Source organism: Anomaloglossus baeobatrachus, chromosome 5 (genome assembly GCF_048569485.1).
Source record: "Anomaloglossus baeobatrachus isolate aAnoBae1 chromosome 5, aAnoBae1.hap1, whole genome shotgun sequence".
In the NCBI taxonomy this organism is placed as follows: Eukaryota; Metazoa; Chordata; class Amphibia; order Anura; family Aromobatidae; genus Anomaloglossus; species Anomaloglossus baeobatrachus.
In genome coordinates this window covers 594,698,773-594,812,494 of record NC_134357.1, presented here as the reverse complement: position 1 = coordinate 594,812,494, position 113,722 = coordinate 594,698,773, and the positions used below count along the sequence as shown (strand labels likewise).

The 113,722-nt window shown below is 47.8% G+C and overlaps 2 protein-coding genes and 1 non-coding gene across 3 annotated transcripts; 2 read left to right on the top strand and 1 right to left on the bottom strand.

Annotated features, from left to right (window-relative positions):
• The first annotated feature begins 328 nt into the window (after nt 1-328).
• On the top strand, nt 329-36,311 carry MILR1 (mast cell immunoglobulin like receptor 1). The gene is made up of 7 exons (XM_075351496.1): nt 329-432; nt 3,992-4,152; nt 4,293-4,322; nt 14,207-14,485; nt 30,523-30,801; nt 30,929-31,055; nt 36,130-36,311. Exons 2-7 carry the CDS (start codon nt 4,089-4,091, stop codon nt 36,143-36,145), a joined length of 795 nt encoding a protein of 264 aa, XP_075207611.1. The 5' UTR covers nt 329-432; nt 3,992-4,088; the 3' UTR covers nt 36,146-36,311.
• TRNAK-CUU (transfer RNA lysine (anticodon CUU)) lies at nt 22,755-22,827 on the top strand. Its single transcript has one exon. It is a non-coding gene; the product is annotated as a tRNA-Lys (tRNA).
• Nucleotides 36,312-36,343: 32 nt separating the features above from the next.
• On the bottom strand, nt 36,344-113,241 carry PECAM1 (platelet and endothelial cell adhesion molecule 1). Its single transcript, XM_075351495.1, has 15 exons — nt 113,143-113,241; nt 113,035-113,061; nt 99,616-99,909; nt 98,206-98,493; nt 97,514-97,786; nt 97,138-97,422; nt 96,655-96,948; nt 89,860-90,147; nt 89,467-89,574; nt 88,291-88,318; nt 88,145-88,197; nt 86,444-86,503; nt 86,289-86,357; nt 44,386-44,408; nt 36,344-36,990 (listed from the first exon to the last, which is right to left on the bottom strand). Exons 1-15 carry the CDS (start codon nt 113,201-113,203, stop codon nt 36,952-36,954), a joined length of 2,190 nt encoding a protein of 729 aa, XP_075207610.1. The 5' UTR covers nt 113,204-113,241; the 3' UTR covers nt 36,344-36,951.
• Between the last annotated feature and the right edge of the window lie 481 nt (nt 113,242-113,722).

Here is a 113,722-nt window from a genome sequence, read left to right as displayed (position 1 = left end):
AAATAAAAAAATGAAGAAAAAAACAACAAAAAGCCACCGCCAAGAAAATCTGCCTGGAAACGTGGCCCATAGCAACCAATCACTGTCTGGCCTTCTATCCACCAACCACAACCCAACTTTCATTTTTCCATAGGCTATTTTTACTTCCTCCAATCACAGGTCATCTTTCATTCTACCAATCACAGTCCAGTTCTCAATTCTCCAATCACAGACCAGCTTTAATCTCCCAGCTCCAGTAGGGCAGTGTATGCAGGCCTGTGATTGGTTGCTATGGGCTGTGTGGAGATGGTGCGCTTCGGCCTTTGAGCCGGTGATGGGGCCCTCATCACTCGCCGTCACCCAGCTAAGATGAGGAAATGGCTGATAATACTTTTAGTCGTCTACTTCTTATTTAGAGTGTCAGCTCTGCGGGCCCCTATAATATGCCCTCAGGTCGGGGTTTTTGCTTTTAAGGGATATTGACACCCTCCTAATATGGCCCTGACCACGCAGCGAGGACGCGGAGACCTCCGGCTCAGTGCTGAGGCGAGGAGACGTCCTGTATATCCCCTGGTTGTGCCGCCTTGTGAAGATCTGGAAATATCCTCCTCCATTTATCTATTGTGCCCTCCAAGATGTCCGCCCCGCCCCCCCGGCTTGTCATGTAGCCCATAATACCCTTTGATTATTGATGGTTTCCACGGTGAAAGAAGTAACGCCAGTGTCCCTATCCCTAATTACGCCAACGTTCTGGTGCTCGCCTGTGCCGATGCCTTTGCTTTCTTTTCTCCCCCACCTCGCAAGGACACCTCCTTGGCCGCCCGCTTGTCCTTGCAGGTGTGCTCATGCTGTGTGGTCCCCTGCCCGTGTTCTTGGTCCAGTCCTGTCAGTGTTCCCGGTCCAGTCCTGTCAGTGTTCCCGGTCCAGTCCTGTCAGTGTTCCCGGTCCAGTCCTGTCAGTGTTCCCGGTCCAGTCCTGTCAGTGTTCCCGGTCCAGTTCTGTCAGTGTTCCCGGTCCAGTCCTGTCAGTGTTCCCGGTCCAGTTCTGTCAGTGTTCCCGGTCCAGTCCTGTCAGTGTTCCCGGTCCAGTCCTGTCAGTGTTCCCGGTCCAGTCCTGTCAGTGTTCCCGGTCCAGTCCTGTCAGTGTTCCCGGTCCAGTTCTGTCCGTGTTCCCGGTCCAGTCCTGTCAGTGTTCCCGGTCCAGTCCTGTCAGTGTTCCCGGTCCAGTCCTGTCAATGTTCCCGGTCCAGTTCTGTCAGTGTTCCCGGTCCAGTCCTGTCAGTGTTCCCGGTCCAGTCCTGTCAGTGTTCCCGGTCCAGTCCTGTCAGTGTTCCCGGTCCAGTCCTTTCTGTGTTCCCGGTCCAGTCCTGTCAGTGTTCCCGGTCCAGTCCTGTCAGTGTTCCCAGTCCAGTCCTGTCAGTGTTCCCGGTCCAGTCCTGTCAGAGTTCCCAGTCCAGTCCTTTCTGTGTTCCCGGTCCAGTCCTGTCAGTGTTCCCAGTCCAGTCCTGTCAGTGTTCCCGGTCCAGTCCTGTCAGAGTTCCCAGTCCAGTCCTTTCTGTGTTCCCGGTCCAGTCCTGTCAGTGTTCCCAGTCCAGTCCTGTCAGTGTTCCCAGTCCAGTCCTGTCAGTGTTCCCAGTCCAGTCCTGTCAGTGTTCCCAGTCCAGTCCTGTCTATGTTCCTTTTCCAGTCCTGTCAGTGTTCCCGGTCCTGTCCTGTCAGTGTTCCCAGTACAGTCCTTTCTGTGTTCCCGGTCCAGTCCTGCCTGTGTTCCTGTTCCATTCCCGTCTGTATTCCGGGTCCAGTCCTCTCCGTGTTCTTGGTTCAGTCCTGGCTGTGTTCCTGGTCCACTCCTGTCCGTGCTCCCGTTCCAATCCTGTCCGTGTTCCTGGTCCAATCCTGTCTGTGTTCCCGTTCCAGTCCTGTCCGTGTTCCTATTCCACTCCTGTCCGTGCTCCCGTTCCAATCCTGTCCGTGTTCCTGGTCCAATCCTGTCTGTGTTCCCGTTCCAGTCCTGTCCGTGTTCCTATTCCACTCCTGTCCGTGCTCCCGTTCCAGTCCTGTCCGTGTTCCTGGTCCAATCCTGTCTGTGTTCCTGTTTTTCACCATGTGACAGTATGATAACGAGAGCCAGGCATTTTCTATAGTTTCCCTCATACTAGGGAACCCTAAGCTGTCCCTAAACCTCTGCATTACCCCTGATGGTGGAGATGCTGGAGTCCCATGCCTTACTATTCTCCTAACTAGAACTAATCAGTTACCCACCAGGGAAGGAAGTTGCACGAGTGAGATGACAATGTGAGAGAATAGAACCTATTTTGTTCTTAAATAAATCATCTAGTCTTATCACTGAATGATGTCATAGGGCTCAGCGAGCTCTGATGGGCGGGAAGTGTCATATTTCTATATACACTCCTGCGGCTCTTATTGGTGCATTGTTCAGAGTAGTTATTTCTTTGCTTGAGGTACTATATAAACTGGTGATATGATGTTATAAAGCAGAAACTTTCAGTAGCATGGGTGCTGCAATGATTTCCCGAGCGCTCATGAAACAAATCTTATTAATATGGAGTTCCAATGGCACAGAAGGAGTGTATTTCACTCACAGCAACACAGATAAAGACATACAGGAAAAATCAAAACTCAGACACGCTGCCAACTCAAAGGAGCAAACAGTAAAAGACTAAGGAGAAAAGCAAGAGAAGTAAGGCAGCAACAAAAGGACAGCAAGAGTTAATTCCACAACACCTCACAGCAATGAAGTACTACAACCATCAGTATATCTGGATCACAACACCTCACCAGACCAGTATAGAGAAGCTATAGGTGGTGTGATGGTGGAATATGGGGGGTTGTGTATAATTTTGGGTATGTTCATATATTAGGAGCCTTGCTCCATTCATTCTGTGTATTTCTTATCTTGTCTGCAAATTAAGTTAGCTCAGTTACCATTTGCTTTCTTTTTTGTTAAACCCCCATTTCTTGACTATCCATTGTTTACTACCCAGCTCTCCAAATACTGGGACTCACCCCCTACAGTGGTATCTATAGGTCTGGGGGAGGGGGCCTGGAATCCAACTAAACTCTCTGCTTACCTGGGGGAGTATTCAGTCAGTCTGTATGAGAACTGCAAGAGACAAGGAAGATTCATCCTCTGGGGGAGAAGCTGCAGCTACAGGCAGCACTGCAGAGAGCCATTGAGAAACCCCGATTTTTCTGGAAAAGGACTGCTGGAGGATTGTGACTGATCCCCGGGACATTTATCCCATTACTGGACGATTTTACCCTCCGTGTGGTGGATTATTTAGGGACCTTTTGATTTGCTTGGAATAAAGGATCTCTGGATTGTTCACCCAGTTCTCGCTCTGTTGATTGTGTGATATCGGAGAAGGAGCCCGTCACAACTGGTGGAATTAATGAAATTGTCCAGCCAGCAAATGTGACTGGCTCTCTCACAGCATGTGGTCAAAGGAGACTAACAAGCAGACCAACAGATATTAACCCTCGCTAGTCTGCCCCGTGGGTCCATGCTCACTCACACGATCGCATGTGTTGTGCTGGTGTGGAGCATAATAAAAGACATCAGCATTTATGGCTATGGATTACACATGAAGGAAGTCACATTTCCTGACCATACAGCTGTTGTGTAATCGTGGGAATACATTAATTATAATTCCATCTGAAGCCCCCAGACATTTATATCATGGGACCCCAAACCAACCTGAACCTGAGCTCTAGAGCTTCTAGACCCCTGACCTAAACCCGACTCCCTGTAAAACTTGAGTGATAGGCCATCCCCCAAATAAACTCTTAACCTGGGGTAAAACATCATCTATGGACCCTTGTCATGTAGTAACTTGATCCTCAGACCCTTGACCAAGCGCGGAGCAGTATCCGGTTCTGAGGTTTACTACATCAACGGTGACGTTCATTACAAAAAGTACATCCGTCATGAAACATCTATGTATTGCGCCACGGTGGTTGGTATAATTAATGGCCGCCCGTTACCTACTTAGGTGAAGCATGAAATCTCGCTGTGACCACAGCCCCGAGGAGTGAAGAAATGTGGACTTTCCCTGTGAGCCACACTTCCCCTCCCGGGTATCAGAGCCGATGAGATCCAGCAGACGGACGATGAGGATTCTGCTGCTCCTGATCATCTGGACAAGTGTGACAGGTACACAGATCTGAGTACTCTGTATCCTGGCGGAACTACAACTCTCAGCATGCTCGCAGACTGAGAGTGACAGTTTCCTAGCTGCAGGGAATTATAATCATATAATGATTTCCTAACTACTGTTTCCTTTTCTCTTTTAGTGAGTATCATCGAGGGACAGTCAGCTCAGGGTAGGTGTCCATGTCATTTCTAATGAGTGCGGGCTGTCCCGTGGCTGCATGCAGATTATAACCCAAAAAAGACAGCTGCACTCTGAAATGCTATAATGTGCAAACATTAAATACTTGAAATTGTGCACTAAGTGCCCCATAATTTCTAATAGTCTTTTTGGTCTGGCAGGTGTTTCCATTTTATTTGTCCAATCACCTTTTCAGTGCGGCTATTTATTCCTTTCCCTTACTGGTGATATTCTGAAGTTGATCTTGCTTGGCGTTTCCAGTCATAATGCCATTTGTTATGACAGTCAGTGAGAGACCACCTAAGGATATTTTTTCTGATGGAGGTACGAGAAATGCTCGACGGCCTTTAAGGTAGCCAGGTCCGAGTAGTCTCCTCTTAGTAGGTCTGTGGTCAGGGCTATTCTAGCTAGTACAGAGGCTCGACGTCCTTTCAGGCAGCCAGGTCTGAGTAGTCTCCTCTTAGGTCTGTGGTCAGGTCTATTCCAGCTCGCGCAGATGCTTGTCGGCCTTTCAGGTAGCCAGGTCCGAGTAGTCTCCTCTTAGGTCTGTGGTCAGGGCTATTCATGCTCGTGCAGAAGCTCAACGGCCTTTCAGGCAGCCAGGTCCGAGTAGTCTCCTCTTAGGTCTGTGGTCAGGGCTATTCCAGTTCAAGCAGAGGTTCAACGGCCTATCAGGCAGCCAGGTTCTTGTAGTCTCCTCTTACGTTTGTGGTCAGAGCTATTCTAGCTCATGCAGACGCTCGACGAGCTTTCAGGCAGCCAGGTCCAGGTAGTCTCCTCTTGGGTCTGTGGTTAGAGTTATTCCAGGTTGCACAAAGGCTCAACGGCCTTTCAGGCCGCCAGGTCTGAGACGTCTCCTCTTAGGTTTGTGGTCAGGGCTATTCCAGCTCGGGCAGGTGCTCAGCAGCCTTTCAAGCAGCCAGATCTGAGTAATCTCCTTTTAAGTTTGTGGCCAGGGCTATTTCAGCTTGCGCAGATGCTCGACAGCCTTTCAGGTAGCCAGGTCCGTGTAGTCTCCTATTAGGGTTGTGGTCAGGGCTATTCCAGCTCACGCATGGGCTACAAGACACCTTCGTCTGTACAGGAACCGGCTAAGTCAGATGCAGGTTTTTAGTGTTAGACCTATATTCCAGCAATCATAACATTATCACCAGCCCACCACATTTTGTGTGCTGAGAAGCCATCATGGACACTGGGGACGTCATGGCCGCCCAATTTTGCTTCTTTTCCTTGCAGGTGGTAGATATCAAGTGGCATCAACAGCATGTGGCTCATGTAAGTTGGATTTTCACCTTATCCAGAGGAGAGTCAACAAGTTATTATCCTGTCGTTCCTCTGTGGAGATCCTCAGGCCCAGGCATTTTCTCTGCCTGAGGGTCTCCACTTTTCCTCAGTTGATGCATTTTTCTGGTCTGGGTCTAATTTATGACCATCCCAATAAAGTTGCTGTTGCTGAATCAATGATCCACAGGTTGGTTCAGGAGAATCGTAAAGTGGAGGACTACTGCTCTCAGGTCAGACGCTGGGCAGTGGAGACCTCCTGGAATGACCCAGCTCTCCGCAGTCAATTCTGCCAGGGACTTTCTAGCCAGATTAGAGATATGATGCTTTATAGCCCTCCCCATTGTCCCTGGAGGAAGCCAGGCCTCTGGCTGTGCGATTACACAGACATCTCAGGGATACGAGGACATTTCAGGGGGTTTCAGTGACTTTTCACTATTGTCCTATTGAGTTCAGTAGAACCCTGTGAATTGGGGCCTGCAGAGAGTATCTCTTCGAAGATTTGGTGATGTTGTTCGGTTTGACCAATGCTCCAGCTGTTTTTCAGATCATCCTACATCTTTTGATCTTTAGTGGGTAGATTTGTGTTGATTTACTTGAATGACATTTTGATTTACTGGTATTCCCATGTTCAACTGGTTCTTCATGACTATTATTTATTTGCCAAGCTAGAGAAGGTTCAGCAGATTCATTTTTTGGGTCATTTGGCTTCTACAGAGGGGCTTCAGATGGATCTCGTTAAGGTACAGGTCGTCCATCATTGGGTACAACCTACTAATCTCAAGGCTTTGCAGAGATTCTTAGGTTTTGCTAATTACTATCGAAATTTGATTAATAATTTCTCTGTCATAGTGAAAACTCTTCCTGATATGACCAAGAATCAGCCTGACATTCAGAATCGCAGGACATATTACTGATCTTACCTGGGTTTTATGCAGACCTCTAGTCCTCTAAGGCACAGTATTCTCAGGAGGATCTTGCGGCACACTTGGCTGGGATAAAGCTTCAGAATCTGGGGACGGATGAGGTGGAATTTCTAGATAGGCCAATGTCGCGGGCGGGGAGGACGCCGCCGCCGCGCGCTCGCTAACCCTCGGGTCCGGCGCTGCTGCGATGGCTGCTCGGTGGCTCGAGCGGTGGGCCGGATCCGGGGACTCGAGCGGCGCTCCTCGCCCGTGAGTGAAAGGGGTGGTTGGTTTGGGAGATTTAGTCCGTGACGCCACCCACGGGTCGTGGTGAAGATAAGCACCACCGCTGCTGGTGACGGGGATCCCGGGAGCGATGGTAGCTGGGATGTTGTTTTCCCCCTCCGTGAGTAGAGGTCGGTGGTCCCGGGGCCCGGTGATGTGGTGACGGGGAGGCAGGGTCGGTGAGGTGCAGGGTCGCAGGGACAGCGCGGCGCAGTGCCGGATGGCATGGATGTACTCACTCAGCAAGAAAGGTACAAAGTCCTCGGTAAACCAAACGGCTGGATGGACGGGTCCCGCAGCCGGCTGCAGTGTCTCTCCCCGGACAGGTGATGGCGGCTGTCTTTCCCTGCACCTTGATGTTCTTCTTTCTGACTACTATGGATTCCCAACGGTAGTCCGCTCCCCGGTGTATGGGTACCGGAGGAGCCCGTTTGCCCGCAGGCGCTGGCCCTTGGGTCTCTAGCCTTAGGCGGTAGCTGTATACCCTCACGGTGTGGGCGGTTGCCTTCAATCGGGACTTTTGCTGTTGTGAAACCCCTGGGGTTCCAGTCACATTCGGATCTGACTATTGTTGGCGGCTCCAACAATGATGGCCCTGCCTGTGTGTGCTGGCTTCACTTCGCTCCCCGATCGGTACCGGTGGGCCGTCGCCCGTCCCCGGTCCTACGGTTCTGCGTCGATCCATCACTCCTGCAGACGGCCACCACCGTCTGCCAACCTTGCTGTTGGTGGCTGGGCCACTACCCAGACACCCAAGTGTTTACTCCTCACTCTTCACTCTCCACAACTAAACTGTCACTTTTCCCGCCTCCAGGCCTGTGAACTCCTCGGTGGGTGGAGCCAACCACTTAGCCCCGCCCCACCTGGTGTGGACATCAGACACTGGAGGGAGGCAACAAGGGTTTTGTGTTTGGCTGGTGTCCCTGTCTAGTGGGGGTGGGATGTTTGTTTGTTATCTGTGACGACCTGGCTAGGCAAGGGCGCCACACCAATAACGGTGGAAGAAATTCACTCGGCAATTAGTAAGATGCCTAATGAGAAGGCACCAGGGGCGGATGGTCTTCGGATAGAAATGTATAAAATGTTTGAGGAGGAGCTGTCGGAATACTATCTCGGTATTATTAATGATGATTTTGGGACCCTACTGCATTACTGTATGAGGCCACTATAGTGGTGATACCAAAAGAGGGTAAAGACAAGGAACAACTTGACTCCTACATGCCCAAATCCCTATTAACAACTGACATTAAGATCCTCTCCAAGGTTCTTGCAAATCAGTGAAATACAGTTGTGATGGTGTGATATTGTGGTTTATGTATAATTTTGTGTAGGTTCGTATTTTAGGTGTGGTGCTCTGTCCATTCTGTGCATTCCTTGTGTGTACATTGTCCTGTTTGCAAATTAATCACCCCCTGCCGGGCTTTTGTCCCCAAGTCTGGGGGAAGGGGGCCTGGGATCCACCCAAACTCTCTGCTTACCTGGGGGATTATTCATTCTGGCTGAGAAAGACAAGAGACAAGGAGTAAGATTGAACCTCTGAGGTAGAAACTAACACCCCAGAGAGACTGTGAGAAACCCCGATTTCCCCGGAAAATGACTGCTGGAGGATTGTGACTAACCTCCTGGGACATTTATCCCATTACTGGACTATTTTACCCTCTGTGTGGTGGATTATTTGATGGACCTTCTGATTTGCTTGGAATAAATGTTCATCCATCTCACACTCTGTTGATTGTGAAGGACCCCATGACAACAGTTATGTCATCGCTAATACATTCCGATCAGTCAGGTTTTATGCCTTCAAAGTCTACAGCCATTGGCACTATCAGGCTGATTCTATACATACCTGTAGTGGTCAGCTCGGATGTTTAGTTTTTGAAATCCAAGAAAGTAAAGTTTATAAAATTGGCAGCTTTTTGAGTGACAGCTGCTGAGGAGCAGATAATATCTGGGGGGGAATTCATAGTTATCCCCTCCCTCTGTTAGAATTAGCATAAGTATTATACAATTGATTTACTTTAGCTTGCAGGAGCTGTGATGAGCTCATACCCATGTGACCAGAAGGGGCGGGGCCTCAGCCAACAGAAAAATGTTGCTTCCTGATATCAACTTTGTTGGGGAAGGGATTTCTCCTAGATCATCTTTAAGCCTATATCTCTAAGACCAAAGCAAGTGGCCTTCCCACTCTGACACTAATACCCAATGTATGGTGTACTTAAAAAGTAAAAAGTTACTGGGTGTAAACGAATGCTCAATATATACTTCTATATGGAATAACCTCAGGTTGAGTGAACTAAAGTGATTGGAGGGGTGTCATGGGGTCCTTCTACGGTATCATACAATCAACAGAGCGAGAGAGGAGTGAACAATCCAAAGAACCTTTATTCCAAGGAAATCAAAAGATCCATAAAATAATCCACCACACAGAGGGTAAAGTAGTCCAGGAATGGGATAAATGTCTAAAGCGGGCTTTGCACACTATGACATCGCAGGTGCGATGTCGGTGGGGTCAAATTGAAAGTGACGCACATCCGACATCGCATGCGACATCATAGTGTGTAAAGGCTCGATGATATGATTAACGAGCGCAAAATCGTCGTAATCGTATCATCGGTGCAGCGTCGGCGTAATCCATAATTACGCTGACGCGACGGTCCGATGTTGTTCCTCGCTCCTGCGGCAGCACACATCGCTGTGTGTGATGTCGCAGGAGCGAGGAACATCTCCTACCGGCGTCACCGCGGCTTCCGTAGGATATGCGGAAGGAAGGAGGTGGGCAGGATGTTTACATCCTGCTCATCTCCGCCCCTCCGCCGCTATTGGCCGCCTGCCGTGTGACATCGCTATGACGCCGCACGACCCACCCCCTTAGGAAGGAGGCGGGTCGCCGGCCACAGCGACGGTCGCAGGGCAGGTGAGTGCGTGTGAAGCTGGCGTAGCGATAAGTTTCGCTACGCCAGCTATCACACGATATCGTACCTGCGACGGGGGCGGGGACTATCGTGTGCGACATCGCAGCATCGGCTTGCGATGTCGCAACGTGCAAAGCCCGCCTAAGTCTCTCTGGGGTGCGGACTGTAGCCCCAGCTTCACCCACAGAGGATAAATCTTCCTGCTTGTCTCTTGTCCTCAGATAGACTAAATAATAACCCAGGTAGATTTGATGGATTCCAGGCCCCCTTCCCCCAGACCTAGGGACAGAAGCACTGCAGGGGGTGATTAACCTGCAGACAGGACAATATACACACAAGGCAACACTCCCAACATCTGAAAATACGTAACCCACCATATCCCACAGTCACAAGGGTTTTGGAGAATGGAGGCGGGTGGGCTTGAGATGGGTGTATCAGCTTTGTTCCTCTCAGTTGAACAGCTGAAGCAAGGACTTTGGTTTACCAAACTCTGATTTTTTTCAGGTACTTACAATTGAGGCATGCCATAGAAATTCATGGGCATACGAGAGAATTGTCTGTGTCACACAGTGGGATCTTGGAATGTGTATTACACTCTAGTGCTACAAAGGGAATCATCTCCTTATTGTATACCTCCTTACTGGGGGGCATCTTGGGGGACCCTATGGGTAACACAAAGTTAGGGTGGGAGAGGGATGTTGGTCCTATCACCCCAGATGAATGGGAAAGTATTCTAGAGTCCATTAAAGCACTTCCCATTAATACGACCCAGAGAAGGTTGCAACCATTTCTGGTCCACAGGGTCTACAGAAACCCAAAAGTGACGGGCTCTGTTTAGTTATATAAAGAATAGTGTGAACCTTGATATATATTGCATTCTGATGACGCCATGATCTGTTATGACTATAATGTCCCTAATAAAATTTTTTGATTTATAAAAAAAAAAAAAATGGAGACTGACTTTTCCGCCTGGCCTACTGAGGCTTTGTGCCTCTCCAGACGGCTTTCTAAAAGTCTCCGGTCCTCGGTCATCCTAAGGTGGATTTGACCTTTTGTGGTTGAGGTTGACTCCTCTTTTTTGGCGATGGGTGCCATTCTCTCACAAGGTAAATATGGTTACCGTCATCCTTGTGTTTTTTCTCTCAGACTTTCTCACAAGCAAAGTCCAATTACGATACAGGTGACTGGGATCTTTTGGCTGTCGGGAGATCTTTCGAGGGGGCTAGGCATAAAGTTTTACTGATCACAAGAATCTGCTGTATGTTGACCCCGTAAAATGATTGAACACTGCCCCGGTGGGCCCTTTTTGTTTTCCACTCAGTTCAGTTTTTCTGTGATGTATCTCCCTGGAACAAAAACTTTTAAGGCTGATGCTTTATCAAGAAGTTTTGAGGGACAAAAATCCCGTCAGAATTTTTAGTGAAGGGGTGGTGGTGGGTGCTCTGGGGATTGATCTCAGACAGCGCATGGTAGAGGCGCAGATTGGTGCACCGGAGGGCTTGTTATCAGGCAAGCTGTTGTGACCCTACACAGTATAATGGTCACCACAACCCCCCACACATTATGACTGCCATCACTGACCCCCACACAGTATAATGTCCAGCATAGCTTCCCACACAGTATGATACTCCTTCCACAGCATGACGGTCTCCACAGCTCCCCACTTAGTATGATGGTTATCCCAAAGCCTCCATAAAGTATGATGGTCTCCACAGACATTATAATGGCTTTCCACACAGCACCAGCACAGTATGATGGTCTAACATAGCCCTCCATATAGTATGATGGTCCCCCACAGCCCTCCATATAGTATGATGGTCCCCTACTGCCCTCCATATAGTATGATGGTCCCCCACAGCCCTCCATATAGTATGATGGTCCCCCACAGCCCTCCATATAGTATGATGGTCCCCCACAGCCCTCCATATAGTATGATGGTCCCCTACTGCCCTCCATATAGTATGATGGTCCCCCACAGCCCTCCATATAGTATGATGGTCCCCCACAGCCCTCCATATAGTATGATGGTCCCTCAAAGCCCTCCATATAGTATGATGGTCCTCTACTGCCCTCCATATAGTATGATGGTCCCCCACAGCCCTCCATATAGTATGATGGTCCCCCACAGCCCTCCATATAGTATGATGGTCCCCCACAGCCCTCCATATAGTATGATGGTCCCCCACAGCCGTCCATATAGTATGATGGTCCCCACAGCCCTCCATATAGTATGATGGTCCCCCACAGCCCTCCATATAGTATGATGGTCCCTCACAGCCCTCCATATAGTATGATGGTCCCCACAGCCGTTCATATAGTATGATAGTCCCTCACAGCCCTCCATATAGTATGATGGTCCTCCACAGCCATCTATATAGTATGATAGTCCCTCACAGCCCTCCATATACTATGATGGTCCCCTACAGCCCTCCATATAGTATGATGGTCCCCCACAGCCCTCCACATAGTATGATGGTCCCCCACAGCCGTCCATATAGTATGATGGTCCCCACAGCCCTCCATATAGTATGATGGTCCCCCACAGCCCTCCATATAGTATGATGGTCCCTCACAGCCCTCCATATAGTATGATGGTCCCCACAGCCGTTCATATAGTATGATAGTCCCTCACAGGCCTCCATATAGTATGATGGTCCTCCACAGCCGTTCATATAGTATGATAGTCCCTCACAGCCCTCCATATAGTATGATGGTCCCCTACAGCCCTCCATATAGTATGATGGTCCCCCACAGCCCTCCATATAGTATGATGGTCCCCTACAGCCCTCCATAAAGTATGATGGTCCCCCACAGCTCTCCATATAGTATGATGGTCCCCCACAGCCCTCCATATAGTATGATGGTCGCCCACAGCCGTCCATATACTATGATGGTCTCCCACAGCCCTCCATATAGTATGATGGTCCCTCACAGCCCTCCATATAGTATGATGGTCCCCACAGCCGTTCATATAGTATGATAGTCCCTCACAGGCCTCCATATAGTATGATGGTCCTCCACAGCCGTTCATATAGTATGATAGTCCCTCACAGCCCTCCATATAGTATGATGGTCCCCTACAGCCCTCCATATAGTATGATGGTCCCCCACAGCCCTCCATATAGTATGATGGTCCCCTACAGCCCTCCATAAAGTATGATGGTCCCCCACAGCTCTCCATATAGTATGATGGTCCCCCACAGCCCTCCATATAGTATGATGGTCGCCCACAGCCGTCCATATACTATGATGGTCTCCCACAGCCCTCCATATAGTATGATGGTCGCCCACAGCCCTCCATATAGTATGATAGTCCCTCACAGCCCTCCATATACTATGATGGTCCCCCACAGCCCTCCATATAGTATGATGATCCCCCACAGCCCTCCATATAGTAAGATAGTCCCTCACAGCCCTCCATATAGTATGATGGTCCCCTACAGCCCTCCATATAGTATGATGGTCCCCCACAGCCCTCCATATAGTATGATGGTCCCCCACAGCCCTCCATATAGTATGATGGTCCCCCACAGCCCTCCATATAGTATGATGGCCCCTCAAAGCCCTCCATATAGTATGATGGTCCCCTACTGTCCTCCATATAGTATGATGGTCCCCAACAGCCCTCCATATACTATGATGGTCCCCCACAGCCCTCCATATAGTATGATGGTCCCTCAAAGCCCTCCATATAGTATGATGGTCCCCCACAGCCCTCCATATAGTATGATGGTCCCCCACAGCCCTCCATATAGTATGATGGTCCCTCAAAGCCCTCCATATAGTATGATGGTCCCCCACAGCCCTCCATATAGTATGATGGTCCCCCACAGCCCTCCATATAGTATGATGGTCCCCCACAGCCCTCCATATAGTATGATGGTCCCTCAAAGCCCTCCATATAGTATGATGGTCCCTCAAAGCCCTCCATATAGTATGATGGTCCCCCACAGCCCTCCATATAGTATGATGGTCCCCCACAGCCCTCCATATACTATGATGGTCCCCCACAGCCCAAACACTATGATGAAGTGATGTCTCTGTGCTCCACCACAGCTGTTCACAGTAATTGATGTGGCCCTCAGCTGGCCCGGCCTATCTGGCATTTGCCAGAATTGCCATTCTGGCCCTGAAAGCATCCCTGGTGGTCTAGTGTAGTATATGGATTATTGGTGATATCTCTGGTGTTTTAAAAAGTCTTTGATCATGTAGACGTAATGATGAAATCCATGGTGGTAGAAGGTAAAATGCTTGTGGTTGTAGATCACAGAGATCCTATATCATCAGCTATTCTCCAATCACAGCAGAGCCCAGACACAGAGGCTCTCTGATTGGCTGATAAGGATGGTGCAGTTTCTGGGATCTATTGGATCTCAAGAGATTTTAGGAGGTGTACCAAAAGAAAATGTATAGATGTTATAACTTTTCTGTGGCCCAGATCTTCTCCTCTGGATCTCTATGAAATGTTGTCATCGAATGTGAATTTGTTTCAGAAAGGTTATCACAGACGGAGCTGAAGGTCCGATCTCCCTACACAATGATCGGAGAGACGGAGACCATACACTGCGTCTGCAGGAACGGATCCCTCCCCATCACCTACACCTTATTCCTCAACCAGACGACTGTGGATAAGAAGACGGCGACAAAGGAGCGAGGATCCACCTTCACCGTCACCATCTACAACGAGACCAGACTGGGGCAGTATAAGTGTAAAGCGAACAACAGCCTCAAGTATACATCGTACAGCGCGGGGTTTACATACATACTGCAAGGTGCGTATATCATACAACCCCAAATATAGAACTTCCTATATAATACTGCCCCTATATACAGGAATATAACTACTATAATACTGCTCCCATGTACAAGAATATAACTACTATAATACTGCCCCTATATACAAGAATATAACTACTATAATACTGCCCCCTATATACAAGAATATAACTACTATAATACTGCCCCTATGTACAGGAATATAACTACTATAATACTGCTCCCTATATACAAGAATATAACTACTATAATACTGCCCCTATATACAAGAATATAACTACTATAATACTGCCCCTATATACAAGAATATAACTACTATAATACTGCCCCTATATACAAGAATATAACTACTATAATACTGCCCCCTATGTACAAGAATATAACTACTATAATACTGCCCCTATGTACAAGAATATAACTACTATAATACTGCCCCTATATACAAGAATATAACTACTATAATACTGCCCCTATATACAAGAATATAACTACTATAATACTGCCCCCTATGTACAAGAATACAACCACTATAATACTGCCCCTATGTACAAGAATATAACTACTATAATACTGCCCCTATATACAAGAATATAACTACTATAATACTGCCCCCTATGTACAAGAATACAACTACTATAATACTGCCCCTATGTACAAGAATATAACTACTATAATACTGTGGAGGTCACCTGAGCTGTAGTATGTTTGTTTAAACAAAATAAGAATATCTGTGTATATAAATAATCAAAATGTAGATGTAGTTGTATAATTATCTGTCTGTCTATGTAGCTATTGCACAGACCTATAGTATAATTCAAAGTTGTATAATCATGAAGGAGTTAACCAAAGATGATGAAGCCAGAATGTGAAGCTGTAAAAAGTGTTATCAGTAATGTTCACATAGAAGGAATGTACGGGAGGCAGGCAATGTGATGTGAGATATTGGGGAGTGAAAAGCACTCCTTGTTAGCTTCAAGGTTATTCATGCTTACGGTATAATTGGATCTATCTTATTAAACTAGCTTAGTTGGTGACGCTGGCTGAAAAGAGAGCATGTCTGTGTTCTTTGTCTTATATACATTGATATGTAGGCACTGATATACAGCTAATATGGCACCGTCTCTGGATATCCCAAACGAAGGCTCCATTAGCAGTCTTCAACGCAAATTCCTCCCTTGACAATACTGACCCCTATATACAAGAATATAACTACTATAATACTGCCCCCTATATACAAGAATATAACTACTATAATACTGCTCCCTATGTACAAGAATATAACTACTATAATACTGCCCCCTATATACAAGAATATAACTACTATAATACTGCCCCTATATACAAGAATATAACTACTATAATACTGCCTCCTATATTCAAGAATATAACTACTATAATACTGCCCCTATATACAAGAATATAACTACTATAATACTGCCCCCTATGTACAAGAATACAACCACTATAATACTGCCCCTATGTACAAGAATATAACTACTATAATACTGCCCCTATATACAAGAATATAACTACTATAATACTGCCCCCTATGTACAAGAATACAACTACTATAATACTGCCCCTATGTACAAGAATATAACTACTATAATACTGTGGAGGTCACCTGAGCTGTAGTATGTTTGTTTAAACAAAATAAGAATATCTGTGTATATAAATAATCAAAATGTAGATGTAGTTGTATAATTATCTGTCTGTCTATGTAGCTATTGCACAGACCTATAGTATAATTCAAAGTTGTATAATCATGAAGGAGTTAACCAAAGATGATGAAGCCAGAATGTGAAGCTGTAAAAAGTGTTATCAGTAATGTTCACATAGAAGGAATGTACGGGAGGCAGGCAATGTGATGTGAGATATTGGGGAGTGAAAAGCACTCCTTGTTAGCTTCAAGGTTATTCATGCTTACGGTATAATTGGATCTATCTTATTAAACTAGCTTAGTTGGTGACGCTGGCTGAAAAGAGAGCATGTCTGTGTTCTTTGTCTTATATACATTGATATGTAGGCACTGATATACAGCTAATATGGCACCGTCTCTGGATATCCCAAACGAAGGCTCCATTAGCAGTCTTCAACGCAAATTCCTCCCTTGACAATACTGACCCCTATATACAAGAATATAACTACTATAATACTGCCCCCTATATACAAGAATATAACTACTATAATACTGCTCCCTATGTACAAGAATATAACTACTATAATACTGCCCCCTATATACAAGAATATAACTACTATAATACTGCCCCCTATATACAAGAATATAACTACTATAATACTGACCCCTATATACAAGAATATAACTACTATAATACTGCCCCCTATATACAAGAATATAACTACTATAATACTGCTCCCTATGTACAAGAATATAACTACTATAATACTGCTCCTATGTACAAGAATATAACTACTATAATACTGCCCCCTATGTACAAGAATATAACTACTATAATACTGCCCCTATATACAAGAATATAACTGCTATAATACTGCCCCTATATGCAAGAATATAACTACTATAATACTGCCCCCTATGTACAAGAATATAACTATTATAATACTGCCCCCTATATACAAGAATATAACTACTATAATACTGCCCCTATATACAAGAATATAACTACTATAATACTGCCTCCTATGTACAAGAATATAACTATTATAATACTGCCCCCTATATACAAGAATATAACTACTATAATACTGCCCCTATATACAAGAATATAACTACTATAATACTGCCCCCTATGTACAAGAATATAACTATTACAATACTGCCCCCTATGTACAAGAATAAACCTACTATAATACTGCTCCTATATACAAGAATATAACTACTATAATACTGCCCCTATATACAAGAATATAACTACTATAATACTGCCCCTATATACAAGAATATAACTACTATAATACTGCTCCTATATACAAGAATATAACTACTATAATACTGCCCCTATATACAAGAATATAACTACTATAATACTGCTCCTATATACAAGAATATAACTACTATAATACTGCTCCTATATACAAGAATATAACTACTATAATACTGCCCCTATGTACAAGAATATAACTACTATAATACTGCCCCCTATATACAAGAATATAACTACTATAATACTGCCCCTATGTACAGGAATATAACTACTATAATACTGCCCCTATGTACAAGAATATAACTACTATAATACTGCTCCTATATACAAGAATATAACTACTATAATACTGCCCCCTATATACAAGAATATAACTACTATAATACTGCGCCCTATATACAAGAATATAACTACTATAATACTGCCACTATATACAAGAATATAACTACTATAATACTGCTCCCTATATACAAGAATATAACTACTATAATACTGCCCCCTATATACAAGAATATAACTACTATAATACTGCTCCTATATACAAGAATATAACTACTATAATACTGCCCCTATGTACAAGAATAAACCTACTATAATACTGATCCTATATACAAGAATATAACTACTATTGATAAGGCCTTAATTTAGGTTGATGCCATTCAGTCGTGCATCCCTCTTAAACTGTCTGCAGTCCAAATTATGAGTCACCCGTGGTAGCATGCATAACCACTCTCTTTCACCCACACCAGAGACGTACTCAGATATGAATAGAAAGTAAGACTCCTTTATTCCGGAAGTTTGTACAGGTATATATAACCGGGCTTATTGGCTAGGTGCCAAGAATACGTAACACGTCTCCTATTGGATAAAGTAGAACAGCTTATTCTGTGATAAACAATTTACTGTAATGTGCTTGGTTCCTCATTTATATTAAGCAATGTCAGCATGATTCACTTGTCACAAGAATAGCCCAGACTGTCTGAGTCTTATGTGCAAATGCAGAACTAGGTGGGGTACACAGTCTGAAACAGCATCTTAAATCCTGTTCTTTATGGATATCTCCATGTAACTCTTATATACTCATAATAATTCATAATCTTGTCCATAACATTCCCCCCTTTGGAGATAGCCAAAAAGTCTTTCCTTACTTTTCCAGGTCTATTGATCTGTCCTAATGCCGATGGTTACCTCACTCACATACGAGATACCCCATCCCTTGTGGATGAATCTCCCCACCCAACAGACTATGCATAGGAAGCCAGATCCTGACCGTATTCTCTAGACTGTCCTCATGGCTATGTTCCGCTGGCACACGTTATTCAGGAAGGGGGAGCGTGGCAGTAGTCCTCTAATTGGCTAATATTTATCAGGGTTGGTTTCACTCAGAGTCTCATGCTCCTCAGTCCTCAGGCGGTAATGGTGGGACATCAAAGGTGGGATGCACAGTCGTCTTCCGGTCCACATGCTTAGATATCATCATCCTGGCACAAAGTATCGGGTAGAAGAGAGAAGACAGCCATCTCCTGGTCTCAGGTCCGACATCTCTTTGTTGTGGAATGCATGGATCTTCGTCCGAAGGAAAAGAGTGAGAGAAGAGAGAGAAAGATTGAGAAGAGAGGAAGAGAGAGAAAGAGAGGAAGAGAGAGGAAAAGAGGAGAGAGAGAAAAGGAAAGAGAGAAAAATCTAGATCTGGTTGGATCTGGAGGAGAAAACTCAAAACGTGTATTAGGCAAATGTTTAAACAAACAACAAGCTTAGTTGAAGTATCTGGGGGTTCTTCTAAACAGGATTTCATAGGGTCTCAACCTAGTGATCCCTGCTGGGGTGTGTCTGACACTGAACAATGCAAGGGGAAGACTCTCATGCCCTTGCTTTCTACACTGCCCCATCCTCCCAACCTTCCCTCTATTCTGTGGCTGGTATGGGGTGTGTAGAGTCAGTTCTGTGTCTAAGGCCTGCCATATCTCTGGCTGGCAGTGAAAGCAGGTCACTAGCCACTTTCCATGGTCTCCGGGAGCCCACAGCTGCACCCTATCTCAGTCCTCTTCTTCTTCTGAGACTTGCTCTTGTAGGGTCAGGACAATGTTTTCTCAAGACTTTCCATCTTTCCTTTCTTCTTCACATCGGGGTCATTCAAAAAGCTCAGATTGACTGACTGTTTCTCTGGTAAGTGGTCTTGGGGCTTCTTTGGCTGTTCTGTCAGTGAGGGCACTTCTTACTGCTTCCCTTGACTCCTCCAATGTAGGCCTCAACCCTGCTCACCGCGACTCTGTCTGGCAATAGCAAAGCTTCCATCCGTTCTTCTATGGCCTCATGGCGGCGTACAGTTCCATTGGCAGTGATCAAGTCTCTTGTCCTCCACAGAGTAGATGCTGGCTGCCATCTTGCAGGCTTCAGCGAGAGCACATACATCTGCTTCTTCACAGACAGGCATGCAGGTAGCGACTGCTCTATCAGCACAGCGTCTTCTGCTACCAGCACCATACCCATGTGGAACCGTCTTCTTGATGCACATCTTGATCCATCCGCAAAGGGGTTAAGTCAGGGTCCAAAGGTGTATCCGTCACTGTATCGAATCCAGAGTTTCAGCTATGCCAGAGTCGACTACCTCTTCCACCAAGGTGTCAGAGGTGGGACACTCCCCCCTTGGAAGAGGGAGAAGTTCAGCAGGATTAAGGACCGCACACCGGGAGATGGTGACTTTGTCAGGGAGCGATGATGTCATACGGGCACTGATCTTCAACTGGTGCTTTAGGTAGGTGTTCAATCTGGCTGAGTAGTGTTCAAAGGGCCGCGGTCTTCCTCCATGGCAAACAGGTAGAATGACTTCTGGGCTGGAGATGACGTGATGATACTCTTCAGGTGACTGTGACTGTAGCTCATCTGTATGTGGGGTGATCTTGTAAGCTGCTAGATTCATCTCCATACGTCTTGCCATTTGAAGGAGGGTGTCCTGGTCTTTACCAGCTGTAGTTGTTTGCATATGGGCTCTCGGAGACCTGATACAAAGGACTATACCCAGGTTTGTAAGAAAGAGCAATGAGTGTAACTTTGGGGTCAGGAGAACACTGAAATTCTAAAAACTAAGACTCCCTAAAACCCCGGGGAAAGAGAAAAGCACAAGAGTGTTTGGAAACTAGCAAGCAGCACCCCCTGACTACATATACACAACTAGGAAAAAGCAGTGGAGCGTATCTACTCTACCTCTCCTGTGCTGACCCTGTAACTGGGGGCCCTGCACTCTCCCTCATCCCGACGGTAGACCTGATGGTGGTCAGGGTCGGGCCTCCAGCGTATCCCTCTCTCCTGTCAGACCCTGCAAACTAAGAAACAAAGGATTACTGGGTGCTGCCAACGAAAAACCCTAATATATGCCAACTCCTGATGATCAATGTCCCCTTGGGACCACATGAACCTCCACCCTCTCTATCAGGGAACTCTTGTGCAAGCTACCGGCAGGATAACATACAAGTGAAAATATCTCAAAACCAGGCTAAGCAGCAACTGCCATAGGCAGAAAAAATATTCACTGTCCACCAGGACTAATAGTGAGCAGTCTATATGGTCTAGACTGTATACTAGATACAGCAAAAACAAACATGCAAAAGTGAAGGGAAAAGGTTTCCACAGGACTATCAGCAATAACCTCTGCTAAGGTTCATTAGTGGGAACACAATGGAGAACAACTGCATATATGACCAAAAACGGAGTGTGTGTTTCAGGTCCCTATGTCCCCCCTCTGCAGTCCCTGCTATAATATCCCCATACCATACTCCACCCAGGGCTGGGTAAAACACGGAGTGACAGAAAGAAATCTATATTCAGAACAGAAATAATAGGGTGGGCTTACGTGGACACAGTGCTCCACAGACAGCACACAAGTCCACCCTATATATCAGCTTATGTTTCTTATTTTCACAGACAGGTAAAATACACATAGTGTAGTTACTAGATTCAAAATTACTCATCAATTCTCATCTAATCTCCCCCCTTTGGGAGAATTCTCCATTTCAACATACGTGTGTCATTTACAATTGAACTTCACAGAACTTCATTCACAGGACACTGAAATAGAAACTAACACTGCTCTTAGTTCCTTTTTTTTCCCTTTCAATTTCAACCCTACGGTGTTATACACCAAAAACTGCGTACATTATACATAAAACATCTTCCAGGGTCACTTGGGTGATAAGGTACATGCACCCTCACTGCAAACCTGGCTCCATTACTGGCCAGAAAGAATCCCCAGCTTTAATCTGGGTGAGCCTATACAAATCAGTTCTGGTGGCGGGGTGAATCATTGTTAAATCATTGTCATCTTCCTGCCCCCCCTCGGTGGCTTCTGTTGCTCCAGCAACAAATAGGCCAGAGGCCTTGGGACTGAAGATGGCTGGAAAAGGGAACTAGGTGCGGCCCAACCTGAAATGACGTCTGGGCAGGCTAGGGAGGGCGTTTGGTGGGCAGGGGGACAACTACACAAGTCCAACCCTCTGGGGACGACTTATGAGGAGGGGGGCGTTGTTTCCTAATGGGCTTGGCCACTTCCTGAGGTGCCATTTTCTGATCTGGTGCAATATAGAAATATCTACCATCTCTATCCCATTCCTCTTTCCATGCCAATTTTCTAACATCTTTTGACGTTCTATACCATGCCTCAGCATCCATAAGGAGATCTTTATCTTTCAAAATCCCTCGCTTATTTAACAAAACATCTTTCCATTCTTGCTCCTCTAATCTCCCTCTCTTTGCAGTGATCACTGAAGGAGCAACTTCATGTTTTTAATATACTTTTTACCTTTTTGCTCGCTTACTAATTCTTCTGCTGTTAACTTGACAGGTGTGGACTGATTAGACCCCATATTCAAAGGGTAAACTCCCTAAACTAACATGTCAACCTGGATGTCTGGTCTGCCGTAATCCACTTCCTCTTCTGGACCAGCGACTATACACATCCACGGAATACACAGAATTTCTACCTCAGTCCACATCCACAACACAAACGGGTTGTCCTACCAGGAAGAGGTGTCACGTGGGTGATAGATACTAAATTCACCCTCACTATCTCTTACTTCATGTACTAGTAACCTCTGTTCACACTACATACACCTTATTTGAACAAATCCGTCCAGAACATCAATATTCAATGATTAAGCCTAAAATCAAGGGTTTTCCCCAGTATATTCAATCCTAGGTAAGAATACACTGACATCCACTAAAACAAGACCAATGAGTACGCATACCACGTTCAACTCACTGCTTAGCAGAAACACCGTACCAGGTAACAGCCAGGGTCAGTCCCCCACTTTATACAACACTGCTGTGAAAGCAACTTATACAACACTGCACCTGTGGATAGAAAACCCGGCTAGCTCAGTCGGTAGAGCATGAGACTCTTAATCTCAGGGCCGTGGGTTCGAGCCCCACGTTGGGCGCCAAATGATAAGGCCTTAATTTAGGTTGATGCCATTCAGTCGTGCATCCCTCTTAAACTGTCTGCAGTCCAAATTATGAGTCACCCGTGGTTGCATGCATAACCACTCTCTTTCACCCACACCAGAGACGTACTCAGATATGAATAGAAAGTAAGACTCCTTTATTCCGGAAGTTTGTACAGGTATATATAACCGGGCTTATTGGCTAGGTGCCAAGAATACGTAACACGTCTCCTATTGGATAAAGTAGAACAGCTTATTCTGTGATATACAATTTACTGTAATGTGCTTGGTTCCTCATTTATATTAAGCAATGTCAGCATGATTCACTTGTCACAAGAATAGCCCAGACTGTCTGTCTGAGTCTTATGTCCAAATGCAGAACTAGGTGGGGTACACAGTCTGAAACAGCATCTTAAATCTTGTTCTTTATGGATATCTCCATGTAACTCTTATATACTCATAATAATTCATAATCTTGTCCATAACACTATAATACTGCCCCCTATGTACAAGAATATAACTACTATAATACTGCCCCTATATACAAGAATATAACTACTATAATACTGCCCCTATATACAGGAATATAACTACTATAATACTGCTCCTATATACAAGAATATAACTACTATAATACTGCCCCTATATACAAGAATATAACTACTATAATACTGCCCGTATGTACAAGAATATAACTACTATAATACTGCCCCCTATATACAAGAATATAACTACTATAATACTGCTCCTATATACAAGAATATAACTACTATAATACTGCCCCTATATACAAGAATATAACTACTATAATACTGCCCCTATATACAGGAATATAACTACTATAATACTGCTCCTATATACAAGAATATAACTACTATAATACTGCCCCTATGTACAGGAATATAATTACCATAATACTGCCCCTATGTACAAGAATATAACTACTATAATACTGCCTCCTATATACAAGAATATAACTACTATAATACTGCTCCTATATACAAGTATATAACTACTATAATACTGCCCCCTATATACAAGAATATAACTACTATAATACTGCTCCTATATACAAGTATATAACTACTATAATACTGTCCCCTATGTACAAGAATATAACTACTATAATACTGTCCCCTATGTACAAGAATATAACTACTATAATACTACCCCTATATACAAGAATATAACTACTATAATACTGCCCCTATATACAAGAATATAACTACTATAATACTGCCCCTATATACAAGAATATAACTACTATAATACTGCCTCCTATATTCAAGAATATAACTACTATAATACTGCCCCTATATACAAGAATATAACTACTATAATACTGTCCCCTATGTACAAGAATATAACTACTATAATACTACCCCTATATACAAGAATATAACTACTATAATACTGCTCCCTATATACAAGAATATAACTACTATAATACTGCCCCTATATACAAGAATATAACTACTATAATACAGCCCCCTATATACAAGAATATAACTACTATAATACTGCCCCTATATACAAGAATATAACTACTATAATACTGCCCCTATATACAAGAATATAACTACTATAATACTGCCTCCTATATACAAGAATATAACTACTATAATACTGCCCCTATGTACAAGAATATATCTACTATAATACTGCCCCTATATACAAGAATATAACTACTATAATACTGCCCCCTATATACAAGAATATATCTACTATAATACTGCTCCCTATATACAAGAATATAACTACTATAATACTGCCCCTATATACAAGAATATAACTACTATAATACTGCCTCCTATATACAAGAATATAACTACTATAATACTGCCCCCTATATACAAGAATATATCTACTATAATACTGCCCCCTATGTACAAGAATATAACTACTATAATACTGTCCCCTATGTACAAGAATATAACTACTATAATACTGCTCCTATATACAAGAATATAACTACTATAATACTGCTCCTATGTACAAGAATATATCTACTATAATACTGGCCCTATGTACAAGAATATATCTACTATAATACTGCCCCCTATATACAAGAATATAACTACTATAATACTGCCTCCTATATACAAGAATATAACTACTATAATACTGCCCCTATGTACAAGAATATATCTACTATAATACTGCTCCCTATATACAAGAATATAACTACTATAATACTGTCCCCTATGTACAAGAATATAACTACTATAATACTGCTCCTATATACAAGAATATAACTACTATAATACTGCCCCCTATGTACAAGAATATATCTACTATAATACTGCCCCCTATATACAAGAATATAACTACTATAATACTGCCTCCTATATACAAGAATATAACTACTATAATACTGCCCCTATGTACAAGAATATATCTACTATAATACTGCTCCCTATATACAAGAATATAACTACTATAATACTGTCCCCTATGTACAAGAATATAACTACTATAATACTGCCTCCTATATACAAGAATATAACTACTATAATACTGCTCCTATATACAAGAATATAACTACTATAATACTGCCCCCTATATACAAGAATATATCTACTATAATACTGCCCCTATATACAAGAATATAACTACTATAATACTGCCTCCTATATACAAGAATATAACTACTATAATACTGCCCCTATATACAAGAATATAACTACTATAATACTGCCTCCTATATACATGAATATAACTACTATAATACTGCCCCTATATACAAGAATATAACTACTATAATACTGCCCCTATATACAAGAATATAACTACTATAATACTGCTCCTATATACAAGTATATAACTACTATAATACTGCCCCTATATACAAGAATATAACTACTATAATACTGCCTCCTATATACAAGAATATAACTACTATAATACTGTCCCCTATATACAAGAATATAACTACTATAATACTGCCCCTATGTACAAGAATATAACTACTATAATACTGCCCCTATATACAAGAATATAACTACTATAATACTGCCCCTATGTACAAGAATATAACTACTATAATACTGCCCCTATGTACAAGAATATAACTACTATAATACTGCCCCTATGTACAAGAATATAACTACTATAATACTGCCCCTATGTACAAGAATATAACTACTATAATACTGCTCCTATGTACAAGAATATATCTACTATAATACTGGCCCTATGTACAAGAATATATCTACTATAATACTGCCCCCTATATACAAGAATATAACTACTATAATACTGCCTCCTATATACAAGAATATAACTACTATAATACTGCCCCTATGTACAAGAATATATCTACTATAATACTGCTCCCTATATACAAGAATATAACTACTATAATACTGTCCCCTATGTACAAGAATATAACTACTATAATACTGCTCCTATATACAAGAATATAACTACTATAATACTGCCCCCTATGTACAAGAATATATCTACTATAATACTGCCCCCTATATACAAGAATATAACTACTATAATACTGCCTCCTATATACAAGAATATAACTACTATAATACTGCCCCTATGTACAAGAATATATCTACTATAATACTGCTCCCTATATACAAGAATATAACTACTATAATACTGTCCCCTATGTACAAGAATATAACTACTATAATACTGCCTCCTATATACAAGAATATAACTACTATAATACTGCTCCTATATACAAGAATATAACTACTATAATACTGCCCCCTATATACAAGAATATATCTACTATAATACTGCCCCTATATACAAGAATATAACTACTATAATACTGCCTCCTATATACAAGAATATAACTACTATAATACTGCCCCTATATACAAGAATATAACTACTATAATACTGCCTCCTATATACATGAATATAACTACTATAATACTGCCCCTATATACAAGAATATAACTACTATAATACTGCCCCTATATACAAGAATATAACTACTATAATACTGCTCCTATATACAAGTATATAACTACTATAATACTGCCCCTATATACAAGAATATAACTACTATAATACTGCCTCCTATATACAAGAATATAACTACTATAATACTGTCCCCTATATACAAGAATATAACTACTATAATACTGCCCCTATGTACAAGAATATAACTACTATAATACTGCCCCTATATACAAGAATATAACTACTATAATACTGCCCCTATGTACAAGAATATAACTACTATAATACTGCCCCTATGTACAAGAATATAACTACTATAATACTGCCCCTATGTACAAGAATATAACTACTATAATACTGCCCCTATGTACAAGAATATAACTACTATAATATTGCTCCTATGTACAAGAATATAACTACTATAATACTGCCCCTATATACAAGAATATAACTACTATAATACTGCCCCTATGTACAAGAATATAACTACTATAATACTGCCCCTATGTACAAGAATATAACTACTATAATACTGCCCCTATGTACAAGAATATAACTACTATAATACTGCCCCTATGTACAAGAATATAACTACTATAATACTGCCCCTATGTACAGGAATATAACTACTATAATACTGCCCCTATGTACAAGAATATAACTACTATAATACTACCCCTATTTACAATAATATAACTACTATAATACTGCCCCCTATATACAAGAATATAACTACTATAATACTGCCCCTATGTACAAGAATATAACTACTATAATACTGCCCCTATGTACAAGAATATAACTACTATAATACTGCCCCTATGTACAAGAATATAACTACTATAATACTACCCCTATTTACAATAATATAACTACTATAATACTGCCCCCTATATACAAGAATATAACTACTATAATACTGCCCCCTATGTACAAGAATATAACTACTATAATACTGCCCCTATACACAAGAATATAACTACTATAATACTGCCCCTATATACAAGAATATAACTACTATAATACTGCCTCCTATATACAAGAATATAACTACTATAATACTGCCCCTATGTACAAGAATATATCTACTATAATACTGCCCCTATATACAAGAATATAACTACTATAATACTGCCCCCTATATACAAGAATATATCTACTATAATACTGCTCCCTATATACAAGAATATAACTACTACGGTATAATACTGCCCCTATATACAAGAATATAACTACTATAATACTGCCTCCTATATACAAGAATATAACTACTATAATACTGCCCCTATGTACAAGAATATATCTACTATAATACTGCCCCTATATACAAGAATATAACTACTATAATACTGCCCCTATGTACAAGAATATATCTACTATAATACTGCTCCCTATATACAAGAATATAACTACTATAATACTGTCCCCTATGTACAAGAATATAACTACTATAATACTGCTCCTATATACAAGAATATGACTACTATAATACTGCTCCTATGTACAAGAATATATCTACTATAATACTGGCCCTATGTACAAGAATATATCTACTATAATACTGCCTCCTATATACAAGAATATAACTACTATAATACTGCCCCTATGTACAAGAATATATCTACTATAATACTGCTCCCTATATACAAGAATATAACTACTATAATACTGTCCCCTATGTACAAGAATATAACTACTATAATACTGCTCCTATATACAAGAATATAACTACTATAATACTGCCCCCTATGTACAAGAATATATCTACTATAATACTGCCCCCTATATACAAGAATATAACTACTATAATACTGCCTCCTATATACAAGAATATAACTACTATAATACTGCCCCTATGTACAAGAATATATCTACTATAATACTGCTCCCTATATACAAGAATATAACTACTATAATACTGTCCCCTATGTACAAGAATATAACTACTATAATACTGCCTCCTATATACAAGAATATAACTACTATAATACTGCTCCTATATACAAGAATATAACTACTATAATACTGCCCCCTATATACAAGAATATATCTACTATAATACTGCCCCTATATACAAGAATATAACTACTATAATACTGCCTCCTATATACAAGAATATAACTACTATAATACTGCCCCTATATACAAGAATATAACTACTATAATACTGCCTCCTATATACAAGAATATAACTACTATAATACTGCCCCTATATACAAGAATATAACTACTATAATACTGCCCCTATATACAAGAATATAACTACTATAATACTGCTCCTATATACAAGTATATAACTACTATAATACTGCCCCTATATACAAGAATATAACTACTATAATACTGCCTCCTATATACAAGAATATAACTACTATAATACTGTCCCCTATATACAAGAATATAACTACTATAATACTGCCCCTATGTACAAGAATATAACTACTATAATACTGCCCCTATATACAAGAATATAACTACTATAATACTGCCCCTATGTACAAGAATATAACTACTATAATACTGCCCCTATGTACAAGAATATAACTACTATAATACTGCCCCTATGTACAAGAATATAACTACTATAATACTGCCCCTATGTACAAGAATATAACTACTATAATATTGCTCCTATGTACAAGAATATAACTACTATAATACTGCCCCTATATACAAGAATATAACTACTATAATACTGCCCCTATGTACAAGAATATAACTACTATAATACTGCCCCTATATACAAGAATATAACTACTATAATACTGCCCCTATGTACAGGAATATAACTACTATAATACTGCCCCTATGTACAAGAATATAACTACTATAATACTACCCCTATTTACAATAATATAACTACTATAATACTGCCCCCTATATACAAGAATATAACTACTATAATACTGCCCCTATGTACAAGAATATAACTACTATAATACTGCCCCTATGTACAAGAATATAACTACTATAATACTGCCCCTATGTACAAGAATATAACTACTATAATACTACCCCTATTTACAATAATATAACTACTATAATACTGCCCCCTATATACAAGAATATAACTACTATAATACTGCCCCCTATGTACAAGAATATAACTACTATAATACTGCCCCTATACACAAGAATATAACTACTATAATACTGCCCCTATGTACAAGAATATAACTACTATAATACTGCCCCTATGTACAAGAATATAACTACTATAATACTGCTCCTATGTGCAAGAATATAACTACTATAATACTGCCCCTATATACAAGAATATAACTACTATAATACTGCCCCTATATACAAGAATATAACTACTATAATACTGCCCCCTATATACAAGAATATAACTACTATAATACTGCCCCCTATATACAAGAATATAACTACTATAATACTGCCCCCTATATACAAGAATATAACTACTATAATACTGCCCCCTATATACAAGAATATAACTACTATAATACTGCCCCTATATACAAGAATATAACTACTATAATACTGCCCCCTATATACAAGAATATAACTACTATAATACTGCTCCTATGTACAAGAATATAACTACTATAATACTGCCCCTATGTACAAGAATATAACTACTATAATACTGCCCCTATGTACAGTGATATTACTTCTATAATACTGCAGTATTGCTAGTATAATACCCTATGGTACTTTCTTTTGGACCCGTGCTACGCTTGTTTAGCACACTATATGGCGGTGTGTATATTTTGAACCCTCTTTTCTGTGTTGTAGAGAGGGTTTCCAGGCCTCAGTTGACCGTTTCCTCTCTTGTCACCACCATCGGCAGCGTGGAGCCCGTACATTGCAGCTCTGCACTCGGATCTCTGCCTATCACTTACACGTTGCGGCTTGGTAACGCTGCCGTCAGCTCCGCCACCGTCTGGAGAGAGAGAAGTGCCATGTTCCACGCCATTATCCACAATGTCACAAGTCTCGGACCGTACACGTGTGCCGCGAACCACAGCGGGAGCGACATTGTGCTCAGTGAGCCATTCAGCTTCGTATTATCTGGTGAGGGCCGGGGGCTCCTGCTCTCTGGGGTGATGATTACAGGAGCCGCCTGGACCTGTGGCGGCATCTGTCCCGGGGCGGAGGGGCTGTGTCCAGCTCTGTGTGACCCCTGCTCTTTTCTCTGCAGCCCCCACCTCCCCCTGGCTTCTCCTCGGTGTCCGACTCCTGATCTTCATCAACCTCCTGCTTCTGACCCTGACGGTGCAGTTGATGGCGTATTCCAGCCGATGCTGTCGCGAGAGGACAGCCCCTGGGTAATTACATATGTGATGAGGCTTGGAGAAGCCAGCCTCCATTGTAGAGTGTGCAGAGCGCAGCAGAGGAGCCATTCTTGATTGTAGAGGATGCAGAGCGCAGCGCAGAAGCCGGCCTTGATTGTAGAGTGTGCAGAGCGCAGCAGAGGAGCCATCCTTGATTGTAGAGGATGCAGAGCGCAGCGCAGAAGCCGGCCTCGATTGTAGAGTGTGCAAAGCGCAGGAGCCAGCCTCGATTGTAGTGTGTACAAAGCGCAGGAGCCAGCCTCGATTGTAGAGTGTGCAAAGCGCTGGAGCCAGCCTCGATTGTAGAGTGTGCAATGCGCAGTGGAGGAGCAAACCTCGATTGTAGAGTGTGCAGAGTGCAGGAGCCAGCATTGATTGTAGAGTGTGCAGAGTGCAGGAGCCGGCATTGATTGTAGAGTGTGCAGAGTGCGGCGGAGGAGCCGGCCTCGATTGTAGAGTGTGCAGAGCGCAGGAGCCAGCCTCGATTGTAGAGTGTGCAGAGTGCTAAGGAGGAGCCGGCCTCGATTGTAGAGTGTGCAGAGTGCTAAGGAGGAGCCAGCCTCGATTGTAGAGTGTGCAGAGCGCAGGAGCCAGCATTGATTGTAGAGTGTGCAGAGTGCGGCGAAGGAGCCAGCCTCGATTGTAGAGTGTGCAGAGTGCTACGGAGGAGCCAGCCTCGATTGTAGAGTGTGCAGAGCGCAGGAGCCGGCCTCGATTGTAGAGTGTGCAGAGTGCAGCACAGGAGCTAGCCTTGATTGTAGAGTGTGCAGAGTGCAGTAGAAGAGCCGGCCTCGATTGTAGAGTGTGCAAAGCGCAGGAGCCGGCCTCGATTGTAGAGTGTGCGGAGCACAGGAGCCGGCCTCGATTGTAGAGTGTGCAGAGCGCAGGAGCCAGCCTCGATTAGAGAGTGTGCAGAGCGCAGGAGCCAGCCTCGATTGTAGAGTGTGCAGAGCGCTGGAGCCAGCCTCGATTAGAGAGTGTGCAGAGCGCAGAAGCCAGCCTCGATTGTAGAGTGTGCAGAGCGCAGTGGAGAAGCCAGCCCTGATTGTGGAGTGTGCAGAGTGCAGGAGCTTGCCTCGATTGTAGAGTGTGCAGAGCACAGGAGCCAGCCTCGATTAGAGAGTGTGCAGAGCGCAGTGGAGATGCCAGCCCTGATTGTAGAGTGTGCAGAGCGCAGAAGAGCCAGCCTCGATTGTAGAGTGTGCAAAGCGCTGGAGCCAGCCTCGATTGTAGAGTGTGCAACGCGCAGTGGAGGAGCAAACCTCGATTGTAGAGTGTGCAGAGCGCAGGAGCCAGCATTGATTGTAGAGTGTGCAGAGTGCAGGAGCCGGCATTGATTGTAGAGTGTGCAGAGTGCGGCGGAGGAGCCGGCCTCGATTGTAGAGTGTGCAGAGCGCAGGAGCCAGCCTCGATTGTAGAGTGTGCAGAGTGCTAAGGAGGAGCCGGCCTCGATTGTAGAGTGTGCAGAGTGCTAAGGAGGAGCCAGCCTCGATTGTAGAGTGTGCAGAGCGCAGGAGCCAGCATTGATTGTAGAGTGTGCAGAGTGCGGCGAAGGAGCCAGCCTCGATTGTAGAGTGTGCAGAGTGCTACGGAGGAGCCAGCCTCGATTGTAGAGTGTGCAGAGCGCAGGAGCCGGCCTCGATTGTAGAGTGTGCAGAGTGCAGCACAGGAGCTAGCCTTGATTGTAGAGTGTGCAGAGTGCAGTAGAAGAGCCGGCCTCGATTGTAGAGTGTGCAAAGCGCAGGAGCCGGCCTCGATTGTAGAGTGTGCGGAGCACAGGAGCCGGCCTCGATTGTAGAGTGTGCAGAGCGCAGGAGCCAGCCTCGATTAGAGAGTGTGCAGAGCGCAGGAGCCAGCCTCGATTGTAGAGTGTGCAGAGCGCTGGAGCCAGCCTCGATTAGAGAGTGTGCAGAGCGCAGAAGCCAGCCTCGATTGTAGAGTGTGCAGAGCGCAGTGGAGAAGCCAGCCCTGATTGTAGAGTGTGCAGAGTGCAGGAGCTTGCCTCGATTGTAGAGTGTGCAGAGCACAGGAGCCAGCCTCGATTAGAGAGTGTGCAGAGCGCAGTGGAGAAGCCAGCCCTGATTGTAGAGTGTGCAGAGCGCAGAAGAGCCAGCCTCGATTGTAGAGTGTGCAAAGCGCTGGAGCCAGCCTCGATTGTAGAGTGTGCAACGCGCAGTGGAGGAGCAAACCTCGATTGTAGAGTGTGCAGAGCGCAGGAGCCAGCATTGATTGTAGAGTGTGCAGAGTGCAGGAGCCGGCATTGATTGTAGAGTGTGCAGAGTGCGGCGGAGGAGCCGGCCTCGATTGTAGAGTGTGCAGAGCGCAGGAGCCAGCCTCGATTGTAGAGTGTGCAGAGTGCTAAGGAGGAGCCGGCCTCGATTGTAGAGTGTGCAGAGTGCTAAGGAGGAGCCAGCCTCGATTGTAGAGTGTGCAGAGCGCAGGAGCCAGCATTGATTGTAGAGTGTGCAGAGTGCGGCGGAGGAGCCAGCCTCGATTGTAGAGTGTGCAGAGTGCTACGGAGGAGCCAGCCTCGATTGTAGAGTGTGCAGAGCCCAGGAGCCAGCCTCGATTGTAGAGTGTGCAGAGTGCAGCACAGGAGCTAGCCTTGATTGTAGAGTGTGCAGAGTGCAGTAGAAGAGCCGGCCTCGATTGTAGAGTGTGCAGAGCGCAGGAGCCGGCCTCGATTGTAGAGTGTGCGGAGCACAGGAGCCGGCCTCGATTGTAGAGTGTGCAGAGCGCAGGAGCCAGCCTCGATTAGAGAGTGTGCAGAGCGCAGGAGCCAGCCTCGATTGTAGAGTGTGCAGAGCGCAGGAGCCAGCCTTGATTAGAGAGTGTGCAGAGCGCAGGAGCCAGCCTCGATTGTAGAGTGTGCAGAGCGCAGTGGAGAAGCCAGCCCTGATTGTAGAGTGTGCAGAGTGCAGGAGCTTGCCTCGATTGTAGAGTGTGCAGAGCGCAGGAGCCAGCCTCAATTGTAGAGTGTGCAGAGCGCAGTGGAGAAGCCAGCCCATATTGTAGAGTGTGCAGAGTGCAGGAGCTTGCCTCGATTGTAGAGTGTGCAGAGTGCAGGAGCCAGCCTCGATTAGAGAGTGTGCAGAGTGCAGGAGCCAGCCTCGATTGTAGAGTGTGCAGAGCGCAGTGGAGAAGCCAGCCCTGATTGTAGAGTGTGCAGAGTGCAGGAGCTTGCCTCGATTGTAGAGTGTGCAGAGCACAGGAGCCAGCCTCGATTAGAGAGTGTGCAGAGTGCAGGAGCCAGCCTCGATTGTAGAGTGTGCAGAGTGCAGTAGAAGAGCCGGCCTCGATTGTAGAGTGTGCAAAGCGCTGGAGCCAGCATTGATTGTAGAGTGTGCAACGTGCAGTGGAGGAGCAAACCTCGATTGTAGAGTGTGCAGAGCGCAGGAGCCAGCATTGATTGTAGAGTGTGCAGAGTGCAGGAGCCAGCATTGATTGTAGAGTGTGCAGAGCGCAGGAGCCAGCATTGATTGTAGAGTGTGCAGAGTGCAGGAGCCAGCATTGATTGTAGAGTGTGCAGAGCGCAGGAGCCAGCATTGATTGTAGAGTGTGCAGAGTGCAGGAGCCAGCATTGATTGTAGAGTGTGCAGAGCGCAGGAGACAGCCTCGATTGTAGAGTGTGCAGAGCGCAGTGGAGAAGCCAGCCCTGATTGTAGAATGTGCAGAGCGCAGAAGAGCCGGCCTCGATTGTAGAGTGTGCAAAGCGCTGGAGCCAGCCTCGATTGTAGAGTGTGCAACGCGCAGTGGAGGACCAAACCTCGATTGTAGAGTGTACAGAGCGCAGGAGCCAGCATTGATTGTAGAGTGTGCAGAGTGCAGGAGCCAGCCTCGATTGTAGAGTGTGCAGAGCGCAGGAGCCAGCATTGATTGTAGAGTGTGCAGAGTGCAGGAGCCAGCCTCGATTGTAGAGTGTGCAGAGCGCAGGAGCCAGCATTGATTGTAGAGTGTGCAGAGTGCAGGAGCCGGCCTTGATTGTAGAGTGTGCAGAGTGCAGGAGCCGGCATTGATTGTAGAGTGTGCAGAGTGCGGCGGAGGAGCCGGCCTCGATTGTAGAGTGTGCAGAGCGCAGGAGCCAGCATTGATTGTAGAGTGTGCAGAGTGCGGCGGAGGAGCCGGCCTCGATTGTAGAGTGTGCAGAGCGCAGGAGCCAGCATTGATTGTAGAGTGTGCAGAGCGCAGGAGCCAGCATTGATTGTAGAGTGTGCAGAGTGCAGGAGCCGGCATTGATTGTAGAGTGTGCAGAGCGCAGGAGCCAGCATTGATTGTAGAGTGTGCAGAGTGCAGGAGCCAGCCTCGATTGTAGAGTGTGCAGAGCGCAGGAGCCAGCATTGATTGTAGAGTGTGCAGAGTGCAGGAGCCAGCCTCGATTGTAGAGTGTGCAGAGTGCAGGAGCCGGCATTGATTGTAGAGTGTGCAGAGTGCAGGAGCCAGCCTCGATTGTAGAGTGTGCAACGCGCAGTGGAGGAGCAAACCTCGATTGTAGAGTGTGCAGAGCGCAGGAGCCAGCATTGATTGTAGAGTGTGCAGAGCGCAGGAGCCAGCATTGATTGTAGAGTGTGCAGAGCGCAGGAGCCAGCATTGATTGTAGAGTGTGCAGAGTGCGGCGGAGGAGCCGGCCTCGATTGTAGAGTGTGCAGAGTGCAGGAGCCGGCATTGATTGTAGAGTGTGCAGAGTGCAGGAGCCAGCCTTGATTGTAGAGTGTGCAGAGCGCAGGAGCCGGCATTGATTGTAGAGTGTGCAGAGTGCAGGAGCCAGCCTTGATTGTAGAGTGTGCAGAGCGTAGGAGCCGGACTCGATTGTAGAGTGTGCAGAGCGCAGGAGCCGGACTCGATTGTAGAGTGTGCAGAGCACAGGAGCCAGCCTCGATTAGAGAGTGTGCAGAGCACAGGAGCAGGTAATGATGTGACTGCTGCGCTCTGCACACAGGACAGAGCCAGGTGATGCCCCTCCATCCTCCGCTTCTGCCCCTGCCTGTATGTGCTGCCCTACTGTCACCACCAGTGATGGGGGCGCTGTTGTACTTTTCCACCACTGATATATTGTCTTTCTTTTCCACAGACGTTCCAAGACATGAGACAGACGACCGCAGCCGAGGAGTCTCCACATGTGAACAGCGCCAACAATAAATGATCGAGAAATAGAGCCTGACTGTAACCCATGTATCACTGCTCCCATCATCCCGGACCCCGGAGCTCACAATCTATCCCTGCTCGGGTCGGGATGATGCGAGTAGTCAGCTTACACACCAGTAATGATGATTTCTTGGTTTCTCCAATATAAAATCTTTATTTACACCATGCGGACGTTACAATGAAGCAATAGATTCCTGGGTCGCGCAGAGCAGCAGAGAGGGGGCGCTCTAACACGTCAGGGCTATACTGAAGAGGGGCAACATAGAAAAAGTCAAAATGTGGCTCCGACTCCAAATACGGCCCCAGGATACAGGCGCCTCTTCTCTGGGGGTTTGGATGGTGGGCAAGCAGGATTCTCAGGGATTAGGGAAGATGTGGCCCCTGGGGGTCCTCAGCAGTGACATGGAAAGTTCTCACATCTTGGATTACAATATCTTTCCCATGAACCCGTGTCTCGTACAGGGGGTGCGTCATCTCCAGTCTCAGGGATCTCGTCAGCGTTCATCTCAAATGTCCTGAAGACCAAAGGAGCCAAGAAAACCGAGGAAGATCTGAGGACTTCATGGTGATTGGTCTTTCCAGAAGTCTGAGGCCGCCCATGAGGAGCTCGAGTCGTCAGGAGTGCGGGGGTGACTCAGGGCAGCCAATGGTGTCTTGGTTCTGTCTTCTCAGGGAGTCCGGGATCAGCCACAAACCTTAAATAGTTCGGTGACAGCTCCCTCCGGCCCTGGGCGATATCACGTCCATCCTAACCCTGGTTGTTGGTCAGGGGGGCTTCCTCTGTTGTCTGCGAAGGATAAAGGAGTTAATGGTTTGATGACACTGGTGACATCTACATAGGGTGGGGTGTACACAACCCTGGGAAGCCCCCCAGCAATGGAGAACCGATCAGTCTATCCCAAGAGAACCAGCAGCTGGAATATCAGACCTAAAGGGGTTTGCCTCTATATTTTTAATACAGTGGAAAACCCCTTTAAGGCGGACACACATATCAGGTGGAGGCGTCACAATCTCGGCAATTTTGTTAAGTCCTCTCAACATTCTACTTTGTGTGATTCTTGTCCTATAGTCCCACATGGTAGCCTCTAGCCCGATGATGGATGTTGAAGGATCGGGCATGTTGGATTTCAGCATGCCTAACCTGTCTGTTCTTAATAGTGATGGAGAACAAAGGATCTGAAGGGGCTAAAGAGGGGTCTGGAGAAGGACAGAGGAGTCCAGAGGTAGGACAGGAGTCTGAAGAAGGACAGCGGAATCCAGAGGTGGAAAAGGTGTCTGGAGAAAGACAGAGGAGTATTGAAATGGGAAAGGAGTCTGGAGAAAGACAGACGAGTCCAGAGGTGGAAAAGGAGTCTGGAGAAGGACAGAGGAGTCTAGAGATGGGAAAGGAGTCCGAAGAAGGACAGAGGAGTCCAGAGATGGGAAGTGAGTCTGGAGAAGGACAGAGGAGTCTAGAGGTGGGAAAGGAGTCTGGAGAAGGACAGAGGAGTCTAGAGGTGGGAAATGAGACTGGAGAAGGACAGAGGAGAATATAGGTGGGAAAGGAGACTGGAGAAGGACAGAGGAGTCCAGAGGTGGGAAAGTAGTCTGGAGAAGGACAGAGGAGAACAGAGGTGGGAAAGGAGTTTGAAGAAGGACCGCAAAGTCAAGAGCTGGGAAGAGAGTCTGGAGAAGGACAGAGGAGTCTAGAGGTGGTAAAGGAGTCTGAAGAAGGACAGTGAAGTTCAGAGGTGGGAAGTGAGTCTGAAGAAGGAAAAAGGAGTTGAGAAGCGGGAAAGGAGTCTGGAGAAAGACAGAGGAGTCCAGAGGGGGGAAAGTAGTCTGGAGAAGGACAGAGGAGAACGAAGGTGGGAAAGGAGTTTGAAGAAGGACAGCAAAGTCCAGAGGTGGGAAGAGAGTCTGGAGAAGTACAGAGGAGTCTAGAGGTGGGAAAGGAGTCTGAAGAAGGACAGTGCAGTTCAGAGGTGGGACAGGAGTCTGGAGAAGGACAAAGCGGTCTGGTAAAAGGGGATAGAGGAATATAGGAGCCTTGCAGAAAACATAGGGTTTTGGAGGAAGGGGGTAGATGAAACTGGAATAAGGAGGAGGAGTCTGAAAGGTACAAAACACAGGATTCTAGGGAGGAGAACAGAGTAGTCTGTCAGGGGAAAAGCAGTCTGGAGGTGGACAGTAGAGTCTGGAGGAGGAAAGAGGAGTCTGGAGGAGAAGAATAAAGGAGTCGAGAGGTGGGAAAGGAGACTAGAGAAGGACAGAGAAGTCCAGAGGTGGGAAAGGAGTCTTGAGAAGGACAGACGAGTCCAAAGGTGGAAAAGGAGTCTGGAGAAAGACAGAGGAGTCTAGAGGTGGGAAAGGAGTCTGAAGTAGGACAGAGGAGTCCAGAGATGGGAAAGGAGTCCGAAGAAGGACAGAGGAGTCCAGAGATGGGACGTGAGTCTGGAGAAGGACAGAGGAGTCTAGAGGTGGGAAAGGAGTCTGGAGAAGGACAGAGGAGTCTAGAGGTGGGAAATGAGACTGGAGAAGGACAGAGGAGAATATAGGTGGGAAAGGAGACTGGAGAAGGACAGAGGAGTCCAGAGGTGGGAAAGTAGTCTGGAGAAGGACAGAGGAGAACAGAGGTGGGAAAGGAGTTTGAAGAAGGACCGCAAAGTCCAGAGGTGGGAAGAGAGTCTGGAGAAGGACAGAGGAGTCTAGAGGTGGGAAAGGAGTCTGAAGAAGGACAGTGAAGTTCAGAGGTGGGAAGTGAGTCTGAAGAAGGAAAAAGGAGTTGAGAAGCGGGAAAGGAGTCTGGAGAAAGACAGAGGAGTCCAGAGGGGGGAAAGTAGTCTGGAGAAGGACAGAGGAGAACAGAGGTGGGAAAGGAGTTTGAAGAAGGACAGCAAAGTCCAGAGGTGGGAAGAGAGTCTGGAGAAGTACAGAGGAGTCTAGAGGTGGGAAAGGAGTCTGAAGAAGGACAGTGCAGTTCAGAGGTGGGACAGGAGTCTGGAGAAGGACAAAGTGGTCTGGTAAAAGGGGATAGAGGAATATAGGAGCCTTGCAGAAAACATAGGGTTTTGGAGGAAGGGGGTAGATGAAACTGGAATAAGGAGGAGGAGTCTGAAAGGTACAAAACACAGGATTCTAGGGAGGAGAACAGAGTAGTCTGTCATGGGAAAAGCAGTCTGGAGGTGGACAGTAGAGTCTGGAGGAGGAAAGAGGAGTCTGGAGGAGAAGAATAAAGGAGTCGAGAGGTGGGAAAGGAGACTAGAGAAGGACAGAGAACTCCAGAGGTGGGAAAGGAGTCTTGAGAAGGACAGACGAGTCCAAAGGTGGAAAAGGAGTCTGGAGAAAGACAGAGGAGTCTAGAGGTGGGAAAGGAGTCTGAAGTAGGACAGAGGAGTCCAGAGGTGGGAAAGAAGTCTGCAGAAGGACAGAGGAGTCTAGAGGTGGGAAAGGAGTCTGGAGAAGGACAGATGAGTCCAGAGGTGGAAAAAGAGTCTGGAGAAAGACAGAGGAGTCCAGAGGTGGGGAAAGGAGACTGGAGAAGGACAGAGGAGTCTATAGGTGGGAAAGGTACCGATACCAGAGAACCGACCCAGAAACCGTGCACAGAGGGGGTACTTGGACCCTGAAGCCAGGACCCTAACCAACGGCCTAGCTAATTAACCAATTGAGAGCAGGATTTTAGGTCCTGTCCAAACCAAAGTCCCAAAAGCAGACAACCACCCACAGAGAGGGATAGGGCAACCGTCAGGGCCCGGTAGATCCCACGGGTCAGCGTCAGCGGGCAAGGCTCCTCAGGCACACAACAAGCCGGGAGCAGACTCCCGTGTTCCATACCGGGAAGTCCAACACAAGCAAAAACAGTGCAGAGGGAAAAGACGGCGACCACCAGCCCGGGTGGGGGACCAGAGTACAACCGGCCGAGGCGGCCGCCTACCAGCACCTTGGTTTACCAAAAGACTTGTGTGATTTATTCAACTGTGAGTAACCCAACACCCCCTGGTATGTCCTGGCGCGCAAGCCCCTGCCATCGTCATCCCCTGCACAGAGCGACTGGGCCCCCGGGGCAACCATCCCTACCTACGGAGGGGTTAACATCCGGCTGCCATTACATCTCCCCCGGGGTGTCCCACAACAGCAGCGGTGGTGCCACCTTTCACCGGGTGGCGTCACGAACTGAATACGGCCAAGCCCGTACAACTACGTCCCCCTTTTCATTTGACGTGTCCGCATGACCCCCGGGTCCGGAGGATCCCTCGAGCCACACACAGCGGGTCCGTATCCGAGCAGCCCGGCTGCTACAGGCGTGGGGGCGGCACACCCCAACAACTGGTGTCACGAACAGGATTGTACCCCATCCACCTACCTGGTGGAAGTGCGCCTTGTTTTGGACAGTCAGCGGTGATCCGTTGCAAAATTTTGAGAAGTCGCCATTTTACCGCCATTTTTAGGCGCGAAAAACAACAGCCCAGCGTCTTCTCCCCCGAGAAAGGGCGCAAAGCTGAAGCCCCGCCCCCTGGGAACGAGGCCGGAAGGAAACAACACCCTGAATCCGAAAATGAAACTAGCCAGCCACGTAAGCAGCCACATGAGGGAGTGCTTGCAAAAGACCAAGGGGGAGAAGCGGGAAGATGTCTGCACCTAATCCGGATGGCGGAGTAGCGCCTGCCGCTGGAGTGGCGGTGCCCCGAGGCGGAGTGGTGATTCCCGCGGAAGAGCAAGAATCAGATCGCTTACCACTGGAAACCGCTGCCTGGCTGGAGCGCGAGCTAGCGAGATTCTGTGTCCTGGTGCGATCGCAGTCGCTGCAGCAGGTGTTGGAATGGAAAGCGGAGGTCCGGAGAATGGTGGCCGTGGTGTGGGCCCGTGAGAGCCGTGCCGCCCATGCAGCGCCGTGTCGGGAGAGAGGTACGCAGACCCTCCCGACCTCGTTGACCTGACCGGAGCCCGTTCCCTACGCGGTGGGAGAGTGCCGGCCGGCACAGCCTCCCGGAGCGACAGCATCACCTGCTATACCACCTCCATTCCCGATGGAAATTCAAAGCTCCGGGATGTATTGCAGCTGGTCCAGGGGTGCTGAACCAAGGGTGCCAAGTGAGCCATACGATCCATGCAGCAGTGGTAGCGGAACCCCGGCTACCCCAGTTGTGCGAGTCCCAGTTGGAACAGTTCACCGTTAACAGTTCCTGATGGTTTGAAGAAGTTTTTACAGTTTTAAAAATGGACCAAGGCCGTGAACTGGCAGGCCAACCCAAAAACTATTGGGCCTTGTAAATAATCCCTGACCACCCTTCTTATCCCGCCGCAGTCTCTGGAGAGGCTGATTGCTGATTGGAGGAAGGGCCTGCGGTAGAGTAGGCCGAGTCCCAGTCACTATTGAGACTGGTGACTACTCCCCAGGCCAGGGGTCCCTGGACTTGGGGCCCATGACAAAAGACTGCCGGGTAAGGAACTTTTTACCCGGCCCGTGTGGGCGACACCCGGACCTGTTCCTGGACTTGGGCAAAGGGGTGCGCACCAGTGTTTAGCGGTGGCACCAGGGGGCAGGTTGTTTTGGGTGGGGGTGTGGTGAGAACTGGCCCAGTCCGTCCCGTCCCGTTTTAGATGTGTAACGTTTAAGAAAAGTGCCTTCCGTAAGGAAAGAAAAAGAAAAATTGTACAAATGTTATACTTGTTATCCCTGTTTTATTTTTCAATTGCAGTTCAAATAAATGCTGGTGGTTGGACAGCCCGCGGACGGTCTGTATTAAACCAAGGGGGAATGTGACGCCCTGGCAGAACCAGGTAGTCACACAAAAGGCCCCCGCATAACACCATCCCTAAAGGGGTTACATACAGCCGACCTGAAACCCTAGCCACCCCCCTCAGGGCAAGACAGACACACCAGTGGGCGGGACCAGGTGGTTAGGAAATGCCCACCTAGGGGTCTAGACAGCCCGGGGCGGGAAAACAAGGACTTGAAGTCTGGAGTTCAAGTTGAGAGGAGTGTGGGCTAGAGCTAGGTGTATCTCCAGCGGAGGTGAATGTCAAGTTGACTGGCGCCAGGGTTGGAGCCCTGGTGCCTTGGCTAGGTGGCAGACGGTGGTCCCCGTCATCAGGCAACGGGAAGACGGCAGCCGGAGATCCGAGGTGGACCGGGACAGGGTTGCAGCCCGCCGGTACCGATACCAGAGAACCGACCCGGAAACCGTGCACAGAGGGGGTACTTGGATCCTGAAGCCAGGACCGGAACCAACGACCTAGCAAATTAACCAATTGAGGGCAGGATTTTAGGTCCTGTCCCAACCAAAGTCCCAAAAGCAGACAACCACCCACAGAGAGGGATAGGGCAACTGCCAGGGCTCGGTAGATCCCACGGGTCAGCGTCAGCGGGCAAGGCTCCTCAGGTACACAACAAGCCGGGAGCGGGCTCCTGTGTTCCATACCGGGAAGTCTAACACAAGCAAAAACAGTGCAGAGGGAAAAGACGGCGACCACCAGCCCGGGTGGGGGACCAGAGTACAACCGGCCGCGGCGGCCGGCCACCAGCACCTTGGTTTACCAAAAGACTCGTGTGATTTATTCAACTGTGAGTAACCCAACAGTCCCTGATACGTCCGGGCGCGCAGGCCCCTGCCATCGCCATCCCCTGCACAGAGACACTGGACCCCGGGGCAACCATCCCTACCTACGGAGGGGTTAACATCCAGCTGCCATTACATTTCCCCCGTGATGTCCCACAACAGCAGCGGTGGTGCCACCTTTCACCACACACCATGGGTGGCGTCACGAACTGAATACAGCCAAACCCGTACAACTACGTCCCCCTTTTCATTTGGCGTGTCCACGTGACCCCCGGGTCTGGAGGATCCCTCGAGCCACACACAGCGGGTCCGTATCCGAGCAGCCTGGCTGCTACAGGCGTGGGGGCGGCACACATACAGGAGTCTGGAGGAAGACAGAGACATCAGAAGGCATAGAGGCGTTTGGAGGAGGACAGAAGAGTCTGGAGTTGGAGAACAGAGGCATTGGAAGGCATAGACGAGTTTGGAGGAGGACAGAAGAGTTTGGAGTTGGAGGACAGAGGCACTGGAAGACATAGATGAGTTTGGAGGAGGACAGAAGAGTCTGACGTTGGAGGACAGAGGAGTCAAGAGGAGCTTATGTTGGCCCTGATGAGGACAAAGGGCTGTGGAGGAGGACAGATATGTCTGGATGAGGGGTCATGGGGTCCTGGATGGAACAGAAGTGTCTGGAGAGGACAGATAGCTCTGGAGTAGAGGAGTCTGGTGGAGGACATATGAGTTGAATGGGATTTGGTGGACTGTAGATGGAATAAGGAGTTTGAGGGGGGTTTGGAGGTTTTTTGTTTTTTCCTCTCTCCTCAAAGAACATAGATGAGCAGGCATGTGTGTATAGTGGGGGATGAGGAGTAAATGAGCATTGAGCTATCTAAACTGTACGGCCCACCATCTGTAGAGGGCATCAGTCTGGGGTGATCCCACACTTTCTACCCTTTGTTGGGGCAGATGGTCATCTCTCGCTTTGGAGTACATTTCCATGGGACAGGGTTGGGGTGACCTCTGGGGCAGAGTGTTCACCTTTCTTCCTAATATGATGCCTCCACAGAGGGGGACTTTCGCCTCGGCATTAGGGTACGTCCTTGAGTCCCATGATCTCTAATATCTGCTGCACACCTACCCCGTTATTACCCCGAGCAGCCGACAAGCAGAAGACCATCAGTCCGGACCTCATTTACGTAAACAGAAAAGAAGCAAAACATGGCGTCTTGGAGGCGTCCAGCCATTAGGGAAGGGAGGGATTTCCTTCCTGACGCTTTAGTGGCCACTTTCTGGGCTTGTTAAAAAACATCTGAGGAAATATCTTAACAATGACAAGGTGTCTCAGCCAAGAATGACTAATGTCACATTGTCCTGCCCCTTCCTGCCCGCCCATGTAAATCGATTATCCAGACCCGCTGCTCGATAATGGACCCCCCAGAAATGTAAGTCCTAAATCAGACGCTAAATAAATCATTTTGTGGGATTGACTTTAGCTTTGGAGATGACTGGAGAAGAAACGTTTCCATCACTGAGGACCATGTGAAGTGCAACTCCCAATGAGGTAGGAGCAAAAACCGCGCCAGGGAGGGTTTACCCCCCCATCTGCTCCTTGCCCTCTCCGCCCCTCCATGTTCATTACTCCTGGTATCACGTATACTTACATTTACACTGTTTTCAGCAGCATCTGCAAAAGAAAGACACAAATGTGCTTAGATATAACACTGTACCCCCAGTACATCAAGATGCTGATTGCACAGCATGATTATTGCACAGGTGCGCCATACCAAGATGCTGATTACACAGAATGATTATTGCACAGGTGCAACATATCAATATGCTGATTATACAGGATGATTAGTGCACAGGTGCGCCATATCAAGATGCTGATTGCACAGCAGGAATATTGTACAGGTGCGCCATATCAAGGTGCTGATTACACGGCATGATTTTTGCACAGGGTATAGACAATGGGCTGTTATATGTCCCAGGGCATGATGTGACGCCCTGGGCAAGCCAGGGGTCACAGGTCACACACCAACACACCCTACATCCCAGTCAGGAACATCAAAGCTAACCAAAAATCCTTGTTGCCTTCCTCCAGAGGCTGATGATTCACACCAGGGGGTGGGCCAGGCGGTTGGCTCCGCCCACCGAGGAGTTCACAGCTCTGGAGGCGGGAGAAACCAGGCAGTTAGAGTTTGGAGGGAGAAGTGGAAGGAGAGAAAGCTCAGGGAGGAGCTGGAGTGAGGAGCTAAGTGGAGGAGTAAACAGCTAGTTTAGCCCAGGCAGGGCTTGAGTGAAGTGAAGGAAGAAAAGTGGTAAAGGAGGAAAGCAAGAGTGGTGACAGGAAAGAAAGAAAGCCTGAAGTAGTCCAGCTGTGTGCAGGACCGGGTCAGCAAGGTCAGCAACGACGGTGACTGTCCAGAGGGGTGACTGTTCGGGAGTTCCTGGAAGGACCGCGGACGGGTAGTGACCCGGCGGTCTGGAGCAGCGTGCAAAGGACAGTCAGCACCAGGTCAGGGGCCTCTCGGACCCCGGCAAGGCTAGGAGTCGCCATAATTTGCCGAATCCGTCAGTGAAGGGGACGTCGATCCCCCAACAACCAAGTCCCTATTGAAGGCAACAGTCCAACCATTAAGGAGGAACACCGCCACCGCCAAGGCACCAGTTCCTCAGGGCCAGCGTCTGCGCGGCAAAGTAGAGCTCCTCCGGTCCAGCTTGAAGCCGAGGAGCGGGTTACCGGTGGGAACCCATCGCTACCAACTTAGAAACATCAGGTGCAGGTCAGAGGGACATCACCGTTACCTACTGGGAGAGCAAGTGCAGCCGTCCGTGGGAATCGTCTTTCCAGCCGTGTGGTTTACCGTAAAACTGTGTCAACGTCTCAGGCTGAGTGAGTACCACAGTGCCGCAAGGCACAGCGCTGCCCCCGCGTCCCTGCGCCCACCAGGCCCTGCATCTCCCACCTCACCACTGGGCCCCGGGATCACCAACCCCTACCCACGGAGGGGCAACACAACAACTTGCTGCTTCACACCATCACTCCCGGGATCCCCACACCGAGCAGCGGTGGTGCTAACAAATCACCACAACCGTGGGTGGCGTCACGGACAATAAACTATCCCCACACCCAACAACCCCCCTTTCACTCACGGGCGAGGAGTGCCGCTCGAGAACCCCCGGGATCCGGCCCACAGCTCGAGCCACCACTGAGCAGCAGCCGCCGGACCCGAGCAGAAGGGGTGAGCGTAGTGTGCTGACACCCTCCTCCCCGCCCGCGACAACTTGGCGTCACGAACAGGATCTTACCGCTCTGCCGTCTGGTAGAGGTGCGCCTTGTTACCGCCGGAGGTATCCGGCAGAAAAATTTCAGAAGCCACAATCTTTGGCGCGAAAAGTTCCCGCTCGAGCGGCTTCTCGAGTAGCGGAGGCGCGAAGGCCAAAACCCCGCCCCGAGAGAGGAGGGGCCGGAAAAGAGCTAAGGGGGACGCGATGGCGGCTGGCTGCATGTGAGAGCAGCTATAAAAGCAGGGACGCCAGGGCTCTGCAGACATACCGTTCCTGGAAGAAGAAGCCATCATGTGGATGCCGTCCCGCGACACCGTAGCCCCCGCGCCTGGATCCGCGGCGTGGGTGGAAATCCGGACCGCGCAGCTCTACCAACGGCTGCAGGTCAGGATGCAACTCCTCATGGAGGAGTGGGAGACCGACATGGCGGACGTTATAGCCACCGTGCGGAGACGCGAGGAGGAAGCGGAGAAAGGGAGGGTGAGTGACCCACGTCCCGATGCCCTGGAAGGGCCGGTCATCGCGGCTGCGGGGCCCGGTCCAAGCCCTCTCCCCCCGTTGCCTCCCTCGCCACCCGTCTCGGAGGCCGTGACCCCGCCACTAGGCCTGCTACCACCGCAACCGGTAGCAATACCCAGCGTCCCCGCCCAGGCGGACCGACCTGTAGCCGGAGCCCGTAGTAAACCGGAGGTGTTACCGTGGAAGATTCCGAAGGCTGAACCGGAGGCATCCCCTGAAAAATCCCCCGAGCCGGAGCCGATGACCCGCTCCGAGCCGAAGGCCCAGCAGCGGAAAGCCCCTATGCCCATCCCCCACACCTCGGCTGAGGTAGCGCCGGGTTGTTGCTGTAAGGCAGAGCCCAAGGCCAAGACACTGCGGGACACGCCGCCCAGATTCCTGACAGTGGGCAACGTCCAGAATGTCCCGCGGGGCCCGACCCGTGCGCCGGAGCTCACAGCAGCGCCGCATTGGGATAGGGAGCCGGTACCGCTGGGCCTGGAAATCGCTGAGAGGGAACGGAAGAAGGCCGAGCTGGTGGCCCGAGCTATTAAAGAAAAAGAAAATCTCCGACAGGCCACGTTCCGTGTCCGGGGCCCATTGTACGTGGGGCAGGTGAGGCGGTTTGATGTCCGCCGGGGCTACGGGTTTATCTATGAACCGGGCCTGGAGGCCGAAGTGTTTGTAGCCCGGCGGGATGTGAATGCCCACCTGCCTGAAGAGCATCCCGGCCGCAACCTAATGCCGGGAGACATCGTGCAATACACCCGGCACTGTGGGGAGCGGGGGTGGTTCGCGCTGGACGCTAAGTTAAGGGGCAGCCAAGAGTCCCGAGTGAGCGCCGCGCCCCCTCCCTTGGAAGGAGTGCCTGAGCCTGAAAGTCTGGAGTAGGGCAGCGGATGCCCGTTGCACCGTCCCCGTTGGGACCACCATTGTGTTTATGTTTGAAAGTTCTGCTAATGATGAAAATGATACCGAGTACCTAACCTGATTGTCAAGAAGTGATTTGCAACCGGCTGGAGCCGGCACCGTTGTCCCCGTGGGGACCGTTTAAAAGTTTTGCATGGAGGACTATCCATGGACAAGCCCGTGAACTTGCAGGGCAACCACAAACGTTAAGTGGCTTGTAAATAAGTTGTTTGCCATTACCGTTTCCGCAATTCCGTCTCCGGAGAGGCAGGTTGGAGGGAGGGCCCTCAGCAGAGCAGGCTGGGGCCCAGCCACCAAAAGAACCGGTGGCTACCCTCTGGAGGGGAAGGACAGATCCCGCTCGGGTAATTTGTGCTGGACTGTGGGTCAAGGGGTGCTGCCTGGGCTTTAGGGGCAGCATCAGGGCCAGGTTGCTTGGGTGGGAGAGAGCGGAAACCGTAACCGTAAACCGTTTGCAACGTTTAACAAATGTGCCTCCCGTTATGGGAAGATCCATTAAAAATGTTTACATGTTATTGTTTTACCATGTTATATTTTTCAGAAAAATAAAACCGGTGTTGGACGGGCAGCCCGCGGACAGTCTGCATTTTGCTAAGGGGGAATGTGACGCCCTGGGCAAGCCAGGGGTCACAGGTCACACACCAACACACCCTACATCCCAGTCAGGAACATCAAAGCTAACCAAAAATCCTTGTTGCCTTCCTCCAGAGGCTGATGATTCACACCAGGGGGTGGGCCAGGCGGTTGGCTCCGCCCACCGAGGAGTTCACAGCTCTGGAGGCGGGAGAAACCAGGCAGTTAGAGTTTGGAGGGAGAAGTGGAAGGAGAGAAAGCTCAGGGAGGAGCTGGAGTGAGGAGCTAAGTGGAGGAGTAAACAGCTAGTTTAGCCCAGGCAGGGCTTGAGTGAAGTGAAGGAAGAAAAGTGGTAAAGGCGGAAAGCAAGAGTGGTGACAGGAAAGAAAAAGAGTGGAAAGCCTGAAGTTGGTCCAGCTGTGTGCAGGACCGGGTCAGCAAGGTCAGCAACGACGGTGACTGTCCAGAGGGGTGACTGTTCGGGAGTTCCTGGAAGGACCGCGGACGGGTAGTGACCCGGCGGTCTGGAGCAGCATGCAAAGGACAGTCAGCACCAGGGCAGGGGGCTCTCGGACCCCGGCAAGGCTAGGAGTCGCCATAATTTGCCGAATCCGTCAGTGAAGGGGACGTCGATCCCCCAACAACCAAGTCCCGATTGAAGGCAACAGTCCAACCATTAAGGAGGAACACCGCCACCGCCAAGGCACCAGTTCCTCAGGGCCAGCGTCTGCGGACAAAGTAGAGCTCCGCCGGTCCAGCTTGAAGCCGGGGAGCGGGTTACCGGTGGGAACCCATTGCTACCAACTTAGAAACATCAGGTGCAGGTCAGAGGGACATCACCGTTACCTACTGGGAGAGCAAGTGCAGCCGTCCGTGGGAACCGTCTTTCCAGCCGTGTGGTTTACCGTAAAACTGTGTCAACGTCTCAGGCTGAGTGACTACCACAGTGCCACAAGGCACAGCGCTGCCCCCGCGTCCCTGCGCCCACCAGGCCCTGCAACTCCCACCTCACCACTGGGCCCCGGGATCACCAACTCCTACCCACGGAGGGACAACACAACAACTTGCTGCTTCACACCATCACTCCCGGGATCCCCACACCGAGCAGCGGTGGTGCTAACAAATCACCACAACCGTGGGTGGCATCACGGACAATAAACTATCCCCACACCCAACAACCCCCCTTTCACTCACGGGCGAGGAGTGCCGCTCGAGAACCCCCGGGATCCGGCCCACAGCTCGAGCCACCACTGAGCAGCAGCCGCCGGACCCGAGCAGAAGGGGTGAGCGTAGTGTGCTGACACCCTCCTTCCCGCCCGCGACACATGACACCTCCAACAGTGGCACAAGACTGATTCTTTAGAAGCGGCACAAGGTACGATATGGTCTCCCCCGTGCTGCGATGCCTGCACTGCTGCTCTGTTTGATCAGGACGGAGACCTTACTGGTCTGCAAATGATGGAGATCCCAGAACAGAGACCTTACTGGTCTGCAAATGATGGAGATCCCAGGACAGAGACCTTACTGGTCTGCAAATGATGGAGCTCCCAGGACGGAGACCTTACTGGTCTGCAAATGATGGAGCTCCCAGGACGGAGACTTTACTGGTCTGCAAATGATGGAAATCCCAGGACGGAGACTTTACTGGTCTGCAAATGATGAAGATCCAAGGACGGAGACTTTACTGGTCTGCAAATGATGGAGATCCCAGGACGGGGACCTTACTGGTCTGCAAATGATGGAGCTCCCAGGACGGAGACCTTACTGGTCTGCAAATGATTGAGATCCCAGGACGGAGACCTTACTGGTCTGCAAATGATGGAGATCCCAGGACGGAGACCTTACTGGTCTGCAAATGATGGAGATCCCAAGACGGAAACCTTACTGGTCTACAAATGATAGAGATCCGAGGACGAAGACCTTACTGGTCTGCAAATGATGGAGATCCCAGGATGGAGACCTTACTGGTATGATGGAGATCCCAGGACGGAGACTTTACTGGTCTGCAAATGATGGAGATCCCAGGATGGAGACCTTACTGGTCTGCAAATGATGGAGATCCCAGGACGGAGACCTTACTGGTCTGCAAATGATGGAGATCCCAGGATGGAGACCTTACTGGCCTGCAAATGATGGAGATCCCAGGACGAAGACCTTACTGGTCTGCAAATGATGGAGATCCCAGGACGGAGACCTTACTGGTCTACAAATGATGGAGATCCGAGGACGAAGACCTTACTGGTCTGCAAATGATGGAGATCCCAGGACGGAGACCTAACTGGTCTGAAAATGATGGAGATCCCAGGATGGAGACCTTACTGGTCTGCAAATGATGGAGATCCCAGGACGGAGACCTTACTGATCTGCAAATGATGGAGATCCCAGGACGAAGACCTTACTGGTCTACAAATGATGGAGATCCCAGGATGGAGACCTTACTGGTCTGCAAATGATGGAGATCCCAGGACGGAGACCTTACTGGTCTACAAATGATGGAGATCCCAGGATGGAGACCTTACTGGCCTGCAAATGATGGAGATCCCAGGACGAAGACCTTACTGGTCTGCAAATGATGGAGATCCCAGGATGGAGACCTTACTGGTCTGCAAATGATGGAGATCCCAGGACGGAGACCTTACTGGTCTGCAAATGATGGCGATCCCAGGACGGAGACCTTACTGGTCTGCAAATGATGGAGATCCCAAGACGGAGACCTTACTGGTCTACAAATGATAGAGATCCGAGGACGAAGACCTTACTGGTCTGCAAATGATGGAGATCCCAGGACAGAGACCTTACTGGTATGATGGAGATCCCAGGACGGAGACTTTACTGGTCTGCAAATGATGGAGATCCCAGGACGGAGACCTTACTGGTCTGCAAATGATGGAGATCCCAGGATGGAGACCTTACTGGCCTGCAAATGATGGAGATCCCAGGATGGAGACCTTACTGGTCTGCAAATGATGGAGATCCCAGGACGGAGACCTTACTGGTCTACAAATGATGGAGATCCGAGGACGAAGACCTTACTGGTCTGCAAATGATGGAGATCCCAGGACGGAGACCTAACTGGTCTGCAAATGATGGAGATCCCAGGATGGAGACCTTACTGGTCTGCAAATGATGGAGATCCCAGGACGGAGACCTTACTGATTTGCAAATGATGGAGATCCCAGGATGAAGACCTTACTGGTCTACAAATGATGGAGATCCCAGGATGGAGACCTTACTGGTCTGCAAATGATGGAGATCCCAGGACGGAGACCTTACTGGTCTACAAATGATGGAGATCCCAGGATGGAGACCTTACTGGCCTGCAAATGATGGAGATCCCAGGACGAAGACCTTACTGGTCTGCAAATAGTGGAGATCCCAGGACGGAGACCTTACTGGTCTGCAAGTGATGGAGCTCCCAGGACGGAGACCTTACTGGTATGATGGAGATCCCAGGACGGAGACTATACTGGTATGCAAATGATGGAGATCCCAGGATGGAGACCTTCCTGGTCTGCAAATGATGGAGATCCCAGGACGGAGACCTTACTGGTCTGCAAATGATGGAGATCCCAGGACGGAGACCTTACTGGTCTGCAAATGATGGAGATCCCAGTACGGGGACCTTACTGGTCTGCAAATGATGGAGATCCCAGGACGGAGACCTTACTGGTCTGCAAATGATGGAGATCCCAGGACGGAGACCTTACTGGTCTGCAAATGATGGAGATCCCAGGACGGAGACCTTACTGGTATGCAAATGATGGAGATCCCAGGACGGAGACCTTACTGGTCTGCAAATGATGGCGATCCCAGGACGGAGACCTTACTGGTCTGCAAATGATGGAGTTCCCAGGACGGAGACCTTACTGGTCTGCAAATGATGGAGTTCCCAGGACGGAGACCTTACTGATCTGCAAATGATGGAGATCCCAGGACGGAGACCTTACTGGTCTGCAAATGATGGAGATCCCAGGACGGAGACTTTACTGGTCTGCAAATGATGGAGATCCCAGGATGGAGACCTTACTGGTCTGCAAATGATGGAGATCCCAGGACGGAGACCTTACTAGCCTGCAAATGATGGAGATCCCAGGACGGAGACCTTACTGGTCTGCAAATAATGGAGATCCCAGGACGGAGACCTTACTGGTATGATGGAGATCCCAGGACGGACACCTTACTGGTCTGCAAATGATGGAGATCCCAGGACGGAGACTTTACTGGTCTGCAAATGATGGAGATCCCAGGATGGAGACCTTACTGGTCTGCAAATGATGGAGATCCCAGGACGGAGACCTTACTGATCTGCAAATGATGGAGATCCCAGGACGGAGACCTTACTGGCCTGCAAATGATGGAGATCCCAGGACGGAGACCTTACTGGTATGCAAATGATGGAGATCCCAGGATGGAGACCTTACTGGTCTGCAAATGATGGAGATCCCAGGACGGAGACCTTACTGGTATGATGGAGATCCCAGGACGGAGACTTTACTGGTCTGCAAATGATGGAGATCCCAGGATGGAGACCTTACTGGTCTGCAAATGATGGAGATCCCAGGACGGAGACCTTACTGATCTGCAAATGATGGAGATCCCAGGACGGAGACCTTACTGGTCTGCAAATGATGGAGATCCCAGGACGGAGACCTTACTGGTATGCAAATGATGGAGATCCCAGGATGGAGACCTTACTGGTCTGCAAATGATGGAGATCCCAGGACGGAGACCTTACTGGTATGATGGAGATCCCAGGACGGAGACTTTACTGGTCTGCAAATGATGGAGATCCCAGGATGGAGACCTTACTGGTCTGCAAATGATGGAGCTCCCAGGACGGAGACCTTACTGGTATGATGGAGATCCCAGGACGGAGACTTTACTGGGATGCAAATGATGGAGATCCCAGGATGGAGACCTTACTGGTCTGCAAATGATGGAGATCCCAGGACGGAGACCTTACTGGTCTGCAAATGATGGAGATCCCAGGACGGAGACTTTACTGGTCTGCAAATCATGGAGATCCAAGGATGGAGACCTTACTGGTCTGCAAATGATGGAGATCCCAGGATGGGGACCTTACTGGTCTACAAATGATGGAGATCCCAGGACGAAGACCTTACTGGTCTGCAAATGATGGAGATCCCAGGACGGAGACTTTACTGGTCTGCAAATCATGGAGATCCCAGGATGGAGACCTTACTGGTCTGCAAATGATGGAGATCCCAGGACGGGGACCTTACTGGTCTGCAAATGATGGAGATCCCAGGACGGAGACTTTACTGGCCTGCAAATGATGGAAATCCCAGAACGGAGACCTTACTGGTCTGCAAATGATGGAGATCCCAGGACGGAGACCTTACTGGTCTGCAAATGATGGAGATCCCAGGACGGAGACCTTACTGGTCTGCAAATGATAGAGATCCGAGGACGAAGACCTTACTGGTCTGCAAATGATGGAGATCCCAGGACAGAGACCTTACTGGTATGATGGAGATCCCAGGACGGAGACTTTACTGGTCTGCAAATGATGGAGATCCCAGGACGGAGACCTTACTGGTCTGCAAATGATGGAGATCCCAGGATGGAGACCTTACTGGCCTGCAAATGATGGAGATCCCAGGACGGAGACCTTACTGGTCTGCAAATGATGGAGATCCCAGGACGGAGACCTAACTGGTCTGCAAATGATGGAGATCCCAGGATGGAGACCTTACTGGTCTGCAAATGATGGAGATCCCAGGACGGAGACCTTACTGATCTGCAAATGATGGAGATCCCAGGACGAAGACCTTACTGGTCTACAAATGATGGAGATCCCAGGATGGAGACCTTACTGGTCTGCAAATGATGGAGATCCCAGGACGGAGACCTTACTGGTCTACAAATGATGGAGATCCCAGGATGGAGACCTTACTGGCCTGCAAATGATGGAGATCCAAGGACGAAGACCTTACTGGTCTGCAAATAGTGGAGATCCCAGGACGGAGACCTTACTGGTCTGCAAGTGATGGAGCTCCCAGGACGGAGACCTTACTGGTATGATGGAGATCCCAGGACGGAGACTATACTGGTATGCAAATGATGGAGATCCCAGGATGGAGACCTTACTGGTCTGCAAATGATGGAGATCCCAGGACGGAGACCTTACTGGTCTGCAAATGATGGAGATCCCAGGATGGAGACCTTACTGGTCTGCAAATGATGGAGATCCCAGGACGGAGACCTTACTGGTCTGCAAATGATGGAGATCCCAGGACGGGGACCTTACTGGTCTGCAAATGATGGAGATCCCAGGACGGAGACCTTACTGGTCTGCAAATGATGGAGATCCCAGGACGGAGACCTTACTGGTCTGCAAATGATGGAGATCCCAGGACGGAGACCTTACTGGTATGCAAATGATGGAGATCCCAGGACGGAGACCTTACTGGTCTGCAAATGATGGCGATCCCAGGACGGAGACCTTACTGGTCTGCAAATGATGGCGATCCCAGGACGGAGACCTTACTGGTCTGCAAATGATGGAGATCCCAGGACGGAGACCTTACTGCTCTGAAAATGATGGAGATCCCAGGACGGAGACCTTACTGGTCTGCAAATGATGGAGATCCCAGGACGGAGACCTTACTGGCCTGCAAATGATGGAGATCCCAGGATGGAGACCTTACTGGTCTGCAAATAATGGAGATCCCAGGACGGAGACCTTACTGGTATGATGGAGATCCCAGGACGGACACCTTACTGGTCTGCAAATGATGGAGATCCCAGGACGGAGACCTTACTGGCCTGCAAATGATGGAGATCCCAGGACGGAGACCTTACTGGTCTGCAAATGATGGAGATCCCAGGACGGAGACCTTACTGGTCTGCAAATGATGGCGATCCCAGGACGGAGACCTTACTGGTCTGCAAATGATGGAGATCCCAGGACGGAGACCTTACTGCTCTGAAAATGATGGAGATCCCAGGACGGAGACCATACTGGTCTGCAAATGATGGAGATCCCAGGACGGAGACCTTACTGGCCTGCAAATAATGGAGATCCCAGGACGGAGACCTTACTGGTCTGCAAATAATGGAGATCCCAGGACGGAGACCTTACTGGTATGATGGAGATCCCAGGACGGACACCTTACTGGTCTGCAAATGATGGAGATCCCAGGACGGAGACCTTACTGGTCTGCAAATGATGGAGTTCCCAGGACGGAGACCTTACTGGTCTGCAAATGATGGAGTTCCCAGGACGGAGACCTTACTGATCTGCAAATGATGGAGATCCCAGGACGGAGACCTTACTGGTCTGCAAATGATGGAGATCCCAGGACGGAGACTTTACTGGTCTGCAAATGATGGAGATCCCAGGATGGAGACCTTACTGGTCTGCAAATGATGGAGATCCCAGGACGGAGACCTTACTAGCCTGCAAATGATGGAGATCCCAGGACGGAGACCTTACTGGTCTGCAAATAATGGAGATCCCAGGACGGAGACCTTACTGGTATGATGGAGATCCCAGGACGGACACCTTACTGGTCTGCAAATGATGGAGATCCCAGGACGGAGACTTTACTGGTCTGCAAATGATGGAGATCCCAGGATGGAGACCTTACTGGTCTGCAAATGATGGAGATCCCAGGACGGAGACCTTACTGATCTGCAAATGATGGAGATCCCAGGACGGAGACCTTACTGGCCTGCAAATGATGGAGATCCCAGGACGGAGACCTTACTGGTATGCAAATGATGGAGATCCCAGGATGGAGACCTTACTGGTCTGCAAATGATGGAGATCCCAGGACGGAGACCTTACTGGTATGATGGAGATCCCAGGACGGAGACTTTACTGGTCTGCAAATGATGGAGATCCCAGGATGGAGACCTTACTGGTCTGCAAATGATGGAGATCCCAGGACGGAGACCTTACTGATCTGCAAATGATGGAGATCCCAGGACGGAGACCTTACTGGTCTGCAAATGATGGAGATCCCAGGACGGAGACCTTACTGGTATGCAAATGATGGAGATCCCAGGATGGAGACCTTACTGGTCTGCAAATAATGGAGATCCCAGGACGGAGACCTTACTGGTATGATGGAGATCCCAGGACGGAGACTTTACTGGTCTGCAAATGATGGAGATCCCAGGATGGAGACCTTACTGGTCTGCAAATGATGGAGCTCCCAGGACGGAGACCTTACTGGTATGATGGAGATCCCAGGACGGAGACTTTACTGGGATGCAAATGATGGAGATCCCAGGATGGAGACCTTACTGGTCTGCAAATGATGGAGATCCCAGGACGGAGACCTTACTGGTCTGCAAATGATGGAGATCCCAGGACGGAGACTTTACTGGTCTGCAAATCATGGAGATCCAAGGATGGAGACCTTACTGGTCTGCAAATGATGGAGATCCCAGGATGGGGACCTTACTGGTCTACAAATGATGGAGATCCCAGGACGAAGACCTTACTGGTCTGCAAATGATGGAGATCCCAGGACGGAGACTTTACTGGTCTGCAAATCATGGAGATCCCAGGATGGAGACCTTACTGGTCTGCAAATGATGGAGATCCCAGGACGGGGACCTTACTGGTCTGCAAATGATGGAGATCCCAGGACGGAGACTTTACTGGCCTGCAAATGATGGAAATCCCAGAACGGAGACCTTACTGGTCTGCAAATGATGGAGATCCCAGGACGGAGACCTTACTGGTCTGCAAATGATGGAGATCCCAGGACGGAGACCTTACTGGTCTGCAAATGATAGAGATCCGAGGACGAAGACCTTACTGGTCTGCAAATGATGGAGATCCCAGGACAGAGACCTTACTGGTATGATGGAGATCCCAGGACGGAGACTTTACTGGTCTGCAAATGATGGAGATCCCAGGACGGAGACCTTACTGGTCTGCAAATGATGGAGATCCCAGGATGGAGACCTTACTGGCCTGCAAATGATGGAGATCCCAGGACGGAGACCTTACTGGTCTGCAAATGATGGAGATCCCAGGACGGAGACCTAACTGGTCTGCAAATGATGGAGATCCCAGGATGGAGACCTTACTGGTCTGCAAATGATGGAGATCCCAGGACGGAGACCTTACTGATCTGCAAATGATGGAGATCCCAGGACGAAGACCTTACTGGTCTACAAATGATGGAGATCCCAGGATGGAGACCTTACTGGTCTGCAAATGATGGAGATCCCAGGACGGAGACCTTACTGGTCTACAAATGATGGAGATCCCAGGATGGAGACCTTACTGGCCTGCAAATGATGGAGATCCAAGGACGAAGACCTTACTGGTCTGCAAATAGTGGAGATCCCAGGACGGAGACCTTACTGGTCTGCAAGTGATGGAGCTCCCAGGACGGAGACCTTACTGGTATGATGGAGATCCCAGGACGGAGACTATACTGGTATGCAAATGATGGAGATCCCAGGATGGAGACCTTACTGGTCTGCAAATGATGGAGATCCCAGGACGGAGACCTTACTGGTCTGCAAATGATGGAGATCCCAGGATGGAGACCTTACTGGTCTGCAAATGATGGAGATCCCAGGACGGAGACCTTACTGGTCTGCAAATGATGGAGATCCCAGGACGGGGACCTTACTGGTCTGCAAATGATGGAGATCCCAGGACGGAGACCTTACTGGTCTGCAAATGATGGAGATCCCAGGACGGAGACCTTACTGGTCTGCAAATGATGGAGATCCCAGGACGGAGACCTTACTGGTATGCAAATGATGGAGATCCCAGGACGGAGACCTTACTGGTCTGCAAATGATGGAGATCCCAGGACGGAGACCTTACTGGTCTGCAAATGATGGCGATCCCAGGACGGAGACCTTACTGGTCTGCAAATGATGGAGATCCCAGGACGGAGACCTTACTGCTCTGAAAATGATGGAGATCCCAGGACGGAGACCTTACTGGTCTGCAAATGATGGAGATCCCAGGACGGAGACCTTACTGGCCTGCAAATGATGGAGATCCCAGGATGGAGACCTTACTGGTCTGCAAATAATGGAGATCCCAGGACGGAGACCTTACTGGTATGATGGAGATCCCAGGACGGACACCTTACTGGTCTGCAAATGATGGAGATCCCAGGACGGAGACCTTACTGGCCTGCAAATGATGGAGATCCCAGGACGGAGACCTTACTGGTCTGCAAATGATGGAGTTCCCAGGACGGAGACTTTACTGGTCTGCAAATGATGGAGTTCCCAGGATGGAGACCTTACTGGTCTGCAAATGATGGAGATCCCAGGATGGAGACCTTACTAGCCTGCAAATGATGGAGATCCCAGGACGGAGACCTTACTGGTCTGCAAATAATGGAGATCCCAGGACGGAGACCTTACTGGTATGATGGAGATCCCAGGACGGACACCTTACTGGTCTGCAAATGATGGAGATCCCAGGACGGAGACCTTACTGGTCTGCAAATGATGGAGATCCCAGGACGGAGACCTTACTGGTCTGAAAATGATGGAGATCCCAGGACGGAGACTTTACTGGTCTGCAAATGATGGAGATCCCAGGATGGAGACCTTACTGGTCTGCAAATGATGGAGATCCCAGGACGGAGACCTTACTGATCTGCAAATGATGGAGATCCCAGGACGGAGACCTTACTGGCCTGCAAATGATGGAGATCCCAGGACGGAGACCTTACTGGTCTGCAAATGATGGAGATCCCAGGACGGAGACCTTACTGATCTGCAAATGATGGAGATCCCAGGACGAAGACCTTACTGGTCTACAAATGATGGAGATCCCAGGATGGAGACCTTACTGGTCTGCAAATGATGGAGATCCCAGGACGGAGACCTTACTGGTCTACAAATGATGGAGATCCCAGGATGGAGACCTTACTGGCCTGCAAATGATGGAGATCCAAGGACGAAGACCTTACTGGTCTGCAAATAGTGGAGATCCCAGGAAGGAGACCTTACTGGTCTGCAAGTGATGGAGCTCCCAGGACGGAGACCTTACTGGTATGATGGAGATCCCAGGACGGAGACTATACTGGTATGCAAATGATGGAGATCCCAGGATGGAGACCTTCCTGGTCTGCAAATGATGGAGATCCCAGGACGGAGACCTTACTGGTCTGCAAATGATGGAGATCCCAGGACGGAGACCTTACTGGTCTGCAAATGATGGAGATCCCAGGACGGGGACCTTACTGGTCTGCAAATGATGGAGATCCCAGGACGGAGACCTTACTGGTCTGCAAATGATGGAGATCCCAGGACGGAGACCTTACTGGTCTGCAAATGATGGAGATCCCAGGACGGAGACCTTACTGGTATGCAAATGATGGAGATCCCAGGACGGAGACCTTACTGGTCTGCAAATGATGGCGATCCCAGGACGGAGACCTTACTGGTCTGCAAATGATGGCGATCCCAGGACGGAGACCTTACTGGTCTGCAAATGATGGAGATCCCAGGACGGAGACCTTACTGCTCTGAAAATGATGGAGATCCCAGGACGGAGACCTTACTGGTCTGCAAATGATGGAGATCCCAGGACGGAGACCTTACTGGCCTGCAAATGATGGAGATCCCAGGACGGAGACCTTACTGGTCTGCAAATAATGGAGATCCCAGGACGGAGACCTTACTGGTATGATGGAGATCCCAGGACGGACACCTTACTGGTCTGCAAATGATGGAGATCCCAGGACGGAGACCTTACTGGTCTGCAAATGATGGAGTTCCCAGGACGGAGACTTTACTGGTCTGCAAATGATGGAGTTCCCAGGACGGAGACCTTACTGGTCTGCAAATGATGGAGATCCCAGGACGGAGACTTTACTGGTCTGCAAATGATGGAGATCCCAGGATGGAGACCTTACTGGTCTGCAAATGATGGAGATCCCAGGATGGAGACCTTACTAGCCTGCAAATGATGGAGATCCCAGGACGGAGACCTTACTGGTCTGCAAATAATGGAGATCCCAGGACGGAGACCTTACTGGTATGATGGAGATCCCAGGACGGACACCTTACTGGTCTGCAAATGATGGAGATCCCAGGACGGAGACCTTACTGGTCTGCAAATGATGGAGATCCCAGGACGGAGACCTTACTGGTCTGCAAATGATGGAGATCCCAGGACGGAGACTTTACTGGTCTGCAAATGATGGAGATCCCAGGATGGAGACCTTACTGGTCTGCAAATGATGGAGATCCCAGGACGGAGACCTTACTGATCTGCAAATGATGGAGATCCCAGGACGGAGACCTTACTGGCCTGCAAATGATGGAGATCCCAGGACGGAGACCTTACTGGTCTGCAAATGATGGAGATCCCAGGACGGAGACCTTACTGGTATGCAAATGATGGAGATCCCAGGATGGAGACCTTACTGGTCTGCAAATGATGGAGATCCCAGGACGGAGACCTTACTGGTATGATGGAGATCCCAGGACGGAGACCTTACTGGCCTGCAAATGATGGAGATCCCAGGACGGAGACCTTACTGGTCTGCAAATGATGGAGATCCCAGGACGGAGACCTTACTGGTATGCAAATGATGGAGATCCCAGGATGGAGACCTTACTGATCTGCAAATGATGGAGATCCCAGGACGAAGACCTTACTGGTCTACAAATGATGGAGATCCCAGGATGGAGACCTTACTGGTCTGCAAATGATGGAGATCCCAGGACGGAGACCTTACTGGTCTACAAATGATGGAGATCCCAGGATGGAGACCTTACTGGTCTGCAAATGATGGAGACCCCAGGACGGAGACCTTACTGGCCTGCAAATGATGGAGATCCAAGGACGAAGACCTTACTGGTCTGCAAATGATGGAGATCCCAGGACGGAGACCTTACTGGTCTGCAAATGATGGAGATCCCAGGATGGAGACCTTACTGGTCTGCAAATAGTGGAGATCCCAGGACGGAGACTTTACTGGTCTGCAAGTGATGGAGCTCCCAGGACGGAGACCTTACTGGTCTGCAAATGATGGAGATCCCAGGACGGAGACCTTACTGCTCTGAAAATGATGGAGATCCCAGGACGGAGACTATACTGGTATGCAAATGATGGAGATCCCAGGATGGAGACCTTCCTGGTCTGCAAATGATGGAGATCCCAGGACGGAGACCTTACTGGTCTGCAAATGATGGAGATCCCAGGACGGAGACCTTACTGGTCTGCAAATGATGGAGATCCCAGGACGGGGACCTTACTGGTCTGCAAATGATGGAGATCCCAGGACGGAGACCTTACTGGTCTGCAAATGATGGAGATCCCAGGACGGAGACCTTACTGGTCTGCAAATGATGGAGATCCCAGGACGGAGACCTTACTGGTATGCAAATGATGGAGATCCCAGGACGGAGACCTTACTGGTCTGCAAATGATGGCGATCCCAGGACGGAGACCTTACTGGTCTGCAAATGATGGCGATCCCAGGACGGAGACCTTACTGGTCTGCAAATGATGGAGATCCCAGGATGGAGACCTTACTGCTCTGAAAATGATGGAGATCCCAGGACGGAGACCTTACTGGTCTGCAAATGATGGAGATCCCAGGACGGAGACCTTACTGGCCTGCAAATGATGGAGATCCCAGGACGGAGACCTTACTGGTCTGCAAATAATGGAGATCCCAGGACGGAGACCTTACTGGTATGATGGAGATCCCAGGACGGACACCTTACTGGTCTGCAAATGATGGAGATCCCAGGACGGAGACCTTACTGGTCTGCAAATGATGGAGTTCCCAGGACGAAGACTTTACTGGTCTGCAAATGATGAAGTTCCCAGGACGGAGACCTTACTGGTCTGCAAATGATGGAGATCCCAGGACGGAGACTTTACTGGTATGCAAATGATGGAGATCCCAGGACGGAGACCTTACTGGTCTGCAAATGATGGAGATCCCAGGATGGAGACCTTACTGGTCTGCAAATGATGGAGATCCGAGGATGGAGACCTTACTAGCCTGCAAATGATGGAGATCCCAGGACGGAGACCTTACTGGTCTGCAAATAATGGAGATCCCAGGACGGAGACCTTACTGGTATGATGGAGATCCCAGGACGGACACCTTACTGGTCTGCAAATGATGGAGATCCCAGGACGGAGACCTTACTGGTCTGCAAATGATGGAGATCCCAGGACGGAGACCTTACTGGTCTGCAAATGATGGAGATCCCAGGACGGAGACTTTACTGGTCTGCAAATGATGGAGATCCCAGGATGGAGACCTTACTGGTCTGCAAATGATGGAGATCCCAGGACGGAGACCTTACTGATCTGCAAATGATGGAGATCCCAGGACGGAGACCTTACTGGCCTGCAAATGATGGAGATCCCAGGACGGAGACCTTACTGGTCTGCAAATGATGGAGATCCCAGGACGGAGACCTTACTGGTATGCAAATGATGGAGATCCCAGGATGGAGACCTTACTGGTCTGCAAATGATGGAGATCCCAGGACGGAGACCTTACTGGTATGATGGAGATCCCAGGACGGAGACTTTACTGGTCTGCAAATGATGGAGATCCCAGGATGGAGACCTTACTGGTCTGCAAATGATGGAGATCCCAGGACGGAGACCTTACTGGTATGCAAATGATGGATATCCCAGGACGGAGACTTTACTGGTCTGCAAATGATGGAGATCCCAGGACGGAGACCTTACTGGTATGCAAATGATGGATATCCCAGGACGGAGACCTTACTGGTCTGCAAATGATGGAGATCCCAGGACGGAGACCTTACTGGTATGATGGAGATCCCAGGACGGAGACTTTACTGGGATGCAAATGATGGAGATCCCAGGATGGAGACCTTACTGGTCTGCAAATGATGGAGATCCCAGGACGGAGACCTCACTGGTCTGCAAATGATGGAGATCCCAGGACGGAGACTTTACTGGTCTGCAAATCATGGAGATCCCAGGATGGAGACCTTACTGGTCTGCAAATGATGGAGATCCCAGGATGGGGACCTTACTGGTCTACAAATGATGGAGATCCCAGGACGAAGACCTTACTGGTCTGCAAATGATGGAGATCCCAGGACGGAGACTTTACTGGTCTGCAAATCATGGAGATCCCAGGATGGAGACCTTACTGGTCTGCAAATGATGGAGATCCCAGGATGGGGACCTTACTGGTCTGCAAATGATGGAGATCCCAGGACGGAGACTTTACTGGCCTGCAAATGATGGAGATCCCAGGACGGAGACCTTACTGGTCTGCAAATGATGGAGATCCCAGGACGGAGACCTTACTGGTCTGCAAATGATGGAGATCCCAAGACGGAGACCTTACTGGTCTGCAAATGATGGAGATCCCAGGATGGAGACCTTACTGGTCTGCAAATGATGGAGATCCCAGGACGGAGACCTTACTGGTCTACAAATGATGGAGACCCATGACGAAGACCTTACTGGTCTACAAATGATGGAGATCCCAGGACGGAGACCTTACTGGTCTGCAAATGATGGAGATCCCAGGACGGAGACCTTACTGGTCTGCAAATGATGGAGATCCCAGGACGGAGACCTTACTGGTCTGCAAATGATGGAGATCCCAGGACGTAGACCTTACTGGTCTGCAAATGATGGAGATCCCAGGACGGAGACCTTACTGGTCTGCAAATGATGGAGATCCCAGGACGGAGACCTTACTGGTCTGCAAATGATGGAGATCCCAGGACGGAGACCTTACTGGTCTGCAAATGATGGAGATCCCAGGACGGAGACCTTGCTGGTCTGCAAATGATGGAGATCCCAGGACGGAGACCTTACTGGTCTGCAAATGATGGAGATCCCAGGACGGAGACCTTACTGGCCTGCAAATGATGGAGATCCCAGGACGGAGACCTTACTGGTCTGCAAATGATGGAGATCCCAGGACGAAGACCTTACTGGTATGATGGAGATCCCAGGACGGAGACTTTACTGGTCTGCAAATGATGGAGATCCCAGGATGGAGACCTTACTGGTCTGCAAATGATGGAGATCCCAGGACGGAGACCTTACTGGTCTGCAAATGATGGAGATCCCAGGATGGAGACCTTACTGGTCTGCAAATGATGGAGATCCCAGGACGGAGACCTTACTGGTCTGCAAATGATGGAGATCCCAGGACGGAGACTTTACTGGTCTGCAAATGATGGAGATCCCAGGATGGAGACCTTACTGGTCTGCAAATGATGGAGATCCCAGGACAGAGACCTTACTGGTCTACAAATGATGGAGATCCCAGGACGGAGACCTTACTGGTCTACAAATGATGGAGATCCCAGGATGGAGACCTTACTTGCCTGCAAATGATGGAGATCCTAGGACGAAGACCTTACTGGTCTGCAAATGATGGAGATCCCAGGACGGAGACCTTACTGGTCTGCAAATGATGGAGATCCCAGGATGGAGACCTTACTGGTCTGCAAATGATGGAGATCCCAGGATGGAGACCTTACTGGTCTACAAATGATGGAGACCCAGGACGAAGACCTTACTGGTCTGCAAATGATGGAGATCCCAGGACGGAGACCTTACTGGTCTGCAAATGATGGAGATCCCAGGACGGAGACCTTACTGGTCTTCAAATGATGGAGATCCCAGGATGGAGACCTTACTGGTCTGCAAATGATGGAGATCCCAGGACAGAGACCTTACTGGTCTACAAATGATGGAGATCCCAGGACGGAGACCTTACTGGTCTACAAATGATGGAGATCCCAGGATGGAGACCTTACTTGCCTGCAAATGATGGAGATCCTAGGACGAAGACCTTACTGGTCTGCAAATGATGGAGATCCCAGGACGGAGACCTTACTGGTCTGCAAATGATGGAGATCACAGGATGGAGACCTTACTGGTCTGCAAATGATGGAGATCCCAGGACGGAGACCTTACTGGTCTGCAAATGATGGAGATCCCAGGACGGAGACCTTACTGGTCTGCAAATGATGGAGATCCCAGGACGTAGACCTTACTGGTCTGCAAATGATGGAGATCCCAGGACGGAGACCTTACTGGTCTTCAAATGATGGAGATCCCTGGACGGAGACCTTACTGGTCTGCAAATGATGGAGATCCCAGGACGGAGACCTTACTGGTCTGCAAATGATGGAGATCCCAGGACGGAGACCTTGCTGGTCTGCAAATGATGGAGATCCCAGGACGGAGACCTTACTGGTCTGCAAATGATGGAGATCCCAGGACGGAGACCTTACTGGCCTGCAAATGATGGAGATCCCAGGACGGAGACCTTACTGGTCTGCAAATGATGGAGATCCCAGGACGAAGACCTTACTGGTATGATGGAGATCCCAGGACGGAGACTTTACTGGTCTGCAAATGATGGAGATCCCAGGATGGAGACCTTACTGGTCTGCAAATGATGGAGATCCCAGGATGGAGACCTTACTGGTCTGCAAATGATGGAGATCCCAGGATGGAGACCTTACTGGTCTGCAAATGATGGAGATCCCAGGACGGAGACCTTACTGGTCTGCAAATGATGGAGATCCCAGGACGGAGACTTTACTAGTCTGCAAATGATGGAGATCCCAGGATGGAGACCTTACTGGTCTGCAAATGATGGAGATCCCAGGACGGAGACCTTACTGGCCTGCAAATGATGGAGATCCCAGGACGGAGACCTTACTGGTCTGCAAATAATGGAGATCCCAGGACGGAGACCTTACTGGTATGATGGAGATCCCAGGACGGACACCTTACTGGTCTGCAAATGATGGAGATCCCAGGACGGAGACCTTACTGGTCTGCAAATGATGGAGTTCCCAGGACGGAGACCTTACTGATCTGCAAATGATGGAGATCCCAGGATGGAGACCTTACTGGTCTGCAAATGATGGAGATCCCAGGACGGAGACTTTACTGGTCTGCAAATGATGGAGATCCCAGGATGGAGACCTTACTGGTCTGCAAATGATGGAGATCCCAGGACGGAGACCTTACTGGCCTGCAAATGATGGAGATCCCAGGACGGAGACCTTACTGGTCTGCAAATGATGGAGATCCCAGCACGGAGACCTTACTGGTATGCAAATGATGGAGATCCCAGGATGGAGACCTTACTGGTCTGCAAATGATGGAGATCCCAGGACGGAGACCTTACTGGTATGATGGAGATCCCAGGACGGAGACTTTACTGGTCTGCAAATGATGGAGATCCCAGGATGGAGACCTTACTGGTCTGCAAATGATGGAGATCCCAGGACGGAGACCTTACTGGTCTGCAAATGATGGAGATCCCAGGACGGAGACCTTACTGGTATGCAAATGATGGATATCCCAGGACGGAGACTTTACTGGTCTGCAAATGATGGAGATCCCAGGATGGAGACCTTACTGGTCTGCAAATGATGGAGCTCCCAGGACGGAGACCTTACCGGTATGATGGAGATCCCAGGACGGAGACTTTACTGGGATGCAAATGATGGAGATCCCAGGATGGAGACCTTACTGGTCTGCAAATGATGGAGATCCCAGGACGGAGACCTTACTGGTCTGCAAATGATGGAGATCCCAGGATGGAGACTTTACTGGTCTGCAAATCATGGAGATCCCAGGATGGAGACCTTACTGGTCTGCAAATGATGGAGATCCCAGGATTGGGACCTTACTGGTCTGCAAATGATGGAGATCCCAGGACGGAGACTTTACTGGCCTGCAAATGATGGAGATCCCAGGACGGAGACCTTACTGGTCTGCAAATGATGGAGATCCCAGGACGGAGACCTTACTGGTATGATGGAGATCCCAGGATGGAGACCTTACTGGTCTGCAAATGATGGAGATCCCAGGACGGAGACCTTACTGGTCTACAAATGATGGAGATCCCAGGACGAAGACCTTACTGGTCTACAAATGATGGAGATCCCAGGACGGAGACCTTACTGGTCTGCAAATGATGGAGATCCCAGGACGGAGAACTTACTGGTCTGCAAATGATGGAGATCCCAGGACGGAGACCTTACTGGTCTGCAAATGATGGAGATCCCAGGACGTAGACCTTACTGGTCTGCAAATGATGGAGATCCCAGGACGGAGACCTTACTGGTCTGCAAATGATGGAGATCCCAGGACGGAGACCTTACTGGTCTGCAAATGATGGAGATCCCAGGACGGAGACCTTACTGGTCTGCAAATGATGGAGATCCCAGGACGGAGACCTTGCTGGTCTGCAAATGATGGAGATCCCAGGACGGAGACCTTACTGGTCTGCAAATGATGGAGATCCCAGGACGGAGACCTTACTGGCCTGCAAATGATGGAGATCCCAGGACGGAGACCTTACTGGTCTGCAAATGATGGAGATCCCAGGACGAAGACCTTACTGGTATGATGGAGATCCCAGGACGGAGACTTTACTGGTCTGCAAATGATGGAGATCCCAGGATGGAGACCTTACTGGTCTGCAAATGATGGAGATCCCAGGACGGAGACCTTACTGGTCTGCAAATGATGGAGATCCCAGGATGGAGACCTTACTGGTCTGCAAATGATGGAGATCCCAGGACGGAGACCTTACTGGTCTACAAATGATGGAGATCCCAGGACGAAGACCTTACTGGTCTGCAAATGATGGAGATCCCAGGACGGAGACCTTACTGGTCTACAAATGATGGAGATGCCAGGACGAAGACCTTACTTGTCTGCAAATGATGGAGATCCCAGGATGGAGACCTTACTGGTCTGCAAATGATGGAGATCCCAGGACGGAGACCTTACTGGTCTACAAATGATGGAGATCCCAGGACGAAGACCTTAGTGGTCTACAAATGATGGAGATCCCAGGACGGAGACCTTACTGGTCTGCAAATGATGGAGATCCCAGGACGGAGACCTTACTGGTCTGCAAATGATGGAGATCCCAGGACGGAGACCTTTCTGGTCTGCAAATAGTGGAGATCCCAGGACGGAGACCTTACTGTTCTGCAAATGATGGAGCTCCCAGGACGGAGACCTTACTGGTCTACAAATGATGGAGATCCCAGGACGGAAACCTTACTGGTCTGCAAATGATGGAGATCCCAGGACGGAGACCTTACTGGTCTGCAAATGATGGAGATCCCAGGACGGAGACCTTACTGGTATGATGGAGATCCCAGGATGGAGACCTTACTGGTCTGCAAATGATGGAGATCCCAGGACGGAGACCTTACTGGTCTACAAATGATGGAGATCCCAGGACGAAGACCTTACTGGTCTACAAATGATGGAGATCCCAGGACGGAGACCTTACTGGTCTGCAAATGATGGAGATCCCAGGACGGAGAACTTACTGGTCTGCAAATGATGGAGATCCCAGGACGGAGACCTTACTGGTCTGCAAATGATGGAGATCCCAGGACGTAGACCTTACTGGTCTGCAAATGATGGAGATCCCAGGACGGAGACCTTACTGGTCTGCAAATGATGGAGATCCCAGGACGGAGACCTTACTGGTCTGCAAATGATGGAGATCCCAGGACGGAGACCTTACTGGTCTGCAAATGATGGAGATCCCAGGACGGAGACCTTGCTGGTCTGCAAATGATGGAGATCCCAGGACGGAGACCTTACTGGTCTGCAAATGATGGAGATCCCAGGACGGAGACCTTACTGGCCTGCAAATGATGGAGATCCCAGGACGGAGACCTTACTGGTCTGCAAATGATGGAGATCCCAGGACGAAGACCTTACTGGTATGATGGAGATCCCAGGACGGAGACTTTACTGGTCTGCAAATGATGGAGATCCCAGGATGGAGACCTTACTGGTCTGCAAATGATGGAGATCCCAGGACGGAGACCTTACTGGTCTGCAAATGATGGAGATCCCAGGATGGAGACCTTACTGGTCTGCAAATGATGGAGATCCCAGGACGGAGACCTTACTGGTCTACAAATGATGGAGATCCCAGGACGAAGACCTTACTGGTCTGCAAATGATGGAGATCCCAGGACGGAGACCTTACTGGTCTACAAATGATGGAGATGCCAGGACGAAGACCTTACTTGTCTGCAAATGATGGAGATCCCAGGATGGAGACCTTACTGGTCTGCAAATGATGGAGATCCCAGGACGGAGACCTTACTGGTCTACAAATGATGGAGATCCCAGGACGAAGACCTTAGTGGTCTACAAATGATGGAGATCCCAGGACGGAGACCTTACTGGTCTGCAAATGATGGAGATCCCAGGACGGAGACCTTACTGGTCTGCAAATGATGGAGATCCCAGGACGGAGACCTTTCTGGTCTGCAAATAGTGGAGATCCCAGGACGGAGACCTTACTGTTCTGCAAATGATGGAGCTCCCAGGACGGAGACCTTACTGGTCTACAAATGATGGAGATCCCAGGACGGAAACCTTACTGGTCTGCAAATGATGGAGATCCCAGGACGGAGACCTTACTGGTCTGCAAATGATGGAGATCCCAGGACGGAGACCTTACTGGTCTACAAATGATGGAGATCCCAGGACAGAGACCTTACTGGTCTGCAAATGATGGAGATCCCAGGACGGAGACCTTACTGGTCTGCAAATGATGGAGATCCCAGGACGGAGACCTTACTGCTCTGAAAATGATGGAGATCCCAGGACGGAGACCTTACTGGCCTGCAAATGATGGATATCCTAGGACGGAGACCTTACTGGTCTGTAAATGATGGAGATCCCAGGACGGAGACCTTACTGATCTGCAAATGATGGAGATCCCAGGACGGAGACCTTACTGGTCTGCAAATGATGGAGCTCCCAGGACGGAGACCTTACTGGTATGATGGAGATCCCAGGACGGAGACTTTACTGGTATGCAAATGATGGAGATCCCAGGATGGAGACCTTACTGCTCTGCGAATGATGGAGATCTCAGGATGGAGACCTTACTGGTCTGCAAATGATGGAGATCCCAGGATGGAGACCTTACTGGTCTGCAAATGATGGAGATCCTAGGACGGAGACCTTACTGGTCTGCAAATGATGGAGATCCCAGGACGGAGACCTTGCTGGTCTGCAAATGATGGAGATCCCAGGACGAAGACCTTACTGGTATGATGGAGTTCCCAGGACGGAGACCTTACTGGTCTGCAAATGATGGAGTTCCCAGGACAGAGACCTTACTGGTCTGCAAATAATGGAGATCCCAGGACGGAGACCTTACTGGTCTGCAAATGATGGAGATCCCAGGATGGAGACCTTACTGGTCTGCAAATGATGGAGATCCCAGGACGGAGACCTTACTGGTCTGCAAACGATGGAGATCCCAGGACGGAGACCTTACTGCTCTGAAAATGATGGAGATCCCAGGACGGAGACCTTACTGGCCTGCAAATGATGGAGATCCTAGGACGGAGACCTTACTGGTCTGTAAATGATGGAGATCCCAGGACGGAGACCTTACTGATCTGCAAATGATGGAGATCCCAGGACGGAGACCTTACTGGCCTGCAAATGATGGAGATCCTAGGTCGGATACCTTACTGGTCTGTAAATGATGGAGATCCCAGGACGGAGACCTTACTGATCTGCAAATGATGGAGATCCCAGGACGGAGACCTTACTGGTCTGCAAATGATGGAGATCCCAGGACGGAGACCTTACTGGTCTGCAAATGATGGAGCTCCCAGGACGGAGACCTTACTGGTATGATGGAGATCCCAGGACGGAGACTTTACTGGTATGCAAATGATGGAGATCCCAGGATGGAGACCTTACTGCTCTGCGAATGATGGAGATCCCAGGATGGAGACCTTACTGGTCTGCAAATGATGGAGTTCCCAGGACGGAGACCTTACTGGTATGCAAATGATGGAGATCCCAGGACGGAGACCTTACTGGTCTGCAAATGATGGAGATCCCAGGATGGAGACCTTACTGGTCTGCAAATGATGGAGATCCCAGGACGGAGACCTTACTGGTCTGCAAACGATGGAGATCCCAGGACGGAGACCTTACTGCTCTGAAAATGATGGAGATCCCAGGACGGAGACCTTACTGGCCTGCAAATGATGGAGATCCCAGGACGGAGACCTTACTGGTCTGCAAATGATGGAGATCCCAGGACGGAGACTTTACTGGTCTGCAAATGATGGAGACCCCAGGACGGAGACCTTACTGGTCTGCAAATGATGGAGTTCCCAGGACGGAGACCTTACTGGTCTGCAAATGATGGAGATCCCAGGACGGAGACCTTACTGGTCTGCAAATGATGGAGATCCCAGGACGGAGACCTTACTGGTCTGCAAATGATGGAGACCCCAGGACGGAGACCTTACTGGTCTGCAAATGATGGAGATCCCAGGACGGATACCTTACTGGTCTGCAAATGATGGAGACCCCAGGACGGAGACCTTACTGGTCTGCAAATGATTGAGATCCCAGGACGGAGACCTTACTGGTCTACAAATGATGGAGATCTCAGGACGGAGACCTTACTGGTCTGCAAATGATGGAGATCCCAGGACAGAGACCTTACTCGTCTGCAAATGATGGAGACCCCAGGACGGAGACCTTACTGGTCTGCAAATGATGGAGATCCCAGGACGGAGACCTTACTGGTCTGCAAATGATGGAGATCCCAGGACGGAGACCTTACTGGTATGCAAATGATGGAGATCCCAGGACAGAGACCTTACTGGCCTGCAAATGATGGAGATCCCAGGACGGAGACCTTACTGGTCTGCAAATGATGGAGATCCCAGGACGGAGACCTTACTGGTCTGCAAATGATGGAGATCCCAGGATGGAGACCTTACTGGTCTGCAAATGATGGAGATCCCAGGACGGAGACTTTACTGGTCTGCAAATGATGGAGTTCCCAGGACGGAGACTTTACTGGTCTGCAAATGATGGAGATCCCAGGACGGAGACCTTACTGGTATGCAAATGATGGAGATCCCAGGACAGAGACCTTACTGGTCTGCAAATGATGGAGATCCCAGGATGGAGACCTTACTGGTCTGCAAATGATGGAGATCCCAGGACAGAGATCTTACTGGTCTGCAAATGATGGAGATCCCAGGACGGAGACCTTACTGCTCTGAAAATGATGGAGATCCCAGGATGGAGACCTTACTGGTCTGCAAATGATGGAGATCCCAGGACAGAGACCTTACTGGTCTGCAAATGATGGAGATCCCAGGACAGAGACCTTACTGGTCTGCAAATGATGGAGATCCCAGGACGGAGACCTTACTGGTCTGCAAATGATGGAAAAATGGAAACTACATTTTCAACACATCCTCATTTTTTCAGTCTGGAGTCTCAGACAATCCAGCATGTTCCTCTTGCTACTGTGAGCTGCCTGCATCATCTGAACATGCTCTCAATTCTGAAAAGTCTCAGGACTTGTCTCAAATGGCTGTAGCATCTACGGACTTGTCTCCCATGGATTCAGCATCTCCTGTCGTGTTTCCCGTGGCTGCGGCATCTGCAGTTTCTCTTGACTTGTCTCCCATAGCTGCAGCATCTCTGGACTTGTCTCCCATGGCTGCAGTGTCTCTGGACTTGTCTCCCATGGCTGCAGTGTCTCCGGACTTGTCTCCATGACTGCAGTGTCTCTAGACTTGTCTCCCATGTTTGTAGTGTCTCCAGTGGTTGCAGCATCCCTGAACTTGTCTCCCATGGCTGCGGTGTCTCTGGACTTGTCTCCCATGGCTGCAACGTCTCTGGACTTGTCTCCCATGACTGCAGCATCTCCAGACTTGTCTCCCGTGGACACAGCATCTCTAGAATTGTCTCCCATAGCTGCAGTGTCTCTGCACTTATCTCCATGGCTACTGTGTCTCTTGACTTGTCTTCCATAGCTGTAGCATCTCCAGTCTTGTCTCCCATGACTGCAGTGTCTCTGGTCTTGTCTTCCATGGCTGCAGCATCTCCAGTCTTGTCTCCCCGACTGCAGCATCTCTCGACTTGTCTCCCATGGCTGCAGCATCTCCAGACTTGTCTCCCATGGCTGCAGTGTCTCTGGACTTGTTTCCCATGGCTGCAGTGTCTCCGGTCTTGTCTTCCATGGCTGCAGCATCTCCAGACTTGTCTCCCATGACTGCAGTGTCTCTGGTCTTGTCTTCCATGGCTGCAGTGTCTCTGGACTTGTTTCCCATGGCTGCAGTGTCTCCGGTCTTGTCTTCCATGGCTGCAGCATCTCCAGACTTGTCTCCCATGACTGCAGTGTCTCTGGAATTGTTTCCCCTGGCTGCAGCATCTCTGGTCTTGTCTCCCATGACTGCAGTATCTCTGGATTTTCAGCTGAGCCTGGAAGTGCTGGGATTGTTGCACAAGGCACAAACTCCAAATTGGAGAAATTTTGAGAAATTAGTTGCAAATTTCCCTCATCTGCAGATCAGTGACGTCTCCATCCTGTGCCTATAATCATTGTATTGTAGTAATCATTGGAACCCCCATACTCCAGTGTATTAACACTGTATGGGGGGCACTATGCTGCTCATACTGTATGGGGGGCACAATGCTGCTCATACTGTATGGGGGGCGCTATGCTGCTCATACTGTATGGGGGGCACTATGCGCTCATACTGTATGGAGGGCACAATGCTGCTCATACTGTATGGGGGGCACAATGCTGCTCATACTGTATGGGGGGCACAATGCTGCTCATACTGTATGGGGGGCACTATGCTGCTCATACTGTATGGAGGGCACAGTGTGGATGGCACTGTATGGAGGGCACAATGTGGATTGCATTGTATCGAGGGCACACTGTGGATGGCACTTATGGAGGGCACACTGTGCATGGCACTGTATGGAGGGCACACTGTGGATGACACTGTATGGAGGGCACATTGTGGATGGCACTGTATGTAGGGCACACTGTGGATGGCACTGTATGGAGGGCACACTGCGGATGGCATTGTATGGAGGGCACACTGCAGATGGAACTGTATGGAGGGCACACTGTGGATGGCACTGCATGGAGGGCACACTGCGGATGGCACTGTTTGGAGGGCACACTGCAAATGGCACACTGTGGATGGCACTGTATGGAGGGCCCACTGCGGATGGCACTGTATAGAGGGCACATTGCGGATGGCACTGTGTGGAGGGCCCACTGCAGATGGCACTGTATGGAGGGCGCACTGCGGATGGCACTGTATGGAAGGCATAATGCGGATGGGACTGTATGGAGAGCACACTGCGGATGGCACTGTATGGAGGGCACACTGCAGATGGCACTGTATGGAGGGCACACTGCGGATGGCACTGTATGGCAGGTACACGGCGGATGGCACTGTATGGAGGGCACACTGCGGATGGCACTGTATGGCGAGCACACTGTGGATGGCACTGTATGGCGGGCACACTGTGGATGGCACTGTATGGAAGATACACTGCGGATGGCACTGTATGGAGGGCACACTGCGGATGGCACTGTATTGAGGGCACACAGCGGATGGCACTGTATGGCGAGCACACTGTGGATGGCACTGTATGGCGGGCACACTGCGGATGGCACTGTATGGCGAGCACACTGTGGATGGCACTGTATGGCGGGCACACTGTGGATGGCACTGTATGGCGAGCACACTGTGGATGGCACTGTATGGTGAGCACACTGTGGATGGCACTGTATGGCGGGCACACAGTGGATGGCACTGTATGGCGGGCACACTGTGGATGGCACTGTATGGTGAGCACACTGTGGATGGCACTGTATGGCGGGCACACTGGGGATGGCACTGTATGGCGGGCACACTGTGGATGGCACTGTATGGCGAGCACACTGTGGATGGCACTGTATGGCGGGCACACTGCGGATGGCACTGTATGGCGAGCACACTGTGGATGGCACTGTATGGAGGGCACACTGGGGATGGCACTGTATGGCGGGCACACTGTGGATGGCACTGTATGGCGAGCACACTGTGGATGGCACTGTATGGCGGGCACACTGCGGATGGCACTGTATGGCGAGCACACTGTGGATGGCACTGTATGGCGAGCACACTGTGGATGGCACTGTATGGCGGGCACACTGCGGATGGCACTGTATGGCGAGCACACTGTGGATGGCACTGTATGGAGGGCACACTGTGGATGGCACTGTATGGCGGGCACACTGCGTATGGCACTGTATGGTGAGCACACTGTGGATGGCACTGTAAGGCGGGCACACTGCGGATGGCACTGTATGGCGAGCACACTGGGGATGGCACTGTATGGCGGGCACACTGTGGATGGCACTGTATGGCGAGCACACTGTGGATGGCACTGTATGGCGGGCACACTGTGGATGGCACTGTATGGCGAGCACACTGTGGATGGCACTGTATGGCGGGCACACAGCGGATGGCACTGTATGGCGGGCACACTGTGGATGGCACTGTATGGTGAGCACACTGTGGATGGCACTGTATGGCGGGCACACTGGGGATGGCACTGTATGGCGGACACACTGTGGATGGCACTGTATGGCGGGCACACTGGGGATGGCACTGTATGGCGGGCACACTGTGGATGGCACTGTATGGCGGACACACTGTGGATGGCACTGTATGGCGAGCACACTGTGGATGGCACTGTATGGCGGGCACACTGTGGATGGCACTGTATGGCGAGCACACTGTGGATGGCACTGTATGGAGGGCACACTGTGGATGGCACTGTATGGAGGGCACACTGTGGATGGCACTGTATGGCGGGCACACTGTGGATGGCACTGTATGGAGGGCACACTGTGGATGGCACAGTATGGTATCATCAGTTATGGGGGATGGAGGGTGGGTCACTTTCTGAACACTAGTAGGGGGTTTACCCATTACAGTAAGCTGATATTCACATGAGTCTCTACTGACTACCCCATATACAGGAATGATTGGCAGATAACAGGGAGTTATAGATTGTATTCTGCATCTGCTCTACCTGAAATGGTTGATAACAGGGAGCAGCAGATCCAGTGAGAGGAGGGCAGTGTTTGGGCCCTGAGCTCTGTTAGCTGTGGTGCGGTTGCATTAGTATACACGTCCCCCCACCTGGGGTCCGTTACTGTGATTATTATTAGCGTTTCCATTTTCCAGGGAAGGCTCTGGAATACGCTCTGTTTACAGAGTGGTCCCGGCCCCCCGGGCCCTGTGATGTATCGGGCCTCGGATCTAGGAACACGCAATGTGTGTGTATTGTCGTCCAGACAGATCCTCGCCCTTATCTGGGCCGCGCACTCTTCCTGTCCGCCCGTCGGCAGCTTTACAAACAATGCGAAGTTTAACTCTTCCCATGACGACTCTGCGCCATCTCCAACCTGACCGGGCCGTGGTAGATGACAGGACTGGGGCTATAGTTGCGGGACTGGGCCAACCGTTATAACTGCTGGCATGGAATGATGGGTCTATGGGTGCGGGGCTGGGGCAACCGTTATAACTGCTCGCATGGAATGATGGGTCTATGGGTGCGGGGCTGGGGCAACCGTTATAACTGCTGGCATGGAATGATGGGTCTATGGGTGCGGGGCTGGGGCAACCGTTATAACTGCTGGCATGGAATGATGGGTCTATGGGTGCGGGGCTGGGGCAACCGTTATAACTGCTCGCATGGAATGATGGGTCTATGGGTGCGGGGCTGGGGCAACCGTTATAACTGCTGGCATGGAATGATGGGTCTATGGGTGCGGGGCTGGGCCAACCGTTATAACTGCTCACATGGAATGGTAGGCCTATCGGTGCGGGGCTAGGGCAACCGTTATAACTGCTGGCATGGAATGGTGGGTCTATGGGTGCTGAGCTGGGCCAACCGTTATAACTGCTGGCATGGAATAATGGGTCTATGGGTGCGGGGCTGGGGCAACCGTTATAACTGCTGGCATGGAATGGTGGATGTTCATCAAAGACTGAAAGATGGTGAAGACGGTTCCCAAGACCTCAGGTCACAGCAGTAATGATTATCTAATTTAATGCCACTAATTTAAAAGGTCTTCATAACAGTGCCCTTATAGTAGTACCAAAAAGTGAAAGGATGCCCTAACATTACCCCCATCGCGGTGCCACCAGGTTAAAGGATTCACTAACCTTGTTCCATAGCAGTGCTACAAAGTGACAGGATCCCTTATCAGTGCTCCCAAAACAGTACCCTATAGTGACAGATCCACTAATAGTGTCCCCATAGCAGTGCCATCAAGTTCCAGGATTATTTAACATTGCCTACATAACCATCACATTAACTGGCAGGATCCTCTAGCACTTCCATATAGTGTCAGGATCCACTAATGCTGTCCCCAATAGCAGTGCCTCAAAGTGACACAATCCCTTAACACTACAACTGCTCTATTTTTCCAGCTCATTCATTTTTAGAAATTTTGACTCCATTCAAAACTAGCTCATAATCCAACCCTAGCTCCACAATTCATAGGGGTCACCAAGTCTCAGGGTCTCCTTAACATTGTTCCTATAGAAGTGCTAGCATAAAGGGATGGTCCTGCCAACTCTGTCCCCATAGGAGGGCCACAAAGTCACAGGTGTCCTTTAATATTGTCCCTATACAGATAGCACCACAAAAAAGGGTAATATAAAAGTGCTGCAAGGTCAAAATGTGCCCTTATAATTACCCCCATAGCAGTGCCACCAGGTTACACAATCAATTTAATATTGTCCCTGTACAGATACCCCCAAAACAGAGGGCTCTGTTAATTGTTTTATAAAAGTGCTGTAAGGTCACATTGTGGCTTTACAAGTACCCCCATAGCAGTGCCACAAAGTCACACAATCCCTTTAATATTGACCCTGTATAGATAGCACCACAACAAAGGGTACCGCTAATATTTCTATAAAAGTCCATGACAGTGTGCCCTTAACAGTACCCCCATAGCAGTGCCACCAGGTCACACAATCCCTTTAATATTGTCCCTCTATAAATACCCACAATACAGAGGGCTCTGCTAATTGTTTTATAAAAGTGCTGTAATGTCACATTGTGGCCTTAACAGTACACCCATAGCAGTGCCACAAAGCCAAACAATCCCTTTAATATTGTCCCTGTACAGATAGCACCACAAAAAGGGTACTGCTAATATTTCTATAAAAATGCGTGACAATGTGCCCTCAACAGTACCCCCATAGCAGTGCCACCAGGTCACACAATCCCTTTAATATTGTCCCTATACAGATACCCACAATACAAAGGGCTCTGCTAATTGTTTTATAAAAATGCTACCAGGTCACAATGTGCCCTTAACAGTACCCCCATAGTAGTGCCACCAAGTCGCACAATCTCATTAATATTGTCCCTATAGAAATACATACAAAGCAGAGGGCTCTGCTAATGGTTCTATAAAAATGCTGCAAGGTCACAATGTGCCCTTAAAAGTACCCCCATAGCAGTGCCATCAAGTTCCGCGATCTCATTAATATTGTCCCTGTACAGATACCAACAAAACAGAGGGCACTTCTAATAGATGTATAAAAGTGCAGCCAGCTCACAACTTGCCCCTAACAGGACCCCCATAGCAGTGCCACCAAGTTACACTATCCCAATAATATTGACCGTATACAGATACCAACAATGCAGAGGGCTCTGCTAATAGTTCCATAAAAAAGCTGCCAGGTCACAATATGCCCTTAACAGGGCCCCCATAGCAGTGCCACCAAGTTTCGCAATCTCATTAATATTGTCCCTATACAGATACCAACAATGCGGAGGGATCTGCTAATAGTTCTATAAAAAAGCTGCCAGGTCACAATGTGCTCTTAACAGGGCCCCCATAGCAGTGCCACCAAGTCCCGGGATCTCTATATCAGTGACTCCCGGGAATAGTGTCCCCTTAATAGTGCCTCTATAGTAAAGCGATTCGCTGTAGAAGAAATTAAACTCCACAGCCATCCTGGTGATGGTACAGTCAGTTCTCAATCATGTGATGCTCCCTTGGACCATAGCAGTGCCACTTTATCACTGGGTCTGTATAGTAATACCATCCAGTAAGCCGGGCCTCCTCGTATCTCAGCGCAGGAGTTGCCCTCCCTCCCTGGGACATTTTCTGGTGGCGGTTTAATGACCTTCGCAGCTGAGGAGGACACAATGTGGTATTGTTGTACTGTGCATTACAGGTAATACCGCACAGAGGATCCGGCCTCCAATCACGGCCTCACATCTAGGAAGTCCTGGCTCAGAGACCCCAAGAGAGGAAGCCGACATTCCTGGAGAGCTGCGTACGGCACAACACCACCGGGACCCCCAGAACGTTCCCCGGAGACCCGAGCCACAAATCTCACTATGATTCCTCCAGTGCCGCAGTCACTGCAGCCCCTGTACAGTGCATACCCCTATATAGTGCATCCCTTATACAGCATACAGTGCATACCCCTATATAGTGCATCCCTTATACAGCATACAGTGCATACCCCTATATAGCGCATCCCTTATACAGCGAACAGTGCATCCCCCTATATAGTGCATCCCTTATACAACGAACAGTGCATCCCCCTATATAGTGCATTCCTTATACAGCGTACAGTGCATCCCCCTATATAGTGCATTCCTTATACAGCGTACAGTGCATCCCCCTATATAGTGCATCCCTTATACAGCGTACAGTGCATCCCCCTATACAGTGCATCCCTTATACAGAGTACAGTGCATCCCCCTATATAGTGCATTCCTTATACAGCGAACAGTGCATCCCCCTATATAGTGCATTCCTTATACAGCGAACAGTGCATCCCCCTATATAGTGCAGCCCTTATACAGCGTACAGTGCATACCCCTATATAGTGCATCCCTTATACAGCGTGCAGTGCATACCCCTATATAGTGCATCCCTTATACAGCGTACAGTGCATACCCCTATATAGTGCATCCCTTATACAGCGTACAGTGCATCCCCCTATATAGTGCATCCCTCATACAGCGTACAGTGCATACCCCTATATAGTGCATCCCTTATACAGCATACAGTGCATACCCCTATATAGTGCATCCCTTATACAGCGTACAGTGCATACCCCTATATAGTGCATCCCTTATACAGCATACAGTGCATACCCCTATATAGTGCATCCCTTATACAGCGTACAGTGCATACCCCTATATAGCGCATCCCTTATACAGCGAACAGTGCATCCCCCTATATAGTGCATCCCTTACACAGCGTACAGTGCATCCCCCTATATAGTGCATCCCTTATACAGCATACAGTGCATACCCCTATATAGTGCATCCCTTATACAGCGTACAGTGCATCCCCCTATATAGTGCATTCCTTATACAGCGAACAGTGCATACCCCTATATAGTGCATCCCTTATACAGCATACAGTGCATACCCCTATATAGTGCATCCCCTATACAGCGTACAGTGCATCCCCCTATATAGTGCATTCCTTATACAGCGAACAGTGCATCCCCCTATATAGTGCATCCCTTATACAGCGTACAGTGCATACCCCTATATAGCGCATCCCTTATACAGCATACAGTGCATCCCCCTATATAGTGCATCCCTTATACAGCGAACAGTGCATCCCCCTATATAGTGCATCCCTTATACAGCATACAGTGCATCCCCCTATATAGTGCATCCCTTATACAGCATACAGTGCATCCCCCTATATAGCGCATCCCTTATACAGCATACAGTGCATCCCCCTATATAGTGCATCCCTTATACAGCGTACAGTGCATCCCCCTATATAGTGCATCCCTTGTACAGCGTACAGTGCATACCCTTATATAGTGCGTCCCTTATACAGCGTACAGTGCATCCCTCTATATAGTGCATCCCTTATACAGCGTACAGTGCATACCCCTATATAGTGCATCCTTTGTACAGCGTACAGTGCATCCCCCTATATAGTGCATCCCTTATACAGCATACAGTGCATCCCCCTATATAGTGCATCCCTTATACAGCGTACAGTGCATACCCCTATATAGTGCATCCCTTATACAGCGTACAGTGCATACCCCTATATAGTGCATCCCTTATACAGCATACAGTGCATACCCCTATATAGTGCATCCCTTATACAGCGTACAGTGCATACCCCTATATAGTGCATCCCTTATACAGCGTACAGTGCATGCCCCTATATAGTGCATCCCTTATACAGCGTACAGTGCATACCCCTATATAGTGCATCCCTTGTACAGCGTACAGTGCATACCCCTATATAGCGCATCCCTTATACAGCATACAGTGCATCCCCCTATATAGTGCATCCCTTATACAGCGTACAGTGCATCCCCCTATATAGTGTATCCCTTATACAGCGTACAGTGCATCCCCCTATATAGTGCATCCCTTATACAGCGTACAGTGCATACCCCTATATAGTGCATCCCTTATACAGCGTACATTGCATCCCCCTATATAGTGCATCCTTTATACAGCGTACAGTGCATACCCCTATATAGTGCATCCCTTATACAGCATACAGTGTATCCCCCTATATAGTGCATCCCTTATACAGCGTACAGTGCATCCCCCTATATAGTGCATCCCTTATACAGCGTACAGTGTATCCCCCTATATAGTGCATCCCTTACACAGCGTACAGTGCATCCCCCTATATAGTGCATCCCTTATACAGCGTACAGTGCATACCCCTATATAGTGCATCCCTTATACAGCGTACAGTGCATCCCACTATATAGTGCATCCCTTATACAGAGTACAGTGCATCCCCCTATATAATCCATCTCTTATACAGCATACAGTGCATACCCCTATATAGTGCATCCCTTATACAGCATACAGTGCATACCCCTATATAGTGCATCCCTTATACAGCGTACAGTGCATCCCCCTATATAGTGCATCCCTTATACAGCGTACAGTGCATCCCCCAATATAGTGCATCCCTTATACAGCGTACAGTGCATCCCCCTATATAGTGCATCCCTTATACAGCGTACAGTGCACCCCCCTATATAGTGCATACCTTATTCAGCGTACAGTGCATCCCCCTGTATAGTGCATCCCTTATACAGCGTACAGTGCATACCCCTATATAGTGCACCCCTTATACAGCATACAGTGCATCCCCCTATATAGTGCATCCCTTATACAGCAAACAGTGCATACCCCTATATAGTGCATCCCTTATACAGCATACAGTGCATCCCCCTATATAGTGCATACCTTATACAGCAAACAGTGCATACCCCTATATAGTGCATCCCTTATACAGCGTACAGTGCATACCCCTATATAGTGCATACCTTATACAGCATACAGTGCATACCCCTATATAGTGCATCCCTTATACAGCGTACAGTGCATCCCCCTATATAGTGCATCCCTTATACAGCATACAGTGCATACCCCTATATAGTGCATCCCTTATACAGCGTACAGTGTCTCCCCCTATATAGTGCATCCCTTATACAGCATACAGTGCATACCCCTATATAGTGCATCCCTTATACAGCATACAGTGCATACCCCTATATAGTGCATCCCTTATACAGCATACAGTGCATACCCCTATATAGTGCATCCCTTATACAGCGTACAGTGCATTCCCCTGTATAGTGCATCCCTTATACAGCGTACAGTGCATACCCCTATATAGTGCATCCCTTATACAGCGTACAGTGCATACCCCTATATAGTGCATCCCTTATACAGCGTACAGTGCATCCCCCTATATAGCGCATCCCTTATACAGCATACAGTGCATACCCCTATATAGTGCATCCCTTATACAGCATACAGTGCATCCCCCTACATAGCGCATCCCTTATACAGCGTACAGTGCATCCCCCTATATAGTGCATCCCTTATATAGTATACAGTGCATCCCCCTATATAGTGCATCCCTTATACAGCGTACAGTGCATCCCCCCTATATAGTGCATCCCTTATACAGCATACAGTGCATACCCCTATATAGTGCATCTATTATACAGCATACAGTGCATCCCCCTATATAGTGCATCCCTTATACAGCAAACAGTGCATTCCCCTATATAGTGCATCCCTTATACAGCATACAGTGCATACCCCTGTATAGTGCATCCCTTATACAGCATACAGTGCATACCCCTATATAGTGCATCCCTTATACAGCGTACAGTGCATCCCCCTATATAGTGCATCCCTTATACAGCATACAGTGCATACCCCTATATAGTGCATCCCTTACACAGCGTACAGTGCATCCCCCTATATAGTGCATCCCTTATACAGCGTACAGTGCATACCCCTATATAGTGCATCCCTTATACAGCGTACAGTGCATCCCCCTATATAGTGCATCCCTTACACAGCGTACAGTGCATCCCCCTATATAGTGCATCCCTTATACAGCATACAGTGCATACCCCTATATAGTGCATCCCTTATACAGCGTACAGTGCATCCCCCTATATAGTGTATCCCTTATACAGCGTACAGTGCATACCCCTATATAGTGCATCCCTTATACAGCGTACAGTGCATACCCCTATATAGTGCATCCCTTATACAGCGTACAGTGCATCCCCCTATATAGTGCATCCCTTACACAGCGTACAGTGCATCCGCCTATATAGTGCATCCCTTATACAGCATACAGTGCATGCCCCTATATAGTGCATCCCTTATATAGTATACAGTGCATACCCCTATATAGTGCATCCCTTATACAGCGTACAGTGCATACCCCCTATATAGTGCATCCCTTACACAGCACACAGTGCATACCCCTATATAGTGCATCCCTTATACAGCACACAGTGCATACCCCTATATAGTGCATCCCTTATACAGCATACAGTGCATACCCCTATATAGTGCATCCCTTATACAGCGTACAGTGCATACCCCTATATAGTGCATCCCTTATACAGCATACAGTGCATACCCCTATATAGTGCATCACTTATACAGCATACAGTGCATCCCCCTATATAGTGCATCCCTTATACAGCGTACAGTGCATCCCCCTATATAGTGCATCCCTTATACAGCGTACAGTGCATACCCCCTATATAGTGCATCCCTTATACAGCGTACAGTGCATACCCCTATATAGTGCATCCCTTATACAGCGTACAGTGCATCCCCCTATATAGTGCATCCCTTATACAGCGTACAGTGCATCCCCCTATATAGTGTATCCCTTATACAGCGTACAGTGCATCCCCCTATATAGTGCATCCCTTATACAGCACACAGTGCATACCCCTATATAGTGTATCCCTTATACAGCATACAGTGCATCCCCCTATATAGTGCATCCCTTATACAGCGTACAGTGCATACCCCTATATAGTGCATCCCTTATACAGCATACAGTGCATACCCCTATATAGTGCATCCCTTATACAGCGTACAGTGCATCTCCCTATATAGTGCATCCCTTATACAGCGTAAAGTGCATCCCCTATATAGTGCATCCCTTATACAGCGTACAGTGCATACCCCTATATAGTGCATCCCTTATACAGCGTACAGTGCATACCCCTATATAGTGCATCCCTTATGCAGCGTACAGTGTATCCCCCTATATAGTGCATCCCTTATACAGTATACAGTGCATCCCCCTAAATAGTGCATCCCTTATACAGCGTACAGTGCATACCCCTATATAGTGCATCCCTTACACAGCGTACAGTGCATACCCCTATATAGTGCATCCCTTATACAGCATACAGTGCATCCCCCTATATAGTGCATCCCTTATACAGCACACAGTGCATACCCCTATATAGTGTATCCCTTATACAGCATACAGTGCATACCCCTATATAGTGGATCCCTTATACAGCGTACAGTGCATACCCCTATATAGTGCATCCCTTATACAGCGTACAGTGCCCTATATAGTGCATCCCTTATACAGCGTACAGTGCATACCCCTATATAGTGCATCCCTTATACAGCATACAGTGCATCCCCCTATATAGTGCGTCCCTTATATAGTATACAGTGCATACCCCTATATAGTGCATCCCTTATACAGCATACAGTGCATACCCCTATATAGTGCATCCCTTATACAGCATACAGTGCATTCCCCTATATAGTGCATCCCTTATATAGTATACAGTGCATACCCCCTATATAGTGCATCCCTTATACAGCGTACAGTGCATCCCCTATATAGTGCATCCCTTATACAGCGTACAGTGCATCCCCCTATATAGTGCATCCCTTATACAGCGTACAGTGCACCCCCCTATATAGTGCATCCCTTATACAGCATACAGTGCATACCCCTATATAGTGCATCTCTTATATAGTATACAGTGCATACCCCTATATAGTGCATCCCTTATACAGCATACAGTGCATCCCCCTATATAGTGCATCCCTTATACAGCATACAGTGCATACCCCTATATAGTGCATCCCTTATACAGTGTACAGTGCATACCCCTATATAGTGCATCCCTTATACAGCGTATAGTGCATACCCCTATATAGTGCATCCCTTATACAGAATACAGTGCATACCCCTATATAGTGCATCTCTTATATAGTATACAGTGCATACCCCTATATAGTGCATCCCTTATACGGCGTACAGTGCATACCCCTATATAGTGCATCCCTTATACAGCATACAGTGCATACCCCTATATAGTGCATCCCTTATACAGCGTACAGTGCATACCCCTATATAGTGCATCCCTTATATAGTATACAGTGCATACCCCTATATAGTGCATCCCTTATACAGCACACAGTGCATACCCCTATATAGTGCATCCCTTATATAGTATACAGTGCCTCCCCCTATATAGTGCATCCCTTATACAGCATACAGTGCATCCCCCTATATAGTGCATCCCTTATACAGCATACAGTGCATACCCCTATATAGTGCATCCCTTATACAGCGTACAGTGCATACCCCTATATAGTGCATCCCTTATACAGCGTATAGTGCATACCCCTATATAGTGCATTCCTTATATAGTATACAGTGCATACCCCTATATAGTGCATCGCTTATACAGCATACAGTGCATACCCCTATATAGTGCATCTCTTATATAGTATACAGTGCATACCCCTATATAGTGCATCCCTTATACGGCGTACAGTGCATACCCCTATATAGTGCATCCCTTATACAGCATACAGTGCATACCCCTATATAGTGCATCCCTTATACAGCGTACAGTGCATACCCCTATATAGTGCATCCCTTATATAGTATACAGTGCATACCCCTATATAGTGCATTCCTTATACAGCACACAGTGCATACCCCTATATAGTGCATCCCTTATATAGTATACAGTGCCTCCCCCTATATATCCCCCATACAGTATACAATGTATCCCCGTATGCAGTAATTAGTATTGTATAGGAGCTCCTCATTATTGGGGTCACCTTGGTTGGGGTGAGGACCGGCCCCGTCGGCCGCTGTCGGCTCCACCTCGGGATTGTGCTGATTGTTTCCTGCATGAAAAATACAACATGGTGACATAACGCTGCATGTGCACACGGGACTGACTGCCGGACTACTGCGCCCAGCACCCCCTTACCTGTGCTCTCCTCCACCGCCTTCACATCCTGCAGCTCATCAGCAACCTCCACACTACCTGCTATAAGACACAACGTAACAGCAGAACAGTGAGCGCAGCTCTGGAGGTGACTGAAGGATAACACACGACGTAACAGCTGAACAGTGAGCACAGCTCTGGAGATGACTGGAGGATGAGATACGACGTAACAGCAGAACAGTGAGCGCAGCTGAGCTCTGGAGGATAAGACACGATGTAACAGCAGAACAGTGAGCGCAGCTCTGGAGGTGACTGGAGGATAAGACATGATTTAACAGCAGAATAGTGAGTGCAGCTCTGGAGGTGACTGGAGGATAAGACACGATGTAACAGCAGAATAGTGACTGCAGTTCTGGAGGTGACTGGAGGATAAGACACGGTGTAACAGCAGAATAGTGACTGCAGCTCTGGAGGTGACTGGAGGATAAGACACAATGTAACAGCAGAATAGTGACTGCAGCTCTGGAGGTGACTGGAGGATAAGACATGATGTAACAGCAGAATAGTGACTGCAGCTCTGGAGGTGACTGATGGATAAGACATGATGTAACAGCAGAATAGTGAGTGCAGCTCTGGAGGTGACTGGAGGATAAGACATGATGTAACAGCAGAATAGTCAGTGCAGCTCTGGAGGTGACTGGAGGATAAGACATGATGTTACAGCAGAATAGTGACTGCAGCTCTGGAGGTGACTGATGGATAAGACATGATGTAACAGCAGAATAGTGAGCGCCGCTCTGGAGGTGACTGGAGGATAAGACACGATGTAACAGCAGAATAGTGACTGCAGTTCTGGAGGTGACTGGAGCATAAGACATGATATAACAGCAGAATAGTGACTGCAGCTCTGGAGGTGACTGGAGGATGAGACATGATGTAACAGCAGAATAGTGAGTGCAGCTCTGGAGGTGACTGGAGGATAAGACATGATGTAACAGCAGAATAGTGACTGCAGCTCTGGAGGTGACTGGAGGATAAGACATGATGTAACAGCAGAATAGTGAGTGCAGCTCTGGAGGTGACTGGAGGATAAGACATGATGTAACAGCAGAATAGTGAGTGCAGCTCTGGAGGTTACTGGAGGATAAGACATGATGTAACAGCAGAATAGTGACTGCAGCTCTGGAGGTGACTGGAGGATAAGACATGATGTAACAGCAGAATAGTGACTGCTGCTCTGGAGGTGACTGATGCATAAGACATGATGTAACAGCAGAATAGTGAGTGCAGCTCTGGAGGTGACTGGAGGATAAGACATGATGTAACAGCAGAATAGTGAGTGCAGCTCTGGAGGTGACTGGAGGATAAGACATGATGTAACAACAGAATAGTGAGTGCAGCTCTGGAGGTGACTGGAGGATAAGACATGATGTAACAGCAGAATAGTGAGCGCAGCTCTGGAGGTGACTGATGGATAAGACATGATGTAACAGCAGAATAGTGACTGCAGCGCTGGAGGTGACTGGAGAATAAGACACAATGTAACAGCAGAATAGTGAGCGCAGCTCTGGAGGTGACTGATGGATAAGACATGATGTAACAGCAAAATAGTGAGTGCAGCTCTGGAGGTGACTGGAGGATGACAATGTAACAGCAGAATAGTGAGCGCCGCTCTGGAGGTGACTGCGGTAGAAGACATTCCATTAGATGAGGGTCTGATGTCGCCGCCTTCCGCTTTCTTACCTTTCATCTCCACCGCCGGCTTCTCATTGTTTGTGGTTTGGGGCTTTGATGATCTGTTTATTACAGAGAAGAGACCCTCAGGTTTAGTGCATTGTGCGGACCCCCCCATGACCAGTGATGGGAGCAGCCGTAATGGTGCCGCCTACCTGCTCTTCTCCGAGGTGATGGTGGTGCCTGCAAGAAAAAAGAGAAATTAAGCAAGAACCTTCACAAACCTGGACCACCAGGGACGTTATCACTAACCCTTACTCTAGACCACCAGGGATGTTATCACTAACCCTTACTCTAGACCACCAGGGACGTTATCACTAACCCTTACTCTAGACCACCAGGGACGTTATCACTAACCCTTACTCTAGACCACCAGGTATGTTATTACTAACCCTTACTCTAGACCACCAGGGACGTTATCACTAACCCTTACTCTAGACCACCAGGGACGTTATCACTAACCCTTACTCTAGACCACCAGGGATGTTATCACTAACCCTTACTCTAGACCACCAGGGACGTTATCACTAACCCTTACTCTAGACCACCAGGGACGTTATCACTAACCCTTACTCTAGACCACCAGGTATGTTATTACTAACCCTTACTCTAGACCACCAGGGACGTTATCACTAACCCTTACTCTAGACCACTAGGGACGTTATCACTAACCCTTACTCTAGACCACCAGGTATGTTATTACTAACCCTTACTCTAGACCACCAGGGATGTTATCACTAACCCTTACTCTAGACCACCAGGGATGTTATCACTAACCCTTCCTCTAGACCACCAGGGACGTTATCACTAACCCTTACTCTAGACCACCAGGTATGTTATTACTAACCCTTACTCTAGACCACCAGGGACATTATCACTAACCCTTACTCTAGACCACCAGGGATGTTATCACTAACCCTTACTCTAGACCACCAGGGATGTTATCACTAACCCTTACTCTAGACCACCAGGGATGTTATCACTAACCCTTACTCTAGACCACCAGGGATCTTATCACTAACCCTTACTCTAGACCACCAGGGACGTTATCACTAACCCTTACTCTAGACCACCAGGGATGTTATCACTAACCCTTACTCTAGACCACCAGGGATGTTATCACTAACCCTTACTCTAGACCACCAGGGATCTTATCACTAACCCTTACTCTAGACCACCAGGGACGTTATCACTAACCCTTACTCTAGACCACCAGGGATGTTATCACTAACCCTTACTCTAGACCACCAGGGATCTTATCACTAACCCTTACTCTAGACCACCAGGGATCTTATCACTAACCCTTACTCTAGACCGCCAGACGTCTTTACCCTTTTTCTTCTTGTCCATGTGCAGGTATGCGCAGATGGCGGTGGCGGCTAGGACGATCAGTAGGACAAAAGAGCCAATGACCCCCTTCTTCCAGGTGGCGAGGAACGCTAAAAGAGGCAAAATACAAAAGTGAGACCCCCAGATACAGGGTGTCCTGCTGGTGTGACACCCAATGATGGATGGCCCTCAGGGGCGGGCACATCAGGAGCAATAGGGGCCGGCCTTAGGTTGCACCCGAGGTGCTCCCGCCCCTGAGGATCCCACATCTGTCTACTAGGATCCGTTACCACCTAGACCACCCCAGGAGGGCAGCAGAGTGCAGCGGAGGACGGATGTGATGCCCCAACCCCTGGTCACCCCCATGTACCCCATTATTTTAGCCGCTTCCTGACCTCTGGCCTCTTTAGTGTTGCTCCGAACCTCCTTCTTTGCCGTGTTGGAGGCAATGCAGAAATAGGCGCCGTCCTCCTGCTTGCTGAATTTTGGCAGTTGGTGTACTGAGAAGGGGTTTTTCTTCTCCGTCACGTTCTGCAGAAGCATCTCAGGGCCCTTCTTTCTGTAGAACAGGAAGGTGATTGGCAGCGTCCCCATCTCCACCATACACAACAGGGTCAGATTGGAGCCCTCCTCCACATCACCATCGGACGGAATGATTTTCAGATAAGCACCGCTAATGGGGACTGCAGGAGACAAGAAAGGGGATAGATGTGGCGTCTGCTCCAGCTACATCCACAGCTCAGTCAGCGCTCATCACTCCAATCGACAAAGTTCAGAATCGGGAATGCAGCTTTGGATGTGACAGGAGCAATATCTCTCCATATAAATCTACTGTAGTTAGATAATTAGCAATGTAGTCTGTAGTCATTGTTAGTGTTTCTATCTTCCACAGATAGCACTGCAGCCTGTGGTCATTGTTAGTGTTTCTGTCTTCCATAGATAGTACTGCAGCCTGTGGTCATTGTTAGTGTTTCTGTCTTCCATAGATAGTACTGCAGCCTGTGGTCATTGTTAGTGTTTCTGTCTTCCATAGATAGCACTGCAGCCTGTGGTCATTGTTAGTGTTTCTGTCTTCCATAGATAGTACTGCAGCCTGTGGTCATTGTTAGTGTTTCTGTCTTCCATAGATAGTACTGCAGCCTGTGGTCATTGTTAGTGTTTCTGTCTTCCATAGATAGCACTGCAGCCTGTGGTCATTGTTAGTGTTTCTGTCTTCCATAGATAGCACTGCAGCCTGTGGTCATTGTTAGTGTTTATGTCTTCCATAGATAGCACTGCAGCCTGTGGTCATTGTTAGTGTTTATGTCTTCCATAGATAGTACTGCAGCCTGTGGTCATTGTTAGTGTTTCTGTCTTCCATAGATAGCCCTGCAGCCTGTGGTCATTGTTAGTGTTTCTGTCTTCCATAGATAGCACTGCAGCCTGTGGTAATTGTTAGTGTTTCTGTCTTCCATAGATAGCACTTCAGCCTGTGGTCAGTGTTAGTGTTTCTGTCTTCCATAGATAGCACTGCAGCCTGTGGTCATTGTTAGTGTTTCTGTCTTCCATAGATAGCACTGCAGCCTGTGGTCATTGTTAGTGTTTCTGTCTTCCATAGATAGTACTGCAGCCTGTGGTCATTGTTAGTGTTTCTGTCTTCCATAGATAGTACTGCAGCCTGTGGTCATTGTTAGTGTTTCTGTCTTCCATAGATAGTACTGCAGCCTGTGGTCATTGTTAGTGTTTCTGTCTTCCATAGATAGCACTGCAGCCTGTGGTCATTGTTAGTGTTTATGTCTTCCATAGATAGCACTGCAGCCTGTGGTCATTGTTAGTGTTTATGTCTTCCATAGATAGCCCTGCAGCCTGTGGTCATTGTTAGTGTTTCTGTCTTCCATAGATAGCACTGCAGCCTGTGGTAATTGTTAGTGTTTCTGTCTTCCATAGATAGCACTTCAGCCTGTGGTCAGTGTTAGTGTTTCTGTCTTCCATAGATAGCACTGCAGCCTGTGGTCATTGTTAGTGTTTCTGTCTTCCATAGATAGCACTGCAGCCTGTGGTCATTGTTAGTGTTTCTGTCTTCCATAGATAGCACTGCAGCCTGTGGTCATTGTTAGTGTTTCTGTCTTCCATAGATAGCACTGCAGCCTGTGGTCATTGTTAGTGTTTCTGTCTTCCATAGATAGTACTGCAGCCTGTGGTCATTGTTAGTGTTTCTGTCTTCCATAGATAGCCCTGCAGCCTGTGGTCATTGTTAGTGTTTATGTCTTCCATAGATAGCACTGCAGCCTGTGGTCATTGTTAGTGTTTCTGTCTTCCATAGATAGCCCTTCAGCCTGTGGTCAGTGTTAGTATTTCTGTCTTCCATAGATAGCACTGCAGCCTGTGGTCATTGTTAGTGTTTCTGTCTTCCATAGATAGCACTGCAGCCTGTGGTCATTGTTAGTGTTTCTGCCTTCCATAGATAGCACTGCAGCCTGTGGTCATTGTTAGTGTTTCTGTCTTCCATAGATAGCACTGCAGCCTGTGGTCATTGTTAGTGTTTCAATCTTCCATAGATAGCCCTGCAGCCTGTGGTCATTGTTAGTGTTTCTGCCTTCCATAGATAGCACTGCAGCCTGTGGTCATTGTTAGTGTTTCTGCCTTCCATAGATAGCACTGCAGCCTGTGGTCATTGTTAGTGTTTAAATCTTCCATAGATAGCCCTGCAGCCTGTGGTCATTGTTAGTGTTTCTGTCTTCCATAGCTAGCCCTCCCGGCTTTTGTCATTATTAGTGTTTCTGTCTTCCATAGCTAGCCCTCCCGGCTGTTGTCATTGTTAGTGTTTCTGTCTTCCATAGATAGCACTGCAGCCTGTGGTCATTGTTATTGTTTATGTCTTCCATAGATAGAACTGTAGTCTTTGGTCATTATTAGTGTTTCTGTCTTCCATACATAGCATTGCAGCCTGGGGTCATTGTTAGTGTTTCTGTCTTCCATACATAGCATTGCAGCCTGTGGTCATTGTTAGTGTTTCTGCCTTCCATAGATAGCACTGCAGCCTGTGGTCATTGTTAGTGTTTCTGCCTTCCATAGATAGCACTGCAGCCTGTGGTCATTGTTAGTGTTTCTGTCTTCCATAGATAGCACTGCAGCCTGTGGTCATTGTTAGTATTTCTGCCTTCCATAGATAGCACTGCAGCCTGTGGTCATTGTTAGTGTTTCTGCCTTCCATAGATAGCACTGCAGCCTGTGGTCATTGTTAGTGTTTCAATCTTCCATAGATAGCCCTGCAGCCTGTGGTCATTGTTAGTGTTTCTGCCTTCCATAGATAGCACTGCAGCCTGTGGTCATTGTTAGTGTTTATGTCTTCCATAGATAGCCCTGCAGCCTGTGGTCATTGTTAGTGTTTCTGTCTTCCATAGATAGCACTGCAGCCTGTGGTAATTGTTAGTGTTTCTCTCTTCCATAGATAGCACTTCAGCCTGTGGTCAGTGTTAGTGTTTCTGTCTTCCATAGATAGCACTGCAGCCTGTGGTCATTGTTAGTGTTTCTGTCTTCCATAGATAGCACTGCAGCCTGTGGTCATTGTTAGTGTTTCTGTCTTCCATAGATAGCACTGCAGCCTGTGGTCATTGTTAGTGTTTCTGTCTTCCATAGATAGCACTGCAGCCTGTGGTCATTGTTAGTGTTTCTGTCTTCCATAGATTGTACTGCAGCCTGTGGTCATTGTTAGTGTTTCTGTCTTCCATAGATAGCCCTGCAGCCTGTGGTCATTGTTAGTGTTTATGTCTTCCATAGATAGGACAGCAGCCTGTGGTCATTGTTAGTGTTTCTGTCTTCCATAGATAGCCCTTCAGCCTGTGGTCAGTGTTAGTATTTCTGTCTTCCATAGATAGCACTGCAGCCTGTGGTCATTGTTAGTGTTTCTGTCTTCCATAGATAGCACTGCAGCCTGTGGTCATTGTTAGTGTTTCTGCCTTCCATAGATAGCACTGCAGCCTGTGGTCATTGTTAGTGTTTCTGTCTTCCATAGATAGCACTGCAGCCTGTGGTCATTGTTAGTGTTTCAATCTTCCATAGATAGCCCTGCAGCCTGTGGTCATTGTTAGTGTTTCTGCCTTCCATAGATAGCACTGCAGCCTGTGGTCATTGTTAGTGTTTCAATCTTCCATAGATAGCCCTGCAGCCTGTGGTCATTGTTAGTGTTTCTGTCTTCCATAGCTAGCCCTCCCGGCTTTTGTCATTATTAGTGTTTCTGTCTTCCATAGCTAGCCCTCCCGGCTGTTGTCATTGTTAGTGTTTCTGTCTTCCATAGATAGCACTGCAGCCTGTGGTCATTGTTATTGTTTATGTCTTCCATAGATAGAACTGTAGTCTTTGGTCATTATTAGTGTTTCTGTCTTCCATACATAGCATTGCAGCCTGGGGTCATTGTTAGTGTTTCTGTCTTCCATAGATAGCACTGCAGCCTGTGGTCATTGTTAGTGTTTCTGCCTTCCATAGATAGCCCTGCAGCCTGTGGTCATTGTTAGTGTTTCTGTCTTCCATAGATAGCCCTGCAGCCTGTGGTCAGTGTTAGTATTTCTGTCTTCCATAGATAGCACTGCAGCCTGTGGTCATTGTTAGTGTTTCTGTCTTCCATAGATAGCACTGCAGCCTGTGGTCAGTGTTAGTATTTCTGTCTTCCATAGATAGCCCTGCAGCCTGTGGTCATTGTTAGTGTTTCTGCCTTCCATAGATAGCACTGCAGCCTGTGGTCATTGTTAGTGTTTCTGCCTTCCATAGATAGCACTGCAGCCTGTGGTCATTGTTAGTGTTTCTGTCTTCCATAGATAGCACTGCAGCCTGTGGTCAGTGTTAGTATTTCTGTCGTCCATAGATAGCACTGCAGCCTGTGGTAATTGTTAGTGTTTCTGTCTTCCATACATAGCATTGCAGCCTGGGGTCATTGTTAGTGTTTCTGTCTTTCATAGATAGCACTGCAGCCCTGTGGTCACTGTTAGTGTTTCTGTCTTCCATAGATAGCCCTGCAGCCTGTGGTCAGTGTTAGTATTTCTGTCTTCCATAGATAGCACTGCAGCCTGTGGTCATTGTTAGTGTTTCTGTCTTCCATAGATAGCCCTGCAGCCTGTGGTCAGTGTTAGTATTTCTGTCTTCCATAGATAGCACTGCAGCCTGTGGTCATTGTTAGTGTTTCTGTCTTCCATAGATAGCACTGCAGCCTGTGGTCATTGTTAGTGTTTCTGTCTTCCATAGATAGCACTGCAGCCTGTGGTAATTGTTAGTGTTTCTGTCTTCCATAGATAGCACTTCAGCCTGTGGTCAGTGTTAGTGTTTCTGTCTTCCATAGATAGCACTGCAGCCTGTGGTCATTGTTAGTGTTTCTGTCTTCCATAGATAGCACTGCAGCCTGTGGTCAGTGTTAGTATTTCTGTCTTCCATAGATAGCACTGCAGCCTGTGGTAATTGTTAGTGTTTCTGTCTTCCATACATAGCATTGCAGCCTGGGGTCATTGTTAGTGTTTCTGTCTTCCATAGATAGCCCTGCAGCCTGTGGTCAGTGTTAGTATTTCTGTCTTCCATAGATAGCACTGCAGCCTGTGGTCATTGTTAGTGTTTCTGTCTTCCATAGATAGCACTGCAGCCTTTAGTCATTGTTAGTGTTTCTGCCTTCCATAGATAGCACTGCAGCCTGTGGTCATTGTTAGTGTTTCTGCCTTCCATAGATAGCACTGCAGCCTGTGGTCATTGTTAGTGTTTCAATCTTCCATAGATAGTCCTGCAGCCTGTGGTCATTGTTAGTGTTTCTGTCTTCCATAGCTAGCCCTCCCGGCTTTTGTCATTATTAGTGTTTCTGTCTTCCATAGCTAGCCCTCCCGGCTGTTGTCATTGTTAGTGTTTCTGTCTTCCATAGATAGCACTGCAGCCTGTGGTCATTGTTATTGTTTATGTCTTCCATAGATAGAACTGTAGTCTTTGGTCATTATTAGTGTTTCTGTCTTCCATACATAGCATTGCAGCCTGGGGTCATTGTTAGTGTTTCTGTCTTTCATAGATAGCACTGCAGGCCTGTGGTCACTGTTAGTGTTTCTGTCTTCCGTAGATTGCACTGCAGCCTGTCGTCAGTGTTACTGTTTCTGTCTTCCATAGAAAGCACTGCAGCCTGTGTCACTATTAGTGTTTATGTCTTGCATAGATAACACTGCAGTCTGTGGTTATTGTTAATATTTCTGTCTTCCATAGATAGCACTGCAGCCTGTGGTCACTGTTACTATTTTTCTTTCATAGAAAGCAGTGAAGCCTGTAATCACTGTTACTATTTTCCTTCCATAGAAAAGCAGTGCAGCCTGTGGTCACTGTTACTATTTTTCTTTCATGGAAAGTAGTGCAGCCTGTGGTCACTGTTAATATGTTTCCTTCCATAGAAAGCAGTGCAGCCTGTGGTCACTGTTACTATTTTTCTTTCATAAAAATCAGTGAAGCCTGTAATCACTGTTACTATTTTCCTTCCATAGAAAAGCAGTGCAGCCTGTGGTCACTGTTACTATTTTTCTTTCATGGAAAGTAGTGCAGCCTGTGGTCACTGTTAATATGTTTCCTTCCATAGAAAGCAGTGCCGTCTGTGGTCACTATTAATATTTTCCTTCCATAGAAAGCATTGCAACCTGTGGTCACTATTAATATTTTCCTTCCATAGAAAAGTAGTGCAGCCTGTGGTCACTATTACTATTTTTCCTTCCATAGAAAGCAGTGCCGCCTGTGGTCACTATTACTATTTTTCCTTCCATAGAAAAGCAGTGCCGTCTGTGGTCACTATTAATATTTTCCTTCCATAGAGAGCAGTGGAGCCTGTAGTCACTATTAATATTTTCCTTCCAAAGAAAGCAGTGCCGTCTGTGGTCACTATTAATATTTTCCTTCCATAGAGAGCAGTGCAGCCTGTGGTCACTATTAATATTTTACTTCCATAGAAAGCAGTGCCGTCTGTGGTCACTATTAATATTTTCCTTCCATAGCAAGCAGTGCCGCCTGTGGTCACTATTAATATTTTCCTTTCATAGCAAGCAGTGCCGCCTGTGGTCACTATTAATATTTTCCTTCCATATAAAGCAGTGCCGCCTGTGGTCACTATTAATATTTTCCTTCCATAGAAAGCAGTGCAGCCTGTGGTCACTCTTACTCTTTTTCCTTCCATAGAGCCCCATACAGCCCTTACTGCCCAGACTTACCGATGACCGTGACGTTCACTATGTTGCTGTACCTCTCGGCCCGTTGGGTGTTTCGATTGGTGGCTTTGCACCTGTATTGTCCCAGGTCGTGTGAACTGGACGAATTTACTAGAAATCGAGCTTCCATGTTTCCTTGAATGATCACGTTCTCCAGGAGATCCGTTCCTCTGAGTAAGGAATACACAATGGGTGGCGTCCCGGACTGGACCTTGCACGTGAGTTCTAGGGTATCTCCGAGGACCACCGTCTTGTTATTTCCCGTGATGTGCTCCAGGACGGGGTTTTTCACCGGAGCTGTTATTAAGAAAAACAAAACCTATTTGCAATTGTTTTTCATGTAAAATGTTCATAGAGCCTGCATGTAACACAACACAGCGCAGGCTGCTCAATGCTGCTGTGCTCAATCTGTCTGACGGCTCAGGTCTGTGGGCTGAAAAGAAGTCGCGATCCAAACGCTTTCCATCGATTCGTCCTTATACTCACCATAGACCTGTATGTCCAGGGGTGCACTTTCTTTTGTGATGTTGGCTATGGTGACCTGACATACGTAGGATCCACTATACTTCTCAGCTGCTGACATGGACAATCGGCCTCCTGACCTGGTGGATTTCCTTAGTCTTTTGGTTTCTATGAATTTATACTGCAGACGGTTGGAAGCTTCGGACGTTAGTCCGGCCACCGAGCAGATCAGCTCGATGCTGTCGCCCTCGTTGATGAATTCGTTCTTGGAGCTTTTCTTCAGTGTTAGTCGAGGTCTTGGGAAAAGTTCTGAAATGTAAAGGAGAGAAATGATAAGAAAACATTTCTGCAGCGTTCCCTCTAAGGATCTGCATCCCCGGAGCGCGGAGGTGGCATTTACCAACTATCTCGATCTTGGTGCTGTTGGACTTCGAGGTCCGTTTGTTCTCCACCTTACAGGTGTAGTTGCCCATGTCTTCCACCGTGGCCACTCGATGATAGGACAGCGTGTTGTTGGTGGAGCTGTTGATAATGTGTCCGTCCTTCTGCAGCGTCAGCTTCACGTCGTTTAGTCGTGTCCGACCCACCCGAAAAGAACATTTCACCGACATGTTTCCTCCTTCGGTGAAATTGAGAGAAGGCAAAACTTCGATTGTTGGTACAGAAAATGGAGCTGTAAAGAAGAAGAAACAGTACTATGAAATATAGAGGTAAAATAATACCACCATACAACGTCAATATAATTATTATTATTTATTATTATAGCGCCATCAATTCCAATAGAATATCATAGAGCCTGCATGTAACACAGCACAGTGCAGGCTGCTCAATGCTGCTGTCATCAATCTGTCAATCTGTGTAATATACCAGGTTACTGCCATAAGGCCAAGGTCTATATACTGTCATTCATACCTAATATAAAATGTCAACCGCCTTAATAATACCGCCATATGGAAGTACGGTAATAAAATATGTCTACTGCCTAAATATTACCACCATAATGGGCTTATAAAACATGTCCAGTGCCTAAATCTTACTAACATTAACACCCAGACTTCATGGTTTCCAATACACGAGGGGCTTCATACTCACCCACAACACTGACAGTCTTTATGGTGCTGGCCGGGGAGGTTTCCTCTGCGACGTCAAGTTGGACCTCGCACTTAAATTGTAAAATGCTCTCGCCTTCTTTGATCATAAACTTGACTTCCTCGTGATTGTTCGAAGTGGATTTCGACTTCGTCTCTTCGGATTTTTGGTGAATCTTATAGAACTTGAACTTTTTGTAGGACGATTCCTCCGGAGCCTCACATCTGACCATGACTTCATCTCCTTCACTGACCTCATCCTTCGAAACATTAAGAAGAGGACTGGAAAGACCTGGAGAAGAGACAGAAGATCACCTGAAAGAAATCCCTAAAATATGGCGAAGGCATAACTGACCCCTAGCTGGACCATGACTATGACTGGTGATGGCTAAGTCCAGAAGATCACCCGAAGGAAATCCCTAAAATATGGTGATGGAATGACTCTTAGCTGGACCATGACTATGGCTGGTGATGACTAAGTTCAGAAGATCACCTGAAAGAAATCCCTAAAATATGGTGAAGGCATAACTGACGTCTAGCTGGACAATGACTATGGCTGGTGATGGCTAAATAAAGATCACCTGAAGGAAATCTCTAAAATATGGTGAAGGCATAACTGACCCCTAGCTGGACCATGACTATGGCTGGTGATGGCTAAGTCCAGAAGATCACCCGAAAGAAATCTCTAAAATATGGTGAAGGCATAACTGACCCCTAGCTTGACCATGACTATGGCTGGTGATGGCTAAGTCCAGAAGATCACCCGAAGGAAATCCCTAAAATATGGTGAAGGCATAACGGACCCCTAGCTTGACCATGACTATGGCTTGTGATGGCTAAGTCCAGAAGATCACCCGAAGGAAATCCCTAAAATATGGTGAAGGCATAACGGACCCCTAGCTTGACCATGACTATGGCTTGTGATGGCTAAGTCCAGAAGATCACCCGAAGGAAATACCTAAAATATGGTGATGGCATAACTGACTTTTAGCTGGACCATGAATACGGATAGTGATGGCTAAGTCTAGAAGATCACCCGAAAGAAATCCCTAAAATATGGTGCAGGCATAATTGACCCAAGCTGGACCATGACTATAGCTGGTGATGCCTAAGTCCAGAAGATCACCCGAAAGAAATCCCTAAAATATGGCGAAGGCATAACTGACTCCTAGCTGGCCATGACTATGGCTGGTGATGGCTAAGTCCAGAAGATCACCCGAAAGCTGGTGGTGGCATAACTGAGCCCTAGCTGGACCACGACTATTGCTGGGCTTGTCGTTGTTTCTACCACTCACACAGCAGGTCTTTAGTGTCTGACCGGGCAGAGCCCAAATGCAAGAAGCTAAATATTTAGAGGCAACTTCCCATGTTCTCAGAAGATTAACATTCAGTTCAGAACCTCTCGTGCACTCACCAGTCACCTTTATCTCGATGTCACCACTGGTTTTTATCGTTCCGGCCACAGACACCTCACATCTGAATGACCCAGAATTGGACACCCGGACCTTCGGGATGACGTGGGACGCGTGGTCTTGGGTGGAGCTGATTGTATCTATTATATCATCCTCCTTATAGAAGGTGAATGTGCTGTTCAGTGTGAAGTCTGTGGTCTTGGCGAACCCCACCTCACACTTCAGCGTCAGCTTGTCCCCGTTATTCAGTTTGGTGGACGGCTCGGCTTTCAGCTTAATACTGTTGATTGTGAAGTCTTAATAGAAAAAGATAAGGATTTGTGAGAAGGAATGATAAAACATCCATGACACATCACTGGTGCCCCGTCCCCCGCACTGATCCTGGGAACCTCGGGGGCGTGTACCTGCCAGTCTTTACGCCTCTTATCACTCACTATAAGAACTCACTATAAAACCCTGTGTTTTTTGTTTTCTGCAGGTGTCTGCACCAAGCTACACAATAACAATCTCTGGTTATTGCATTCCTGCTGCAATTTTTACGCCTTTTCCCTTGATTTTGGTGCATTTTTGGTGCAAATGTGAAGCTGCGTTTTTAATGTGGTTTTGATTTTGCACTTCAAAAGCAAACGCAATAATCTGAGGAGATTGTTATTGTGTCGTGTGGTGCGGACACGTGGAGAAAATGTGCAGAAAAAAGCAGCTTTGTAAACTATGTGTGTACACAGATACATAGAAATACAATGCTGTGTACACTGTACCTCTATGTACCTGTATAATCTGCCTGTGGTGTCAGAGCCTGTGTGTACTCAGGAATACACTGCTCTGTACACTGTACCTCTATGTACCAGTATAATCTGCCTGTGGTGTCAGAGCCTGTGTGTACTCAGGAATACACTGCTCTGTACACTGTACCTCTATGTACCTGTATAATCTGCCTGTGGTGTCAGAGCCTGTGTATACTCAGGAATACACTGCTCTGTACACTGTACCTCTATGTACCAGTATAATCTGCCTGTGGTGTCAGAGCCTGTGTGTACACAGGAATACACTGCTCTGTACACTGTACCTCTATGTACCAGTATAATCTGCCTGTGGTGTCAGAGCCTGTGTGTACACAGGAATAATCTGCTCTGTACACTGTACCTCTATGTACCAGTATAATCTGCCTGTGGTGTCAGAGCCTGTGTGTACACAGGAATAATCTGCTCTGTACACTGTACCTCTATGTACCAGTATAATCTGCCTGTGGTGTCAGAGCCTGTGTGTACACAGGAATACACTGCTCTGTACACTGTACCTCTATGTACCTGTATAATCTGCCTGTGGTGTCAGAGCCTGTGTGTACACAGGAATACACTGCTCTGTACACTGTACCTCTATGTACCAGTATAATCTGCCTGTGGTATCAGAGCCTGTGTGTACACAGGAATAATCTGCTCTGTACACTGTACCTCTATGTACCAGTATAATCTGCCTGTGGTGTCAGAGCCTGTGTGTACACAGGAATAATCTGCTCTGTACACTGTACCTCTATGTACCAGTATAATCTGCCTGTGGTGTCAGAGCCTGTGTGTACACAGGAATACACTGCTCTGTACACTGTACCTCTATGTACCTGTATAATCTGCCTGTATTGTCAGAGCCTGTGTGTACTCAGGAATACATTGCTCTATACACTGTACCTCTATGTACCAGTATAATCTGCCTGTGGTGTCAGAGCCTGTGTGTACTCAGGAATAATCTGCTCTGTACACTGTACCTCTATGTACCTGTATAATCTGCCTGTGGTGTCAGAGCCTGTGTGTACACAGGAATAATCTGCTCTGTACACTGTACCTCTATGTACCTGTATAATCTGCCTGTGGTGTCAGAGCCTGTGTGTACACAGGAATACACTGCTCTGTACACTGTACCTCTATGTACCAGTATAATCTGCCTGTGGTGTCAGAGCCTGTGTGCACACAGGAATACACTGCTCTGTAAACTGTACCTTTATGTACCTGTATAATCTGCCTGTATTGTCAGAGCCTGTGTGTACTCAGGAATACATTGCTCTATACACTGTACCTCTATGTACCAGTATAATCTGCCTGTGGTGTCAGAGCCTGTGTGTACTCAGGAATAATCTGCTCTGTACACTGTACCTCTATGTACCTGTATAATCTGCCTGTGGTGTCAGAGCCTGTGTGTACACAGGAATAATCTGCTCTGTACACTGTACCTCTATGTACCTGTATAATCTGCCTGTGGTGTCAGAGCCTGTGTGTACACAGGAATACACTGCTCTGTACACTGTACCTCTATGTACCAGTATAATCTGCCTGTGGAGTCAGAGCCTGTGTGTACACAGTAATACACTGCTCTGTACACTGTACCTCTATGTACCAGTATAATCTGCCTGTGGTGTCAGAGCCTGTGTGTACTCAGGAATACACTGCTCTGTACACTGTACCTCTATGTACCAGTATAATCTGCCTGTGGTGTCAGAGGCTGTGTGTACTCAGGAATACACTGCTCTGTACACTGTACCTCTATGTACCAGTATAATCTGCCTGTGGTGTCAGAGCCTGTGTGTACTCAGGAATAATCTGCTCTGTACACTGTACCTCTATGTACCTGTATAATCTGCCTGTGGTGTCAGAGGCTGTGTGTACACAGGAATACACTGCTCTGTACACTGTACCTCTATGTACCAGTATAATCTGCCTGTGGTGGCGGAGCCTGTGTGTACTGAGGAATAATCTGCTCTGTGCACTGTACCTCTATGTACCAGTATAATCTGCCTGTGGTGGCGGAGCCTGTGTGTACTGAGGAATAATCTGCTCTGTGCACTGTACCTCTATGTACCAGTATAATCTGCCTGTGGAGTCAGAGCCTGTGTGTACACAGGAATAATCTGATGTGTACACTGTATCTCTATGTACCAGTATAATCTGCCTGTGGTGTCAGAGCCTGTGTGTACACAGGAATACACTGCTCTGTACACTGTACCTCTATGTACCAGTATAATCTGCCTGTGGTGTCAGAGCCTGTGTGTACACAGGAATACACTGCTCTGTACACTGTACCTCTATGTACCAGTATAATCTGCCTGTGGTGTCAGAGCCTGCGTGTACACAGGAATACACTGCTCTGTACACTGTACCTCTATGTACCAGTATAATCTGCCTGTGGTGTCAGAGCCTGCGTGTACACAGGAATACACTGCTCTGTACACTGTACCTCTATGTACCTGTATAATCTGCCTGTGGTGTTGGAGCCTGTGTGTACACAGGAATACACTGCTCTGTACACTGTACCTCTATGTACCTGTATAATCTACCTGTGGTGTCAGAGCCTATGTGTACACAGGAATACACTGCTCTGTACACTGTAGCTCTATGTACCAGTATAATCTGCCTGTGGTGTCAGAGCCTATGTGTACACAGGAATACACTGCTCTGTACACTGTACCTCTATGTACCTGTATAATCTGCCTGTGGTGTCAGAGCCTATGTGTACTCAGGAATAATCTGCTCTGTACACTGTACCTCTATGTACCAGTATAATCTGCCTGTGGTGTCAGAGGCTGTGTGTACTCAGGAATACACTGCTCTGTACACTGTACCTCTATGCACCAGTATAATCTGCCTGTGGTATTGGAGCCTATGTGTACTCAGGAATACACTGCTCTGTACACTGTACCTCTATGTACCAGTATAATCTGCCTGTGGTGTTGGAGCCTATGTGTACTCAGGAATAATCTGCTCTTTACACTGTACCTCTATGTACCTGTATAATCTGCCTGTGGTGTCAGAGCCTATGTGTACTCAGGAATAATCTGCTCTGTACACTGTACCTCTATGTACCAGTATAATCTGCCTGTGGTGTCAGAGGCTGTGTGTACTCAGGAATACACTGCTCTGTACACTGTACCTCTATGCACCAGTATAATCTGCCTGTGGTATTGGAGCCTATGTGTACTCAGGAATACACTGCTCTGTACACTGTACCTCTATGTACCAGTATAATCTGCCTGTGGTGTCAGAGCCTGTGTGTACACAGGAATAATCTGCTCTGTACACTGTACCTCTATGTACCAGTATAATCTGCCTGTGGTGTCAGAGCCTGTGTGTACACAGGAATAATCTGCTCTGTACACTGTACCTCTATGTACCAGTATAATCTGCCTGTGGTGTCAGAGCCTGTGTGTACACAGGAATACACTGCTCTGTACACTGTACCTCTATGTACCTGTATAATCTGCCTGTATTGTCAGAGCCTGTGTGTACTCAGGAATACATTGCTCTATACACTGTACCTCTATGTACCAGTATAATCTGCCTGTGGTGTCAGAGCCTGTGTGTACTCAGGAATAATCTTCTCTGTACACTGTACCTCTATGTACCTGTATAATCTGCCTGTGGTGTAAGAGCCTGTGTGTACACAGGAATAATCTGCTCTGTACACTGTACCTCTATGTACCTGTATAATCTGCCTGTGGTGTCAGAGCCTGTGTGTACACAGGAATACACTGCTCTGTACACTGTACCTCTATGTACCAGTATAATCTGCCTGTGGTGTCAGAGCCTGCGTGTACACAGGAATAATCTGCTCTGTACACTGTACCTCTATGTACCAGTATAATCTGCCTGTGGTGTCAGAGCCTGTGTGTACTCAGGAATACACTGCTCTGTACACTGTACCTCTATGTACCAGTATAATCTGCCTGTGGTGTCAGAGGCTGTGTGTACACAGGAATACACTGCTCTGTACACTGTACCTCTATGTACCAGTATAATCTGCCTGTGGTGGCGGAGCCTGTGTGTACTGAGGAATAATCTGCTCTGTGCACTGTACCTCTATGTACCAGTATAATCTGCCTGTGGTGGCGGAGCCTGTGTGTACTGAGGAATAATCTGCTCTGTGCACTGTACCTCTATGTACCAGTATAATCTGCCTGTGGAGTCAGAGCCTGTGTGTACACAGGAATAATCTGATGTGTACACTGTATCTCTATGTACCAGTATAATCTGCCTGTGGTGTCAGAGCCTGTGTGTACACAGGAATACACTGCTCTGTACACTGTACCTCTATGTACCAGTATAATCTGCCTGTGGTGTCAGAGCCTGTGTGTACACAGGAATACACTGCTCTGTACACTGTACCTCTATGTACCAGTATAATCTGCCTGTGGTGTCAGAGCCTGCGTGTACACAGGAATACACTGCTCTGTACACTGTACCTCTATGTACCAGTATAATCTGCCTGTGGTGTCAGAGCCTGCGTGTACACAGGAATACACTGCTCTGTACACTGTACCTCTATGTACCTGTATAATCTGCCTGTGGTGTTGGAGCCTGTGTGTACACAGGAATACACTGCTCTGTACACTGTACCTCTATGTACCTGTATAATCTACCTGTGGTGTCAGAGCCTATGTGTACACAGGAATACACTGCTCTGTACACTGTAGCTCTATGTACCAGTATAATCTGCCTGTGGTGTCAGAGCCTATGTGTACACAGGAATACACTGCTCTGTACACTGTACCTCTATGTACCTGTATAATCTGCCTGTGGTGTCAGAGCCTATGTGTACTCAGGAATAATCTGCTCTGTACACTGTACCTCTATGTACCAGTATAATCTGCCTGTGGTGTCAGAGGCTGTGTGTACTCAGGAATACACTGCTCTGTACACTGTACCTCTATGCACCAGTATAATCTGCCTGTGGTATTGGAGCCTATGTGTACTCAGGAATACACTGCTCTGTACACTGTACCTCTATGTACCAGTATAATCTGCCTGTGGTGTTGGAGCCTATGTGTACTCAGGAATAATCTGCTCTGTACACTGTACCTCTATGTACCTGTATAATCTGCCTGTGGTGTCAGAGCCTATGTGTACTCAGGAATAATCTGCTCTGTACACTGTACCTCTATGTACCAGTATAATCTGCCTGTGGTGTCAGAGGCTGTGTGTACTCAGGAATACACTGCTCTGTACACTGTACCTCTATGCACCAGTATAATCTGCCTGTGGTATTGGAGCCTATGTGTACTCAGGAATACACTGCTCTGTACACTGTACCTCTATGTACCAGTATAATCTGCCTGTGGTGTTGGAGCCTATGTGTACTCAGGAATAATCTGCTCTGTACACTGTACCTCTATGTACCTGTATAATCTGCCTGTGGTGTCAGAGCCTATGTGTACTCAGGAATAATCTGCTCTGTACACTGTACCTCTATGTACCAGTATAATCTGCCTGTGGTGTCAGAGGCTGTGTGTACTCAGGAATACACTGCTCTGTACACTGTACCTCTATGCACCAGTATAATCTGCCTGTGGTATTGGAGCCTATGTGTACTCAGGAATACACTGCTCTGTACACTGTACCTCTATGTACCAGTATAATCTGCCTGTGGTGTTGGAGCCTATGTGTACTCAGGAATAATCTGCTCTGTACACTGTACCTCTATGTACCTGTATAATCTGCCTGTGGTGTCAGAGCCTGTGTGTACACAGGAATACACTGCTCTGTACACTGTACCTCTATGTACCAGTATAATCTGCCTGTGGTGTCAGAGCCTGTATGTACACAGGAATATTCTGCTCCGTACACTGTACCTCTATGTACCAGTATAATCTGCCTGTGGTGTCAGAGCCTGTATGTACACAGGAATACACTGCTCTGTACACTGTACCTCTATGTACCAGTATAATCTGCCTGTGGTGTTGGAGCCTATGTGTACTCAGGAATACACTGCTCTGTACTCTGTACCTCTATGTACCTGTATAATCTGCCTGTGGTGTCAGAGCCTGAGTGTACACAGGAATACACTGCTCTGTACACTGTACCTCTATGTACCTGTATAATCTGCCTGTGGTGTCAGAGCCTGTGTGTACACAGGAATACACTGCTCTGTACACTGTACCTCTGTGTACCAGTATAATCTGCCTGTGGTGTCAGAGCCTGAGTGTACACAGGAATACACTGCTCTGTACACTGTACCTCTATGTACCAGTATAATCTGCCTGTGGAGTCAGAGGCTGTGTGTACACAGGAATACACTGCTCTGTACACTGTACCTCTATGCACCAGTATAATCTGCCTGTGGTGTCAGAGCCTGAGTGTACACAGGAATACACTGCTCTGTACACTGTACCTCTATGTACCTGTATAATCTGCCTGTGGTGTCAGAGCCTGAGTGTACACAGGAATACACTGCTCTGTACACTGTACCTCTATGTACCAGTATAATCTGCCTGTGGAGTCAGAGGCTGTGTGTACACAGGAATACACTGCTCTGTACACTGTACCTCTATGTACCTGTATAATCTGCCTGTGGTGTCAGAGCCTGTGTGTACTCAGGAATACACTGCTCTGTACACTGTATCTCTATGTACCAGTATAATCTGCCTGTGGTGTTGGAGCCTATGTGTACACAGGAATAATCTGCTCTGTACACTGTACCTCTATGTACCAGTATAGTCTACGTGTGGGGTCGGAACCTACAAAATCCTACAAGCGCTGTCAGTGCAGGTTGTGGCTTATAGCTTTGGCTTTAGATGCTGCCTGCGATGATACAGGTTGGCGGTTTGATTCCTGGGTCCTATCCCTGAGGTGGAGGTGCTACAAAGCAAGAAGACGCCAAGATTATACCGTTTGAGGGTTGTGAGGATGCCGGTGGTGAGTATATCATCATACGGCCGGCTTTACAACCAGTAGAAGTATTTTTGCACACAGGCGGCGTCCACATTGCGCTTACGGTGCTATTTTTACCTTCCTCTTTGCATATATCTGCTGAAGGGGATGGGAACGTCGTGCAGTTACTGGCAACGGTTTGTAAATATTACAGGATATCGCCCTTTTTTAATTTTTGAGAGGGGGAGGGTGAATATGAATATCTATATCGGAGCAGTGGAGGAACGTCGTATCTTCTCTCCGTCCCTGGGTGTTGCCTCCATGATGTTCTGTAGAAGTTCAGTGGAACTTTAATATTTCCCGGCAGCCAGAGATTAGAACCTGCTGCCCGGATAGTGACGTAGACGATGGAACAATAGATGAGCTCATTCTCTGAGTAATTCCCACCACATTGTTTTGCTATTTTTTATGACACTGTTGAGCCTGAATTTTCACAAAAACACACAGAAAAGACCCCATATTCCATCTCGATAAATGCCATTTATACCAGACAGGTTTAGAGTAACTTATCGGCCCCTTACTCTATCACCTGAAGAACCTCATTGACCATCGTAAACATGCGTCGATCCATCGATCAGCGAGAACGCGCTTATTTATATCATGTTATGATGGCCAAAACGCCAGAATTGGTCAGCAGACCATCTCATGTGCTCAACTATAAGATCTTCCATATTTCCAGATTGTGCCCCTTCTCCTGCTCACTTTTATAGTCCACATCTTCCTGATCTAACATCTTAACCTCAACCTTGTTGGGGTTTCCACCTTCCTCCATCCACGCTGTCACCCTTACTGAGGTCGAATTTCAACCATTTTAATGTTGCACCTGTGGAATTGAAAATGATCCATATCTTTGTCCCATTAACTTAGTAAACATCAGCCTTGTCTTCTCGAACCAACATATCAGCCAACACCATCCACATCTTCTTGACTCAATATCTTAGCCAGCATCAGCCATAACTGCTCGGCCGAACATATTAGCCAACAGACTTAGATCTCCTTAATCCAACATTTCAGCCAAGACCTTCCACATCTCCTTGACCCAACATCTTAACCAACCCTTTCCACATCTCGTCAAACCAAGACCTCAGCCAACACCTTTTCCATCTCCTCAACCCTACATCTTAGCTAACACCATTCACATCTTCTTGACCCAATATCAAAGCCAGCATCATCTATATCTCCTTGACCCAACATATGAGCCAACACCCTTCGCATCTACTGAATGCAATATCTCAGCCAACACCTTCCACAGCGCCTCGAGCTAACATCTTAGCTAACACCATCCTTATCTCCTCGACCCAAGATCTTTTTTTTTTTTACATAGTTACTTAGGTTGAAAAAAGACCTAGGTCCATCTAGTTCAACCTTCCTCCACCAGTTCTACATTTAGTCACTAAGTCATTTATAACCAACTCTATTCCACATCTCCTTGACCCAACATCTTAACCAATGCCATCCATATCTTCTCAACCCCACATCTCAGCCAACACCATCCTCATCTCCTCGACTCAACTTCTTAACCAACACCATTCAGATCTCCTCTACCCACCATCTCAGCCAAAACCATTCACATCTCCTTGACCCAACATCTTAACCAATACCTTCCACATCTCATCGACCCAACATCTTAGCTAACATCATCCTCATCTCTGCGACCCAATATCGTAACCAACGTCATCCACATTTCCTCAACCACACATCTTAGCCAACACCATCCTCATCTCCTCGACCCAACATCTTAACCAACACCATCCACATCTCCTCAACCCAACATTGCCACCAACACCCTTCAAATCTCCTCAACACAACATCTCAGCCAACACCATCCTCATCTCCTCCACTAATCAACGCCATTCTCATCTGCTTGACTAACCAGCACCATTCATATCTCCTCTACCCACCAACATCTTAGCCAACATCATCCTCATCTCCGCAATTTAACATTTTAACCAACGCAATCCACAGCTCCTCAACTCAACATCGCACCCAACATCAGCCACATCTCCTCGACTCAACATTGCAACAAACACCCTTCACATCTACTCAACCCAACATCACAGCCAATAACATCCACATCTCCTGAACCCAACATCTTATCCAACACTATCCTCATCTCCTTGAAACAAGAGCTTAACCAATTCCATCCACATCTCCTCTACCCACCATCTCAGCCAACACCATCCACATCACTTCAACCCCATATCTCAGCCAACACCATTCACATTTCCTTGACCCAACATGTTAACTAACACCTTCCACATCTCCTCGACCCAACATCTTAGCTAACACCATCCTCATTTCTGTGACCTAACATCTAAACCAATGCCATCCACATCTCCTCAACCACACATCTTAGCCAACACCATCCACATCTCCTCGACCCAACATCTTAGCCAACACCATCCACAGCTCCTCAACCCAACATTGCACCCAACATCATCCACATCTCCTCGACTCAACATTGCAACCAACACCTGGAATCACCTTAACCCAACATCACAGCCAATATCATCCACATCTCCTGAACCCAACATCTTATCCAACACTATTCTCATCTCCTTGACCCAAGATCTTAACCAACTCCATCCACATCTCCTCGACCCAACATCTTAACCAACACCGTCCATATCTCCTCAAAACAATATCACAGCCAACACCATCCATATCTCCTCAACCCAACATCACACCTAACACCATCCACACCTCCTCGACCCAACAGTGCAACCAATACCCTTCACATCTCCTGAACCCAACATCACCGCCAACATCATCCACATCTCCTGAACCCAACATCTTAACCAACGCAATCCACATCTCCTCGACCACACAACTTAGCCAACACCATCCACATCTCCTCGACCCAACATCTTAGCCAACACCATCCTCATCTCCGCAATTTAACATCTTAACCAACGCCATCCATATTTCCTCAAACACACATCTTAGCCAACACAATCCTCAAGTCCTCAACCCAACATCTTAACCAACACCATCCACATCTCCTTAACCCAACATTGCAACCAACACCATTCACATCTCATCGACCCAACATCTTAGCGAACACCATCCACATTTCACCAGTCCAACATCTCACCCAACACCATCCACATCTCCTTGACCCAACATCCTTTGAATGAACTAAAAATTAAATATAAATGGGGTTAATTTTGAATATACAGAGAACCCAAACCAAAGGGGCTGGGTAAAGAGCGCCCCATATACAAATGAGTATATACACACACCAATCATTTAAGTAGCACAGCTATATGCAAAGGGAAATCACAAAATCACATGGTTAGAAAGAATAACATTATCAAAGGTCCATGTTACCGATAAGTGAGAGGCCCCTGAGTTATCGGTAACATGGACCTTTGATAATCGTTCTTTTATGTGAGGGCTACCTCCTTAGCTGCGTTTGCTTTGCACGTAGCACTTATATATTTGACTATTATCCCTTTGTGTGACTTTGCAGTATTGGTTTCATATATATACATGCTTTTTGATCCATGATTATCACAAATGATCCATTGTTATCATTACTCTTCATATTTCGCACGATGTTATATTTCTTATCTTTTATCAATTTTGTCAAATAAAACTATATTTTTATACCGTAAATGACTGCTGTATGATACTCATTTGTATATGGGGCGCTCTTTACCCAGCCCTATTGGTTTGGGTTCTCTGCATCTACAGGAGCTTTGACTTAACATCTCAGCCAACACCATCCTCATTTTCTCGATCCAACATCTTAACAAACATATCTCCTGAAACAAATATCTCAGGCAACATCGTTTACATCTCCTCAACCCAACATCACAGCCAACACCGTCCACATCTCCTCGGCCCAATACCTAAGCCAACACTATCCACATTTCATCAGTCCAACATCTAAGCCAACACCATCTACATTTTGTAGACCCAACATCTCAGCCATCACCATCCTCATCTCCTAAATCCAACATCTCAGCCAACATCATCCTTATCTCCTCAACCCCACATCTCACAGAACACCATCCTCAGCTCCTTAACCCCACATCTCAGCCATCACCATCCTTATCTCCTCAACCCCACATCTCAGCCAACATCATCCTTATCTCCTCAACCCCACATCTCAGCCATCACCATCCTTATCTCCTCAACCCCACATCTCACAGAACACCATCCTCAGCTCCTTAACCCTACATCTCAGCCATCACCATCCTTATCTCCTCAACCCCACATCTCAGCCAACATCATCCTCATCTCCTCAACCCCACATCTCAGCCATCCAATCCTTATCTCCTCAACCCCACATCTCACAGAACACCATCCTCAGCTCCTTAACCCTACATCTCAGCCATCACCATCCTTATCTCCTCAACCCCACATCTCAGCCAACATCATCCTCATCTCCTCAACCCCACATCTCAGCCATCCAATCCTTATCTCCTCAACCCCACAACTCACAGAACATCATCCTCATCTCCTAACCCCCCCCCAGCTCAGCCAACATTATCCTCATCTCCTTAACCCCCCCAGCTGAGCCAACACCATACTCATCTCCTCAATCCAACATCTCAGCCAACACCTTTTGCATCTCCTCAAACCAAAATCTCAGCCAACACCTTTTGCATCTCCTCAAACCAACATCTCAGGAAACAACATAATCATCTCCTAAATTCCACATCTCAGCCAAAACCATCCTCATCTCCTCAATCTAACATCTCAGCCAACACCTTTTCAATCTCCTCAATCTAACATCTCAGTCAACACCATCCTCATCTCCTCGACCCAACATATTAACCAACACTCTTTACATCTCCTCAATCCAACGTCTTAGCCAACAACATCCTCATCTTGTTGACTCAACGTCATAGCCAACACTACAGTATTATCATCTTACCAATCCAACACCTCAGCCAACGCAATTCTTATTTTGGCATTTCATCATCTTTATCACTGCCACCAGCATCTCTTTAACTCTACCTATTAGCCAACACCTTTTTCTTGAACAAACGTTGAACCTAATGATTTCACCGTCCTCCTTACCCAACATCATCTGGTCAATCCAATAGCTTCCCGACTGCCTCTTCATCCCAACATTTCACATCAACCTTTCCTATCCAACGTCTACTACAACCGAATCAACATCTTCCTTGCCGCCAACATCAACCCATGAATGAATCTTATCATAACCTCCTGGTATCTCCAGTGTACTCTAGTCATCTTCCTCAAGTCAAACAACATCTCTCCAATTAACCTTATCTCCTGGACTGTCTCCACCAGATCCCGCAAAAATCTCCTAACCTTCCATGTTTCTCTATCATGATCCATCGGTGGTGTTCACTTCTCAATCTTAACCCTCGACACGTTAGATGTAGACACCCAGAGCTTACCAGGAAATGTGTCGAATGTAAGAAGAGAACAAGATATGAACATAGTCTTGGATTTTCCCTTAGCCTCCTCTCTCCGATCTCATCCATCTATTTCCACCAAAACCATCTTCTCCAGATCTTAGACTTGTAGTGGAGACAATAAGGGTCAAGATCCAAATTATTGGTTGTGTCAGCAGTGGCTAGATTACTAAGCCAACAACATCAACCTATGTGCACGTAGAATTTTTCTTAGGAGGTTTTTGAAGCCATTAGAAAATTTGAGTGGTGTGAACGCACCCCAAGCGTGCGCCAACCCCGACACCTTCCCCTAGCACCAGGTCAGGGTATACACAAATATCCCAATATGTGCACTCACCGCTCGCCCGACTTCCAATGGACCAAACTGTAAAAAGACAAAAAAAGAGAATCAGCGACGGAGAAGTCCCAGCCATAACGGAGGATCCTGAGAGGCGTCAGCACTTACGTCCCAGCACGGTCACCACCACGCCGAAATACATCTCCACATTGGAGAAAGCAAAAAACATCCAAAATCAGTGGCGGTCACCGGACAATGCCGAGCGGGCAGGGATATCTCTGCTGGCAGGCAGAGCCGCAGGAAATTGGGGAAACTACACTTTTCCTGCCATGACTCTTCCTGCCGCCGTCCTTAAGATGTATTCACAAACAATAGGGGAGCGTGATTACAGGGAGGCGAGCGTAGAGCGCCACCTAGAGGCAGAACTTCACAGAAGTGGTGAAAGCGGAGAACACTGAGAGCCGACAACATAAGATCATATGTCATCACCGGGGGCAGCGCTGACAACCTCAGACAGGATATACAGGCAAGTTGTCAGAATCAGGGGGCGACGCTGACAACCTCACACAGGATATACAGGCTGGTTGTCAGTTTTAAGGGGTGGTGCTGACAACCTCACACAGAGTATACAGGCAGGTTGTCATTATTAGTGGCAGCGCTGACAACCTCACACAGGATATACAGGCTGGTTGTCAGTTTTAGGGGGTGGTGCTGACAACCTCACAAAGAATATACAGGCAGGTTGTCA

Excerpts from the sequence above, each read along its gene's own strand:
- PECAM1 (XM_075351495.1), bottom strand. The coding sequence starts at position 113,203 with ATGTTTTTTGCTTTCTCCAATGTGGAGATGTATTTCGGCGTGGTGGTG. Across the intron at positions 113,062-113,142 it reads GGTGGTGACCGTGCTGGGAC|TTTGGTCCATTGGAAGTCGG; the intron begins GTAAGTGCTGAC and ends GTCTTTTTACAG. Across the intron at positions 44,409-86,288 it reads CGGTCCTCACCCCAACCAAG|ATGCTGCTGAAAACAGTGTA; the intron begins GTGACCCCAATA and ends TTTCTTTTGCAG.
- MILR1 (XM_075351496.1), top strand. The coding sequence starts at position 4,089 with ATGAGATCCAGCAGACGGACGATGAGGATTCTGCTGCTCCTGATCATC. Across the intron at positions 4,153-4,292 it reads CATCTGGACAAGTGTGACAG|TGAGTATCATCGAGGGACAG; the intron begins GTACACAGATCT and ends TTTCTCTTTTAG. Across the intron at positions 30,802-30,928 it reads ATTCAGCTTCGTATTATCTG|CCCCCACCTCCCCCTGGCTT; the intron begins GTGAGGGCCGGG and ends TTTTCTCTGCAG.